Here is a 115753-nt window from a genome sequence, read left to right as displayed (position 1 = left end):
AAAAATATCCGTGAAAATCTGAGAAAAGGAAAGGAAAGAAAATAACCGGGTCATTACAGCGAGTAGGGATCGTCCCAAGGGATTTGTGGGTTGTATTAGATTGTGGAATCGAGATTAGAGTTAGTAGGTCGAGTGATCAAAAGATTGGTTGGTGGTTGAATTATACTAATATGCAATTTAAACTAAAGTAGGCAATTAAATGTAATGGAGAGAAAATAAGAGAGAGATCTTGGAGTTTAGAGATCACCACTAAGCATAGCTTTTCTACACCCTTAATGAAAGATTAATGAGAGGGAAAACATGTATTACAACTTAGTGTGTGTGTGGTTGTTTAAACAAGCATGGATGACAAATTAAGCATATATTATCTAAGCAACATGGTGGATAGCACAATATATCAAACTAAGCCATTAATCCTTTCTTTAAGCTCACAATCCAAACACATCACAAGGTTAGAGATATAAGTTACTTACTTTCATAAGTATGGAACATCAAACAACAAGCATGGATTATCCTCCCATTTAACATCTAAACTACAACTACAGTACAATTAAGCTAATGACATGAAATTAAACTAAGGGAGAGGCACAATCCATCAAGAAATGAGTATGAACCATCAAATAAACCATAAGAGCATTCCATTAAGCACTATGTCCTGACAATCTCTAGATCTATAGCATTAATACACATAGACATGCATCAATAACATAAGAAATTGAGACAAACACATAAACATCTATTCTAGCATACATAGACATTTGGATAGAATGAGATGATCAATTGGGAGCATTAAACCACAGAAATCATTGAATAAACAAGATCTATATATATAAAAATGTCAAAACATGTATCACAATACAAATCCCCTCAAAAATACATATATCAAGATGTAAAAAGCATGGTTAGGGCTAACTCTAGCCCCAAGAGGATGTCTAGCCACTCATGGATGGTGTCCTCCAACCCTCAAGGGCTAACTCCATGGTAGAGATTGTTTCTCTTCTTGGTTGATGGAAGAACTCCAAGCTTGTGTCTCTAGCCTCCTTTTTTCATTTCTTCCTCACTAAGAATATGGAAATTGTGTCTCTAGTGTATGTATCTACTATCAAGTATATGCTCTCAAGAATGGCTCATATTCCTTATATAGGTAGGTTAAATATCACCCCCAATGAGCTGGGCTCGTACACCAATATTCCTTCCAATGATTGGATATGAGACAACTTTTAATGAGCTGGAAATTGGATTTTCTCGAGTTTTGGAAAGTTCAATCGATCGAACTTGTGGTGAGATCGATCGAACATGGCTGAGATCTTTCGAATTTAAGCTAGATCGATCCTCTTTGGCGGCGCCTTTTTGGATAAAAACAAATCTGAGATATTTTGAAGATATTTTTGGGAAAGAGACAAATGTGGTAGGTAGGGTGGTACAAGTGGATAAGATGGAATCTTTTCGATTGATCGGAATAAAGTTGGATCGATCGAATTTTGTGGGATCTTTAGATAAGGATAAAAAAAGCTTGGATCCATCTTGAAATGCTGAGATCGATGAACTTTCGATTGATCGAATATTTTCTGAGATTGATCGAACTTGCTGAATTTCCACTTGCTTCCTTTTGCTCCTTTCTTTGATTCATCTCAAGATTGGTTCAATTATGCTCTTATTTAGCTGAGATAGCTTATTTTGGGGATAAGTAACTAAAAATGGAAATAATACAAAATCAATCTAAACCGGGAAAATAAGATAGATAAAGTTTCTAGAACACCTAAGCTTAAGGGGTTTAAATGCGCACTTTTCAGCACTCATCAGACACATAAGGCTACAAATGGCATTTCTAGCCAACCAATACAAGAATGGAAACTTCAAGTCCACAAATCATCCCAAGCATAATGAGAATCTCTAACCTTGATTCTTGTACCTGAAAAATATCCCAAGTAACTTTGGGGTGAGCAATATAAAGCTACTTGTAGGAAATGAGCATGCATCGACCTAGTATTTTACAATTTTATCACCTTAAGGTGAAACATGTTAAAGGGCTCATGCCACCTAACGTGTATGTCAAGGGTGAGACTCAGGGAGTATCCTAAGCTACCCTAGATCATTTCTAACATAAACTACATCATCCATGCAATTCAAACCACATAAAAACATGCTATACAAAGCAACAAGATATAGATTCTCAAAGTCCTCAACTTGAAATTTAAAACACGAAAACAACTAAAGTGGATCACGCCACCTAAACTATACGTTCTAAATGAATCTATAGGATCGTTCCTAAGCTACATTTGAACATCAAAGCATAAATCATAATATTGATTCAATTTAACCAACATTGGAACTTCCAATACAATGCATAAAACATGATTTCTCAAAGTTAACATCTTGAAACTCAAAATGGGAAATCAATTAAAAGACAACAAGTTACGATATCATCTAGTTATCAACTTGAAATGAAATACGAAATCAAACAAAGTAGATACTTAGATGTCACGCCAGATCAAACCGACACCATAGTTACTTTAAAGTTACTAGCCCATGGTAAACCTCCCTATGTACGCACTAGACTATGGAGGGACAATCCCCCGTACTAGAACCATGTCTTAGCCATAGTTAAACAACGACATCCCCAAGTTTCCAAAATCAATAAGTTGTGCAACAACGTATATATCAACATGTATATACAAGATAATCAACTATCTACCATGCACAACCAAATTTGGAAACACATACAATACATGCCCTAAGTCTACAACTACTAAGGCATGACAAATGTTGAATCTTCAATGTGCGATTCGTTACACGCTATGGCAATATCATTCAATATTGAAAACACAAACTCATGGATTTAATATAAGTCCAAAATCATGATTTAAACATACAACCAACGTCAAATACATGATTAAATCCTTAATACAATAGAAACAGAAATTAATTCAATAAACTAATTAATTTCTCTAGGTTTCAATTCTCAACCAAATGATCCCTAATTAATACATGTTATACAATATGACTTGATCGTTACACACATCAATTCAAAAACTGAATTAGGCCATTGGAACAATAAACATAGAATTTAATTAAATCATGATAATCAAATCCCTAAATTCTAAAACAACATCAAATGGTCCCAAGTTAATATATGCTAGTATACAAGTCCCAGTCATTTCAAATATCAAGTTTAAAACTCAATTAAGCTAATGGAACCTTTAAACTGATTTTAATTAATTCTTTTAATTAAAATTTCTAGATTTTTCAAACTTATCCAAATGCTCTCTAATTAACATATGTTTGGGAACATGCCAAGGCCTATTGTAATATCACATTACAAGCTTATTTCATGCAAGTTACATCTATGTAATTTAAACTTTCACCAAAGAAAAGTATTAAATAAAAGTTGCATTTCTTATTCAAATAATCCCAATTTAATATATGTCAACAACCATACCAAAGCTTAATTTTCTAACATACCACAATTTAATTCTAAGTTACACATCATCATGAGAATTTAATCTCAACCATAGAAATTAATTAAATTAAATTCTAGAACTTAAACCAAAGTATGCATACAAGTTATAAAAGCTTCTAAAATCATCAATACAACTTGAATATAAACCTAAGACACCCCCTACCTCAATTTGATATGAAAATCTCAAAAGCCACCAAAATGAAACCGCTCCGAATCTGACGAAACTTCTAGGTTTTGTTGGGGACAACACGATGAACAAGAACCCCAAGGAAGCCCCATCAAAATCATAACTTGACTTCAAACCTGAACTCAAGAAATGACCAAAACGAGATTCCAATCGATGGAATTGAAGGCCTCGCTAAGGCGAACACAAAACACTAAGGCACTATGACTTTTCACTGAAGAGAAGAAGCTCAAAAGAGGAGAGAGAAGGTGGCAGCCATGGCTGCCATGGAATCCGGCCAAGAGAGAGAAGAGAGAGAGAAAAATCTGATTTTTCTTTCTAAGACCCCCTATTTATAGAAAATCCCTCAAAATGCCCTGAACAGGCTTTGCCGGGTTCAGAAGAGTTGAATTTGAGCAGACGCACTCAAACAACAAAAATCAGTGAATGAAAAAGAACCATAACAAGAAAATATGAACAACGGAAGAAACAACATCAAAAATCAAGACCCGAACAGAGAGATATGCCCCGAACAAGTTCGGCGGCAACCAGGGCCAGAAACCCTAAAACTGGAGAAAACGACCAGAAGGGAATTCTAATAGTACACGTCTTAACGAAAAGTGAAAATGAATCCCGTACAAGAATCCAGGCTCAAAATAAGACATTTTGCAATAACTTTCATTAATTGCACAATGGCACCTCCAAAAAGTGAAAACTGCACAACTGACCCAAAATGAAAATATCTTCCAAAAATATTTTCTTAGAAACCCCGGAAATAAAATATCTTCAAAAGATATTTATGAAAAACACCCCAAGAAAAGAAAAAGTTTATGAAGAACTGTGCATCCATCCCCTATGGACACCGGGAGCAACCATAGTGCTTTTCTGCAAAAGTAAAGATACGTTTTTCATGGAAGCCACTTAGAATGAAGATATGTGAAGTCAAAAACCAATTTGAAACCCAAAAGTGAGGCTATGCCAACCAAGTGACAAATGGGGAAAAGACAAAATTGGGAAAAGGACGAAAAGTGAATAGTATCCAAAAAAATGAAAATGTGGAAATGACGCAGTCCTCGATGGAAGTTGTTAGTTTGAGGAAAAGAGTCTCGGAAATTGTTCCAGAGCACTCGAGACAACACTAAGTGACGAGAAACTGAACTTAGAAAGGAAAAGATTAACGGAAAAAAAATATCCATGAAAATCTGAGAAAAAAGAAAGGAAAGAAAATGACCGACTCATTACAACCTACCCTCTTTAAAGAGATTTCGTCCCCAAAATTAGGAATAGACAAAAGAGAATCGAAGAAGATCAAAGCAAGATCAAACCAAAGGACAAACCATATGGTGCAAAAAGGACAACTTCAAAAGCCTGAAGGTCATTCGGAGGAACGCAAAAACCAAGAACTGAGTGACACTCCCTAAACGAATCGGCACATTAACTCAATGTCAATCACCGAGAAAATCCAAAAAAATGACAAGTCAAACCAAAATAGACGGCTAAAAATGATATGGCAGTAAGAATAATGACTAGAACTCGCCCACACTTAATCGTCAGTAAGGTAGCATGACGGTATAAGGCACTAATTCATAACATGCCCCTATCAGATCAACTCAGAAAGAAAATTTTTGATACAAATGACATCAATGTCGAGAATGATCATTACCAAAAGCACTACAGGAACCAGGCATCTGTGAGAGTTGGAGTAGCTAATCCCAAAACTCTAACAACAATGTCACTGACACCGTTATGTTTAAGGCCTTAGATGCCAAACATTGGTGTATCAACGACTCCCACATCTGGAAATGCAACAACAACACCAGTCCCGAATCCACAGCCTGACAAGTCTGTGCCCCCAAGCCAATGGATTGGACCCACAAAACCGAAAACCTAAGCACAGCTCTGAAGAAGACCTACCGTAAGGCTACATACAGAAGACAAAACACTGGATCAAGATCCCTATAATGGACAACTAAAACCTCAAAACACAAGTCTACTACGTAGCTTACTCATGACAATCCCGACAACTAAAGTCACAAAGACCCCAACATAAGTGCAAGAAATATGAAACATATAAACCAAATACTCGCATAGTACATACTCACAAAATGAATTCACATAATCAAAGAATACCTTAGTACTAAACACACCGTACACATAAGGTAATCCAAATAAACCACCTATCACATAGGGGTCAAACAAATAGCAACATGCTATACACCACCAACGGCATAAACATGGTAAGCAGATACTGTATAAGCAACGTATCATATACATCCTCATATAACTACCACATAGTCATAAACCCTAAACATGTTTCTAAGGCATGCCCAAAAATAATGGGGCTCATAAACATGTAAAAGCGATCATACAAATGGCAAGTTCGTAAGATTAAAAGAAATGAATGGAATGTCTGTCAAAAGACACCATGCAGAAAACGTACAACTGAACCTGGATGAGTCCAATCTCTCATTACGAAAAAAGGAACCATCCTCCAAACCAAGAAGCCAACGAGCTCTATAGGAATTCTATAGGATTCTACCAGAACCCTAACACAATGCCCCAAGTCTCCAAAGACGAAGGAGAGTAATTAATTGCACCAACGCAATTAATTACACGAAACCACTCACATCACAACTGTAGCTCGTAAGAGCTGTCCAATGCAACACAAGAAAGATTCTAGGTCAACACACCCATCCAAATCCCAAAACCAATACCTAAAGAAGGTAAAACATGAGAACCTCACCCTGAAGCTCACAAAGTAACTCCCAACTTCCCAAGGAAGGATTCGAGTCAGCCATGACTCATCATCCCATAAAGGCCTCAATGACATCAATAACATCAAGACCACCATGAAGTCCTAAGAGATGACTCCGACAGCTCTAACACCTCCCGGACTACATCACGAAAAGACAAAAGAAAATGAGATGAAACGGCGCCTCTGTGGTCTACGCCTCATCCCGCCAAACGGAGACTACACCCCTACGCTCTCCTGAGCCCTAACAAGAAAACTCTACACGAGTCAAGACTGTGATGCTATATGCATGGAAAGGAAACAACATCAATAATAACACGAGTTATTATGATCGAATGCAACTCACACTATGAATGTACCAAACACAAAGCAAGACAGGGTATGCAACATACAGTCATGCTAAAGCAATCAAAGAAAGATGTTTAAATAATTAAACACTTAAGTAAATAAGTGTACATGTCAAACAAGGATGCTTCTAAACACATAAGCATATAAGTATAGAGACATGTCATAATACCAAGCGTGTTATCAAGAAACACATAAACATGTTACAGCACAAAAATATGTTACCAAAGGCATGTAAATATATCAAAGCAGATCAACAAAAGCATGATATGCACCCAAAACCCGTCGTCCTAAGGTATTCAAACCTAGGAGCTCTGATACCACCGGTAATGACCCGAATTTTTATTCAACCCGGTACATCAGTGATGACACAAAAGTTGACCCGGTAACGGATCCGAAGTGTGGAAGCAAAAGATAAAACAATGGTCTTAAGAGGCACAACATGTCCCTAAGACACCAATGTAACCCTCAATGAGGTCACAGAACCCAAAGAAAACAAATGCGGAAGCGGCATTTCAAAAACGGACAAGAATGAACCTAGGGGAAAAATGTCATTTCCAACATGAAAGTCGGTTCAATAGAGCGCATCATTGTAAATACAACTAAAAATCAATCAAATTGGACTCAAGAATTGCATGATTCGAAGTCCGGACGAAGGAGAAATGACAAGACGAAGAAAAATGAGCACTTAAGGCTAAAAGGGTAAATTGGTAATTATCTAGAAATATCCAGGTACAACCGAACACACCGTAGGATAGACGACAAAAAATTAGTCTAGTTTAAAAAAAAATTCACTCGATTTGGAGTCCGGATGAAGAGGATATGGCTAACGGAAGAAAAATGGGCAAAAAGGTCAAAATGGTCAACCCAAGACCATCTAACCGGTTACCAAACTTTCCTAACCGGTTAGGAGGCTAAAAACAGAGGTCACAACACTGCCCAAGCACATGTAACCGGTTACGAGAAGTCTACCACTTGATCACTTGTACTACAACTCAGCAAAAACCTGGCAGTAGGGGTTTTTCGGAAAAAAATGGGTTTTTAAGGGCCAAGATGACATTTTTTTCGAAAAACACAAAGAAGAAACCCCCTCAAAATTGAGTTTTCTACATGACAACTTAGGAGAAATTGAAAAAAACTCACTGTGAAATACCCAAAATGCCCCTCCATAAAATCAGGTCATGAGGGTTAAAAAGCTTCTAAAATGGAAAATAGAAATTTAAACTTTGCGATGGATTTCCAGTACCAAGATGACATTTTCTGGAAAAATATGCAGAAAAAACCCCCCCTAAAATAATGTTTTCTAAGTGACCATATCAAGAACGGAAATTATTTCCTGAAGAAAAACCCCAAAATGCCCTTAAGCAAGATTTTTCAACAAAGATGTGAAATGAGTTCATAGGAGGCTCATTTCTCCAACGAAAGAGTTTTTCCTGGAAACGATCATGCACACAGACATAACTTACCTATTAGGACAGCTACAATGGTCCATGGCTTAAAAATATCACCGTTTCTTGTTATTGCCCTTTTTAGGTGCTTATCCCCAAAATAAGCTAATTGAGCCAAATAAGAGCTTAAAAGAAGCTAAGTTAAGCTGGATGGAAGAAAGGAGCAAAGTGGAAGCAGATTAAAGCAAATTGTGGAAATCAGCATGTTTGATCGATCTCAAGAATACTTCAATCGATCGAAAGTTCATCGATCTAGACTCTCCAAGATGGATCCAAGCTCTTTTGTCCTTATCTAAAGATCCCACAAAGTTCGGTCGATCCAACAATTCTCAAATCGATCGAAAAGATTCCATCTTATCCTGTTGTACCACCCTACCTACCACTTTTGTCTCTTTCCCCAAAATATCTCAGATTTGTCCTTATCCAAAAAGGCACCGCCATGGGAGGATCAATCCAACCAAAGTTTGATAGATCTCAGCCATGTTCGATTGATCACAGCACAGGTTCGATCGATTGAACCCTCTCAAATCCGAAAAAAAATATATTTCCAGCTCATTAAAAGTTGTCTCAGTGTGCAATCATTGGAGGAGCCCTTGTGTACGAGCCTAGACCATTGGGTGTGACATTTGAGCTACCTTTATAAGGAATATGAGCCACTTTTACACATAGTTTTTGGTAGTCTTAGATAGTCTTTGATATACTTTTTAGAGTAGAGAGATACAATTCTTAGAGAGGAAGAAAAGAGAAGATGAGGCTAGAGACACATTCTTGAGAAGTTTTCCATCTTCCTCAAGAAGAAGAGTACTTCTACCATGGAGATAGCCCTTGTGGGTTGGAAGACACCATTCATGAGTGACTAGACATCTTCTTGGGGCTAGAGTTAGCCCTAAGCATGCTTTCTTTACCTTGATTTATGTATTTTTGTGAGGATTTGTGTTGTAATACATGTTTTGACATATTTATATACATAGATCTTGTTTATTCAATGATTTGTATAGTTTAATTCTTCCAATTGATCATTTTATTCTATCCATATGTTTATGTATGCTAGGATAGATGTTGTTGATGCATGTCTATGTGTGTTGATCCTATAGATCTAGAGATTGTCAAGACATAGTGCTTAATATAATGCTTTTGTGATTTATTTGATGGTTTATACTCATTTCTTGATGGATTGTGCCTCTCCCTTAGTCTAATTAATTTAATTTCCATGTCATTAGCTTAGATGTAGTGTAGCTACCTTAGTTGTTAAATGGGAGGACAATCCATGCTTGTTGTTTGATGTTCCATACTTATGAATGCAAGTAGTATATTTCTCTAATTATGTGATGTGTATGGATTGTGAGCTTAAAGAAGGATTAATGACTTAGTTTGATGTATTGTGCTATTCATTGTGTTGTTTAGACAATATATACTTAATTGGTCATCCATGCTTGTTAAAACAACCACACACACTCACTATTGTTGCAACATATGTTTTCCCCCTCATTAATTATGAATTGAGTGTATAGAAAGGTGATGCTTAGTGGTGATCTTTAAGTCCCAAGACCTCTCTCTCTTGTTTTCTCTATCCTTTAATTACTCGTTTTATATTGAGCTTGTTTAATCTTAATTATAGTTTAATCAACCAAACAACCTACCTTTGATCACTCGACCTACTAATCCTAAGCATTGTTTCCATTACTTGTAGTATTCTAATCCCTTAAGACGATCCCTACTCACTCTTGCTACATTAGTAGTAGTTGTAGTTGTGGTATTTATAAATTTAAACTTGACCCAAAAAGGCTTTTCTTGAACCTACATTCACTACATTAGTTTGGCGTATAGTTTTAGGCCTCGACACAGTCAAATTTTGGCGCCGTTGCCGGGGATTGAATTGGCAACGTAGTGTTTTGGAAATAATTAAGGGTTAGTACTCTTTTGATCGTGTCTTTACTTTATTTTTATTTTTTGTTACTTATTGTGTTTGTTCTTATTTGGCTAGGTGAAATTGAGCACGGAGATTAAGCAAAGGAGAATTTAAAGCAAGGAGCTAAGCTAAGCACAAAAAGGACTAAAAATCTAAAAAAATGCAAAGCATAGCAAAGTTTGGAAGTTGAAAATGAATTGAAGTTGCTTAAGGACCCTTTGTGAGATCTTTCTAACTCAAGCTTTAGTTAAATCGTCAGCCCGCGTGGAGGCTTGTTTTTCATTTCTTAAATAAATCGTAAGCCCGCGTGGAGGCAATTTACTTTTCTTTGCATATTGTTTAAGCATGGGAGCATGGGATCATCGAATGTGGAGATTTGTTGATTGAATTGTTGCAGGCGCGAAGTGATTATTACTTGCTTGTTATTTGCTTTGCTAGTGTATGCGCGGTCATAGGTCATTGAATCCTACTCTTGTCCCTCCTAATTTGCATCTTGAATCGGTTGTTTGTAATCCTAGGGGGAGAGGTAGTTCTCATCACTCCATTTCACCAATGGAGGATTTGATTGACTACCATGTGGAGGACCTTGGTCACATAGACCAACAAGGCAACCTCCACCCTAATGTGCATTATGAAAATGTTCAAGTACCATTAGGCATGCCTAGACCATTCATTCACCCACAACAACAAGGGCAAGTTCCATTGGGAATGCCTCAGCCAATATTTGCTCCACAACCCCCATAGTTTAAGCTAATCAAGGTGTTCGTTTAGCACCACCAATTGTAAATCCTCCCATTACATTAAGAGACCATTATATGCCTAATAAATACAATGTGCCCACTTGCATTCAATTGCCTCTATTTAGAGCACATCACTATAAAATTAAACCACAAACTATTTAAATGCTTCGAAACTATCATAGACTTCCTAGTGAAGAACCTTATAAGCATTTGGATGAGTTTCTTGAAGTGTGTTCCACCGTGAAATACACGAACATGCTGGAGGAAGTTTTAAGACTTAAACTTTTTCCTTTCACCCTTAAAGACAAGGCAAAATATTGGTTCAACAATCTTAGGCCTTTTTCGATAACTTCGTGGGCGGAAATGCAACAAGAGTTCTTGAAAAAGTATTATCCGGTTTCTAAGACCAATGCCATGAGAACTTCAATTAGAGAATTTTCTCAAGGGGATGGGGAAGTGTTTCATGAGGCATAGGAAATATTTAATGATTTGCTTAGAAAGTGCCCTCATCATGACATACCTAAGTGGCAACTAGTCCAATATTTCTTTAAAAGTTTACCAGATAATCATAAGGGTATGGTTGATGCATCCATGGGTGGTTCTTATCTTAATAAGCATGAAAATGATGTGTGGCAATTGTATGAAAGTATGAGCGAAAATTCCATGCATAGGTCCTTATCTTCTAAAAATGGTAGAAACCTAGGTAGAAGGAAGAATGTCGGCTTGTATCAAGTTGACAACTCCAATGACATAGCCACCGAGATGAAATCCTTGTCTCAAAGGTTTGATCAATTTTTGATCAACCAAAATTTGGTGAATCAAGTATCTTCCTCCCCTACTCATATTCATCATCGTGCATCTAATGAATCTTGCATGACTTGTTCAAGTGTCTTGCATTCTACTTCCAATTGTCCCCATGGACATGTACAAAGTGAGCCCAATGAGTAAGTCAATGCTACATTTGTTAATCAAGGGAATAATCCCTATGGCACTCATTACAATTCAAGTTGGAGGAACCATCCAAATTTTTCTTGGAAAAGCCAAGGGGAAGGCTCAAACCCTCCCCAATGTGGTTTTCAAGGGAAGTATGTTCCGCCACCAATGCAAAGCCAAGGTTCCCAAGGTTTTAAATCATCATCATTTCAATCACATGGCAATCAATTTTCTAATTCTCATTTTCCTAATCAACCATCATATTCCCAAGGAAATTCTAGGAGTCCCGCCTTTGAAGAGAAAGTTTTGACCGCTCTAGGCACTCTAGAAGAGAACACCCAATTGCTACATTCTCATTGTCAATCCATTGGTAAGCTAGAAACCCAAGTAGGGCAAATAGCTAGTACCTTCAATGCTAGAAAAAAGGGGAAGATGCCTTTGAATGCCCTACCAAAGCAACAATGTGTTGTGGAGACTCATTCCTCATTGGAAGGGCACACAATTGAGCATGTCAATGTGATGACAACCTTGAGAAGTGGAAAAATTGTGGACAACAAAGTAGGTGTGTCCAATGAAGAGAGTGAACCGGTGAAACCAAAAGTTAACACCCGTCCCGTTTCTTATCATATTCCTCCTTCATTGCATAAGCATGATCATTCAAATGAGAAAGTGTTAGAAAATGATCTGAACAGTGAGTCCAAAATTGATTCGAAAGATGAATTGAACAAAGCTTTGAAAAAGGGTTTTAAAAATTCTTATGTTAATGATGTTTCAAAGAAAAGTTTTGAAAAAGTTTTTGAGCCAAGAGCTCCATTTCCAGATGCCTTGAAAGGATCTATTAATCTTGATAAACAAAAGACCAAGACCAATGAAATCATAGAAATGTTTAGGCAAATGAAGATTAATCTTCCACTTTTGGATGCAATTAAGCAAATTCTGGCTTATGCCAAGTTCTTAAAAGATCTTTGCACCCAAAAGAGGAAGAGCAAGAGCCAAACACCTAGGAAAGTGGTCTTGACCGAGCAAGTGAGCTCAATCTTACAACATAACACCCTTCTAAAGTTTAAGGACCCCGGTTCACCTACTACTTCTTGCATCATTGGTGACCATGTCATTAATCGGGCTCTTCTAGACTTAGGAGCAAGTGTTAATCTTCTTCTATACTCAGTATATGTCAAATTAGGCTTAGGAAACTTGAAACCGACGTCGGTGGTTTTACAACTTGCCAACCGATCCATCAAAAAGCCTAGGGGTATCATGGAGGGTGTTTTGATTAAAATTGATAAATTCTTCTTCTCGATCGATTTTGTTGTCATTGACACGGAACCGGTTCTAAATCCCAAGAGCCAAATTCCCGTTATCCTTGGCCGTCCTTTCTTGGCAACCGCAAATGCCAACATCAGTTGTAGGATGGGGGTAATAAAAATCTCATTTGGGCATATGAAAGTGAAGTTGAATATCTTAAATCCAACCCCAAACTCATTTGACAAGCATGAAGAAGTAAATGTTATAGAAAAATGTCTAGACAATGAATGTGAAATAGAGTCCTTGCTTGAAACCAAAACTTCAAAAAGTTCATCTTCAACCTTGAAACTAAAGAATGATGTTTCAAAATCTTGCTTTGAGAGGGCATGGAAGTCCAAAGCTCACATTGACAAAGGACCAACAAATTCCTTTTAACCTAATCCAACAAGTTCTTTAGGGAACCGTTTGTTGGGTGGAATTCAAAGTACTTATTACACCATTAAGGAGGGGATGCATTACAAGATGTTTGATCCGGGCTAAAAGAGCCCAGTGTCTTACTAGAAATGTTAAAGACTAGTAAAGGCTTCATAGGGTTTACAACCCTATTCCTCCCTCATTTCTATTTTAACTTTCATTTCTTATGTCGTTTAGATATGTTTTGGAATTTATACATATGGCTAGGAATTTTAATTGAGTATGCATGCACTTTCATTCTGAAAATGGGCATTTTGTCCCTGTTCGATCGATCTCAAATGAGGTTTGATCGATCGAACACCAATCCCTGCATCCAATCATTGCTCTGTTCCATCGATCTGAAATTTCCTGCATAAATCAGCCCTCTGTGTATCGTTCGAGAATTCCTTTGGGTCGATCTGAAAGTTCCTAGATCGATCCAACTTTTTCTTGGATCGATTTTCACTCCACACTTAGAAAATTTTTGAGATCCATGAAAAAAGGCCTCTCTATGCATCGTTCGAACTTCTCTGTAGGTTTTCACCTGTTCGATCGATCGAACCATCTTCTCAATCGATCTCCGTTTAATCGATCTCTACTTTTTGTTGACCTTGACTTTGACTTTTACTGAAAGTTTTTTTCTAATTTTAATTTTTGTTTTTAGTGTTTATTTTCAAAAACTCCAAAAATATTTTCATTCTATTTTTTACTTTTATTTTCAATTACTTATTTTATTTTTATTTTAAAATTTTCAAAAATCCAAAAAATAATTTTCTTTTGTTTTATTTCCAAAAATTCAAAAATAATAGTTTTAATTGTAATTTTAATTTTTAATTTCCAAAAATTTAAAATATTTAAAAAAAAAATAAAAAATTGTCAAGGTGAGATCGATCTTGACAATTTTCAGATCGATCTATGTTCGATCGATCAAAAATTTTCCCTAATCGATCGAACTGGTCGGGAAATATTTTTAAAAACAAAACCCTAGGGTCATTAGGTCGATTCAAAGATCGATCTAAAGACCTTCTCATCCCTCGCCGCTGCAAACCACATCTCTCCCATCTCCGGCAAGCCCTTCGGCAACCATCCCGAGCCTCGAATCTCTTTCCCTCATCTAAGATCTCGTCCGTCTCGCGATTTCCATCTCTCTCTCTCTCGGATTTGGTAAGTTCTGAGTTTTTACCCTTGATTTTGAGTTTCAATCTACCTATTTGTGATGTTTACATGTTAGATCTAGGGTTGCCATGTTTGATTCCTTCCATTTTTGAAGTTTTGAAGCTTTTGTATATATATGTATATATATATATAATTTTGTATATATTTCATTTTTGAATCAATTTTTGAGGGTCACGGGCCAAACAAATGACCCATATTGTGTTGTTGATGTGTGAGAAGGCCCCACAAGTTTGCTTGGGTGCCTCCATGCCTTCCATGTCACAAATCTGTGAATTTTCAAATTTCCTGTCCCAGTTCGATCGATCGAAGTTTTCTCAGATCGATCATTCAAAGATCGATCGAACTTATCTCAGATCGATCTTATAGAGATCGATCTCACATTTTTGTGATGGATCGAGCTTCACAGATTTGCATCCCACACTTCACACACTTTCTTTTATAATTCCATGCTATCTCATACATGCCCAATGCCTGTGTTTTCCACATTGGATGCATTCCATACTTATATTGTTTAGCATGCTTCACTTACTATCACTGTTTATTTAGCCCCATCATCACTTGCGTAGATTCATGTCTTGTGTTGTCTATCTTATTTGACATACATGTTTCTATATACTGTGCTTCAATTCTTAATGCCAATACTAACTTATATTGCAAGTGTTTTTCTTTCTGTTTTGCAGGCCATGGCTAGGGTCAAGACTGTTGCACGTGGACATTATCATCGCTGAGTCAGGCCCAGATTAGATGGGCCAGGTGAGCCCTCCCATGTTCGAGAGCAGCCTGAGCATCAGGCAGGACCATCTCAGGTCCCGGATCCTGAGCAGCCTAAGCAGTTGGAGGATTATATAGAGGCTAATCCATCTCAGTCCTCATAAAATAGCAGACTACTATCTTCTGCTTCTGCATCTTCATCATCTCATGATAAGTTTGAGCATACACCATCACCTTCTTCATCTCCGCCTCATGCACAGCCAGACCAGGCCTTAGACAGACCTCTGCCGAGATACTCACACCTTATAATGGCGCATGAGTCAGTTTTTGACATCTCTTTCTTCTTCCGGTATATCCTGACCCGGGTAGCCTACGAGGACATTGATTGCAGGGGCATTTCAGTCATTCTTGTAACGACCCGGTCATTTACCTTCCTTTCCTTTTTCCTGAAATTTTACGGATAAATTTTTTCTGTTTAATTCTCTTTTTTCTGAGATCTGTTTCTCATCGTTTAGTGTCATCTCGGGTGCTCAGAATTGGCTTCTAAGACTCCTTCGTGTGGATTGACAACTTCCTTTGAGGACCAAGTCATTTTCGCATTTTCACTTTTCGGGACACTATGCACTTTTGTCTTTTTCCCTATTTCGTCATTTTCCCTATTCTGTCTTTTCCCCGTTTGCCAGTTTTTGGTACAACCTTACTTTTCGTGCTCGAAGTTGTTTTTTGACTTCACATGTCTTCATCTTTAGTGGTTTCCTCGAAATACGTATCTTTACTTTTGCAGGAAAGTACTCTGGTTGCTCCCGGTGTCCATAGAGGCATGGATGCACAATTCTTTGGAATTATTTTCTTTTCTTAGGGTATTTTTCTTAAATATCTTTTGAAGATATTTTATTTCAGTGTTATCTAAGAAAATATCTTTTGGAAGATATTTTCATTCTGGGGCAATTTCGCAGTTAACCCTTTTTGTAGGGGCCATTGTGCAATTAACGAAAGTTATTGCAAAATATCTCGTTTGGAGCCTGGATCCTCATACGGGATTCATTTTCACTTTTTGTTGACTCGTAAATTCAAAGAATTTCATTCTGGTCATTTTTCTCCAGTTTCAGAGTTTCTGGACCCGGTTGCCGCTGAACTTGTTCGGGGCATATCTTTCTGCTTGGAACTCAATTTTTGACACCGTTTTTTCCATTATTCATATTTTCGTTCACGGAGTTTTTCCGTTTGAGTGCGTTTGCTCAAAATCCACTTTTCCGGACCCGGCGGGGCCATTTTGGGGCACTTTTTGAGACTTACTATAAATAGGAAGACTTAAAGTGAAAAATCAGATTTTCACTCATCTTCTCCACCTCTTGGCCTGCAGCAAGGAAGCTCCTTGGCTGCCACTCTTTCTCCTTCTCCTCCACTTGATTTCCTTGGTAGAAATTCTTCGGCCTTTACAATTATTGTTCCCCTCGACGTGTTCTATCTTTGCCCCTTATTATAATTCATTTTTGACCATTTCTTGAGTTTGGGTTTGAGGTCAAGTTGTGATTTTCATTGGGCTTCCTTCGAATTCATGTAGATCGTGTTGTCCCCGACAAAACCTATGAGTTTCAGCGGATTCAGAACACTTTTTTTTCTGTGGGGATTTGAAGTTTTCATCTCAAATTGAGGTAGGGGATGTTATAATTTATTTTTTTGCTATATTACATGCTTGTGATACTTATACAACTTGATTACATGCTTGGATAAAAAATCTAGAGGTTTTATTATTTATTTTTCTTGTGAAGGATTTAATTTTTCTGGTTGTCCATAGCTTTGTTTAATCATGTGGCATGATAGAATATTACCCTTTGATATGTTGATTGACATATATTAAATCTGGATCATTTGGACAAGTATTGAAGATTTTATTTAATATTTATCTTGAATAAAATATTAAATCATGTGGCCTTAACTAGCTTGAAATCAATGTGTGTTAGCATATTATATTAGGTCTTGGCATGCTCTTCAACATAGGTGAATTTGAGAAAAATTGGAAGTGTTTTGAAATCTAGTAATATTTAATTAATTTGATTAATTAAATTGCTCCAAGTGTACTATTCATCCCGTTGGATTTCCGACTTGAAATTCTTGATGTGCATGGCATATGGTTTCACATATATTAAATCTAGAATATTTGATTAGGTTTTGAAACCTTTCAATTATTATTTTTCTAGTATTAAAGTTTAATACTCAAGGCCGTACATTGTATGGAAGTCACTTGTATCGTGCTAGTAAATCAAGTCTTGACATGTTTAATAACATACATTAATTTGAAATCATTTGGATGAGTTTCAAAATCTAGGGATTTTAATTAAATGAAATAATTAAAATCCATTCGATGGTTCTATGCACTTGTTTGAGTTTCTAACCTTGTATTCATGATTTCCTTAATAAGTTCCTTCACGTCTATTACATTGAGCATAATCGGATAAGTTTTGAAACTTATATTTATTCATTTCTCTTGTATGGAACTTAACTCACATGGTTGTGTCGTGTATGAAATGAACTCAAAACTTGACATTGAACTTGGCCTTGACATGATCCTTGACATAACTTGTTCTTAGAATATTTGGACTTGCCATGTAACCTTGATAATTTAATCCCTTAAGTAGATTAAATTTCCTTTTATGTCTCCCTCGAGTTAATCACGCCTTGATATCATGTACCTAGACTTCTTGTATCTTGGTTTCATTAATGTACTTAATGAACATGCTCATTTGTCTTGGAATGGTTTATATACACATATGTTGTTTTATATACAATTGAATCATGTATCTTGGTTGTTGTCTATAGAGTTGCACACTATAATTTTTTGACATTTCACATGCCATAATAGTTGATGAACTTAGGGTATGACTTGTGTGTTCCAAAATCTTGGTTGTATATGAAACGTGGTTAATGCATTTATTGTATTTGATACAATCTTGGGTGCACAACTTGTTGATTTTGGGACTTGGGATATCAATCAAGAATTGTCATGGCTAGGACTTGGTTCTAGTACGGGAATTGTCCTCCTACACTATAGTGCGCACTAGGGGAAAGGTACCCATGGGTTAGTAGCCCTAAAGTGATCTCAAGAGTACGGTTTTAATCCGGGCGATATCCAAGTTTCCACATTGGTTGATTTCGCTCTTTAAATTTCAAGTTGTTATTCCTTGAAGATTTAAACTTGTCGTGTTATGTGAAATGCACCAATCTTGTTAAATCGCATAGATTTTATGCTTTGTTCTTGATTCTATGTATAATTCATATCTTGTAAGTTGGAATGCTCCAATCTTGTTTAATTACATAGATATTATGTCTTGTTCTTGACTTCATGTACTATTCCTATCGTGTTAATTGGAATGCTCCAATCATGTTAAGTTGCATAGATTTTATGCCTTGCTCTTGATTTCATATGTTATTTCCGTCGTGTTAATTGGTATGTACTAATCATGTTAATTGCATCGATAATGTAATTCTTGTTAACTTGTATTTAAGTATCCTCCTTATCGTGTTATACAGATTATAGTAAACCTTGTTTAATTACATTAATAGCGTGATTCATGTTAACTATAAACTTGTTGTATTCAGTGGATTGTTCCATTCTTGATTCGTTTCATATATGTATATGTATTATGATTCTTGTTGATATTGCTCCATGGTAGCTTAGGATGCTCCCTGAGTCTAACCTTTAACATAGACGTTAGGTAACATGATCCATTTTTGAAATGATTCATGTTGTCTAAAAATCTTAAAGAAATTGAGTCATGCATGCTCATTCTCTACCGAGTAAACTTGTTTACTCACCCCGAATTTACTAGGGGATTTAATCAGGTACGAAGACTTGGTTCATGATGCTTGCTATTCAGTGGGATGGCTTCTAGCTTTTCAGTTTCTATTTCATGCAAGTGTTAGCATGAAAATGCCATTGTCGTAGCCTTATGTATAAAACTTGTATTCTTTGATACCATATATGTAAAGTGTGCATAAGCACACTCTTTTTCATTGTATTCAACATGTATAAGATAAGGCTGGAGGCCAATATCATTTATTATGCATTCTATGCACTTTTACTTTCAAAGTCATTGTGAAAATATTGAAAATTTACAAGTCTTTGCCTCATAACTTTTGCATCGGGTGTGGAAATTCCATTCTTTCTTTTTCATAGGGTTTCTATGATCATGCATGAGGTGTGGCCAAGGGCTAAACACCATTTCATTCTAGGTTTTACATTGTGGTTTTATTTATAGCATTTTTAGCCATTTTTGGCCGTTGAGAGGTCATATTTTACATTGAGGCTATTTTGAAGCCGCGGACCATTAGGACGCGCCCTTAAATGTCTTTTTACGTCTGCGTGCATATCCACGTTTCACAAAACCCTTAAGTTTCAACTTTTGACCTATTTTTGAGGCGTTTTCATGATTTTTATGAAAAATGCATCCATATAGGTGTCATTTGAGTTCCTCCTTGTTTCGGTATGTTTTAGATGCTTCAATGATGTTAAAAAATGTTTTGAAACATGTCCGAATCGTGTAAAGAGCTTAGAGACCCTTAGAGACGGACCTAGTATCACACACACACATTGCAGCAGCTTTTCTGAGCTGTAGCAGATGTGTCGGCCAGTTAATGAAGCTGCACCGGTCGACCGACGCTCCTCGAGACCCATTTCCAGAGAGTCAGTATGTGAAAATGGTGTTTCAGCTGGCTGATCCTTGGGATTCGGTTGGCTGATGATGCACTTTTGGTTGGTTGACCCTTGCCATCGATTGACCAATACTCCCTGGAGCTCTGTTCTTCAGTCTTTCCTTGGTCAGCTTTGTTGTTCCAACTTTGGGAGATCATATCTTATTTATTTTTAATCTAAATTTGGTTATTTTTTATTCTAAGTTCAAGAGCTTGAAGTTAGCTTTTCATTGGTACAAACCACCCATCAGAACTCTGCCTATAGTGAGAGTTATTCCAGTTCTAGTGAGATAGGTTCGTGGTAACCTTTAAACGGCGAAGGCCACTTTGTTTTAAATTCTTATCTTTTTTGTCCGGACTCGGAATCAGGTGATTCTTGAGTCTAACTTCATTCTTTTGTCATTATCTTTCCAATGGTATGTTCGATAGCGCCAACTTTCATTTTAAAAATGACCATTTTGCCCTTTGGTTCATTCTTGTCGTTTGTGAACCGTTACTTCCGCACTTGTTTTCTTTGAGTTCCATGGCTTCATGGGGAGTCCTCTTGGCGTCATAGGGATGACATACATCTCTAGAGGCCATTTTGTTTCTTTTGCTTTCGTATTTTTGGATCCGGTTCGGGTCATCACAGAGCGGGCTGGGTTAAAAAATCCAGGGTCGTCACAATTCTAGCCCCTATCACATACCCAGTTTACCCGAGGCTTGTTCGAATGTCCTTCCAAAACCTCCGACCTGCCCTGAGTAATCTGGCGGAGCTGCGCACTATCGTGGATGGCCATCCTATCCGTATCACAGTGGAGACTCTGGCCAGATCCTGCCGCTGCCCACATGCCTGCCCTCCTGAGCTTGAGCTCGATTATCCCATCCTGCAGAGGAGGCCTTCTTATGCATTTATGGCCGAGGCACTTACAGGCCGCTATAGTGAGGGCGATACATTTGCTACTCGGACCTATCTGCCTGATGAAATGTGGTTTTTTGATTCGGTCCTATACCGAAACATGTTCATAGCCGTCCACAAGATCCAGAGGTGCAGCGATTATTTAACTGCCATGTATGCTCTCTACACAGGGTGCTGGGTTTGTATTCTAGCCTTATACTAGACCATAATTGTGAAGCTCTACGCAGACTACATCAGCAAGGCCAAGCCCAAGCGAGCTAAGTATCTTCTATTTGGCTATCTTATTACTCAGATCCTCTGAGATCAGCACTATCCATTCCGTCCCGATGAGCGCTCAGAGACAGGAGCTTGCCATTTTGGCAAGAAGGATTGGAAAATGAGTTAAAATGCTCTTATCAAGAGTCTTCTAGAGGATGCAGTGATAGCAGCAGAGGAGGCTGAGGAAGAGGAGATAGTAGCAGCAGCAGCGGATGACCCAGCAGTCGATCCGGCTGCCATACATATGGACATTGACTTAGAGCAGGACCCTCTAGTAGAGGAGATCCCACATCACTCTCCAGCGGGGTCACCATTACATTTCTCGGAGCAGGCTCAGGACTCACATCATTTTCCTGATCCAGTTATACCTGAGGCTCCATCACCGACACCCGGCTTTGGAGAGCGTATCCAAGCCTTGGAGGACGTAGTTGTCTCTCTTCGGTCAAATGTGGCATCTCTCCGCTTTGATATCTTAGCTGCGCTGCAGGGCATATCCAGATATATCAAGGGATCACGCCCCACTCGCCCTACTTCATCTGCCTGATTTCTCTATTCCTCTCTTTTATCATGTTATATATCTGCGATACATTCCTGCTATTTTGACACTGTTAGATTATTTTTACGACCAGTCTGTAGGCCCAGACACTGTGATGCACTATAGACTGTTTATTATTTTTCTTTCTATTCGTACTATTTTTGGATGTCTGGACCTTATATTGATATATTTATCTGTGATTAACTCCATTATCAGGTACATCTAAGTGACTTTAGTGAGAGAGAGTGCTGCCCAAATTTTTTCAGGACCATCATTTTTCCTCTCTCCGTAGTTCATTTCTTGTCCCATTTACACTTGCATGTCCACTGTGCACTGTTATTATTCCTCTTTGTTATCTAATGAGCTTTTATCCTGTGCCATCTTTTCAGGACTACAGTTAATCCCAAGTTTAGGGGGGTTATACCACCCACTTTGGATACTTGTGTCCCAGCCATTCTTTGCTATAGCTACACTGGTATACTCTTTCCTTTGTTCTCTTTACACATTGAGGATATTGTGCATTTAAGTTTGGGGGATAATGGTGTTAATTGCAGTATTTGCTTTCAATTTAAAATTTTAAGCATGACTTGTGTATTTGAGGGATTGTCTATGATTGGCCCATAACTAACAATGATTTTGATCTTTTGAGGACTATACTACTTAAAATTTAAAAGTTGTTTAACTTGAGAGTCCAATACTCCTTGTCTGCCTTGTGGATGTCATTTAGGAGTAAATTTTTCGAAAGATTGATAACATGCTTGCACTTGTGGTCCACATCATCCTGATTTTGTGATTGTTTTGAGATTCACTCTAGGATTCTACACTAGCACAGGCACACACTAGCATTCATTTATGGGGTACATGCTTTGTTGATTATTGAATTGGTTGTATCCTAATTGGGTTAGTAATGCATTGAAAGCTTTCATTTTGATAAAAGTGGATAACAAACCCTTTTCATTGAGTAGCCGGGATTCTAGCCTTATCAAGCACTAAATTTCTCGCGCCGAAAGGTGGAGGGCCCAAACTCTAGGCTAATAATTGAACTTGAAAAAAAATAATAATAAATAAATAAATATCAAGTGAAAAGAATCAGCGCACCTAGAATAATAAAGCTTTAACAAAAGGTCCACTCTTTGTCTTGATGATCGGTACTAGATTTGTATGCTAGTTTGAGGGTAAGGATGTAATCATTTCTTTAGTTGGCTTAGATAACAACATACTTGATGCCGGTCCACTCAAAAAGAATTCTAGTGTTGTTTTGATTTACATGATCATTTTCTTGATATGTGGAGGACCATACTTGCTTGCTTAATGTTAAAATTTTGGGAAATTGCTTGGAAAGGGTTGAAGAATTGTATACTTGAGGTAGTTTTCTTCCAATGCTTGTTTGCAATATTGGTGCATCTTTAGTGAGAATGAGCTTAATGTTTGTGGGTATCATTTCTAGAAACCCTCACGAGACTTCATTCATCCACTAGGGGTAACCTAGGGGTTTAAAAGTCTTGTTGCATATGCTAAATGCAATCGTGTTGTAACGACCCAGTCATTTGCCTTCCTTTCCTTTTTCCTGAAATTTTACGAATGAAATTTTTTCGTTTAATTTTCTTTTCTAAGCTCTGTTTCGTGTCGCTTAGTGTCATCTCGAGTGCTCAAAATTGGTTCCTGAGACTCTTTTCCGTGGATTGACAACTTCCTTTGAGGACCGAGTCATTTTCACATTTTTCGTTTTTCGACACTATTCACTTTTCGTCATTTTCCCTATTTCGTCCTTTTCCCTATTTTGTCTTTTCCCCGTTTGACACTTTGTTGGCGTAACCACACTTCTTGTGTTTGGAGTTGGTTTTTGACTTCATGTATCTCCATCTTGAGTGGTTTTCACGAAATACGTATCTTTACTTTTGCAAGAAAGTACTCTGGTTGCTCCCGGTGTCCATAGGGGCATGGATGCAAAGTTCTTTGAAATTATTTTCTTTTCTTGGTGTGTTTTTCGTAAATATATTTTGAAGATATTTTATTTCAAGGGTTTTTAAGAAAATATTTTTGGAAGATATTTTTATTCTGGGCCATAAGTGCAGTTTTCACTTTTTAGAGGGGCCATTGTGTAATTAATGATAGTTATTGCAAAATGTCTTGTTTTGAGCCTGGATACTCGTACAGGATTCATTTTCACATTTCTTTGACTTGTGTACTCTTGGAATTTCCCCCTGGTCGATGTTTTCCAATTTCAGGGTTTCTGGCCCTAGTTTGCGCCAAACTTGTTTTTGGCATAACTTTCTTCTCGGGACTCAGTTTTTGACGTCATTTCTTCTGTTATTCATATTTTATCATTTTGAATCTTTTTCATTCACAAAGTTTTGCCATTTCAATGCGTCTGCTCAAATTTTACTTTTTCGGACCCAACGGGGCCCGTTCGGGGGACTTTTTGAGATTTCTATAAAAGGGGGGTGAGATATTTCATTTTTCATCTTCTCCCCTCTTCATGCACGACCTGGAGCTCCCATGGCAGCCCAAGGGGTACTACCATCTTCTCTCTCCTCTTTTGGTTCACTTTTCCTTGATGGAAAGTCTTCGGCCTTAACGTTTGTTGTTCCCCTCGCCATGCTCTACCTTTCCCCATATTAGAATTCAGTTTTCACCATTTCTTGAGTTTGGTTTTGAGGTCAAGTTATGATTTTGATGGGGCTTTCATGGGGGTTATGTTCAAGGCATTGTCCCCGACAAAACCTAGTAGTCTCGTCGGATTTGGAGCCGTTCCATTTTAATGGCATTTGAGATTTTCATCTCAAATTGAGGTAGGGGATGTTCTAGGTTTAAATTCTTGTTATATAGCATGTTTGTGATGCTTATAATACGTGTTTGCATGATTAAATATAAAATCTAGAGATTTTATTATTTATTTTTCTTGTACGGAATCTAATTTTCCCGGTTGCTCATGACTTGGTTTAAACATATAGCATGATTTTATATTGTCATTTGATATGCTCATTGTTGTGTATTAAAATTGGAACATTTGAATAAGTATTAAAGATTTTATTTAAAATTTATCTTAGGTGAAAGATTAATTCACATGGCCTCAACTAGCTTGAAATTAATATGTGTTAGCATATTATATTAGGCCTTAGCATGCTCTTCAACATAGTTGAATTTGAAAGTAATTGGAGGTGTTTTGAAAATTAGTAATTATTAATTAATTTGCCCCGAGTGCACTATTCACTCTATTTAAATTTCGACTTGATATTCTTGATTTACATGCCATATAACTTCACATATATTTGAAACCTTTTATTTAATTAAATTCCATGTTTAAGATTTAATCCTCATGGTGATATACAACTTGGAATTGAATTATGGCATGCTAGAAAATTAAGTTTAGGTATTGTTGTTCACATATATTAAATTGGGATTAATTGCATGAAAATTGCAACTTTTAATTTATATTTAACTTTAGTGAAACGTTAAGTCACATGATCTTAAATTAAATGAAATAAACTTGTAATGTGATATTACATTAGTCCTTGGTATATTCTCTAAGATACGTTAAATTGAGAGCATTTGGTTAAGTTTGAAAATCTAGGGATTTTAATTAAAAGAATTAATTAAAATCTATTTAATAGTCCCCTTAGCTTAATTAAGTTTTTAACTTGATAATTGTATTGATCATGACTTGTTACTAGCATATATTAATTTGGGACTATTAGAAGTTGTTTTAGAACCTTGGGATTTAAATTAGCATGATTTAATTAAAGTTTTACTTTGTTGTTCCAACAACCTAATTGAGTTTTAGAATGGATATACGTGATGACCATGCCATGTCCTTTAACATGTATAAATTGAGGTTATTTGGAATTGAATCGGAATCTAGAGAATTTAATTGTGTTTATCTATTTAAATTCTATCAATTTGCCCCATGATCTAGTTGTGTTTTAGAAGTGGTTTCTATATTCAAATCATGGACTTGAACTTGTTGTATATTCATTTGGTTATGTTTTGAACATTACATAACATAGTTGCTATGTTTGTATTCATGAGAATATGTTTTCCTTATTGAATATATTGTTGCCTTGTGTAATGATTTGCACACTTCGTGTTTAACATCTTTCATGCATAACGTGTAACGAATCGCACACTGAAGATTCGACATTCATCATATCATATTAATTGTGGATTTAGAGCATGTATTGTATAGGTTTCCAAATTCGGTTGTGCTTAGTAGATAGTTGATTATCTTGCATATTCCTGTTGATATATGCGTTGTTGCACAACTTGTTGATTTTGGAAACTTGGGGATGTCGTTGTTTGACTATGGCTAGGACGTGGTTCTAGTACAGGAGATAGTCCCTCTATATATAGTCTAGTGCGTCTATAGGGAGGTTACCCATGGGCTACTAACCCTAAAGTAACTATGTTATCGGTCTGATCCGGCGTGACGTCCGAGTATCCACTTTGTTTGATTTCGCATTTCATTTTTAAGTTGATAATTAGATGATGTTGTAACTTGTTGTTTCTTATTTGTCATTCCATTTTAAGTTACAGGATGTTAACTTTGCGAAATTGTGCTTTATGCGTTATATTGGAAGTTCCAATGTTGGTTAAATTGCATCGATATTGAAAATCGTGTTTTGACGTTCTAATAAAGCTTAGGATTGATCCTATTGATTCATTTATAACATAGATGTTAGGTGGCATGAACCACTACTGTTATTTTGTGCTTTAGATTCTAAGTTGATGGCTTTGAGAACTTAAACCTTGTTACATTGTATAACATGCTCTTTTGTTGTTGAATTGCATGGATAATGTGATTCTTGTTAACTTGTATTCAAATATGCTTTTGTCATGTTGTATGGATTACTCTAGACCTAGTTCAATTGTATTAAAAATGCAATTCATATTAATATATGATCAACCATTCCTCTTGTCGTGTTCTTTAGATTTTTCCAACCATGATTCATTTCATACACGTATGTATATCATGATTCTTGTTGCTTAGACTCTAAGGTAGCTTAGGATGCTCCCCGAGTCTCACTTGGACATAGATGCTAGGTGGCATGAGCCCCTTTAACATGTTTCACCTTAAGGTGATAAATTTGTAAAATGCTAGGTCGATGCATGCTCATCTCCTACGAGTAGCTTTATGTTACTCACCCTTATGATACTGGGGCATATTTCAGGTACGAAGACTTGGTTCGTGACGCCTAGCATTCCTTGGATGTCGTGTAGCTTTCAAGTTTCCATTTCATGCAAATGTTAGCATGAAATGTCATTTTGTAGACTTATATGTCAAAATATGTATATTTGATTCCATGTATGTAACGTGTACTTAAGTACACTCCTTTCAATGTATTTGATATGTATGAGATGAGGCCAGAGGCCAATGACCATTATATTGTATTCTATGTACTTTTTAACTTCATGAAATATTATGAAAATCTTGAAAAATCGCAAGTCATTGCTTCACCATGGTTGCATCGTGTGTGGGAATTCCATTCTCATTCTTTCATAGGGTCTCATAAATCATGTTTGAAGTGTGGCCAAGGGCCAAATAGTCATTTGATCCCGCTTTGTATTTTTGGATTCCGAGTTTTCATTCCAAGTTCTATTTTTGCCTTTTTGCCCGTTAGGGGGTCGAATTTTGTATCGGTGGTATTTTTAAGTCGTGGACCATTGTAGCACGTCCAAATAGGTAAGTTACATTTGCGTGCATGGTCGTTTCCGGGCAAAACCTTATCGTTTGTGTTTTGAGCCTCTTGTGAATTCATTTCGCACTTTTTTTGCATATTCTGATCTAGGGGCATTATAGACTTTTCACGGTGGTTTTATTTCCTTTTTTCAACATGGTTGAATAGAAAATATGGTTTTATTTCCTTCTTTTCTGTGTTTTTCCAGAAAATGCCATCTTGGCATCGAAAATCGCATCCGAAGTTCAGCTCTCAGTTTTTAAATTTAGCAGCTTTTTGGACCCTCTGGACCAGTTTTCTTGGGAGGGTATTTTGGGCATTTCACAGTGAGTTTTTTTCGATTTTTCTTGCGAGTCACGTAGAAAACTGGATTTTGAGGAGGGTTTCTTCTTTGTGTTTTTGCAAAAAAATTCATTTAGGCCTCCAAATTCAGCCTCTGATCTGGATTTTTCTAAAAAATAACCCCACAGCAGCTTTATGGGCTGCTGCTGCCAGCCATGGTGCACCCAGCGCGCGCGCGGCGTGCATAGGCGCACGCATGGGGCTGTCATGGCCCCTCGTCGGGCCGCCGCGACATCAATTCTTCTTTTGGGCTTTTCTCTTTCGTCCGGACTCCAATTCAAGTGAATTTTTTTTTTTAACTTGATTAATTTTTCGTCGTCTATCCAACGGTGTGTCCGGTTACACCCAAATATTTCTGCATAATTACCAATTTGCCCTTAAAGCTTTAAGTATCCGTTTTTCGTCGTCATGCTGTTTCTCTTTCGTCCGAACTTCGAATCATGCGATTCTTGAGTCCATCTTGATTAGTTTTTCATTGTCCTTCCAACGGTGTGCTCAGTGGCACCCGAATCTACAGTGTTTAGAAATGACTATTTTGCCCCTGGGGGCTTATTTGTCATATTTTCGATCTTTTGCTTCCGCATCAGTTCTTGTTGAGTTCCATGACCTCATGGAAGGTCACTTTGACTTCTTAGAGTCTTGTTTTCTGTTTTCGCTTCCGTATTCAGATCTGTTATCGGATCATCCTTACGGTTCATCACAGGACACGCTGGCCTAAAAACCATGGTCGTCACACGTGTTCCCTATGAAAGTGCCATTATCCATTTATTGCTTTCTAGTTCATACTTGTATAGTTGTTTATTTCATTCCTTTACTTTGTAATTCATTGCTAGGAACTAGTAATATTTAAGTTTGGGAGTGTGATGAGCGCTAAAATGTGCGCATTTAAACCCCTTAAGCTTAGGTATTCTAGGACCTTTATCTATTTTACTTTCCTGTTTTAGACTAATTTCGTGTTATTGACCTTTTTAGGTGCTTATCCCCAAAATTAACTAATTCAGCCAAATAAGAGCTTAAAAGAAGCTAACTCAAGCTGGATGGAAGAAATGAGCAAAGTGGAAGCAGATTGAAGCTAAGTGTGGAAATTACCATGTTCGATCGATCTCAAGAATGCTTCGATCGATTAAAAGTTCATCAATCTAGACTCTCCAAGATGGATCCAAGCTCTTTTGTCCTTATCCAAAGATCCCACAAAGTTCGATCGATCCAACAATTCTCAGATCAATTGAAAAGATTCCATCTTATCCTGCTGTACCACCCTACCTACCACTTTTGCCACTTTCCCCAAAATATCTCAGATCTGTTCTTATCCAAAAAGGCGCCGCCATGGGAGGATCGATCCAACCAAAGTTTAATAGATCTCAATCATGTCCGATCGATCACAGCATAGGTTCGATCGATCGAACCCTCTCAAATCAAAAAATATATATTTCCAGCTCATTATAAGTTGTCTCAGTGTGTAATCATTGGAGGAACCCTTGTGTATGAGCCTAGACCATTGGGTGTGACATTTGAACTACCTATATAAGGAATATGAGCCACTTTTACACATAGTTTTTGATAGTCTTGGATAGTCTTTGATATACTTTTTAGAGTAGAGAGATACAATTCTTAGAGAGGAAGAAAAGAGAAGAGGAGGCTAGAGACACATTCTTGAGAGGTTTTCCATCTTCTTCAAGAAGAATAGCACTTCTACCATGGAGAGGGTTGGAGGACACCATTCATGAGTGGCTAGACATCTTCTTGGGGCTAGAGTTAGCCCTAAGCATGCTTTCTTTACCTTGATTTATGTATTTTTGAGGGAATTTGTGTTGTAATACATGTTTTAACATATTTATATACATAGATCTTGTTTATTCAATGATTTGTGTGGTTTAATTCTTCCAATTGATCATTTCATTCTATTCATATGTCTATGTATGCTAGGATAGATGTTCATGTGTTTATCTCTATCTCTTGTGTTGATGATGCATGTCTATGTGTGTTGATGCTATAAATCTAGAGATTGTCAAGACACAGTGCTTAATAGAATACTCTTGTGGTTTATTTGATGGTTCATACTCATTTCTTGATGGATTGTGCCTCTCCCTTAGTCTAATTAGTTTAATTTCCATGTCATTAGCTTAGATGTAATATAGCTACCTTAGTTGTTAAATGGGAGGACAATCCATGCTTGTTGTTTGATGTTTCATACTTATGAATGTAAGTAGTGTATTTCTCAAATTATGTGATGTGTTTGGATTGTGAGCTTAAAGAAGGATTAATGACTTAGTTTAATGTATTGTGCTATTCATTGTGTTGTTTAGACAATATATACTTAATTGGTCATCCATGCTTGTTAAAACAACCACACACACTCACTATTGTTATAACATATGTTTTTTCCCTCATTAATTGTGAATTGAGTGTATGGAAAGGTGATGCTTAGTAGTGATCTCTAAGTCCCAAGACCTCTCTCTCTTGTTTTCTCTATCCTTTAATTACTCGTTTTATACTGAGCTTGTTTAATCTTAATTATAGTTTAATCAACCAAACAACCTACCTTTGATCACTCGACCTACTAACTCTAAGCATTGTTTCCATTACTTGTAGCCCTCTAATCCCGGGGGACGATCCCTACTCACTCTTGCTACATTAGTAGTAGTGGTAGTAGTAGTTTTTATAAATTTAAACTTAACCCAAAAAGGCTTTTCTTAAACCCATATTCATTATAGGCCTCGACACCGTCAGCCAAAATAACAAAAATGAAACTTGGAATGAAAACTTAGAACTCAAAATTATGAAATGGTTTTAAACACCATTTGGCCCTTAGCCACACTTCATACATGATTAATGGATGCTAATGGATGAATTTCATACACAATGCACACTCTATGCAAAATAGCATACTAAAACGCATGATTTTTCATATATTCTCATTAAAGGCAAGATTTAACATCCATGACATAAATGTAATTCCAAAAGAAGTTTGGCCCTTGGCCTCTTGTCATATACATAAAATGAGAATCAAAAAGTGTGCATAGGCACACATTACAAGTTTAGAATCAAATATACACATTTGACACATAAGGCTACAAATGTCATTTCTAGCCAATCTTTACAAGAATGGAAACTTCAAGTTGACAAATCATCCTAAGCATAATCAGAATCTCTAACCTTGATTCATGTACCTAAAAAATATCCACAGTAACTTCGGGGTGAGCAACATAAAACTACTCGTAAGAAATGAGCATACATCGACGTAGCATTTTACAATTTTATCACCTTAAGGTAAAACATGTTAAAGGGCTCATGGCACCTAACGTCTATGTCAAGAGTGAGACTTAGGGAGCATCCTAAGCTACCCTTAATCATTTCTAGCATAAATCACATCATCCATGCAATTCAAACCACATAGAAGCATGTTATACGAAGCAACAAGAAATAGATTCTCAAAGTCCTCAACTTGAAATTTAAAACACAAAAACAACTAAAGTGGATCATGCCACCTAATGTCTATGTTCTAAATGAATCTATATGATCGTTCCTAAGCTACATTTGAACATTAAAACATAAATCACAATATTGATGCAATTTAACCAACATTGGAACTTCTAATACAACGCATAAAACATTATTTCTCAAAGTTAACATCTTGAAACTCAAAATGGGAAATCAATTAAAAGACAACAAGTTACGATATCATCTAGTTATCAACTTGAAATGAAATGCGAAATCAAACAAAGTGGATACTTGAACGTCCAGCCGAATCAGACTGACACCATAGTTACTTTAGGGTTACTAGCCCATGGTAAACCTCCCTATGTGCGCACTAGACTATAGAGGGACAATTCCCCGTAATAGAACCATGTCCTAGCCGTAGTCAAACAACGACATCCCCAAGTTTCCAAAATTAACAAGTTGTGCAATAACGTATATATCAACATGTATATACAAAATAATCAACTATCTACCATGCACAACCAAATTTGGAAACACATACAATACATGCCCTAAGTCCACAACTACTAAGGCATGGCAAATGTCGAATCTTCAGTGTGTGATTCGTTACACGCTATGGCAATATCATTCAATATTGAAAACATAAACTCATGGATTTAATACAAGTCCAAAATCATGACTTGAACATACAACCAACGTCAAATACATGATTAAATCCTTAATGCAATAGAAACGAAAATTAATTCAATAAACTAATTAATTTCTCTAGGTTTCAATTCTCAACCAAATGATCCCTAATTAATATATGTTATATAATATGACTTGATCGTTACACACACCAATTCAAAAACTGAATTAGGACATTAGAACAACAAACATGGAATTTAATCAAATCCCTAAATTCTAAAATAACATCAAATGGTCCCAAGTTAATATATGTTAGTATACAAGTCCTAGTCATTTCAAATATCGAGTTTAAAACTCAATTAAGCCAATGGAACCTTTAAACCGATTTTAATTAATTCTTTTAATTAAAATCTCTAGATTTTTCAAACTTATCCAAATACTCTCTAATTAACATATGTTTGGGAATATGCTAAGGCCTGTTATAATATCACATTACAAGCTTATTTCATGCAAGTTGCATCAATTTAATTTAAATATCACCAAAGAAAAATATTAAATAAAAGTTGCATTTCTTATTCAAATAATCCCAATTTAATATATGTCAACAACCATACCAAAGCTTAATTTTCTAGCATACCACAATTTAATTCTAAGTTACACATCATCATGAGAATTAAATCTTAACCATTGAAATTAATTAAATTAAATTCTAGAACTTAAACCAAAGCATGCATACAAGTTATAAAAGCTTCTAAAATTATCAATACAACTTGAATATAAACCTAAGACACCCCCTATCTCAATTTGATATGAAAATCTCAAAAGCCACCAAAATGAAACTGTTCCGAATCTGATGAAACTTCTAGGTTTGGTCGGGGACAATACGATGAACAAGAACCCCAAGGAAGCCCCATCAAAATCATAACTTGACTTCAAACCCGAATTCAAGAAATGGCCAAAACGAGATTCCAATTGGTGGAATTGAAGGCCTTGCTAAGGCAAACACAAAACACTAAGGCACTATGACTTTTCACTGAAGAGAAGAAGCTCAAAAGAGAAGAGAGAAGGTGGCAGCCATGGCTGCCATGGAATCCGGCCAAAAGAAAGGAGAGAGTGAAAAAAATCTGATTTTTCTTTCTAAGATACCCTATTTATAGAAAATCCCTATAAGTGCCCCGAACGGGCCCCGCCAGGTCCGAAAAAGTTGAATTTGAGCAGACGCGCTCAAACGACAAAACTCCATAAATGAAAAAGAACCATAACGAGAAAATATGAACAACCAAAGAAATGATGTGAAAAACCGAGTCCCGACCAGAAAGATATGCCCCGAACAAGTTCGGCGGCAACCGGGGCCAAAAATCCTGAAACTGGAGAAAAATGACCAGAAGGGAATTCTAAGAGTACACTTCTTGACGAAAAGTGAAAATGAATCTCATACGAGGATCCAGGCTCAAAACAAGGCATTTTGCAATAACTTTCATTAATTGCACAATGACCCCTCCAAAAAGTGAAAACTGCACAACTGGCCCATAATAAAAATACCTTCCAAAAAATATTTTCTTAGAAACCCCTGAAATAAAATATCTTTAAAAGATATTTACCAAAATACCCAAAGAAAAGAAATTTTTTTTGAAGAACTGTGCATCCATGCCCCTATGGACACCGGGAGTAACCAGAGTGCTTTTCTACAAAAGTAAAGACACGTATTTTGTGGAAACCACTTAAAATGAAGATATGTGAAGTCAAAAACCAACTTTGAACTCAAAAGTGAGGCTATGCCAACAAAGTGACAAATGAGGAAAAGTCAAACTAGGGAAAAGGACGAAAAATGAATAGTGTCCGAAAAATGAAAATGTGGAAATGACGCGGTCCTCAAAGGAAGTTGTCAATCCACAGAAAAGAGTCTTGGAAATCATTCCAGAGCACTTGAGATGACACTAAGTGATGAGGAACTGAACTCAGAATGGAAAAGATCAACAGAAAAAAAATATCCATGAAAATCTGAGAAAAAGGAAAGGAAAGAAAATGATCGGGTCATTACAATATTCAACCATTAATTTAATCTTTTATATTAATTAAATTCCAAGCCTAGCATATAAACTTTAAATCATGTATTTAAATCCCCCATGAATCTAATTAAACAATTTAAAACATATAATAACAAATTCAAAACTTCAATTCAACATCCCAGAATATCCCAAAAACAACAATACAGTATACAAACATCATCTCAACATTGTAGAACACAATTCATACATTAATTCATTAAATCATGCAAAAATTACACAAACCCATTAACATATAATCATACTTTATAAATATGATTTTTACATGTAATTAGATTTATTAATTAAATTTCAAAATCCTAGAATTAATCTAGACATGTATAGAACACGAATCAAAGGAGAAGGGTTTGAAAAGAACTTGCCTTATGATTTTCAGATTGAAAACCTAAGCCCCATTCTTCCTTGTTTCAACCCTCTTATTTGCCAAAACCTTCTTCTTTCTTTTTCTAAAACTCTCTCTAATATTTTGTACATGAATATAGTTTTCTAACTTTTTTACAACTCCCAATACCCATATATATAGATAACTATAAAATCCTAATCCCATTCCAACTTATAAAATATAAAATCCTATTTTCAATCCAACTTTCCTTAATTAAAATAAAGAAAAAGGAAAATAGAAAATAGAAAATCCTATTCCCAATTCAACTTACCTTAATTAGAATAAAGGAAAAGGAAAATAGAAAATATAAAATCATATTCCCAATCCAACTTACCTTAATTAAAATAAAGGAAAAGGAATATATAAAATATAAAAATAAATATACCAAATCTATTACATATATGTATATAATATATTTAATTATATTACATATAATTCTAACTTTCCATAAAAATAATAATAACAATACATATACTTCTAATTTTCCATAAAAATAATAATAACAATACATATAATTTTAACTTTCCATAAAAATAATAATAACAATACATATAATTCGAACTTTTCATTAAAATAATAATAACAATGGTAATTATTAAAACTATCCCTATATATATATATATATATATATATATATATATATTATCATAAATATATAAATACAATTATTCATGGGTAAATATCAATACCCATTAAACCTCCTATCCAAGTAGTTCATGCGATCCAAATAGTTGGTCCATTGCTAATATCCATATCTTACTCCTTTTTAAAATAAAATAAAATTAAACAAACAATTTAGATATAAATAAACACATAACTAGTAAACAAATAAATACACATCATCACTTAACATTTAAACAAATCAATTCATACCAATAATTAATTAAAATAACATTTAAGCACATAAATTAATTTAAATAAATAATTCAATTAAAACCACATAAATAAATAGCCACGTAATCAAATAAATCATTTAATCAATTAAAAATGTAATAAAACAATAAATTAAATACCGAGACTATACTTTTAAAATTAAGGGAATTACACAAAATCATTGCTTCCATTTTAAAAAAAAAAAATTCAATTTTTTCAGTTTTTCAACTTCTTTTTTTGAAATTTAATTGATTAGTAAATCACAATAAGCAATGTCAAACATGCAAACATACCCCCAAACTTAAATAACACATTGTCCTTAATGTGTGAAGACAAGCAAAACAAAATAAGAGCATAGAGGGTAAAAAGAACAATAATACCAAGTAGTGAAGGTACGGCAATGGCGGTCATGATTACACGCCTCTACATAAAGTTCAAAAATACCTTCCCCAAAACTTGGGTATCAGAACCTATCAAACACACTGATATACACATGGCAACATAGGTCTCATCAGAAAATCACAAGAAAAATAAATAAACAAACATGCGTATAATAAAACAAAATCATATTAAAGCAATCCCAAAAGAACAATTATGCACAACAAAAACTGTAGCCAAAGTCTAAAAACGCAACCACAAATACTGCCAAACACGACCCAAAATAGTATCAAAATATAGGACTGAAAAGCAAATAAAATAAGCAAATGGAAAGTCAATCCACCATCCGAGTAGAGGATGATGGGCCAACTCCTCTGGGTGCATGGTTAATCAAAGACTGAATCATCGCCTACAAGACCTGCTGTCCCTCTATGGCTTCCTTACGAAAGTCTGTAAGGGTGCCCTCAATGGCGCCGACTCTCAGCTGAAGGGTATCAAGATGAGTACTAAGAGAGTCATAATCGGCCCGCGTCACGGGAGGTGGCAGTGCAGTGGAGTAACAGGTGTAGGAACCTCGTCATCAGCAACAGTAGGACTAGCAGCCTCCCCCCAATTCATAGCATTGCCAATACGCAACTGCCGAGCTCGCTTCAGTTGTGAGGTGTTTTTCTTCCATTCAGAAAGGTCATACAGAAAAACATCCTAAACTCTCTCATCAAGGCGGGGAACCTTAAAACCTTTGTTCTTAATCGGTTGAGTAATCAAGTAAGGAAAAGGGAATGACTACGTGAACGCATTTTCCTACGGCTCAACAATTAGATCGTTGTAGAGCTTGAGAAGCTGATCCCAAATGAGCTACGGAATACAAAACCAATATCCTTTTTCCGCAGCATAAAGGGCATTAAGAAATGCACCTTTACATTCCGAGTGCTTGGCTACTGGAAAAACATTTTTGGCAAGGACCGAATCGAGGAACCAAATCCGACAAGGAATGTAAGACTTGTTTGTGCTAGTGCGGCGAGCACTGGTGAAATTGTCATGACAAATTTCATGCACGATGTCAGGCAAATCCATTATGTCCGAGAAAGGGCAATAGATAAGCTGATCAAACTCATCCAAAAGGGATGTCAAAGGATAATAGCAAGCCGTGGCAATGTTATCAAGTGTGAAAGCATAAGGTATGCCATCAATCATGGTTTTGATCAAAGCCGGCTCCTCACACGAATATGACATATTTTGATAAAATTGCCAAACCAGGCGAGGCATGAATGCATAAGTGCAACGTTTAAACAAGGCACTGAGGCCACAATCCTTCAATTTCTTTACCGACCAAGCCGTCTCACGATTGTCCTTGAATTCATGTTTAATGACAAATTTAGCCTCAAAGAGAATTGATTTAGGAATTTTCACAAACACCTGGTATGTATGTGATACCCCCCAATTTCGAAACATGGATTGATCAAGTCCGCACACAAAAATAGAGGATATCAAAAACAGAGTATTTAAACAAGCACAGAATACAAAGAAGAAGAATAAAGAATGACGAGTGCATGCCGTCGTCGCAAACCTGAGAGTTTATATACAATGTGGTTAAGTTTTACATTTAGAAATTGCCACTACTATCTTTCACTAAGAATATAACTAGGGTGAGTAGGGATCGTCCTAAGGGATTGAGTGTCGTACTACGTTGAGGAATCAAAATTAGGGTTAGTAGATCGAGTGATCAAAATAGTGATTGGTTGGTTGAATTAAACTAAAGTAAGCAATAATGCAATAGAGAGAATAAAAGAGAGGGAGATCTTGGGGTTTAGAGATCACCACTAAGTATAGCTTTTCTACACCTTTAATGAATGATTAATGAGGGGATGAACATGTATTGCAATATAGAGTGTGTGTGTGGTTGTTTCAACAAGTATGGATGACAAATTAAGCATATATTGTCTAAACAACATGGTGGATAACACAACATATCAAATTAAGCCATTAATCTTTTCTTTAAGCTCACAATCCAAACACATCACAAGGTTAGAGATACATGTCACTTACTTTCATAAGTATGGAACATCAACAACAAGCATGGATTGTCCTCCCATTTAATAACTACTTCTACAACTAAGCTAATGACATGAAATTAAACTAATTAAACTAAAGGAGAGGTACAATCCATCAAGCAATGAGTATGAACCATCAAATAAACCACAAGAACATGACATTAAGCATTATGTCTTGACAATCTCTAGATCTATAGCATCAACACACATAGACATGCATCAATAACACAAGAAATAGAGACAAACACATTAACATCTATTCTAGCATACATAGACATATGGATAGAATGAAATGATCAATTGGAAGCATTAAACCACATAAATCATTGAATAAACAAAATCTATATATATAAAAGTATCAAGACATGAATCACAATACAAATCCTCTCAAAAATACATAAATCAAGAAGTAGAAAGCATGCTTAAGGCTAACTCTAGCCCCTAGAGGATGTCTAGCCACTCATGGATGATGTCCTCCAACCCTCAAGGGCAAGCTCCATAGAAAAAATCTGCTCCTTGGTTAATAAAGAGTCTCCAATGGTGTCTCTAGCCTCCTCCTCTTCTTTGCTTCCTCCCTAAGAGATCTCTAAGGTATGATATGATATGATGTGATATTATTTCCTCTCATGTAAAAAGTAATCCTTATCCTTATATAGGTAGGTCAAATGATACCCAAAATGAGTTGGGGTCATACAGCAAATATTCTCCAATGATTGGATAAGGGACAACTTTTTGTGAGCTTGAAATTTAACTTTTTCGCACTAGAGGAAGTTCGATCGATCGAACCTTGGACTTGGATCGATCGAACATGGCTGAGATCTATCAAACTTAGGCTGAATCGATCCTCAATGGTGGTGCCTTTTTGAATAATAAAAAAAATCTGAGATATTTTGAATATATTTTTCGGAAAAAGACAAAAGTGGTTAGTAGGGTGGTACAACTGGATAAGATCAATCATTTGGATAAGGACAAGAATGTTCGATCGAACAAAGAAGGAAGTTGGATCGATCTAGTTGTTCATAGGGACTAGCAATATTTAAGTTTGGGGGTGTCATGAGCACTGAAAAGTGCGTATTTAAACCCCTTAAGCTTAGGTATTCTAGAACCTTTATCTATCTTATTTTACCGTTTTGTATTGATTTCGTGTTACTTCCATTTTCAGGTACTTATCCCTAAAATAAGCTAACTCAGCCAAATAAGAGCATAATTGAAGCAATTTTGGGATGATTCAAAGAAAGGAGCAAACTAGAGTAAAAAGGAAGCAAATGGTGGAATTTCAGCAACTTCGATCGATCTCAAGAAAAGTTCGACCGATCCAATTTTCATCGATCTCAGCACTTCAAGATGGATCTGAGCCATGTTTATCCCTGCTCAAAGATCTCAAAAGTTTATACAACTATGAACTAGAAAGTAACGGAATGAAATGAACAATTATACAACTATGAACTAGAAAGTAATAAATGGATAACGCCACTTTCGTAGGGAACACAATTGCACTTAGCATATGTAACAAACCTTTTAAACCCCTAGGCTACCCTTAGTGGACGAGTGAAGTCTCGTGAGGGTTTCCAGAAATGATACCCACAAATATTAAGCTCATTCTTTCAAAAGACGCACCAATATTGGAAACAAGCATTAGGAGAAAACTACCTTAAGTATGCAATGTTTCAAACATTTCTAAGCAATCTCCCAAAATTTCAACATCAAGTAAACAAATATGGTTCTCCACACATCAAGAAAATGATCATGAAAATCAAAACAACTCTAGAATCCTTTTTGAGTGGACCGACATCAAGTGTGTTGTTATCTAAGCCAACTAGAGAATTAATCACATCCTTACCCTCAAACTAGCACACAAATCTAGTACCGATGATCAAGACAAAAAGTGGACCTTTTATTAAAGCTTTATTGTTCTAGGTGAGCTTATTCTTTTCACTTGATTTTTTTTTTTTTTTTTTAGGATCAAAGATGGAAGTATGGTGCAATGTAGTGATCTATTAAGCTTTCTAGCGATCCATGAGGTCGAGCATTAGGTCAATGACTCGCAAACCAGATGGCTTTAAGGTACTAGGTGTTCAAACCCCCCTATAGACTTACAAGCTCAAATCGATTAGGTTACAAGTCAAAACAACCTCCATCTAATCATTTCCCACTTCTCACCTTTTGGGAGAAGCCCTCACTTTTTTATTGCTTTTGCAACTTTCCTTTTCTTCTTCTTCTTCTTCTTCTTCTTCTTTTTTGTCAAGTTATTAACCTAGAGTTTGGGCCCTCCACCTTGCGACGCAAGAAGTTCAGTGCTTAATGAGGCTAAAATCCTGGCTACTTAGTGAAAAGGGGTTGTTATCCACCTTTATCAAGAATGAAAGCTTTCAATGCACTAGTAGTCCAATTAGGATATAACCAATTCAATAATCAACAAAGCATGTACCTACAAATGAATGCTAGTGTGCGCCTGTGTTAGTGTAGAATCCTAGAGTGAATCTCAAAACAATCATAAGATCAAGATGATGTGGACCACAAGTGCAAGCAAGATATCAATCTTTTGAAAAATTTACTCCTAAATGGCATCCACAAGGCATACAAGGAGTATTGGACTCTCAATTCAAGCAATTAATTTTTAAATTTTAAACAATATAGTCCTCAATAGATCAAAATCATCACTAATCATGGACCAATCATAGAAAATCTCTCAAATACACAAGACATGCTCAAAATTTTGAATTTAAAAACAAACACTGCAAAGCACTATTACCCCCAAACTTAAATGGTATAGTGTCCTCAATGTGCAAAGAGAACAAAAGGAAAGAGTATACCAGTGCAAGTAAGGCAAGGAATGGCTGGGACAGAAGTATCCAAAGTGGGTGGCATAGCCCCCCCAAACTTGGGATTAACTGTGGTCCTGAAATTTGGCACTTGGATAAAACTAATCAGATAACAAAAGGGATAATAACTGTGCACAGTGGTCATGCAAGTGTAAATGGGATAACAACTGAAAATGGAGAGAGGTATAAGGGTGGTCCTGAAAATTTTGGGTAGAACTCTCTCTCACTGAAGTTACTGAGATGCACCTGATGGAGTCAAACAAACAGATATAAGAATATAAGAATATGACATCCATAAAGAAAGCATATATATAAAGCAGGATAAAATGCATAGTACATCATAAAATCAAAGCCGACAGACTAGCTGCAAAAATAGTATACAGTGACAAAAATGTAGCAAGTATCACGAATATCAAGGATAATAAGGAAGAGGGACTGGGAATCTCAAGTGGATGAGGCAGGATGGGTAGGGCGTGCTCCGCAGATGTCTCGGGATAGATCATGAAATACAGCCATGACATCTGTGCGGAGGGAAGCAATGTCAGCTCTAAGGGCGACAGTCTCTTCGTGGATAGATACCACTGTGTCCTCTAGAGTCTGAAGACGCTCTCCAAAACTAGGTGTCTGAGCTGAAGCCTCAGGTGTAGCTGGATCGGAAGAATGATGATCCTAAGCCTGTTCCACATCGTGAATGGGTGACCCAGCTGGAGAGTACTACTCTGCGTCCTCGGCAGGCTGCTGTAAATTAATATCCATGTGTACGACAGTCGGATCAACTACTACGTCATCCGTTGCCGGGTCTGCTGCTGCTGCTGCCTCCTCAGCCTCTAGCTCCTCTGCTGCATCTACTGCGTCATCCTGTAATCTCTTGATAATAGCATTGTAGCTCTTATCCCAGTCCTTCTTCAGGAAGTGACAGGATCCTCTCTCAGGGTGCTCCCAAGGATGGAAAGGATAACGCTGGTCTAATAAGATCTGGGTGATGAGGTGGCCAAATGGGAGAGACTTAGCCCTTTTGGGCCTCTCCTTGCTAATGTGCTCATCGTAGAGCTTCCTCATCACGCTCCAGATGAGTGCAGGGATAGACAGCCAATGCCCTATATAGAAAGCGTTGTGATACCCCCGGATTTCAGGATGCGGGTTGGCCAGGCCCACGCCCGACTACCCGAGGATATCAAAACAATTAGCAATAAACGAACACAGAATACAATTAAAGAAACAGGAATAAATAAAAATTTACTGAAAAGAAACTAGAATGATAATCCAAATATTGAAACCTCAGAATAAAATTAAATTAATAAAGAATTATTTTGATACATCCAAATTCTCCATTGCTAATATAACTCGGGAATCCATCTGGTGGACCCCTAAAAACTCCAACATTGAAACCATCAACTGAAGAACTCCACTGCTAAATTATGAAGAAGCTCCTATGTCATCGAAAGAATGAGAAGCCGTCTCTGCTTAGTACGAATAAGATTTAAGACCTGAAACCGTCCGTTATCTGAAAAATAATAGTGGGTCAGGCCCACGAACAAGTTCTATCCTAACTACAATCCAAACAGAGACCCGATACGCAGATACGTCCTAGATATCTCAACCATATCTATATAGTCCGTAATAGATAAATATATATCCACACTACAGGACTAACACTAAACTATGCTAAGGGTCTCAACCTGAATAGAAGGCAACATGCAATACGCACCTGAGTGGGCATGACTACCTAAGCCTAATAGGGTATACCTCAACCAACATAGCTAGCTACGCATCCTACTGCATATACGCACCCTAACCGTCAACTATGAGACTCAAGCTCAGATCGCGGTACCATAATTGATATATATAAATTCCCATCCAAACCAATGTAGTGCCGCTCAACTGTTGTTGCCATGACACGACATAAAATTAGGATTTAAATGTTTTAATTAAATCCCTATCCCAATTTTATATATGAGTTCCCTCCAAATACAATGTTGTGCCGGTCAACGGTTCATTGCTCAAGACACAACATGTAATCAGGATTTAAACGTTTTAGTTAAAACTATCCTTCTTAATACAGAAATATAAACAACCATCAAGTATGTCATTCAACTGTGTTAGTTGACAGGACATGAAACCATGTAGGATTTAAATATTTTAGTTAATCCATTCCGTATGTATGAACGGGTAGGGATTAGCATTTTGATCTAATCCGTCCCTCCATATGTCACCGTCCCATACCGGTACATACCATGCAAATGATCCGTAAATGATGCAATATTATAAGCATTACATCAAATAATGTCCACATAATCTAAATAGTTGATAAATACAAAATTTAAACAATTCATCAACTACAAATCCAGAATCCATTCGCATAACTTAACGAGACAAAGTTTCATAGATCATCAAGTTAAAGTCTAGCATCCATCCAAGTAATTGACAGAAAAAAATATATATAATTATTTCTTCAATTAATTCCAGACCAGCATCCAAACAGATTGACAGAACCTAGATATTAGTTCAGCAATTTAAGCCCCAACCATAATCCAAATAATTGCTGACTATTGCTTAAGATTACAACAATCAACATCCAAGCTATACCATGTATTGTAGAAAAGAATTTAGTTGTTTCAACAATTACTATCCAATATATACATAGATCAAACTCGGTAAATAAATGACCCTAGCATGCCACCAAAATAAGATTTATATTTATATAAATATATTCTGTTAAATTCTTTAAACCAAATTAGGTAATCAAACCCCTTATATCCGTTAACAGCCTACACCATTGTATACTTTTTTACTATTGAATCCTTGAGCATAGAGACATTAATTATGCATATTAGGCTCTAAAATGGCACATCATAACATTTAGAGCTTATATTACAATCCGTTAAATTATTAAGATAACATTTAACAAGTTTATCTTTCTTACCCGTTAACTGCAAACAAACTTGCTTAACCGTAGATACAGTCCCAACTATTACCATACTACTAAAGACTATGCATCCAGGGGCTTTAATATACTCTAACCTAATATTTACAACCCCCATTAACATTCCAACACAGTCCAGGAAGCCCACAAGTCCAAACGGAGCCTAAAAACTACTCTAGAACCCATCCAAACAACCCTGCACGTGAAAACTATCATAGAGCCTGCTCTAAAAAAAATGGAGCGGGCTCTAAGCATCCTAGAGCCGGCTCCCTAGCCCTTGGAGCCAGCTCTGTAAAGGGGGAGCCGGCTCCCCACTTCTGGAGCCGTCTCTCTCTTCCACTCTCTGAGAGCTACTTCTTCTTGCTTCGTCTGTGACGTTTCCGGCTATTTTCCATCCCTTCTGCTTTTTATGAAAACTATTCATAAGAGTTTAAAGAATATTCATATGCATCCTAGTGGTTTGTTACAATAGTTTAAGTTAATTATAATGGCTTAAAACTGCTACCGATTTAATATGCGTTCTTGTAAAACTGGAACTTAAATTACCAAGCATAGATACAGAGTACACCAAATTCATACAGTCGCTTAATTTAATGAAAATCAAACATGCCAAATCCAATTACTGTTTAATCAAACCCTAGAGTCCATCTAGATATGCATAGATCACAAGCCAAAGGGAGAGAGAAAGAACAGAACTTGCCTTTACTTTTCGATTCAAAACTTTGTTGCCGTATTCCTAAGTTTTCTAGCGACCATGACCATCGTCTAGGACTCCTTTGCTCTGGTTCTGATCTAAGAACAACTCTCTACCCTCCTCCTTGGTCCAGTTCACTCCATTGGCCAAAACCTTAATAGGAACCCCTCTGTTTCTTCCTCACAATATCTCTCTGTTAATTAGGTACGTGAAAAGAATTCTCCTATCTTTCCAACCCTAAGTCAACATAATGATGTATTTATAGGTTTAGAAAACTAAAACCCTAATTTTAATTTTAATCCTAGAAAGAAAAGAACAACCACACAAGTTATATTCTCGGTCAATTAACCATATGAGAATATACATAACCCTAAAAGTATAACATATACTAAATTGTGATTAATAAAACAAGCTTAATTATTAATACATACCAATAATTAAAACTTTATTAATACATACCAATAATTAAAACTAACTCTAAATACATATATACCCATATATAGACATGGATATACCTCCATGGGTAAAAACTGTACCCATTTGCACTATTCAAACAGTCCATTAATCCTATCCAAGCCTAACCTCGTTTTAAAGATAAATAAATAACATAACACATAAAATTACACATTCAAATGCCACCTAAGCATATAATTTAGTTAAAACAAATAATACAATTAACCAAATACACATTTAAACAATCAAGCAAATAGCCAAAATTGTAATTTAAAACCTTTACACAATTAATTAAAAACAACACTTAAGCACACATAAATAACTAAAACACAATAAAATAAAATAATTAATTGCCAATTATATCCTTTTGAAACTACGGGTATTACAAGCGTACAGAGCTATCAAGTAGTCGCCTCTCCGCTGAATCTTATGGCCGGCCATGAAGACATTGCGAAACAAGACTGAGTCAAAGAACCACAAGTCATCTGGCAAATAGGTGCGGGTGGCGAAGGTCTCGCCATCGGCATAATGATCTATGAAAAGAACGGCCATATCTTCATATGAAGGCTGGTATAGCCTGGGATATGTCTCTTGGAGCTCTAGAGGGTAGTTATGTGGACAATGGCACAATCTGGATAATATGTCCACAGTAATAGAAATCCAAGTGGCCATCAATAGAGGTCCTCAGCTCCGCCGTGTTACGTGGGGCAGGCCAAAGGTTCTGGAAGAACATCCGTACTAGCCTCGGGTACACCGGGTATGTGACAGGGGCAAGAATGGCTGCAAGGCCCCTCCGTAGTATATCATCATAAGTGGATCGGGTAAGTACCGACCGGGAGAAGAAATCTATGTCGAAAACTGACTCATGCGCCATTGGAAGGCATGAGTATCTGTGTAATGGCTGGTCTAACTCCTGGGCTGGCTGAGCTAGCTATTGTGGTGGAGATGGTATGTGCTCAGCCTCAGCGTCACCGTGTGAAGGAGATGCGCCAGCATCATAATGTAATCTACTGTCAGAATGGGGAGACTGCGTGGGCTCAGTCGGCTCCTCCTGTATGGGGTCCTGGGCATGAGATGGACCAGCCTCGTCATCAAAAGTCTGCCTGCCTTAGCGGTGATAGTGTCCGCGGGCTACAATCTTGACTCAAGCCATGGCCTGTAAAATAATTGAAAACTTGCAAGGGAAGTCAGTGCCAGAATAAAGGATTTAAAGTACAAAATAGAATCATATATATCAAGTAAGATAGACAAAACAGATAAATGACATGAATCTATGGAAGTGACAGGTTGTGAACATGCTAAGCAGTATAAGTGTAAAATGCATCTAATGTGGAAAATCACAGGCATTAGGCATGAATGAGATAGCATGGACACAAGATAAGATGCATGGAATGTGTATATGAAATCTATGAAGTTCGATCGATCACAAAAAATGTGAGATCGATCTCTCATGATTAATCTGAGAAATTAAGTAACTAAGTTCGATCGATCTCACTCGATCGATCTGAGAAATATGTTCGATCGATCGAATTCTGCGAAGAACGTGGACAGTCACAGATCTGTGACGTGGATGGCACGGGGCCTTCATGAACAAGGTCGTGGGCCCATCAACACATAAATCATCAATCCTATTCACCTAATGAAGACCATACTCCCAAAATCAAATCGAAACTTTTAAATCTAACAAAATATATATACACATATATACATATATATACAAAAAGCTTCAAACTTCATCAATGGAGATTTTCAACATTAAAAGAGCATGGATCTAACATTCAAAGCATGTATGAAGCAAATGGAAGCTTGAAATCATAATAGGGAATCGGATCTTACCCAAATCGAGGGACGAGATAAGATGAAGATGAGATGAGATCCGAGAGGAGAGAGAGAGAAAGAAACGATGCTCTAGATGCTCGCCGGAGATCTCGCTGAAGATGGGGAAGATGGGAGTAGCGGCGACGAGGGATAAGGTTTGGAAGAGGGTTAGATCGATCTTTGAAATCGATCTTGAAACCCTCAGTTTCATTTTTAAAAACTTCCCCGAACCAGTTCGATCGATCGAACTGAGACCTCAGATCGATCGAACTGAAATGATCACTCTTTGAAAATTTTTTGAAATTTTTGATTTTTTTTTAAATTAAAATTAAAAATTAAAACAAAAAATTAAAAATTGAAAAATAAAAATTTTAGAATTTTTAAAGAATTAAAATAAAATAATTTTTTTTTTTTTTGAAATTTTTGGAAAATAAAATAAAAATATTTTTGGAATTTTAAAATTAAAAAGTCAAACAAAGTAAAAAATAGTGAGATGAGGAACAGAGATCGATCTGAACAAAATGTTCGATCAATTTAACAGAGAGCTAAAAATATGCAAGTTTTGGGTTCAAAAATTTTTCTAAGTGTTGGAACACAAGATTGATCGAACTTGAAGTTTAGATCGATCTAAGGACTTATGATCGATCTGAGAACAAGTTCGAACGATGGGACAGAGAGGTGATTTGGATGCAGGTGGATGCAAGCCGAAAATTTTCTAAGTGTTGGATGCAGGTTGAAGTTCGATCGATCGAACTTATACAAAATGCTCAATTACAACATAAAAGTGCATGCAATCCTAATCAAAGTTCCTAGCAATGCATATGAACCAAAAACAAGTATCTAGACTTCACAAGAAATGAAATTAAAGATAGAAATAAGGGAGGAATAGGGTTTTGACACCCTACGAAATGTCGTGCTAGTCTTTAACGTCTCTAGCAAGACGTTGGGCTCTTTTAGCCCGGATCAAGCATCTTGTAGTGCATCCCCTCCTCAATGGGGTGATAAGTGTTTTGAACTCCACCTAACAAATGGTTCTTTAAGGAACTTGTTGGATTAAGCTCAAAAGATGTTTTTGGTCCTTGGTCAATGTAATCTTTGGGCTTCCACGTCCTTTCAAAACAAGATTTTGAAACAACTTTCTTTGGTTTCAAGGTTGGAGATGGACTTTTTAAGACTTTGGTCTCATACAAAAACTCAATTCCTTCACTTTTAAGGTCATGACATTTTTTTACAACATTAATCTCTTCATGCTTGTCAAATGAATTGGGGGTTGGATTGAAAATATTCAACTTTACCTTCATGTGGCCAAATGAGATCTTCATTATCCCCATCCTATAATTGATGTTGGCATTCGCAGTTGCCAAGAAAGGACGGCCAAGGATAACGAGAATTTGGCTCTTAGGATTTGGGACCGGTTCCGTGTCAATGACAACGAAATCAACGGGAAATAAGAATTTATCAATTTTAATCAATACATCCTCGATGATACCCCTAGGCTTTTTTATTGATCGGTCGGCAAGTACTAAAACTACTGATGTTGGTTTTAAGTCTCCTAAGCCAAATTTGACATAAACTGAGTATGGAAGAAGGTTAACACTTGCTCTTAGGTCAAGAAGAGCCCGATTAATGATATGATCACCAATGATGCATGTGAAGTAGTAGGTGAACCGGGGTCCTTAAACTTGGGGAGAGTGTTATGTTGCAAAATTGAGCTCACTTGCTCGGTTAAGACCACTTTTTTAAGTGCTTAGCTTTTATTCTTCCTCATTTTGGTGCACAAGTCTTTCAAGAATTTGGCATAAGCCGGAATTTACTTGATTGCATCCAAAAGTGGAAGATTGACTTTCACTTGCCTAAACACGTCCATGATTTCATTGACTTTGGCCTTTTGCTTGTCATTTGAAATGGATCCTTTTAAGGAATCCGGAAATGGAGCTTTTGGTTAAAAAACTTTTTCAAAATTTTTCTTTGAAGTCTCTTCAACACAAGAAGTTTTCAAATCATTTTGCACATCTTTCTTTTCAAAATCACTTTTCAACACATTCTCATTTATATGGTCATGCACATGCAATGAAGGAGGAATATGATATGAAACGAGACGGGTGTCAACTTGTGGTTGCACTGGTTCACTCTCTTCATTGGACACACCCACTTGGTTGTCCACAATCCCTCCACTTCTCAAGGTAGTCACCGCATTAACATGCTTTATTGTGTGACCTTCCGATGAGGAATGAGTCTCCACAACACATTGTTGCTTTTGTGGGGCATTTAAAGGCATTTTTCCCTTCTCTCTTGCATTCAAAGTGCTAGCTATTTGCCCTACTTGGGTTTCTAGCTTTGCAATGGATTGAGAGTGAGAATGAAGTAATTGTCTAGTTGCCTCTAAAGTGCCTAAAGCAGTCAAAACTTTCTCTTCAAAAGCCGGACTTCTAACATTTCCTTGGGAATATGATTGTTGATTAGAAAAAATGAGAATTTAAAAATTAGTTTCCTTGTGATTGATATGATGATCTAAAACCTTGGGAACCTTGGCTTTGTATTGGATGTGGAATGTACTTTCCTTGAAAACCGCCTTAGGAAGGGTTTGAGCCCTCCCCTTGGTTTTTCCAAGAGAAATTCGGGTGATTCCTCCAACTAGGATTATAATGATTTCCATAAGGATTGTTCCCTTGATTAGTAAAAACAGCATTTGCTTGTTCATGATGCTCACTTTGCACATGTCCATGGGGACAATTGGAAGTAGAATGTAAAACACTTGAACAAGTCATACATGTCTCATTATATGCATGATGAGAATGGTTAGGGAAGGAAGATACTTAATTCGCCAAGTTTTGGTTGATCAAAAATTGATCAAACCTTTGAGATAATGATTTCATTTTGGCGGCAATTTCATTGGAGTGGTCGACTTAATGTAAGCCAACACTCTTCCTACCAGTAGAATTTCTACCATTCTTCGAAGATAAAGTACGATGCAAAGAATTTTCACTCATGCTCTCATAAAGACGCCACACGTCATCCTCATGCCTATCGATGTAAGAGCCACCCATGAAAGCATCAACCATACCCTTGTAGTTGTCCGATAAGCTCTCAAAGAAATGTTGAACTAATTACCATTTGGGCATGTCATGATGTGGACACTTCCTAAGCAATTCATTAAAGCATTCCCATGCCTCATGAAATGTTTCTCCATCCCCATGTGAAAATTCTCGAATTGAGGTTTTGGTCTTAGAAACCGGATAGTACTTCTTTAAGAACTCTTGTTGCATTTCCGCCCAAGAAGTTATTGAAAAAGGCCTAAGATTGTTAAACCAATATTTTGCCTTGTCTTTAAGGGTGAATGAAAAAAGTTTAAGCCTTAAGACCTCTTACGGCATATCCGTGTATTTTACAGTGGAACATACTTCAAGAAACTCATCCAAATGCATGTAAGGTTCTTCACTTGGAAGTCCATGATAGTTAGGAAGCATTTGAATGGTTTGTGGCTTGATTTCATAGTGGTGTGCTCTAAATGGTGGCAATTGAATACATGTGGGTGCATTATATTAATTAGCCACATAGTGATCTCTTAAAGCAAGGGGAGGATTAGCAATTGGAGGTGCAATATGGGCACCTTGGTTGTCTTGAATGATGGGAGGTGGTAGAGCATAGATTGGCCTTGGCATTCCCAATGGAACTTAGCCTTGTTGTTGTGATGGGTGAACAAATGGCCTTGGCATGCCTAATGTAACTTGCATGTTATCATGATGCACATTGGGGTGGAGGATACCTTGTTGGTCTATGTGACCAAGGTCCTCCACATGGTCCTCATTGTGTCCTTCCATTGATGAAATGGATTGACTAGCACTACCTCTTCCCCTAGGGTTTCGAACAATGGATTCAAGATGAAAATTTAAAGGGATAAGAGTGGGTCTCAATGATCTACGACCATGCATGCACAATGCAACACAACAAGCAATAACAACAAACACTTCACCTTCACAACAAATCAATAATCAACAAACTTCCTCCACATACAATGTTTATACTCCCATGCTTTAACAATAATATGCAAGAAAGGTAAATAGCCTCCACGCGGGCTCAAGATTTATCTAAGAATTGAAATACTAGCCTCCACGCGGGCCGATGATTTAACTAAGAGATGAGTAAAGAAAAGCTCACAAAAATCCTTTAGCACTTCAACTCCAAATTTTTAGCTTAGCTTAGCAAATTTTTTTTTTTTTTAGCCTTTTTCCTTGCTTGCTTAGCTCCTTCGCTTGAATGCTCCTTTGCTTACCTTCTTAGCCCAATGCTCCTTATCAATCAAGAACAAACACAATAAGTAATAAAAATTGAAAACAAAGTAAAAACACGATCAAAAGAGTACTAATTCCTAATTGATTCCCCAAATATGACGTTGCCAATCAATCAATCCCCAGCAATGGCACCAAAAACTTGACGAGTGCGTGCCGTCGTCGCAAACCCGAGAGTTTATATGCAATGTGGCCAAGTTTTACATTTAGAAATTGCCACTACTACCTTTCACTAAGAATATAGCTAGGGTGAGTAGGGATCGTCCCAAGGGATTGAGTGTCGTACTAGGTTAAAGAATCAAAATTACGGTTAGTAAGTCGAGTGATCAAAAAAGTGGTTGGTTGGTTGAATTAAACTAGATGCAAATTAAACTAAAGTAAGCAATAATACAATAGAGAGAATAAAAGAGAGAGAGATCTTGGGATTTAGAGATCACCACTAAGCATAACATTTCTACACCTTTAATGAATGATTAATGAGGGGATGAACATGTATTGCAATATAGAGTGTGTGTATGGTTGTTTCAACAATCATGGATGACAAATTAAGCATATATTGTCTAAACAACATGGTGGATAGCACAACATATCAAATTAAGCCATTAATCCTTTCTTTAAGCTCACAATCCAAACACATCACAAGATTAGAGATACATGTTACTTGCTTTCATAAGTATGGAACATCAACAACAAGCATGGATTATCCTCCCATTTAACAACTACTTCTACAACTAAGCTAATGACATGAAATTAAACTAATTAAACTAAAGAAGAGGTACAATCCATCAAACAATGAGTATAAACCATCAAATAAACCACAAGAACATGACATTAAGCACTATGTCTTGACAATCTCTAGATCTATAACATCAACACACATAGACATGCATCAATAACGCAAGAAATGGAAACAAACACATGAACATCTATTCTAGCATACATAGACATATGGATAGAATGAAATAATCAATTGGAAGCATTAAACCACATAAATCATTGAATAAACAAGATCTATATATATAAAAGTGTCAAGACATGAATCACAATACAAATCCCCTCAAAAATACATAAATCAAGAAGTAGAAAGCATGCTTAAGACTAACTCTAGCCCCTAGAGGATGTCTAGCCACTCATGGATGATGTCCTCCAACCCTCAAGGGCAAGCTCCATGGAAAAAATCTGCTCCTTGGTTGATGAAGAGTCTCCAATGGTGTCTCTAGCCTCCTCATCTTCTTTGCTTCCTCCCTAAGAGTTCTCTAAGGTATGATATGATATGATGTGATATTATCTCCTCTCATGTAAAAAGTAATCCTTATCCTTATATAAGTAGGTCAAATGACACCCAAAATGAGTTGGGGTTGTACAACAAATATTCTCCAATGATTGGATAAGGGATAACTTTTTGTGAGCTGAAAATTTAACTTTTTCGCACTGGAGGAAGTTAGATCGATCGAACCTTAGACTTGGATGGATCGAACATGGCTGAGATTTATTGAACTTAGGCTGGATCGATCCTCAATGGCGGCGCCTTTTTGAATAAAAACAAATCTGAGATATTTTGAATATATTTTTAGGAAAAAGACAAAAGTGGTTAGTAGGGTGGTACAACTGGATAAGATCAATCATTTGGATAAGGACAAGAATGTTCGATCGATCAGAGAAGGAAGTTGGATCGATCAAACTTTTGAGATCTTTGAATAGGGACAAACATGGCTCAGATCCATCGTGGGTTAAAGGTTAAACCCTACGAGTAAGTTATCTCTACCAGTCCTCTGAAAACCAATACGCAGATCATCTCTGATCAAAACTAATCCTAATAAAGTTTTAACCTTAATATACCATGATATAAATATATATAAATAATTATATATAGTATAATACTTACATTCATTTATAGTTTCATTAATATTCAAAACCATTAAATAATAATTAAATCATAATCATACCTAAACCAATCCACAATCTCTTTCTCTTTTAAAGAGAAACCTTTTAACCTTAATTCTATTTTAAATAATTATTTAATCATTTAAATAATAAACCATAATCTAAGGAATAATTCCTTTAATCCAAAACCCATAACCACTAATGAATGATTTTATTTATTTGAATCATAAAGCAAAGATTTATGTTATGACAATTCATCCATGCCTTCTCCAATATTATTTTATTAATATATATAAAATAATACACTAACTTGTAAATACTCGATTATTCAAATTTAAGAATAATAAATCATAATCCAACCTATACATACAATAACCATAGATGAAATTTTAATCATCTAACACATAGTAATTTAATTACACTTTGGCAAATCAACCATACCATTATAAATATATTTATTTTTATATTGGTAATTCAACCATACTTTTACAAGTATATTTATTTATACATTGGCAATTCAATCATGCCTCCATATATGTATATTTATTTATACATTGACAATTCAACCATGCCTCTATGTATGTATATTTATACATTGGCAATTCAACCATGCCTCCACAAACAAATATATTTATATTTTTAAACTAGCAACTTATCCATACTTCCTATGCATTTTATGGACACAAATACTTAGGTAATATATTTATGCCTATGGTAACTCATCCATGCCTACAATTCAACTATATACAAATTTTAGACTTAACGATAACTAATTTATACACAGATATCTCATGCAGATTATAAGCATATCCCTAATTTAATAACCAGCATATCCAGATATATCAAATAAGAATAATAATACTAATAATCTTAATTAACATATATATACATACACATATATTATATAATATATATGTGTATAATCTTTCCCTAATAATCTTTGATTATTTAAATCCTATATATATATCCTTCCTTCCATACTAATCATAATTTAATAAAATCCATATCTACGCACACACACACACACATATATATATGTATAATTATATATACACATATATACACCACATTCCATAATAATATAATAAGTTATTATATTTACGCAAAATAAATGCTACTAATCATTATAGTAACACTCTATGGCTTTCAAGATACTAAGAACACCTCCTCTAGTGGTTGTTTTCAACCTTAACAGCTTAAATATCAATTCTGGGAATTCACCAGACCCCACAAGAGCTTTCTAGGACCTCGCACCCATCCGCACGCGCCGCTATATACAACTACACCCACTGCACGCACTTCCACGCGCCTCCATAAGCTGACAAGTGGCCTCACGCGCCACCATGCGCTGCCACGCGCCTGGTATTTCTTCCTGGGTGATGTGGCATGCTACCATTTGCTGGATGCATGCTTCTCCTTCTCCGCACGTCACACAAGATCATCTCACCGCGGCTCTATGCACCTGCGCTCCACCATATCTACTCTCTCTTCAATCAGCCACATCTAGGGCTCAAACTTGTGGCACACCGAACCTCCATGCACATGCTCCGCACCGAATCAATCCATATATTTTTAAACTAATCCTACGACCTAGATCAGCACACTCACCCTTGTACCATAAGCCGCGCCGCACTAGAATACAACCCTTTCTTTAATGCGCCGTAATACAGATTATATAAACAATATATATATATTTATTTATTTATTTATTTATATAATTTTCCAAAACAATATAGGAAAATAAATATAATAAATTCCTAAAAATATAAAGAAAAATACCAGAAAATTATAGAAAATTCCAGAAACTCTAGGAACCTTAATTAACCCTATTGGGTCAAAGATCAACATATAAATTGATTTTTAATCCATATACAACACATATACATACAATTAAATTCCGATAATCTAAAAATCAAATATAATAATTTATACTTTTAATTATTCTGACCTAACCATGATTTTTAAATAAATAAATTTAATCTTAACATTGATACTAAAGGTGAAATCCTTATGGGTTCTAAGAGGAAAGTTAGAGAAGAACTCGTCTGAATGTTTCGAAACGAAACCGATGCTTCAAGCTTTGATTGTCTCTTCCAATTCCAGCATCCTCCTTCTCAGATCCGACCTCCTCCTTGTCAGCCCTTCTTCTTCCTCTCTCTCAACCTCTCTTATTTTTTTCTAACGTGTAAACTTTTAACCCTAAAGCCTTATGTGTATATTTATACATATTAAAATCCAAATCATATTCCAACTATGATTACCAAATAAAATGATAAAATAATAAACATTTTAAATAATATATATATATATATGTATGTATATTTCCTTCCATGCTAATCCTTAACTAATTTAAATCGTATACATATATATATATCAATATATATATATTTTATTCCATAATAACTATTAATTAATTATATTTATATTTATATAATTATATATATATATATAATTATGCAAAGATAATTATTTAAATATCTTTATAACCATGGGCCCTTATTAATTAACCCAAAAAGATTTCCTTCAAACCCAAGACCATATCCTTTTGGTCCAACTTTCCTTAAGCCTAATCCAATTAATTTAAATAAATAAAATAATTAAATAAACACTTAAAATTAAAATAACTAATTACATAAAGCACATAAACGAACAAGAATTTACAACTAAGTCATGCTATACCAATAAAATCAACACGTCAATAATTCAATCAATAATTAAACACACACACAACAATCATCATATCAATCACGAAATATAATTTAATTAAAACAAGACAATTAATCTGAGCACTCAATTTAAATAACACTAATCATTTAAAAATAATAATAATAATAATAATTAATCCCAATTAAATCAAATAAATCATTTCAAAATAAAATAAAATTAATTAATCCCAAATTAATAAATCTTTTAAAATATCAGGATATTACAGTGTACAACTGAAAAACAAAAGGGCAGAACAATGGTGTATTGTCGTCGTCCTACCATAAGCTTAGAAAGTGTGTATTAAGGCGAGGGCTAAGTTTTACATTTATAAAAGCCACTACTACCTTCACTAAAAATATAGTTAGGGTGAGTAGGGATCATCCCAAGGGATTGGAGTCGAATTTGGTTGTGGAATCACTATTAGGGTTAGTAGGTCGAGTGATCAAACAAATAGTTGGTTGGTTGATTAAACTAGAGAGCAAATTAAACTAAATAATTGAATGCAATAAAGAGTAAGTAAGAGAGAGAGATCTTGGGGTTTAGAGTTCACCACCAAACAATACTTTTCTACACCCTTAACAAGTGACTAATGAGGGAAATGTGTGTTGCAATATTGATGTGTGTGTGTATTTGGTTGATTCAACTAGCAAGGATGACCAATTAAGTATATATTGTCTAAGTAACATGTGAAAAACACAATATATCTAACAATTAAGTATATATTGTCTAAATAGCATGTGAAAAGCACAATATATCTAGCAAGTCATTAATCCTTTCATTAAGCTCACAAGACAAATACACCACAAGGTTAGAGACATATACTACTTGTATTCAAAAGTATAGAACATCAAACAACAAGCATGGTTTGTCCTCCCATCTAACAACTATGCTACCACTACACTACAATTAAGCTAATGACATAAAATTAAACTAATTAAGCTAAGGGAAAGGCACAATCCACCAAGAAATGAGCATAAACCATCAAGAAAATTACAAGAGCATTCCATTAAGCACAATGTTTTGACAATCTCTAGATCTATGACATTAATACACATAGACATGCATCAATAACACAAGAAATAGAGACAAACACATGAACATCTATTCTAGCATACATAGACATATGGATAGAATGAAATGATCAATTGGAAGCATTAAACCACATAAATCATTGAAAAAACAAGATCTATACATATAAAAGTGCCAAAACATGTATTACAACACTAATCCCTCAATAATACACAAAATCAAGATGTAGAAAGCATGCTTGGGGCTAACTCTAGCCCTTAGAGGATGTCTAGCCACTCATGGTAGTGCTTCTCCAACCCTCAAGGGCTAACTCCATGGTAGAGATTTTGCTCCTTGGTTGATGAAGAGTCTCCAATAGTGTCTCTAGCCTTCTTCCCCTCTAAGCTTCCTCTCCAAGAGTTCTACAAGGTATGATATGATATGATGTGATATGATATAAAAAGTAATCCTTATCCTTATATAGGTAGGTCAAATGACACCCAAAATAAGCTGGGGTCGTACAGCAAATATTTCTCGATGATTGGATAGAAGACAACTTTTTATGAGCTGGAAATTTAACTTTTTCGCATTGGAGGAAGTTCGATCGATCGAACCTTGGACTTGGATCGATCGAACATGGCTGAGATCTATCGAATTGAAGTTGGATCGATCCTCAATGATAGCGCTTTTTGGATAAAAACAAATCTGAAATATTTCGAAGATATTTTTGGGAAAAGGACAAAAGTGGTTGGTAGGGTGGTACAACTAGATAAGATCAATCATTTGGATAAGGACAACGTAGTTCGATCGATCAAAGAATGATGTTGGATCGATCAAGCTTTTAAGATCTCTAAAAATGTCATCATGGCTCTGATCCATCTTAAGGTGCTAAGATCGATCATGTTAGATTGATCGAACCTTTATCTGAGATCGATCGAAGATGTTGAATTCCACCTTTTTCTTCCTTTTGCTTCCACTTGGCTCATTTCTTTGATTCATCCCAGAATTGCTTCATTTCTGCTCTTATTTGGCTGAGTTAACTTATTTTTGGGATAAGTGCCTGAAAATGAAAATAACACGAAATCAATCTAAGACGGTAAAATAAGATAGATAAGGGTACTAGAATATCTAAGCTTAAGGGGTTTAAATACGCACTTTTTAGCGCTCATCACACCCCCAAACTTAAATATTGCTAGTCCCTAGCAATGAACTATAAAGTAAAGGAATGAAATGAACAACAATACAACTATGAACTAGAAAGTAATAAATTGATAACACCACTTTCGTAGGGAACACGATTGCACTTAGCACATGCAACAAGCCTTTTAAACCCCTAGGTTACCCCTAATGGACGAGTGAAGTCTCGTAAGGGTTTCCAAAAATGATACCACAAACATTAAGCTCATTCTTTTAAAAGAGACACCAATATTGCAAACAAGCATTGGGAGAAAACTACCTCAAGTATGCAATTTTTCAAATATTTCTAAGCAATCTCCCAAAATCTCAACATCAAGCAAGCAAATATGGTCCTCCACACATCAAGAAAATGATCATGCAAATCAAAACAGCTCTCGAATCCTTTTTGAGTGGACTGGCATCAAATATGTTGCTATCTTAGCTAACTAAAGAATTAATCACATCCTTACCCTCAAACTAGCATACAAATCTAGTCCAGATCATCAAGACAAAAAGTGGACCTTTTTATTAAAGCTTTATTATTCTAGGTGCGCTTATTCTTTTCACTCGATTTTTTTTTTTTTTTTTTTTTTTTTTTTTAGGATTAAAGATGGAAGCATGGTGCAATGTGTTGATCTATTAAGCTTTTTAATGATCTATGAGATCGAGCGTTAGGTCAATGACTCCCAAACCAGATGGCTTTAGGGCATTAGGCATTCAAACACCCCTACGGACTTACAAGTTCAAATCAACTAGGCTACAAATCAAGACAACATCCATCTAATCATTTCCCACTTCTCACCTTTTAGGAGAAGTCCTCACTTTTTTATTGCTTTTGCAACTTATATATATATATATATATATATATATATATATATATATATATATATATATATTCAATTGTTAACCTAGAGTTTGGGCCCTCCACCTTTCGGCGCGAGAAGTTTAGTGCTTGATAAGGCTAGAATCCCGGATACTTACTGAAAAGGGGTTGTTATCCACCTTTATCAAGAATGAAAGCTTTCAATGCACTACTAGCTCAATTGGGATATAACCAATTCAATAATCAGCAAAGCATGCACCCCACAAATGAATGCTAGTGTGCGCCGGTGCTAGTGTAGAATTCTAAAGTGAATCTCAAAACAATCACAAAATCAAGATGATGTGGACCACAAGTGTAAGCAAGATATCAATTTTTTAAAAAATTTACTCATAAATAGCATCCACAAGGCATACAAGGAGTATTGAACTATCAAGTCAAGCAATTTTTAAATTTTAAGCAATATAGCCCTCAAAAGATTAAAATCATCGCTAACATGGATCTCTAATCTCAATCATGCATTTAAGTTTCAAACTTAAGTAGAATGTAACAAAGACACTTTACCCCCAAACTTAAACCGCACATTATCCTCAATGTGTAATGAGAACAATGGAAAAGATGGAAAGAGTATACCGTGGTGGCAAAGACATGAAGCTCGGCAATGATCTAATTCGGAAGACGTCTCCCCCAAACTTGAAATCAGCAACCTACTTGAATAACCACACTAGCAAACTCACATCAAATATCAAATGGGATAAGAATAATTAAATCATGTAATCTAAGGCAATATAGCACAAGATGAAAGAGAGATATGAAATCAAGTCCTACATCAAGCATAGAAGCATGAATACACACAAGGGCACAATGGTGAAAATTTTTATTTTTATTTTTATTTTATTTTTTTATTTTTTTATTTTTGAATAAAAAATGTCAAAACAATAAATTCCAAAATTGAGATCGATCTGAACAAAATGTTCGATCGATCTAACAGAGGTAGAATATGCAGGTTTTTGGGCTCAGAAATTTGGTCAAGTGTTGGAACTTGCAGATTGATCCAATGATGAAGTTGGATCGATAGAAGAACTTCAGATCGATCTTGAAATGTTTTCGATCGATGAGACAGAGAGCTAAAATATGCAGGTTGATGTAGGCTCAAAAATTTTCTTAAGTGTTGGATCTCAAGATCGATCGAACTTTGAAGTTGGATCGATCTAAGGTCTTCTGATCAATCTGAGAATAAGTTCGAATGATGGGATAGAGAGGTGATTTGGATGCAGGTCGATGCAGGTCAAAAAATTTTCTAAGTGTTGGATGCAGGTGGAAGTTCGATTGATCGAACTCTCATTTGAGATCAATCGAACTTATGCAAAATGCTTAATCACAACATAAAAGTTCATGCAATCCTAATCACAGTTCCTAGCAATGCATATGAACCCAGAGCCAATATCTAGACTTCGCAAGAAATGAAATAAAAGATAGAAATGAGGGAGGAATAGGGTTTTGACACCTTACGAAATGTCGTGCTAGTCTTTAACATCTCTGGCAAGACATTGGGCTCTTTTAGCCCGGATCAAAGATCTTGTAATGCATCCCCTCCTTGTTGGGGTGATAGATGCTTTGAACTCCACCTAACAAATGGTTCTTTGAAGAACTTGTTGGATTAAGTTCAAAAGAAGCTTTTGGTCCCTTGTTAATGCAATTTTCTATGTTTTCATACACCGGGTCAACTAGATGTGCAACTTCCAAATGTCTTTGAAAGACTTGACCCTCTATGTAAGGTTTCAATCTCTGTCCATTAACCTTAAAAATGTTTCCCTTCTTCAAATTTTTGATTTCAACCGCCCCATGAGGTGCAACAGAGATGATTCCATAAGGACCTTCCCATTTGGTTCTCAATTTCCCAGGAAAAAGTTTCAGTTTAGAGTTGAAAAACCAAGCTTTTTGACCGGGTTCCAAAGACTTTTTCACAATATGCTTATCATGAAAGGCTTTAGTTCTTTCTTTGTAGAGTTTGCCATTATCATAAGCATTGTGTCTCAATTATTCTAACTCACTCAATTGAAGCAGCCTATTCTCTCCGGCTTTATCAAGGTCAAGATTGAGCTTTTTAACCGCCCATAAGGCTTTATGTTCTAACTCAACCGAAAGATGGCAAGGCCTTCCATATACAAGCCTATAAGGAGACATACCAATGGGAGTCTTATATGCCGTCCGATAAACCCACAAAGCATCATTTAGCTTCCTTGACCAATCCTTCCGGGTGGTGTCAACCGTTTTCTCAAGAATATGCTTAATTTCCTGGTTAGACACTTCAACTTGCCCACTTGTTTGAGGATGGCAGGGAGTGGCTACCTTATGAGTGACGGAGTATTTAAGAAATAAATGCCTTAGGAATTGATTGCAAAAATGTTTTCCTCCATCACTTATTATAGCCCTTGGCATACCAAAACGAGCAAAGATATTGGATTTAATGAATTGAATGACCACGGAGTGGTCATTTGTTTAGCACATGCTTCCACCCACTTGGAAACATAATCAACAGCAAGAAGAATGTATTGAAAACCATAGGACATAAGAAATAGACCCATAAAATCAATGCCCCATATATCAAAGATCTTAACAACAAGTATATTGGTCAAGGGCATCATATCTCTTCTAGACATTGTCCCTATCTTTTGACATCTCTCACATGATTTGCAAAAATTGTAGGCATCTCTATGAATAGTGGGCCAAAAAAGCCCACTTTGAAGAACCTTCAAGGCGGTCTTATTTGCACTAAAATGCCCACCACATGCAAGAGTTTGACAAAATACTAGGACACTTGGAATTTCACTCTCCGGAATGCACCTCCTCATAATTTGATCCGGATAATATCGGTACAAGACAGGGTCTTCCCAATAGTAATTCCGGATGTTGGCAAAGAAACGATTTTTTTCGTTCTTCGACCAAGAAGTTGGTAGCTTGCCTACTACCAAATAATTCACAATGTCGGCAAACCAAGGCATTTTTCCATTAGAAACTTGAAAGAGTTGTTCATCCGGAAAAGAGTCACAAATTGGTAGACTAGGGAAAGGCTCTATCGATAACCTAGAAAGATGATCGGCAACCACATTTTCAGTGCCTTTCTTGTCCTTGATTTCAAAATTGAATTCCTAAAGAAGTAAAATCCATCTAATTAACCTAGGTTTTGTTTCCCTTTTTGTCAATAGATGTCTCAAGGCGGCATGATCAGAATAAACAATAACCTTGGACCCTAAGAGATAGGAACAAAATTTGTCAAGAGCATACACTACGGCAAGTAATTCTTTCTCGGTAGTGGAGTAATTCAATTGAGCTCCCGAGAAAGTTTTACTTGCATAGTAGATGGCACAAGAAAGCTTACCCACTCTTTGTCCCAAAACTGCTCCCATGGCATAATCAGAAGCATCACACATAATTTCAAATGGCAATGACCAATTAGGAGGTTGCATGATAGGAGCAGATGATAATAATTCACGCAATTTACGAAAAGCGTCTAGGCATGCTTAATCAAAGACAAAAGGAGTTTCCTTGGCAAGAAGATTGCATAAAGGTTGAGCAATTTTACTAAAGTCTTTGATAAAACGGCGATAAAAGCCAGTATGACCTAAAAAGGAGCGAACCTTTCTCACCGTTGTAGGTGGAGGCAATTCAGAAATAAGCTCAACCTTCGCTTTATCTACCGCTATTCCTCTTCTTGAAATAATGTGGCCCAAAACAATACCCTCTTGAACCATGATATGGCTCTTTTCCCAACTAAGTACAAGGTTGGTTTCACGACATCTCTTAAGCACTAGATCTAAATTTTTGAGGCATGCATTAAATGAAGACCCAAAAACAGAAAATCATCCATGAAAACCTCTAGATACTCTTCCACTATATTCGAGAAAATTGACATCATACACCTTTGGAATGTGGCGGGTGCATTGCACAAACCAAAAAGCATCCGTCTATAAGCAAATGTGCTGAATGGACATGTAAAGGTAGTTTTCTCTTGGTCTAATGGGTCTAGGGCTACTTGATTATACCCCGAATAGCCATCAAGGAAGCAATAATACTGTTGCCCGGCCAATCTCTCTAGAATTTGATCAATGAATGGCAAGGGGAAGTGATCATTTCTAGTGGCGGCATTCAATATACTATAATCAATGCATACACGCCATGAATTGGGGGTACGCTTAGAGATTTCCCCACCCTTTGCATTCTCAACCACTGTAATCCCTGATTTTTTGGGAACTACTTGAGTTGGACTCACCCATTTGCTATCGAAGATTGGGTAAATGATTCTGGCATCTAAGAGTTTGACAACTTCCTTCTTAACTACCTCCTTCATGTTTGGATTAAGTCTCATTTGGGCATCCCTAAAAGGTTTTGCATTATCTTCCATAAGTATGCGATGCATACAAATAAAAGGGTCATTTCCCTTAAGATCCGCCACACTCCATCCTATGGCTTCTTTATTTTCTTTAAGCACACTTAAGAGAGCATCTTCTTGGTCTTTTTCAAGACTTGAAGAAATGATAACCGGAAGAGTCTCTTTTGGTCCTAAGAATGCATACTTGAGATTGGAAGGTAGAGTTTTAAGCTCAAGAGTTGGTGGAGAAACTAAAGATGAGACCGGTGGAGTGCTAGAGAATGGAGGAAGAGGTTCTATTGGAGTTTTACAAGATAGAAAATCTAAGCTTGCAACAGATTCCATGAGATTGCTTACTTCATTCATTGATTTTTCATCATCAAATCCATAATTCTCATACATTTCAAGAAGACAAGAAGCAAGAGGATCATCGGATAAAAGAGACGAAAGACTATCCTCAATTGGTTGTTTCATTACCATCGTTGGAATTGATTCCTCAACAACCTCATCTAACACATCAACAAGGCAACACTCATCTTCATCTATAGGATGTTGACTTGCATAGAAAACATTAAGTTTGACCATCATATTGCCAAAAAAAAGGTCTATAATCCATGATCTACAATTAATTGTTGCATTTGCGGTGGCAAGGAATAGTCTTCCCAAGATGATTGGGATGTGGTTGGTGGGATTAGCAACCGGTTCGGTATCAAGAACTACAAAGTCAACCGGAAAGTATAATTTATCCACTTTGACGAGGATGTCCTCAACCATGCCCTAAGGTGTTTTGACAGATCTATCGGCCATTTGAAGCACCACCAAGGTTGGCTTCAACTCATTCAACCCTAATTGGACATATACGGAGTAAGGAATCAAATTAACACTTGCACCTAAGTCAAGAAGAGCTCTACGAATTTCATGGGTTCCAATTGCACAAGAAATAGTCGGAGCACTGGGATCTTTGAACTTAAGTAGACTGTTTTGTTGAAGAATGGAGCTCACTTGCTCCGTGAGGAACACTTTTTTAAGGCTTGGTCCCTTGCTCTTCCTCTTTTGTGTGTAAAGATCTTTCAAGAATTTTGCATAAGGTGGAATTTGCTTAATAGCATCCAAAAGAGGAAGATTGATGTTGACTTGCTTAAAAACTTCCATCATGTCATGTATTTTCCCTTCTTGCCTCCCATAAGGCGAAGTTTATTTTAAAGTATAAGGGAATGGAGCTTTTAGCTGACAAGATTTTGTAATTTGAGAGGATGATGGAGAAGATTGAGAATTCCAGTTAGGAACATTTTCATTCAAGGAAGTAGGAGTGGAATGGGGAATTGGATGGGTGACATTTTAGGTTGCACCGATTCACTATCTTCCTTCGGTAGTTCAACCCTATTGCCCACTTGCTTACCACTTCTCAAGGTGGTAATGGCTTGCGCGTGAGCTTGGGAAGAACACCCCGATGTAGGGTTTGCTTCCACATAAAATTGGGCTTTTGGATTCCTCTCGGGTTGACTAGGTAGTTTCCCAATTTCTCTTGCATTTAATGCATTAGCTATGGTCCCAATTTGGGATTCAAGCTTTGATATGGATTGAGAGTGGGAATGCAACAAGTTGGTATCCTTCTCTAAGCTACCTAAGGCCATCAAAACCTTATCTTCAAATGTAGAATTACTATAAAGTACTTGAGGATAATGAAAGCCAACTTGGGAATCATACATTTGAGGATGTGAGAGGTCATTCATTCTTTGATGATGAAAAGAAGAAGAATCAAACTCTTGAGAACCTCTATTTCTTTTATGAGGTGGACTGTATTTTCTTTGAAAACTTTTAGCTTGATAAGGGCTTGAGCTTTCATTCCATAATGAAACATATGTATTTGAATAAGGGTGAGCAAATATAGCATTAACTTGTTCAAAGTGTTCATTAACAACATGTCCATGGGGACAATCAAAAGTAGTATGCAAAACACTTGAACATGTCATGCAAGGCTCACAAAGATGAGTTGTATGATGAAAAGGAGATGAATTGAGAGCCGACTTTTGATTCAACAAGAATTGATCAAGTTTTTGAGAAAGAGTTTTAACCTCGGCTACAATTTCCCTTGAACTTTTAATTTGACACACTGTTACACTTTTCTCCTTTTTATTAAAACCATGATCAAGCCGAGAAGTGTAATATTTGTGCAAAGAATTTTCACTCATTTTTTCAAAAAGGTACCAAATGTCATCTTCATGTTTTCTAAAATACGAACATCCACATGAGGTATCAATTATGTCCTTTTGCATGTCGGATAGACTTTCATAGAAGTATTGGACAACTTGCCATTTTAGAATACCATGATATGGACACTTTCTTAGCAAGTCATTCAATCTCTCCCAAGCCTCATGCAACAACATTCCTTCCCTTTGAGAAAATTCTCTAATTGAAGCACACATTACATTGGTCAAACTTACGGGGTAAAATTTTTTTAAAAACTCATTTTGCATTTATGCCCAAGATGTTATTGAATTTACCCCTAAAGTATTGAACCAATGCTTTGCTTTATTTTTAAGCGTGACAGGGAAGAGAAGTAATTTAAGAACTTCTTCCAGGACATCCATGTACCTCATGGTGGAACATAGTTCAAGAAATTCATTAAGATGCCTATATGGTTCCTCTTCATCTAAGTTATAAAAGAGTGGACACATTTGAATGGTCTCGGGCTTGATTTCATATTGATTAGCCTCAAAATTAGCCAACACAATGCAAGTAGGTGCATGGTATGCATGAAGATTATAATGATCACGAAGGACAATTGGAGGAATTAGAGCTTGAACTCCGGGGCCATGTTGATTAAGATGTGGGTTTTGCATGAAACGCGGGTCTAAGTAACCAAGATTACCCTCTAGATTTTCCATGTGAATGCCTAGAATGAATGATATGATAAGGTCTATACAAGACTATAAGCGATACACAAATCATAACAAAACAAGCAAGCACTCCTCCTTCGCAATAAATCAACAATCAACAAACTTCCTCCACATACAATGATCCCATACTCCCATACTTTGATAACAATGTAAACAATAATTAAAATGCCTCCATGCGGGCTCACGATTTATCTAAGAAATTAAAAACAAGCCTCCACGCAGGCCGACGATTTAACTAAGGGATTGAGTAAAGAAAGTCTCACAAAGGTCCTTTAGCACTTCAACTCCAAATTTATAGCTTAGCTTAGCAATTTTTTTAAAAAATTTTTAGCATTTTTCCTTGATTGCTTAGCTCCTTTGCTTGAATGCTCCTTTGCTCAATGCTCCTTGTCAAAGATGAACAAACACAATAAGTAATCAAAAGAAAAATAAAAACAAAGTAAAAACACGATCAAAAGAGTACTAATTCCTAATTGATTCCACAAATACGACGTTGACTCATCCCCGACAACAGTGCCAAAAACTATGGTCGTCGTCCTACCATAAGCTTAGAGAGTGTGTATTAAGGCGAGGGCTAAGTTTTACATTTATAAAAGCCACTACTACCTTCACTAAAAATATAGTTAGGGTGAGTAGGGATCATCCCAAGGGATTGGAGTCGAATTTGGTTATGGAATCACTATTAGGGTTAGTAGGTCGAGTGATCAAACAAATAGTTGATTGGTTGATTAAACTAGAGAGCAAATTAAACTAAATAATTGAATGCAATAAAAAGTAAGTAAGAGAGATAGATCCTGGGGTTTAGAGGTCACCACCAAACAATACTTTTCTACACCCTTAACAAGTGACTAATAAGGGAAATGTGTGTTGCAATATTGATGTGTGCGTGTGTTTGGTTGATTCAACTAGCAAGGATGACCAATTAAGTATATATTGTCTAAGCAACATGTGAAAAGCACAATATATCTAACAATTAAGTATATATTGTCTAAATAACATGTGAAAAGCACAATATATCTAGCAAGTCATTAATCCTTTCATTAAGCTCACAAGCCAAATACACCACATGTGACGACCCTGGCTTTTAGGCCAGCGTATCCTGTGATGAACCGAAGATTGACCCTATAACAGATCCGATATGCGGAAGCGAAAACAAAAAAACAAGAATCTAAAAAGTCAAAGTGATCTTCCATGAGGTCGTGGAACTCAATGAGAACTGATGCAGAAGCAAAAGGTCAAAAATATGACAAATAAGCCCCTAGGGGCAAAATAGTCATTTTTGAAAGTATAGATTCCGGTGCCACCGAGCACACCAATGGAAATACAATGAAAAATTAACCAAGATGGACTCAAGAATCACATGATTCGGGGTCCGGTTGAAGAAGATATGAAACTCCAAAGTTTCATAAAATCAAACTTTTGGGTTTTTAAAATAAGTGCGGCAATAGTACTTTACAAGGGGTAAACTGGTCTTTTTAGACAAAACCAGATGCAACTGAGAATACCATTAGATAGAAAAGGAAAAACCAATAAGTCTAGACTCAAGAATCTCTTGATTCATAGTCCGGATGAAGAAGATATGAAACGTCAAAGTTACAAAAAACTAGACTTTTGGGTTTCAAATCAATGCGGCAAGGGTACTTGGCGAGGGGTAAATTGGTCTTTTTAGAGAGAATTTAATGCAACCGTACATACCGTTGGATAGACAAGCAAAAGTTAATAAATTTAGACTCAAAAATCACTTGATTTAGAGTCCGGATGATGAAGATATGAAGCCTCAAAGTTTAAAAAAAAAATTAACTTATTTTCCGGGTAAGAAATCTGGGCAGGAATAGTGTTTTTACAGCAAGCAACATTTGATTTTTTTCCCAGAACTAAGGCTAAGAACGGACCCTTAAACGAGTTTTTCTGGAAAAACACGAAGAAGAAAGCCCCCTTTAAAATCACGTTTTCTACCTGACATCACGGAAGAAACAAAAAAAAAACATGATGTATAGTCCCTAAAATGCCCCTTGAACAGCATAGGTCAAGATGGACCCAAAAAGCTGCTACATGAATTTTTTCAGAATCTGCCCACAACTGAGAGCGAAAATGGGCTACCAAACGAATTTTTCTGGAAAAACACAAAGAAGAAACCCCCCTCAAAAATGAGTTTTCTACGTGACTTACATGAGAATTCAAAAAAAATATAATTTAGAATGCCTGAAATGCCCCTCCATGAAATCTGGTCATGGACGTCCAAAAAGCTGCTAAAAAAAACAGAAAGCTGAACTTTGCGATCGATTTCCAGCACCAAGATGACATTTTCTTGAAAAACACAAAAAATAAACCCCCCCCCCCCTAAAATCACATTTTCTAAGCGACCATGTGAAGACCGGAATTTATTTCCTGAAGGAAAACCCTAGGATGCCCTAAAATCATATTATGCAACAAAAGTGCAAAATGAATCCATAGGAGGCTCATTTCACCAAAGGAGAAGGTTTGTTCTGAAACGAGCATGCACACAAATGTAACTTACCTATTAGGATGTGCAACAATAGTCCATGGCTTAAAAATACTACCGATGCAAAATTTGATCCCCCAACGGCCAAAAAGGCAAAAATGAACTAGAAATGAGAAATTTGAAAACTAAAATTAGGAAATGGTTTCAAATGACCGTTTGGCCCTTGGCCACACTTCATACAAGATAAATGAGACCTAATGGAGGTACTGGAACACACTTTGCACCACCCGATTTGAAAATGAACCCTTAAAGGCTCGGTTTCTACTATTTTAGACCAAAATGCAATATGTGAATTGAAATGCAAAAATGAAAACTAAATGGTGTTTAGCCCTTGGCCACACCTCACATATGGCAAATGAATGCTAAAGGATGAATTACATACACAATGCACACACCGGTGCGAAAATGACATATTGAAACCCAAGTTTTCATGTTTTTCTCATTAAAGGCAAAATTCTACATTTTTTAATATACATGGATTACAATGAAAAGAGTGTGCTTATGCACACTTTACATATATGGAATCAAAGAATACAAGTTTTATCAAAATAAACGAAAGTAAACATAATATGCTAACATGTGCATATTCAATGTCATCAAAAATACTTCAAGACTTCTAGCATGTCTAAGAGAGTTGTGTATCCCACAACAAAGCTTCTTTACCTACAGAACACCCAGTAACTTCGGGTTGAATAAACAAGACTAACAAGTTTATTCGTAGGGGATGAGCATGCATCGACTCGATTTCTTTAGAAATTTTTAGGACTAACATGATATAATTCAAAAGGAATCATGCCACCTAACGTCTATGTCAAAGTGAGACTCAGGGATCATCCTAAATTACCATGGAGTATAAGCAACAAGAGTCATGATATATATACATATATGAAACAAGTCAGAGTTGGGATAATCCAAGAACACGAGAAGAAGGATGCTAGAATACAAGGATCACATTGTCAAATGCAATTAACATGATTGGGAGTGATACATGAAATCAAGAACAAGGCATAATATTGATAAGCGCCGAATATTGCATATTCAAGCGCCCTTAATTGCATTATTTAAGTTCATTGTTTGTTTAATTATGTAGATTACCTTCATATGCACGTTTTTGCGTATTTTCAGGTTCATTGGCCAAAAAGAAGCAAGAAGGATGCTTTGTGGAGTTTTGAACATCAAAGGTCACAATGCTGAATTTCTGGCAGCAGTGGAACCTGGACTTTGATCGCCATTTTGACCTTGTAAACTCAAGAACTGGACTTCCCTCATAACATGACATATTTAGAGCTCTGAATCAGCTTTCCAAATCTTCAAGCGGTTCATTATTCGGAGTTCGGAGCAGAGAGTTATGATCTTCTTATCATAGGTGCTCAGAACTGCCTGGCAGCAATGAATTTCTTCCTTGCTCTTCAATTTCGACCAACCATCCTTGAGAATTGGATCTCCACCAAAACATGAAGTTTTTAGAGCTCTGAATTATCTTTCTAAATCTTCAAACGGTTCATCATTTGGAGTTCAGAGCGCAAAGTTATGGCCATTTTACCAAAGTAGGTCCGGGCGGAGCAAACCAAGCATAAGGCATTCTGGCCAATTTTCGAGTGCTCGAGGCGTTATTTCGAGTGCTCGAAATTAGGGCAGATTGCTTCACGAGATCAGCAGTGGAGTCAGGACTTTGCTCGCCATTTTGACCCAGAAATCTCGAGAACTGGACTTCCATCATAACATGAAAGATTTAGAGCTCTGAATTAGCTTTCTGAATCTTCAAACGGTTCATCATTCGGAGCTCGGAGCAGAGAGTTATGGCCTTGTTACCAGAGGTGCGCAGAACTGCCTGGCAGCACTGAAGTACTGCCTTTCTCCCCATTTTCGACCAACCAGACTTGAGATTTGGGTCTTTATCAAAACATGAAGTTTTTAAAGCTCTGAATCAGCTCTCCAAATCTTTAAACAGTTCATCATTCGGAGTTCGGATCGCAAAGTTATGGCCATTTCATCAAAGTAGGTTTGGGCGGAGCAAGTGAAGCATGGAGCTTTTTACACTAAATTCGAGTGCTCGAGGCCCTATTTCGAGCACTCGAAATTTGGGCAGTTTGCTCCATGAGACAGCCCACTTGTGCTCTGAAATTTCCAACTTTGGATTTCCCTATTAATGAGGTGGTTGGGGATGTTTTTTGGAGGAGAGAGAGGGTTTTGTTGGAGGACAAAAGGCAACCAAAGGCCACACATTTCATATCCTTGAATTTTTGCAAGATAGAGGAGAGAGAAGAGAGCAAAGAGGAAGAGTTCTTGAAGCTTCAAGGAGGAAGCTCGAAAATGGAGGGGAAAGCATTGCTTCTTCCTTCATCTAGGGCCACCATGGGTAACTAAACCTCCTCTAGGGAGGTGATGAAGCTCCATTTTGTAAGCTTTGCTTTGTTTTGATTTATATTTGGGGGTTAATATATGTATGTAATCCTTCCATGAACTAGAGCTCTTCATTTGATGTAATGAATTTCAATACCTATACATAATCATCTTGAGTTAAATATCTTGTCTTAGATGGTTTTTCTCCTATGATTATATTGCCACATTTTCATAGTGACAATGGAATGGAGTTTATGGAAGTGTTGTTAATGGCATGATATTTAGGAGATTTGATAATCTATTGCTTAGGATCTTCCTTTGATAGATTATTCTTGGATTCTATGTCATGTGCTTCTACTATGTGATTAAGGGCTTGATAACTCTATGCTTAGTGAGTATGTCTAAGGTTCTAACCTAGTTTAGGTAACCAAAACATGCAATGCTTTGATAGGTTATTCTTACCTATTGATTTTATAAATTTCTTGAAGGGAATGTAATAATTTGTGTTGTTGCATCCTATGGTTATACATATATGTTATTCCCCTAAGTAAATCATATCCTAGCATGCTTATTGATGGTTGTGGAGTCTCTTCCCTAGTCTCTTCTCTATTGTTCTATTTCATCCTAAATTCCTTGCAAATTAGTGTTTTATGCACTTTGAATTCCTAATTTAAGTGACAACAAACAAAACCTTTATGAACACCCCCTCATCATTCTAGAAAGATTCTAGACACTAAGGTTGCCATAAGACGAGCGCAGTCCCAGTGGTTCGACTTACCCGACCAATAGCCCTATTTTACAATGATTCGTGCTATTGCGAAGGTTGATGTTAATTGACCAACCGATCAAATATCTATGCAATTAACAAGATTAAAGCATTCCAATTAACACGATAAAAGTAATACAAGAAATCAATGACAAGGCATAGTATCTATGCAACTAAACAAGGATGGAACATTCCATGAAACATGAAAAGAGTTATATCAAGAGCAAGGCATAATATCTATTCATTTAAACAAGGATAGAATCTTCCATACAACACGAAAAGAGTCTTAAATCTTCAAGGAATACAACACTTGAAATTTAAGGAGTTAAATCACGAATGAAGCATAAAATCTATGCAATGAGACAAGTTTGGAGCATTTCACATACACGACAAGTTTAAATCTTTAAGGAATAGCAACTTGAAATTTAAAGAGTGAAATCAACCAATGTGAAAACTCGGATATCGCCCGAATTAAAACCATACTCTTGAGATCACTTTAGGGCTACTAACCCATGGGTACCTTTCCCCTAGTGCGCACTATAGTTTAAAGGGACAATCCCCCGTACTAGAACCAAGTCCTAGCCATGTCAATTCTTGATTGATATCCCAAGTTCCAAAATCAATAAGTTGTGCAAGCCAAGATTGTATCAAAATACAAGAAATGCATTAACCACATATCATACACAACCAAGATTTTGGAACACACAAGTCATGCCCTAAGTTCTCAACTATGATAACATGTGAAATGTCAAGAAATTAATGTGTGCATTTATATAGACCACAACCAAGATAAATAACACATGGAATCCATCGAAGCAAATATACCATAAGTATAAGATACATGATTCAATTGTATACTAAACAACACATGTGTGAATAAACCATTCCGAAACAAATGAGCATGTTCATTAAGCACATTAATGAAACCAAGATACAAGAAGTCTAGATAAATGATATCAAAGCATGATTAACTCGAGGGAGACATAAAATGAAATTTAATCTACTTAAGGGATTAAATTATCAAGGTTACATGGCAAGTCCAAATGTTCTACGAACAGGTTATGTCAAGAATCATGTCAAGGCCAAGTTCAATGTCAAGTTTCAAGTTCATTTCATAAACGACACAACCATGTGAGTCAAGTTCCATACAAAGGAAATAAATAAATGTAAGTTTCAAAACTTATCCGATTATGCTCAAAGTAATACACGTGAAGGAATTTATCAAGAAAATCATGAATACAAGGTTAGAAAATTAATCAAGTGCATAGAACCATTAAATGGATTTTAATTATTTCATTTAATTAAAATCTCTAGATTTTGAAAGTCATTCAAATGACCTCAATTTAATATATGTTATACAACATGTCATAACTTGATTTAAGAACACGGTACAAGTACATTTCATGGAAGGTACGGCCACGAGTATTAAACTTTACTATAAGAAAAATAATAATTGAAAGGTTTCAAAACCTAATCAAATATTCTAGATTTAATATATGTGAAACTATATGACATGCATATCAAGAATTTTAAGTCGGAAATCCAACGGGATGAATAGTACACTTGGAGCAATTTAATTAATCTAATTAATTAAATATTACTTGATTTCAAAACTTCTCCGATTACTCTCAAATTAATCTATGTTGAAAAGCATGCTAAAGCCTAATATAATATGCTATCACATGTTGATTTAACGCTAGATAAGGCCACATGATTTAATATTTTATTCAAGATAAATATTAAATAAAATCTTCATTACTTGCCCAAATAATCTAGATTTAATATATGTCAATCTACATATCAAGGGGTAATATTCTATCATGCCACATGATTAAACAAAGCTATTGACAACTGGGAAAATTAAATCCTTCACAAGAGAAATAAATGATAAAATCTCTAGATTTTGTGATTCAATCATGTAATCAAGTTGTATAAGCATCACATGCATGTAATATAGCAAGAAAGTAAATTATAACACCCTCTACCTCAATTTGAGATGAAAACCCCAAATCTCCACCGGAAGAAAAGTGTTCCGAATCCGTCGAAATCGAAGGGTTTTGACAGGGACAACACGATCTACATGAATCCGAAGGAAGCCCCATGAAAATAACAACTTGACTTCAAACCCAAACTCAAGAAGTGGTCGGAAATGAATTCTAATAAGGGGGAATGGTAGAACACGTCGAGGGGAACAAAAACCGTGAAGGCCGAAGACTTTTCACTTAGGAAAAGTAAATCAAAGGAGGAGAGAGCATGTGGCAGCTCCATGGGCATCCATGGCTGCTTCAGGTCATGCAAGGAGAGTGGGGAAGATGAAAAATAAAATATTTCACCCCCCTTTTAAAGAAATCTCAAAAAGTGCCCCGAACGGGCCCCGCCGGGTCCGGAAAAGTGGAATTTGAGCAAACGCTCTCAAATGGCAAAACTTAATGAACAAAAAAGATTCAAAATGAGAAAATATGAACAATGGAAGAAACGGTGTCAAAAACCGAGTCCCGAGCAGAAAGTTATGCCCCGAACAAGTTCAGCGGCAACCAGGTCCAGAAACTCTGAAACTGGAGAAAAATGACTAGAAGGAATTTTCAAGAGTCCATGACTCGACGAAATGTGAAAATGATTCCCGTACGAGGATCTAGGCTCCAGACGAGGCATTTTGTAATAACTTTCGTTAATTGCACAATGGCCCCTACAAAAAGGGTTAACTGCGAAACTGCCCCAGAATGAAAACATCTTCCAAAAAGATATTTTCTTAGATGCCCCTGAAATAAAATATCTTCAAAAGATATTTATGAAAAATACCCCAAGAAATGAAAAAGATTCTGAAAAATTGTGCATCCATGCCCCTATAGGCACCGGGAGCAACCAGAGTACTTTCTTGCAAATGTAAAGATACGTATTTCAAGGAAACCACTCAAGATGAAGGCACGTGAAGTCAAAAACCAACTCCGAGCATGAGAAGTGAGGTTGTGCCAACAATGTGACAAACGGGGAAAAGACATAATAGGGAAAAAGACGAAACAGGGAAAAGGACGAAAGACGCAAAGTGTCCGAAAAGTGCAAATGCGAAAATGACTCGATCCTCAAAGGAAGTTGTCAATTCACATGAAAGAGTCTCATAAACCAATTCTGAGCACTCGAGATGACACTAAGTGACATGAAACAGAGCTCATAAAAGAAAATTAAACGAAAAAAAATCCATTCGTAAAATTTCAAGAAAAAGGAAAGGGAGGCAAATGACCGGGTCGTTACACCACAAGGTTAGAGACATATGCTACTTGCATTCAAAATTATGAAACATCAAACAACAAGCATGGTTTTTCCTGCCATCTAACAACTATGCTACCACTACACTACAATTAAGCTAATGACATAAAATTAAACTAATTAAGCTAAGGGAGAGGCACAATCCATCAAGAAATGAGCATGAACCATCAAGAAAATTACAACAGCATTCCATTATGCACAATGTTTTGACAATCTCTAAATCTATGACATTAATACACATAGACATGCATCAATAATACAAGAAATAGAGACAAACACATGTACATCTATTCTAGCATACATAGACATATGGATAGAATGAAATGATCAATTGGAAGCATTAAACAACATAAATCACTGAATAAACAAGATCTATATATATATAAGTGCCAAAACATGTATTACAACACTAATCCTCAACAATACACAAAATTAAGATGTAGAAAGCATGCTTGGGGCTAACTCTAGCCCCAAGAGGATGTCTAGCCACTCACAGTAGTGCTTCTCTAACCATCAAGGGCTAACTCCATGGTAGAGATTTTGCTTCTTAGTTGATGAAGAGTCTCCAATGGTGTCTCTAGCCTCCTCCTCCTCTAAGCTTCCTCTCTAAAAGTTCTACAAGGTTTGATATGATATGATGTGATATGATGTAAAAAGTAATCCTTATCCTTATATAGGTAGGTCAAACGACACCCAAAATAAGCTGGGGTTGTACAGCAAATATTCCCCAATGATTGGATAGAGGGCAACTTTTTGTGAGCTAGAAATTTAACTTTTTCGCACTAGAGGAAGTTTGATTGATCGAACCTTAGACTTGGATCGATCGAACATGGCTGAGATCTATCGAACTGAAGTTGGATCGATCCTCAATAGCGGCGCTTTTTGGATAAAAACAAATGTGAGATATTTCGAAGATATTTTTGGGAAAAGGACAAAAGTGGTTGGTAGGGTGGTACAACTAGATAAGATCAATCATTTGGATAAGGATAAGGTAGTTCGATCGATCGAAGAATGATGTTGGATTGATCGAACTTTTGAGATCTCTGAAAATGTCATCATGGCTCTGATCCATCTTAAAGTGCTAAGATCGATCATGTTGGATCGATCGAACCTTGATCTGAGATCGATCGAAGATGTTGAATTCCGTCTTTTTCTTCCTTTTGCTTCCACTTGGCTCCTTTCTTTGATTCATCCCAGAATTGCTTCATTTCTACTCTTATTTGGCTGAGTTAGCTTATTTTCGGGATAAGTGCCTGAAAATGGAAAGAACACGAAATCAATCTAAGACGGTAAAGTAAGATAGATAAGGGTACTAGAATGCCTAAGCTTAAGGGGTTTAAATACGCACTTTTCAGCGCTCATCAGTGTAAAGGTGAAAAACCCAAAAATTTAGACATCAATATGAATCACAATCTACCCAAAACATAATCACAATCCACCACAATAACGAATCCCAACCTCCACTAAATACACACGAATTGAAAGAGTGAAAAAGATTAGAAAGCTTACCCTAATATAGAACTCCAAACTGTGTGCTCTTGTAGCATAAAATATGAAGAAGATGATGAGAGGAATGTGAGAGAGAAAAACAAGGGTGAGATGATGGGAGGAAGAAATGAAAGAAAAAGAAGGGCAAAAGAATATGGAATGCTAAGGTTTGAGAGTATGGGGGTGAAGAGAATAGGAGATATGAAATAAGTTTAGAATTGGTAATGGACAACAGATTCAAATATTTTTGGATCCATGGTGTGAAGGAAAATGTTTATGTAATGACCCGGTCATTTTCTTCCTTTTCTTTTTTCCTCAAATTTTGCGGATAAATTTTTTTCGTTGTCTTTTCTTTTCTGTGGATGGTTTTTCGTCACTTAGTGTCGCCTTGAGTGCTCGAAAATGGTTTCTGAGACTCTTTTCTGTGGATTGACAACTTCCTTTGAGGACCGAGTCATTTCCATAATTTTCGTGTTTTGACACTATTCACCTTTTTGTCCTTATTCCTATTTCGTCCCTTTCCCTATTTTGTCTTTTCCACATTTGTCACTTTGTTGGCGAAACCTCACTTCTTGTGCTCGGAGTTGGTTTTTGACTTCACGTATCCTTATCGTGAGTGGTTTCAATGAAATACGTATCTTTACTTTCGCAAGAAAGTACTCTAGTTGCTCCCGGTGCCTATAGGGGCATGGATACATAAATCTTTGGAATTAATTTCATTTCTTGGGGTGTTTTTTATAAATATCTTTTGAAGATATTTTATTTCAGGGGCATCTAAGAAAATATCTTTTGGAAGATATTTTCATTCTGGGGTAGTTTCGCAGTTAACCCTTTTTGTAGGGGCTATTGTGCAATTAACGAAAGTTATTGCAAAATGTCTCGTCTGGAGCCTGGATCCTCGTACAGGATTCATTTTCATTTTTTTTTGACTCGTAAATTCATAGAATTCCGTTCTGGTCATTTTTCTCCAGTTTCGGAGTTTCTGGACCCGGTTGCCGCCGAACTTGTTCGGGGCATAACTTTCTACTCGGGACTTAGTTTTTGACGCCGTTTCTTCCATTATTCATATTTTCTTATTTTGGATCTTTTTCATTCACGAATTTTTGCCATTTGAGCTCGTTTGCTCAAATTTTACTTTTCCGGACCCGACGGGACCTATTCGAGGCACTTTTTGGATTTTCCTATAAAAGGGAAGTGAGATATTTCATTTTTGGCCATCTCCTTCCTTGATGCACGACCAGCAGCTCCCATGGCTGCCAAAAAGGGCTGCCACCCTTCTTCTTCCATTTAAACCCTCTTCCCTTTGTTAAAAAGTTGAAATGCCTTTGCGTTTTGTGTTCGTGTTGACTACGCGCTTCTTTTACCCATTAGAACCCATTTCTGACCAAATTTTGAGTTTGGTTTTGAGTTCAAGTAGTGATTTTCGTGGGGCTTCTTTGGGATTCTTGGTCACAGCGTTGTCCCTGACAAAACCCCGAAGTATTGTCGGATTCGGAGCCGTTTTGTTTTGATGGCTTTTGAGATTTTCATCTCAAATTGAGGTACAGGACTCAAGACTTGAAGATTTCATTGCCTTGGATCGTTTGGTAGCTTTATGTATCAAACTTGTATTCTTTGATTCTACGTATGTAAAGTGTACATAAGTACACTCCTTTTAATGCATTTTACATGTATGACATGAGGCCAAGGGCCATTAACTTGAAAGGTTACAAGTATGTTTCCTCTAAAACTCAAGTATTGCCATTGTAGCTTATTTGTGAGAAATGGAGGCTTTGTATGCTAAAACTTGTTAATGGAATGTAAAGAGGCCTTAGGCCATGTTGGTACATCTATTTTATCATATTGCATGCACTTGCATACTCACTTTGGCAAACAACACCATCCTTGATGAAACAAAAACTCTTAGTAGCATTTTTAGGGAGTTTTACCCTATTCTGTTCCAGGGGCATTTCGGGTATTTCATAAGGCGTTTTTTTTATTTTTCCATAAGAGTCACGTAGAAAACTCAATTTTGAGGGGGGTTTCTTCTTTGTGTTTTTCCAGAAAATGCCATCTTGGCCCTCAAAAATCCATATTTGTCCAAAAAATCCTTGCTGCCAGGTTTTGCAGATTTTAGTGCAAATGTACTTGGTACTATTCATCGACTTTTTTTTGAAAAGTGTGATGACCAATCCGAAACTTTCGGGGGTCTTGTGGGTGTATTTTAAGATTGCATTTTCAATTTAGGCAATTTAAAAACCTCCCGAAGCCCTATTTCCTTTCCTTGGGCGGCAGCTCGGAGAAATTTTTACCCCCTTGACCAGATTTTCTTAGGCGCATTCTGGGCATTTTACAATGCATTTTTTTTTGTTTTAGTCTGTGATCGGGGTAGGAAACTCGATTTTAGGGGGGGGTTTCTTCTTTGAGTTTTTCCAGAAAAGTCCATTTAGATGCCCGTTTTTACTCTCAGTTGCAGCAGTAGTGGGTTGAAGGCACTGTAGCTGTCACGGCCTTCGTCAGGCAGCCGCGACGTCGATTTTGTTTTTGACCTTTCTCCCTCATCCGTACTCCAAATCAAGTGAATTTTTTTTTTAAATTGATTAATTTTTCATTTTCTATCCAAAAGTATGCTTGGTTACACCCATATATTTCTGGATAATTACCATTTTACCCCTTTAGCTTTATTGCTCGTTTTTCTTTATTTTGTCGTTTCTCCTTCGTCCGGAATCCGAATAATAAAATTCTTGAGTCCATCATGATTAATTTTTCATTGTCTTCCTAGTGGTGTGCTTGATAGCACTTGAATCCACTTTTTTTTACAAAATGACCATTTTGCCCCTAGGTTCCTTTTTGTCCATTTTTGAAACGACACTTCCGCATTTGCTTTCTTTTGGGTTCCATGACCTCATTGAGGGTCACATTGGTGTCTTAAAAACACATTGTATCTCCAGAGACCATTGTTTCACCTTTCGCTTTCGCATTTCGGATCTGTTATCGGGTCATCTTTTGGTCATCACTGACGTATCGGGTTTACAAAACTTGGGCCGTCACAGTTTAAGTGACCTATTTAATCGTATGTTGCTGGGGTCTCTTAGCAGAAATAAATAGAGTTTATTAAGTGATTTTATTGTTGATGGCCAATGGAATGAAGATTTATTGCTTAATACTTCACTAGAATTGAGACATATTTTTTACAATCAAAGTATCTTTGGGAGAGTTGATCAATTAAAATGGAAGTCCAATTTTTGTTTCAGAGCAGCTTGGGAGGTGTGTAGAAGTCTAAGACAGAATGTTTACTGGTATGGTTTATGCTGGAATGGGGGAGGTCCAAAATAGTCTACTCATTCTGTTTTGGTCTTGCAGGAGGGTTAATTGACTCATAATTTTCTACAAAATAAAGGTTTCTCTATTGTATCAAGATGTTATTTGTGTCTTAAGAGTGTGGAAACTTTGGATCATTTATTTTGCAGTTGTGACTTTACTTGGAAGGTTTGGAATAGTATCTCTACCATAGTTGGATGGAATTAACAAAGGGTCTTGGATTTGCCAAACTGGGTAATGGTGTTTAATCAACGTTTTTCGGGAAAGAGTAACAAAATGGCTAGAACTTTTTTTACTGCAGTGTTATATTTTATTCGGAGAGAAAGAAATGAGCGAATGCATAATGATATTTATAGAGATGTAATGGAATTAGCTAAGTGTATTATTTGGGAGGTTCTTGATGTTATAGGGGTATGCCTTTAGGATATTTTATAATCAATTTATTCTTAGCAGTGCTTTCTTTTCTACCCTTTCCTTTTTTTAGGGTAGTTTATGATTTGTAAAGTGAGGGTATGCCTTCACTATATTTCCATGTACATTATTCAGGGGAAAAAAAAAAAATTATGGGCTCGGGTTTTTCACGGCACTGGCATTTGCCCTCAAGGAATAGCAGGTGCTCGTGGGGTGCCAAGGCTATTCGGTGTACCAAGCCTGGCATGCAACTGAGTGAGGGCTGGGGCACTTGGCAGGCACACACCAGAAGCTACGGGCATCCGCTAAAATAGTAACTTGCTGGATTTTTAAATCGACCGAATGGGGGCCGGTCCAAGCTAGGAAAATTTCTTAACCTCCTTTAGGCCCTAGACCCCTAGAACAATCATTGGAACGGAAATCAGAGCTTTCCTGTGAAAGCGATATTTTTAGGGTTCGAAATTTCCATGAATTTGGATATTTTGGAAAAAGTGCCCGGGATGAGCCCGAAAAATCCCGAAATTGCTACCAAGACCTTAATATGACCAGTGAAACGCAGAATGACCATTGGAACGGAAATCGAGATGATTCCAAAAAAGTGTAAATTTTTGGGTCATACTTAGTTATTTTTTAGATTTTGGTGAAGGCAACAAAGAAATGAAGAAGCTTTGAATAGAAAGAATTGCTTCCTAAGAGTGCTAAATTTAACGTCTATATCTAGACAAACCAAGAATCACATTAGTCCTCATAAATTGGGTTTGTCAAGAGAATGGTCTCCACATTTTGAACCGGGACTATGCCATCCACATAAGGCCAGCTTGATCGTTAGTCCATTGACCTTAAAAAGAGTTCCTTCTTTGGGATCTTGAAGTTCAATGGCACCATGAGGAAAAACAAAAGAGATAACGAATAGACCATCCCACCGTGAACGGAGTTTGTCAGGAAAAAGTCACAAACGGGAAGCCAAACTTTTTGACCCGAAACAAAAGACTTATTGATGATATGTTTATCATGGAATGCTTTAGTCTTTGCTTTGTAAATTTTGGTACGTTTGTAAGAGTCATTCCGGATTTCCTCCAGCTTATTAAGCTGCAATTTTTTATTAGAGCTGGCCTGCTTTAGATCAAAGTTGAACCTTTTTATGGCCCAAAAAGCACGGTGCTCTAATTCAACCGGGAGATGACATGCCTTTCCAAAGACATATCAGTATGCAGACATGCCAATGAACATCTTAAACGTAGTTCGATAAGCCCAAAGCGCATCGTTTAGTCATAATAACCAATCTTTGCGATCCGGTCGAACCGTTTTTTCAAGAATATTCTTGATTTCCCGATTTGATACCTTCACTTGACCATTAGTTTGAGGATGGTAAGGTGTGGCGACCTTGTGAGTGACGGAGTACTTAAGAAGGACTGATTTTAGATAACGATTGCAAAAATGAGATCCTCCGTCACTAATGAGTGCTCTAATAGTACCAAACCTGCTGAAAAAGTTCATTTGAATGAATTTAACCACAACAGCATGATTATTGGTTTTGGTAGCCTTAGCCTCAATTCATTTGGACACGTAATCCACCGCCACGAGAATATACTCATAGCCATGAGAGGATGGAAATGGTCCCATGAAGTCGATTCCCCATACATCAAAGATTTCAACAATTAAAATGGGGTTCAACGGCATCATGTATTTTCTTTACATGGCTCCAAGTTTTTAGCAGCGTTCATGTCATACCCCTAATTTTAAAAGGATAGTCTTAGTATTTATTTAATTGTTTTATTTGCATTTTTAGATTTTTTTTAATTGATTATTTGTTTATGTGTTTAAATTATTTAATTGATTGTTTGATTAAGTGTTTAAATGTGTTTTGTAAGCTTCTTTGATTTTAAATGATTTAACTGAATTATTTGTTACCTGATGATGTGTAATTTAATTGTTAGGATTTAAATGTTTTATTTGCTGTCTTATATTTAAAGAAGTTGGACTTGGATAGTAGTAATGGGCCAACCAATTGAATCCCATGGATTACTTGGATGGAGGTATTAATGGGTATGGATAATTGCCCATGGATAGTTGTATGTGTGTATATATACATGTGTGTGTGTGTGTGTACAAGGATAGTAATCTATTATTAATATTATTTTTACATTTATATTGATAATAGTAGTATGGAATAATCTGATATATATTTATAAAATAGTAGATATATATAAGATTATATATACGTATAAATTTTAGTTACCCTTTTTATATTTTTACCTTTTCTTTTATTTTCTTGGTAGTCAGATTACTTTATATATAAGTGATAATTTGTATATATATAGATATATAAATTTATTATGTGAGTTAGTAGACTATTATTATTTTTCCTTTTCTTTTATTAAGTTATTAAAGTAATTATAATTGGAAAAAGGATTTTATATAGTTAGTTTATATATATATATAAGTATATTATCTGCCATAGGGTTAAAAAAAAAAACCCTATTCACGTTCATAGTGGAAGCAACAGTTTTAGAGAGAGAAATAGGGGAGCCAAAAGAGGAAAAACAAAGGAGGAGGCTTGGGTCTTAATCTAAAATCCTAAGGCAAATTCTAATTCTGTCTCTTCTCCTTTGACTTGTGTTTCTGTACATTCTTAGTCAATTCCAGGAACAATTAATGGGATTAAAACAAACCTTTATACATGTAAAAAATCTGATTTTACAGTATGTTTATATATGTGATGAGTTTGTAAAGTTTTTACTTAATTTAGTGTTTTGATGCATGACCTATGATTTAAGTTGATGTAAAGATGTTTATATGCTTTAAAATCAATATGGAAACACTCTGGGATGGAGTTGGTAAGTTTTGAACCTTCAACAATGGAGGTTTGAAGGAGTAAGTTCGTCAGAGAAGAAGAAGATGAATAGCCGCGGAGTTTCGGTCAACCAGTTTGTTGTTTCGGTCGACCGAAGTGGTTCAGAGGAATAGGACAAGTTAGTATTTCGGCCGATCGGTTTGGGGATTTCGGCTGACCGAAATAGCTGAATTAGTCAACCTGTTTGGTACTTTATTCGACTGGTTTTGTACTTCGGTCGACCGGTTTGGTACTTCAGTCGACCGGTTTGGCACTGGAAATGGATTTTGGGATTTTTGGTATACTGTTCATATCTTTATGCTTACTGGAATCTGTTTTAATAATTTAAATTAATTAATCAGATTCAAAGAGGATTAGGAAAGCATGGTTAATATTAATATGCTAATGATAGGAACAAGATGTACTTTAATTTGATATATATGTTGTTGATGGAGGATCTAATTGTTTAACCTTAATCTAGCAAGGTTCATGATGTTTATATGATTTAATCATGTATTAGTAGCATATTATGATCATATACATGACTGTTTTATATTATACTCATCTCTAGATTTAAATTGATGTAATATTATATTTATTTTCATCAATTGTGAATTTTGTGATGTAATGCACCAGTATGGGATGGTGACATTCTAAGGACAGATTAACTTATCAGTTAAGTCCTACCTATTTTGTATAAGGCAATGGATTAACAAAAATGTTAAGTTCTCCTTATATTCAAATCAAGTCAGCTGAACAAGTTGAATGACTTATAGAGGATTACTTTATATTGGATAGGATGGTTACTAGATTATATATATTTAATTATGTGCCATGATATGAGCTTGAGCCTCAGGATCAATGGTTAGGGCACGTATATTGCCAGGGATATGTAGCTACATATAGTGCAGTTGTGTACCCTGATAGGTCTAGGTATTCATGCCCACTATATGTGCGTTTTTGCATGTTACCTACTATTCAGGTTGAGACAACCCTATAGTCCAGTAAGGTTCCTTTAGTGTGTATTTATACATATACGGACTACATAGTTATTACTGAATTGACTAGGATGTATACGTGTATCGGGTCCTGTTTGGGATGTAGTAGATTAGAACTTGTTTGTGGGCCTGACCCACTATTATTTTTTAAGTGTTCGTCAGATCCAATCATAGAGGTGGTTCGTGCCGAGCAGAGACTATTCATTCACTTTTCTGATTAGACATAGGAGTCTTCCTTATGTTTTAGTATTTGAATTCATTTTTGTTTCATTATTTAGTTTTTAGCTAGATTATGGATAGGGGTCCATATGATGGATTCCTAAGTTGTAGCGATATCAGATATTTTGGATATGGTAATTTGGAGATTTATTTAATGATTTTGTTTAAGGAGTTATTGTTTAGTTTTCTTTCCTTTTCTTTATTTATTCTTAATTCTTTTTGTACTTATTGCTTGTTTAAATATTAATTATTTGATATCATTCGGCTCTGTGCTCAGACTTGATCACCCGTGGCTCTAGAATCGAGGGGTATCACAGTTCACAAGATTTACAGAAATTAAATGCATCCTGAAATAGAGAGGGCCAATAAAATCTGCTTTGAAGCACTTTGGCGGAAGTTTTCTTAGTGCAGAAATGTCCTCTACATGCTAGAGTGGCAAAATTTGAGGACACTTTGGAAATCATTTTTAGGAATGCATCTCTGGATGATTTGTTCCGGGCAATATTTGAACAACTCCGGATCTTCCCAAAAGAAAATTTTGATTTGGAGAAGAACCGGTCTTTCTCTTATTTAGATTAGTTGGTAGGAATTTTACCTACAACAAAGTAGTTAACGATATCGGTATACCAAGGAAGTTTTTCATGGGATACTTGAAAGATTTGTTCATCCGGGAATGAGTCATGAACCGGAATGAAATCAGAAGAAACCTCAACAAGAATATGGGAAAGGTGGTCAGTAGCAACATTTCCAGTTCCTTTTTTCTCCCGAATTTCATAATTAAACTCTTAGAGTAATAGTATCCAACGAATTAGTTTAGGTTTGGTTTCCTTTTTGGCCAACAAGTGCCTCAAGGCAGCATGGTCCGAGAAAATGATGACCTTGGATCTAACAAGATAGGATCGAAATTTATCTAAGTCATAGACGACAGCTAGTAACTCTTTTTCAATTGTCGTATAGTTCAATTGAGCTTCTGACAAGATTTTGCTAGCATAGTAAATGGCATATGGGATTTTATCCACACACTGGCCCAAAACTGCACCCAATGCATTGTCGGATGCATCACACATGATCTCAAAGGGAAAAGATTAATCGGGTGGTTTCATGATTGGGGCAGATGAAAGGAGGGATCGGAGTTTTTCAAAGGCCTTTAGGCAAGTTTCATTAAATAGAAATGGAGTGTCTTTGGCAAGAAGTTGGCATAGAGGTCAAGCAATCTTGCTAAAGTCTTTGATGCAACTCCAGTAGAAATTAGGATGGCCAAGACAAGATCGAATTTGCTTCACCGAGTTTGGAGGTTGAAGATTAGAGATTAATTCAACCTTTACTTTGTCCACTTCAATGTCCCTTGCGGAGACAATATGGCCTAGGACAATGCCTTCACAAACTATGAAATGGCTCTTTTCCCAACTTAGGATGAGATTTGTCTCCTTGCATCTTTGAAGTACATGAGAGAGATTATGGAGACAACTTTGGAATGAGGATCCAAAGATAGAAAAATCATCCATGAATACCTCCAAAAAATTTTCCACCATGTCAAAAAGATAGACATCATACACAATTAAAAAGTAGCCAATGCATTGCAAAACCTAAAGGGCATGCGTCTATACATAAAGGTACCGAAAGAACATATGAATGTGGTCTTCTCTTGATCATGGGGATCAATAGCCACTTAGTTATAGCAGGAATAACCGTTAAGGAAACAATAGAAGTTTTGGCCGGCTAGCCATTCTAGGATTTGATCAATGACAGGGAGTGGAAAATGATCTTTCCTAGTGGCAAAGTTCAACTTTTGGTAGTCAATGCACGCACGCCACCCGGTGGTGGTGCATTGTGGTACGAGTTCTCCCACTGAATTTTCAACAACGGTGAGTCTGAATTTCGTTGGAACCACTTGTGTGGGGCTAACCCACTTGCTATCGGAGATGGGGTAAATGATTCCCGCATCTAATAGCTTAATGACTTCCTTAAGCACCACCTCTTTCATGTTTGGGTTTAACCGGCACTGCCTTTTGCAGGAAGTTTTAGCGTATCCTCTAAATGAATGCAGTGCATACAAATAGAGTGGTCAATCCCTGTTAAATCAGCCACTGCCCAGCCAATAGTTTCTTTATGCTTTTGTAGCACAGCTAAGAGGCTGTTTTCTTGGTCTTATGTGAGGTCCGATGCAATAATGACCGGAAGAGTTTTGTTTGAACCGAGAAAAACATACTTAAAATTGGCCGAAAGTCACTTTAACTCAAGTTGGGGTGGAGATATTAGTGAAGTAATAGGAGGAGTGCTGGAAATTTGAGGAAGAGGTTTTTTTGGTACTTATCAAGAGGGAAAGTCCATGATAGCATTGGCTTCAAGCAAAGAATTGACTTCTTGAATAGATTAAACAATATCAAAGATTTCAAAGTCAAAGTGAGCCATACATGCCTTAAGAGGGTCTTTGCTTAGAATGAAGGGGAGAGACTCTTCAACCATTTCATCTATCACATCAAGAAGGAAACATTCATCCTCATCCGGAGGATGTTAAGTAGCATGGAAGATGTTGAGTTTTACTTACATGTTTCCAAAAGAGATATCCATCACCCCAGTTCGGCAAGCCGTAGCTAAGAAAGGCCTACCAAGGATCGCAGGAATGTGTTAGATCAGGGACTAGTTCTGTATTAAGAACCAAGAAGTCTACCGGGAAGTTGAACTTGTCCACTTTTATGATCACATCCTCAAGGATGCCCCATGGTTGCTTGACTGATCTGTCTGCAAGTTGCAAAACCACGGTGGTTGGTTTAAGCTCTCCCAATCCAAGTTGTAGGTAACTGAGTAAGGAATCAGATTTACACTCGCTCCCAAGTCAAAGAGGGCCTTTTCTATCTCGTTATCTCCAATGACACACGAGATTGTCGAGGCACCCGGATCCTTATACTTTGGGGGAGTGTTATAATGAATGATAATACTTACTTGCTCAGTTAACCTCACCTTCTTTGAAGTATGACTCTTGGACATGCGTTTTTGGGTACACAAATCCTTGAGAAATTTGGCATAGGGAGGGATTTGCTTAATACCATCTAGGAGAGGGAGGTTGATCTTTACTTGTTTAAAGACCTCCAATATGTCCTAAATTTTTTTGCTCTTGTTCCCACAATGTGTAGACTCTTTGAGACGTTGAGAATAAGGAGATTTAGGCTCAAAATATGTCTCCACATTTGGGGTTGGAAGATTGGAATTTTCTGGGCTGGAATTTGGATTTTTGGAAGTGACATTTGGATTTTTGGGAGGAAGAACTTCTTCATCATTTCTTCCATCAACCTTGTTATCAACAATCCGTCCACTTCTGAGCATGGTGATTGTTTGAACATGTTCTTGAGTAGGTCCACTCGGAGAATAGATTTCATCAATCACATATTGTCCTCTTGGATTTACCACGGTTTGAGCAGGAAGCTTTCTTGTGTCCCTTTGAAGTTGATTCACGGTGTTGGCCAATTATCCAATTTGAGTTAGAATTTTTTATATTGATTGAGAGTGCAAATGAACTAATTGCACTGTGGTTTGGAGTGATGATTGCATTCCTCTAATAGTAGACAAGATTTGACTATTCGAATCCTCTATTTTTTTCTCCAAAGCAGAATTTGATAAAGGAGGAGGATTCACAGCAGATGGATTATTGTTGAATGGAAGCCGGTAGCATGAAATTGCTGGTTTATGGGCTGAGAAGTGGGCTGATTTTACTGCCCTAATTTTGGAATGCCGAATTTTATGGGGCTGGTTGCCTCCACAAAAAATTTGGATGATCTCTCCATCCCGGATTGTATGTATTGGAATATGGATTATTCCCTGGATGAGAGAACATAACATTCGCTTGTTCTTGATTATCACTAGAAAATTGCTCCGGTGAAGGGTAATCTTCAGAAAGATGAAAAGTGATAGTGCATGAAGCACATACTGAACTTGAAGATGTATTCAAAGATAGAGAAGAGGAGAGATGGGGTGCAATTAATTGAAAGAATTTGTGGGCTATGGCATCAGTTATGAAGATTCTTCCCTTAATGTCCTTAGTTGACAAGGGTTAGTAATCTTTCCAATGTTAGAGGTAGAAGCCCTACAAGAATTATGTTGCAATAAGTTTTCGCTCAAATTCTCAAGTAAGGTCCAAGCCTCATCTTCATTCTTGGACATGAACATACCACCACAAGAAGAGTACTCAATCATTTGTCTATGTGGCTGACTTAAGCCATTATAGAAACCTTGCACCAATTGCCATTTTGAGATTTAGTGGTGCAGACACTTCCTAAGAAGTTCTTGGAGTCTTTTCCAAGTCTCAGAAAATTGCTTTCCATCTATTTGGGAGAAACTTAGAATTGAACATCGCATTTAGTTGGTTTTTCCAATAGGGTAATATTTTTTCAGAAATTCTTGTTGTAATTGACCCCATAAAATGATGGAATTTGCAACCAAAGAGTTTAACCAATACTTTGCTCTCTCTTTCAAGTAAAATGGTAAGACACGCATGTGAAGAGCATTTTAAGGGAAGTCTCTCATCGTGATGGTAGAGCAGATTTCAAGAAACTCATTAAGATGTTTATAAGGATCTTCATTGTCAAATCCATGGAATGATGGAAGCACATGGAAAATATTGGATTTGATTTCATATTGATGTGCATTAATGTTGGGCATTATAATACACGAAGGAGAAACTTATGTTGTAGGTGATGAGCACTGAATATACGCATATTCGAGCCCCTAAATACATATATGTTAGGGCCTAAAGTAATACTTCTATCCATTATTAGACTAATTTATGTTTAATGTGTGTTTGTAGGTACTTTCTTAGATAAATGATTAAAACCGAGACTTTATGATGATATCGAAGCTTACAGAGTTGTTACCAGACAATCAGAGCAAGCTGAGAGCTAAATTGGTGAAGTTTGAAGCAATTCAAGCCTTAGAGCTCGAGTCCAAGTGTTGAGGCTTGAGCATCACAACAAAGAAAAGAAGAAAAGTCAACAAGGCCCAAATGCTCGAGCATCAGTACCTTGATCCTCGAGCCTTACTACAAGGGTGCTCGAGCCTTAACCAAGGGTGCTCGAGCCTTTACCCTGAAGCTCGAGCAAGCGGCGTCAAAAATTAATGAGTTGATTTCACTACAACAGTTTTGGTTTTTACCAGTGCTCAAAAGCGCTGGTAAAAGCCTTAAAAAGCGCTGGTAATTCAATTATAAATCCAGTGTCGGTAAGCCTTTACCAGCGCTTTTGGAGAAGCGCTAGTAAAGAGCCTTTACCAGTGTTTTTCTAAAAGCACTGGCATAAGGTCTTTACCAGCGCTTTTTTAAAAAGCGCTGGTAAAGGGTTATTTTAATTTTTTTTTTTTTTTTTATTTTTTTTCCCCCTATGCCAACGCTTTTTGAAAAAGCGCTGGAAAATGATTATTTGAAAAAAAAAAAAAAAAAATTATATTTTTTTTTCCCCTATGCCAGCGCCTTTTGGGAAAGCGCTGGTAAAGGATTATTTGAAATTTTTTTTTTTATATTTTTTTCCCCCCTATGCCAACGCTTTTTGGAAAAGCGCTGGTAAAGGGTTATTTAAATTTTTTTTTTTCCCCATTATTGTTTTTGGAGAAAAATTTCTTCACGGCTACTAAATGCATCCTAACACAAGTCAATATAAAAATACCATCCAAATTGTTTTTACAAATAACCACAAGTTAACCCTGCCAATATGAAAAATACCATCAAAATTGACTACTAATACCACCACAAGTTAAGCTAGTAAAAAATGTATACTAATACAACCACAAGTTAACCTGCCAATATGAAAATACCATCCAAATTGTCTAGATAAAGGTACTAAATGTCACACAAAAAGAATTAAGAATTTTTAACAAACGTAGTACAAGTTTTTCAAAAAGAACAAGGCGAAGGAAATTCAAAAAGCACAGCCACGACCCCATCTTCAACTTCAACTTCAACAAGTCTTCTTGCCCATTTGATTTGAATTACCCTACATTTTTTATAAATTCATTAAGCGCACATTATAATAAATAAAAATTTAACATATATATAAGAGAAATTAAAAGTTCATAATCTTAACTGAATTGGCATCACGACTAGAAAATGGATTTGGGGATACTCTAGGAGGAGCATTTAAAGAAAAGTAAACATATATTTAGTAAAGAGTAAAACTAATAATAAATATACCTGTCCACTACAATTTTGTTGTTGCATCTGCATTAGCATAGCCACCTATTGTTGCAAATTTTCCAACTTGTCATCGTAGTTGGCTCGTAAATTTTCCAACTTGTCATCGTAGTTGGCTCGTAAATTTTCCAACTTGTTGTCATAGTCGGCTTGCATTTTTGAAATCGTCTCCTGCAACTCTAAACGTGTAGAACGTGCCTCCTCCTGAGATTTTTTAGCATTATTAATCGATTCAGTTTTAGTAGGAGAGGCCCCCAAACATCGCTTGGTGTAGGCCCAAAGCCAAGCATCCGCACACGACCAGTTCTCTCTTCTCCTCTCACAATGGAGAACAAATCATTGGAGCTGCCAATAGGCGAGTCAGAGTAACTTTTTTGAAGTTCTCTTATGTTTTCCTGCCAAAAAAAAACAAAAAAAAAGTTTGAACTACCATGACATACTATTATGAAACATCCAGAATTGAAAACCCTAGATTCTAAATAAAGCACAAAAGAACTGAAATCCCAACAAGCTATAAACATGTAATGCTTAAATATACATGTGCATGTATAATATATATATACCTAAGCTTTCATGACAAAAACAAAAGGATTTAAATGAAGTAAATAGAGAAAAAAAAAAATCAAATTTTTATTAAATTAGTAGTTCTTTTAATACATTGTGCTGTATACACTTAATAAAAAATGTAATCGAGTCATTATAGAAGAGGAAAAATCAAATTAGTAGTCTTTTGAGGTACCAAACATTGTGCTAAAGTATACAATATGATTAAAGAAATTGCCAACTTATGAGTACTGTTGTTTATATCTAAATTTGAATGTCCCATCTAATTGAAGAATCTTATATAGGTAATTGGACAAAAGACTTGGTGTGCAATTATTATTATAGGACACATAATTCTATGTCTTTTATTTAATTAGATTCACTAGGCAAAAGTTGTGAGGGGCGTGAATCTAATTAAAGGATGGACACGAAAGCAATCTATTAGTCTTGTTTTCAGTTCTGAAAAGATTCTCTTAACAAATTAGAATTCTTTTTTAGGTTTTTTAATTCGCCTAAAAATTTTCTCTAGTTCAGAATCGTATTTAAGTGTTGGTTTTGATAAGGAACGACAACCTAATATGCACCATGTCCAATGATAAAAGAGTAACAAAAATAAATAAATAAAAATATATTTTTTTTGATGCCTAAACATTTAAACACTTTCAATTTCATTTTAGCTACATACTAATTTGGATTTTTTTTTTTAAATTCCATTTCGATACACGTAGTCCCAATCTTACCAAATAAAAGTAATCCGAATAAAAAATTAGTCAATAAAGGTTCCTAAATCGTTGATTAATCCCCTTGGACAAGTACCATATTGTCCGATTACTTAATCCAACACTTTTTTAATGGTAAATCATATTCAATCACCAATCTCAATGCAACAGCACATATAATACGCCAATAAAAAACTATGTGTTCAAAAATGTGTGTGAAAATTGTACATCATTTGATAATTGCTCCTTAAGTATTTGAGCCGGCAGTGAATACTGATGCAAACCAACTACAAACCACCAAGAAATTATTTCATATATTATAAAACGTTTATATCTAGGATTCAATTATTTAATACAACTTGTTGTTATCTATAATTTCCGTACAAATTGCCATGCTTGATGAGATTATATTGAATACAATGGGAGAACTGTCCCAAAACAAGCAAAATCAACAATAATTACAAGTTTACAACGTTTTGATTGTTGCATGAACACGAACAGTGCCCCGTGGTTGTAAACGTTGTAAACGAACAATAATTTACGTTGTAAACGTTTTGATTGTTGCATGAACACGAACAGTGCCCCGTGGTTGTCCTCTTAGAAGGAGTTCTCCTTATCATAGGAGTCCATCCATACTTTCTATCTTTTTTTTTTTTTCTTTTTTTCTGGTATTTAAAATAATTGCATAATTTAAGTAGGATTTGCCTAGCCAAAAACTTGACACAATGGAAGTGAATACAAACTACAAGCATGTAACTTATGATACCCATCATGATATTATTGCATGCACACTTGTTACTGTTCTAATTTATACTTCTTTAAATATATGTTCTTTTGCTTTATTAATGGGTTGGTAATAATTACTACTAAATACTTTGGAATTAAGTACTGCTAAGATTCACTAGGCAAAAATTGTGTCCTAGTGAATGCTTATTCAATCAAGCATGAAAACAAGGGTTCAAGTATGTGGGACACGCACTTTTGGAATAATATGCATAAAGTTCGGTTTGCATCCAATCTATAACCTTCAGCGCATATCCCATGGCAAGGTAATGGCTTTAGTTACTTATCATTGTTTTGTTAAGCTTTGTTGATTATCTTAAATTCCAATCTATTGTTTATTTGGCATAAGTTATAAAGTTAATCTGATCTCCATAATTTTATCAGCTAATTGATTGACATTATATGTTCTGTATAAATCAAATATAAAATTTTGCATATAATTAAAATGAAGGCTCCGATTAGCAAAATGCTCTTAAAAGCTAAAATAGATTCAAAAAGAAGAGAGAGATTTTACTTCTCTAATCATAATTGTTTTCAATAAAAGAAAAGAAAAAACAAAAATAGAGGAGGAAAATTACTATCTCAGCTGATATGATAATGCGCATCTTCTCATGCTTGGACATTTAATGAACCTGAGACAGCATTTTCAAGTTTCATCTATGAATTTGGACAGTCTCGTGTAAAGATTACCAATTTCTGTTTGGGCGTGGTGTTTTAGGAGATGTCTCTCTTTTGTTTTGGTTAACTCCTCTGTAAGCTTTGTTTTGGGTTGTGCCCTGTCCAATGGTCTGATCTGTTGTCGAGTGTTGTGGGCCTGTGGAATGCCCCTTGTAATACTAAACGGTTTTTTTCTTTTTTATTTAATCCTTACTTACCGGAAAAATAATAATAATAAAATAAAATAAAGATTACCAATTTCTCACTGTAGCAACGCAGCATATATCAATAATTACTTGATTGGGTGAGTGATAACAATTTCTTAATTAGTTTTTTGAAGATGGAAATCGTTTCAGAACTGAAAAAAAAAAAAAAAAAGAATCTGAATTGGATTAGAAATCTGCAGAGATTGAATCTGAAACAATTTTTATCAACATGCCAAGCTTTTTGAAGATGGAAATCTTTTCAGAACTGAAAAGAAAAAAAAAAAAGGAATCTGAATTGGATTAGAAATCTGCAGAGATTGAATCTGAAACAATTTTTACCAACACGCCAAGTTTTTTGAAGATGGAAATCTTTTCAGAACTGAAAAAAAAAAAAAAAAAAAAAAAAAAGAATCTGAATTGGATTAGAAATCTGCAGAGATTGAATCTGAAACAATTTTTATCAACATGCCAAGCTTTTTGAAGATGGAAATATTGTGATAAACTATCAACTCAGATTTCCATCTTCAAAAAACTTGTTTGTTGAGGGATTTACTTAATATCCTTAAAGAGTGGGGCCAAGAGAAGTATTTGGGCAGGGAGGTATTTAGTTTTATTGAAGATAATATTGCAAAGAAAATAAGGGGATGGAAAGGAAATTTTTTTGTCGCCTAGCAGTAGAAAGGTGTTAAAAGCTATGCTTACCCTCTTATGCAATATCTTACTTTAAGCTCTCGAAATTTTTTTATGACAGGTTGAAGAAACAATGGTTTCAGTTTTGGTGTGTTGTTTGGGAGGAAAAGTTTAAAACTCATTGAATTAGTTGGGATTGTATGGTGAAACCTAAGTAATGCGGTGGGTTGGGTTTCCGGGATGTGGAGGCTTTCAAACTTACTCTTCTAGCTTATGTGGGGTGGAGATTTCAAGTGCAGAAGACTGATTCAAGTGTTGAAAGCTTGTAGAGTTGATAGTTTATCACAATAATTACAATGATCATCATGAACAAGTGTTTAGTGGCCCTTTACATAGCTTGTATATAATATTTGAAGTTGTCTACATTCAAAAGACTATTGCCACAATATATGAGTAACAAATTAACACAAACAACAAACAACAAACAACAAATAGCAAATACTTCTTCTCCACAACACAAATCAATCAACAAGAAGCCTCCACATACAATGATCCCATACTCCCATACTTTTCAACAAATACAAGAAAGTAAATTGCCTCCACACGGGCCGAAGATTTAAAAATTGGTCACTTCAAGGCACGTGACCCCCTAATACAGCGTAAAGAGTTTAAAAATTGGTCACTTCAAGGCACATGACCCCCTTTTTGCAAAATGGAAGCGTGAAAACTTACAATCATCTCCGAAGCAGCAGCATCAGTAGCTTTGCCATCCTTATTTACATGCGTGCGGATGAATAAATCTGCACGAGAAAGCTGAATACCTTCGTCTTCCTCAATCTATAAAAGAATATATTGTGATATAAATTATTTACCACTAACATTTATAATCATTCAACGACATAAGAATTGAAATAATTTATATTTTCCATAAAAACTTCAACTAACCTCAGCAGAAACACGTGCAAAGCTTTTTGTCCCTGTAGTATGCATCATTGTCTGCTTCCCACGACGTTCTTTATTTTTTTTGCTGACCTCCTACAAAAAGTGAGAAAAAGTAAAAGTTCTTTGAGTAAAGAACATTCCACCTAAAATAATGACTGAAAGCAGGTAAACTAAAAATTCAACTCATTGACTTCAAAAAACATTGTGATAGATGGAGGATTACCTTTGCCATAGGCGTACCCCAACGCTTAACCAAAAATTCCCAATGCTCCTTTTCAACATTAGGTGGTGGGTTTGCCAATCTTTCTTCATCTGTATCCCTAACTGAGTAGTATTCATTTTTCAACTCACACTTGTACCCCCTCCATTTTTTTCCGATGGAGGATATTGTCCACTGTTTTGTCATGATTCCCACATCATATTTTCCCTGAAAATGTGATAATTGTTGTATGTTAGTCCACTTTTTCCATAAAAATTATCTTAATGTTAATGAAGGGTTTACCTTTACAATGTTCCACATATCCTCATTCAGCCGTTTAGGCATCTCCCACCAAGTTTTGTAGCACAAAGGAGCTAATTCACCCTTCCGGGCAAGTGTTCCCAGATAATTAGTATATGTACCACTCCCAGGACCGATCGGCTGTCCAAACTTATTAACCCTAACAAAAATTAACAATTGTAGATGTTTAGTACAAAAATAAAAATAGAAATCCTTTTTTCTCCTTCATATTGAATATAGTCTAATTATGTAAACTATATAAGATGATCTATATATATATGTACCTTAAAGGTAATAAGGTTTTCGCGTCTATGACATTCGTGTCGAACCCCGTCTCTTCTTCGGCGGTGGTTGGGATGATTTTGAAGTTGAAGCTTCGGTATTTTGTTCACTCACTTTTTCCACTTCACTAACCATTCATTTCATTGTCAACTTATTATTTATCCTTCCTAGAAAAGCAAGCAAAAAAGTGAGAATTCAGTTAAGAGAATGCAATCAAATTGTTAAAAAAAGACAATAAAATTGTAATTCAACACAACATCTAAACATCAGCACGGGCAATTTAATAACTATGACACAGTGGTAATTATTGACTCTTGTTCCAGGTCAAAGTATTAAGTTGGATCCAATGCAACCGATTACAAGCCAATCTGTAATGCCATTGAGAATCGATGAATAAAATAGCTAATGGACAATAGATATATAGTTGAGCAAGATCAACAATTCAGTTGAAATCTTTGCTCGAAGACGGCATGATGGCTTGGTTTGTTCAAAACAAACCATGCCGGAGAAGTCATCGGGAGTTTTGAAAGTTTTGGTATCTTTTAAATTGATGAAAGAAGATGAAGAAGGAAATGTCAAAGCCATTCTCTTTTTTCTTGGTGTTTTGAAGAGATAAGAGAGGGATTTGTAAGAATTGATGAAGGCATTGAAGGTATATTTATAGAAGAAAAACTATAATTAGGTTTGAAGGAGACGATGTTGGTGGGCTCTAGTTTAAAAGGGAAAAAGTGCAAAAATCATTATCTGCTCACCTTTTCAAAGTCATAATTCTTAATGTGCAATTACCATTTCAAGTCATACTTCTTCATGTGCAAGTTAAATGCAGGGACTGAAAAGGGATGATTTTTTATGGGTTTTAAATTTTTGTGGTCACTATCAGATATATGTCTCTGTTGTGGTATATTCTATGAAGAGTAAATTAGTAATCATTGAGTTTTTAATTTGCACAAAGTAGTTCTTGTACCCCACATATGACTTTTAGGACAGTAAAGGTTTCTTTAATCTCATGAGATTGTAAAGTATCAGCTCTAGGACTTGCACAATGATTATTTAATTACCGACCTGTCTATAATATCTTGAGGTGATACAGCCCCTTGAAGATATTTTGGGCTTCTTGTTATATTAGCTACACCTGTCCTAGTTTAGATTAAATTTTCAGTGCTTTATGGTCATTTAGTTTAAGTTGGTCAATTGGCCATTATGTAGGTTTATCTGCATGCCTCAGATTAGATAAAAGATGTAGATATTTTAGACTGTATTAATGTGCCATTATTGGTTTATCATATTAGATAAAAGACGTAGATATTCTAGATTGTATTAATGTGCCATTATAGGTTTATCTGCATGCCTCAGATTAGATAAAAGATATAGATGTTCTGGATTGTATTAATGTGCCGACCAAAAGTGTTATTTTCTTCCTTTTTTTCCTATTCCCTCTATTTTCAAAATATTCTTACTCAAATTTAAGTTTGCCAATTTGTTTGAGATCATTTTGTTTACCATAAATAGTATCTTTTATACTTCTATTTGAACGTCTAGCTCCACCTCCACTTCTTCAAGATACTATGATAACACTTCTATTACCGTGCTACGCTAACCTTACAATGACTTTGCTAATCATTATTTTTTCTTAGTTGGTACTCTCCTCTCACACACACATGCCTAGTAAACAATTTCTCATACCTCAATAACTTTTGTTCCTTCAATTTTGATTTAAAAAATAAAGTGGGAATTTGCACATATAGCTACAGGAGAAAGGAAATTAGGTGGTCAGTTTCCTCCAAATATTCGGCCATATATCTTGGTGTATAATATAATAATGGACGGTTTAGCTTTCGCCACAACCTGCAAACCCCACAAACTTAGCTAAGTTCCCTTTGGTCGACATATATGTGGATGAAAAACATTTTAAATTCTCAGTGTTGTTTGCATTTGGTTGGTTTAGGATAACATGATTGGTTTTTCCAAGGAAAAGTGTGGTGGTAACAAATTCTGAAAAACATTTTAAATTCAGATTTTCCTTTTTATAGCAAATTAATCTCAACTAAGAGTTACAACAAATTATAAAATAATCAAGGAATATACAGTACTTAAGGCACAATAACAGTAATATAGAATAAAATCAGTGGTCGGCCCTATAATAACAATCAAAAATCATGTAGTTAGAAATTTTATCCCACCATGGAGAGTAATTTTATATTCATCCGTTTTTGTCGACATTGATGATTGCACGATGCACTAATTCTAATCATGAAAGAAATACATTCCAAATATAATGAATAAGTATAACCCAGAAAAGCACGAAACTTCAGCATATATTCATCAACGCATGTCTGAAGAGGGGAAAAAATTTTATACACAGAATATAAAATTAATAAACCCTAAAAAAAATTTGCATGTATATATATATGGAGGCGAATTACAAATAGATATGAATAAATTTTGAACCTTTTTTGAATTCAGCGGTTGAAATCAAAGATCCAAATCCTCCAACCTCGACCTGGATTTTGATTGATAATTTTATTGACGAAACTAAGAACAATAATTTTCCCGGCAACACAAAACAACTAAAATCTGGAAACCCAATTTGTAAAAGCTACAAAAATAGATAGATCTACCTGAAATGTGAAGCGATCGCAATTGAGGCTTTGAAGTCAATGGATATAATAGACTGAAAAAAATATTTCAATCAGAACCATAATAAGAATCATAAACCAAAAATCAGAAAAACATAAAGATTATTTTAGTTATGGAGATTTCCCTAAATATATATATATATCGACAAAGAGAAAGCTTCAAGAGAAAGGGGGTACTTACCACCAAGAGAGAGAGGATGAGTAGGATCTGTAAGGGGAAGAGAGAGAATCCCTAAATTGAGGTACTTTCGTTAATTGGGGGTTCACTTGCTACACCAGTTAGGGAAGGGGAATATGATGTTCACCGGATGCACTATTGACTTAGTGACTGAACTAGGGGATCCGTCTTGTTTATCGCCGGATAAATCTTTGAAACAGAAAGGACGGGACGGGCAGGATGAAGAGAGTTACCTCATAAGGAAATCGGAGATTGAGATCGATTAGATGGAGGTTTTTCAGATGGAAAAACGACCTCTGAAACGCAGGTGGAAGAAGTGCTTCAGCTGAGAAATGGTGGTGCAGAGAGAGGGATGAGAGAGAGAGAGCCTACGATGAGCTAAAGTAATGGCGATCGAGCGTGAGAGATCGAGCGTGAGAGATCGAGACGGAGCAGATCGAGATAGCAGAGAGGAAGAGAAGGCTGAGGGACGAACCAAAAAGGGAGATGGATAAATTAGGGCTAAATCAAATGAAATGGGAAAGTGTATAGTGTTTTAATGGAACAAAAGAAAACGACGCAGTTTAGATAAAATAAGCGGAGGGAAAAAGTGAAGGGAAGAGAAAAATTGGAAGGAAGGAGAAAAAATTAGAGGGAATAGAAGGGACTTATACCAGCGCTTTTCGTTAAAGCGCTGGTATTGTAACACCAATACCAGCGCTTGTTTTTTTAAAGCACTGGTACTATAATACCAATACCAACGCTTTCCCTTAAAGCGCTGGTACTCACCAACACTAGCGTTTCCGCTTCTATTGAAGCACTGGTACTATAACACCAATACCAGCGTTTTTCGTTAAAGCGCTGGTACTGTAACACCTACACTAGCGCTTTAATAAAAGCGCTGGTACTGTAACACCAATACCAGCGCTTTTCCTTAAAGCGCTGGTACTGTAACACCTACACCAGCGCTTCACAAGAAGCGTTGGTACTGTATCACCTATACCAGCACTCTTCCCAATAGTGCTGGTAAAAGACTAATATGTTGTAGTGTTTTAATTAAAGACTATGCTCCCAGGTCTCGTGCATCACCTCCATGATTGAGCACTATCCATAAAGGATTGAGCATCATCCACTGATGCTCGAGCATTGAGTCCCAGATGCTCGATCATGGTACCTAGTGCTCGAGCCTATGAAGCTTAGATCGAGCAATGTTAAAGGAGTTCAATCCCAAAAATATTCCAAGTGTTGAAGAAAAGACGCTTCGGAATATAGTTAAAGAAAATTAGCTAAGTGTCAATCTGATGATTGAGCACCATTCACTGAAGCTCGAGCATCCATCCATAAATGCTCGAGCATTTGTTCCTGAAGCTCGAGCATGAGCCCTAAAGCTCAAGCATACGTTCCTGAAGCTCGAGCATTCCATGAAGCTGCGGGATTACTTTCTTTACCAACAGTATCTCATCCCAATTGGGCCAGAAGACCTAAAAACCCACCAAATACATATTTTCTTCTATAAAAGAAGGCGTGATCCTTGATAAAAGGGATCTAAAATTTCAATCTCTTTTACGGTGTTATTCAAAAGGCTAAAGGTGTGATGGCTTTTAGGGTTCCTACAACCTTGAAAGTGAAGATCCTGAGAAGAGAGGTGCCGTCCATGATGATGGAGATGAACTCAATACAGATGCTATCCAACCTTGTCATGAGTAGCTAATCCTTTTCTTAGGGCGTTGATGTAACCCAACGTTATTTTGTGGTTTGATTGTTTTGACTATGGGTTTATTTTAATATATAATGTTTTCTTGATTATATGATTATGAGCACTTGAGACAACTCAGGTGGTTTTTCATGCTTTAGTACAATATAAATTGTTATTACTTTGTCTTAGATATAATAATTTATGTTATATTCTCAACCTACCTTGTTGTACGGTATCTGGCGGAGCCCTGCCAAACACAAGAATAGAGGTCATATAATGGTGTTCTAACGTGTTTTGCAAAAGAACATTTTCATAATCTATGCTTACGAAAGGTGGTTCATTTGCACAGTATTTAAATTAGGTAGAGTAGGTAGGCAAATAATCCACGCTGACCTCAGATAGGTTATAGTTAGCTAATTTTGTAAAACATCTTTCTTTAAATTCTGAACTAAACGAATATTATTGAGTTCAGTTCATTTGAAAACATAATTGGTTGAAGTCCCAGAGTTGATTCAATTGACCATAGTATAACGATTGTGGTGAAGTCAAAGCCTAAAGATTTTCCCTCTCTGATCATTCAATTTAGTTTAATTTGTTTTAATTTAATATTTTGTTTAATTTAAGTGTGTTAAATCGTGACAACTAATAAACTCTCCAACCAAGTTTTCTGTAAACCATGAAATTAATTTAAAGGCTAATACAATTCCATCTCTCTGTGGGTTCGGCATCCTCTTTGCATAGAGCTATATCCTACATGATATCGTACGATTGTGAGAGACACATCAATTTTTGGCGCCATTGCTGGGGAGATTGTTTTTGTTTAGCTTTTAATTAGTTATTTTGGTTTTCCAGTCTTCGGACTTTCTGATATCTCATCTTAATTCTTTTTCTTTTTAGGTAAAAATTAACGGTGAGGACAAAGATGCTTAAGGGAGAAAAGCTTCGGTTTATTAAAACCTTTTGTGAGTTCTTATTGTTTTTCTGTTACTTGGAATATTTTCTTTTTGTTACTATTAGGATTAGTGGAACCAGTGCATGTTAACTCGCCAAACTAGGTCAAAACCTTTAGTGCATGATCCAGAAATAGAGAGAACTTTAAGTCAATTAAGGAAACTTAAAAAACACTTAAATAATATTGATAGTTCCTCTGAAAGTATGGCTAAGCAACGTGATGCATCGGGTAATAATGGTAATGGTAATGGAGAACGGGTTCCACCTGTTCTTCCACCACAACCACAATTGAGGGATCATTTCATTCCTAGCACATATACTTCCCCTTCGTGTTTTATTGTTCAGGATGCTAATGCAACCCATTATGAGATCAAGCCTGCTATAATCCAAATGCTTCCTACCTTCCATGGGTATGCAACAGAGGATCCTTATAAGCACTTGGATGTGTTTTTGGAATTGCGTTCAACTACCAAGTTGACTACTCTATCTAATGACTCATTCAGAATGCGTCTTTTCCAGTTTTCTCTCAAAGAAAAAGCAAGAACTTGGGTACAGTCCCTTCCAACAAATTCCATATCTTCATGGGACATGTTGCAATAGGAGTTTTTGAAGAAATATTACACTGTGGGTAAAACCACACAAATGAGGAGAAAAATCATGGCATTTTCCCAAATCCCGGGAGAATAGCTCCATGATACATGGGAGAGGTATAATTGTGATACCCCCGAATTCTCAGATACGGGTTGGCCAGGCCCATGCCCGAACACCTGAGGATATAAAAAATAAATGGCAATAATCGAACATAGAATACAATTATGATAAATAGGAAATAAATAAAATTGCTGAAAGAAAACTAAAACGCTAATCCTTTAATGAAAACCTGAGAGTAAACTTTTATATATAAAAACTATTCTGGTACATCCAAAACCTCCAAGACAAATACAACTCGGGAATCCATCTGGTGGACCCCTATTCAAAACCCAACTGAAGATAAACAAAACTAAAAAGAAAACCAAAACCATAAATAGTAGTCCTATGCAGTCGGAAGAATGAGTGACCGTCTATGCTCAGCACGAACAAGCTCTAAGATTGGAACCATCCGATACCTAAAAAATAATAGTGGGTCAGGCCCACGAACAAGTTCTATCCTAGCGACAATCCAAACAGAGACCTGATACGCAGATACATCCTAGCTATCTTAACAATATCTATCTAGTTCATACATATATATATCCACACTCAGGGATATTCACTGGACTATATAGGGGGTCTCAACCCGAATAAAAGGCAACATGTAAAACACACCTGAGTGGGCATGAGTACCTAAGCCTAACAGGGTACACCTTAACCTATCATAGCCAACTACACATCCTACTGCATATATGCACCCTAACCATCGACTTTGAGACTCAAGCTCATATCGTGGTACCATAAATATATATTTAAAGTCTGTCCAAAACCACAGTATGTCATTAAATTGTTCATTGATCGGACATAAGATTAACTAATCCAGTTAGTCACTCAACTTATTCAATTGATCAGACTTAACCACAAATAACCAATCATCGAGTAAGTCACTCAACTTTATGCAGCTAATCTGACTTAAATATAAATAACAAGTAATCCAGTAAGTCATGCAACTTTATACAGCTGATTTGACTTAAATATAAATAGGATTTATTTTATAATCCATTCCTTTATTCCAGAATGGGTAGGATCTAGTATTTTGAAACTAATCCGTCCCTAGTATGCCACCGTCCCATACCGGTGCATGCAATCCATACATCTAGTAGTTGATAATACTGACCATGAATGTAAATATCAACTAATCCATAAATCCAACAATTGATAATAAAAATATTAAATATAAACATCAATTGTTCCATAATAAGCATAACAAAATGTAGAAGTTAACATACTCACTTGATACTACTCCAACAGTGTTCGTATAATTGATAACACATATAAAGTATGTAAACATCAATTAACTCCTAATAAGCATAATAGAAATTATATGAATCAACATGCTTATTTTATCTACAAATTCAACCAATAATTGATGAAATAGCTAAAGCAGTTCAACAATAAAAATCCAGATCAACATCCATTTAATTAACGAAACATAATTTAATAGTTCATTAATTAAAAATCCAACCTAAGCACAAATAAAGTCTAACAAATACATGACCCTATTATGCATCTAATATAGATTTAAAAATCATATATCAGTCATTTAAATTGCTACATCAAATTTAGCAATTAAATTCTCTCTATCCGTTAACAGCATGCAACTTGTTTTAAACTTTTATACTATTCAAAATCTTTAGCATATAACTAAATTATGAATACTAGGGTTTTAATACATCATGAATTAATATTTAGAACCTTCTTAATCTCCAAAAACAATTTGGGAACCTCAACTTGTCCAAACAGTACCCAAATAACTCCAGAACGCACTAAAACAAGAGAGCTGTAATACCCCTAATTTTAAAAAGGATAAAATTGGAATTTCAATTATCTTTATTGCATTTTTATGTGACTAGTTGCTTAAATGTTTAATTGTTTTATTTGTTTTAAACTGTTAGCCCTGTATTTGAATTGCTTTATTTGGTTAAATATATTTTAATTAAATTAATTGTATTTTTGGTTGTTGTAGTTACTTTAATTTTGGTTGCTGTAGTTACTTTAATTGTATTATTAATTTTTTTTCTTGCATGGACGTAACTGTTTAATTAGATTAAGTGTATGAATTATCTTTTAGGGTTTTAGTATTTTTATGGGCTTGCCGACATAATTAATTGGGTTTTAAGTTTAGGGTTTTTATGGACTTTGGAGTGGGAATTAATTATAAATATATAACTTATACGTCCCTAGGGTTTGGTAACCCTGTTCACGGCACAATGAAAATACAGAGAGTTTTGAGAGAACTGAGCGAGAGAAAATAGAACAAAACTTAGGAGGAGAATAGAGAGGGCCAAGGGAGAATTGTGGTGGCTTAAACCAAAACCATAGGAGGCTTGAAGATGGTCAGTGGTTGCCGGAAATTAGGAAGACGATAACACAGTTTTGAGAGCAAAACTACAGGCAAGTTCTTTTCTTCCTCCTTCCCTTTGGCTTGTGTTCTGTGCACCTAGATAGTCTTTAGGGTTTAATCAATCAATAATTGGAAGTTACATGTTTATTATATGCTATATGGATGATTTGTTTGTGTTGAAATCCAATTTGTTACAGTTCATGCATGTGTCGTTTCAGTTTTCTGTTCTTTAAGCATGTTAAGTTCTATTGTAATTTTAGTTACTATACCTACTTTTATCTACTGTAAACGAACCATGGGGATGTTAATGGGATGATATAAAACCTTAGGTTCAGTTTTGAAGAGGAGCAGAGGGGTTGGAATGGAACTGTAGTTACAAGATTGTATTCAGTGTTTGATCTTAAAAGCATGTTAAGACGATTGTTGTTTTTGTTGTTATTTTAATTCCTACTGTTATAACAAACTGATGGGATGCTATTGGGTGTTAATTAAACTCCTAAGATCAGTTTTAAAGACCAATAAAGTGTTAGGAATAGACCAGAGGTGAAGAGGACGGACTGAAACAAAGAAGGAACGGACTGAAGCTCGCAGAGGGGTAAAGAGACGGCTCCACGGAGGGAGGAGACGGCTCCCCCATGAGTAGAGCCCGCTCTAGAGGAAGTAGAGTAGGCTCTACCTTTAAAAGAGGCGGCTCTAGGCTGAAATGGAGCCTGCTCTAATTTTTCCAAGAGCAGGCTCTTTCTCAATTTGACGCATACTGTAATTTTTAGCTACTGTTTGGGCATTTTGGGTTATTAAACAGTTTTAGAAATTTAATGGGTTTTTTAAATAATTATTTTAACATGTAACTAAGGTCTTGAAATGAATAAAATAGTCTCTTGGTATTAACGGAATTAACTATGCGCTATTTAGCCACTTTGCGTACGGTTAACGGCTGGAAGGAAATTTATTGTCTAATTTTAATTTGACAATTTAAGGGGCTATAATATAGTTCTAAATTAAAGTTTAAATGTGTGATGGAGTCTTTTGAATAACAATTAGACTTGTAGCTTATTGGGGCTCTGTGCTAACAGATTAAACAGAATATCAATATGCAACTTAGCACGCGGTTACCTGATGGAGAAAATTAAGTTGCTCAAATTAATCTAGCAATTTATGGGACTATAATGTGATTTAAAAAATTATTTTTTTTATGCATGATAGAGTCATTGATATACTAGATGTGATCTACGCATGCTATGGATGCTAGTTGTTGAACCTTTAAACCGTTTCCTGCAAATACATGGTTTAACTCTTGGATTTAAATTGCTGAAACTATAAATAGTCTTCTGTAATTATTTGGGATGGTTTTGGATTGTAAATTGCTATACTGTTATTTATAGGTTGTAATTTACATAGTTTGGATGTTAATTGTGGGATCTTAGATATTATCATACAAGTAATTGGATTATGGTTTTGAACTGTAATTGCTGTAGTGTTGTATAAACTATTCTGTAATTACCTGACTTTTGGTTTTAGTTATTAAATTGCTGTATTGTTATTGATAGTCTGTAATTTTTACATGGTTTTGGATTTAAATTGCTGAATAAATATATTCTGTCAATTACATGGATATGGAGGATTGTATGCACCGGTATGGGACGGTGACATACTAGGGGACGGTTTAGCTCAAAACGCCTAAACCTAACCTAATGGATTAAAGGAATGGATTTAAAAATATTGAATCCTAATTGTGTTAAGTCAAATCAACTGCAACTAAGTTGAGTGGCTTCCTGGATTAATGGATGACAGTTAAGTCATATTAACTGAATAAGTTGATAGACTAACTAGCTTATTTATTGTATGTCAGTTCAATAAATATTTGAACTACATACCCTAGTTTTGGACGGACTTTATATATATGTTTATGGTACCACGAGATAAGCTTGAGCCTCAGACTCGTTGGTTAGGGTGCGTATATGCAGTGGATGCGTAGCTGGCTATAGTAGGTTGAGGTGTATCCTGTTAGGTCTAGGTACTTATGCCCACCTTTGGGTGCGTTTTCGCATGTTGCCTTCTATTCAGGTTGGGACCCCTACTGTAGTCCAGTGAATGTCCCTTAGTGTGGATATATCTATATGTATGGACTAGATAGCTATTGTTGAGATATCTAGGGTGTATTTGCGTATCGAGTCACTGTTTGGATTGTAGTTAGAGAAGAATTTGCATGTGGGCCTGACCCACTCTTATTTTTACAGGTGTTTGTTAGTTCCAGACTTGGAGCTGGATCGTACTGAGCAGATACAGTTATTTACTCCACCGATGACCAGGGTTTTATTTCATATTTTAGACTTGGGTTTCAATTCCAATCTTTTGAGCTCAGTGAGATATTTAAGGGGTCCACTACATGGATTCCCGAGTTGTAATAAAAATGGAGAAGTAGGATGTATCAGAATCATTCTTTGTTAATTAAATTTTATTTCTGAGGTTTTTTGGATTATTATTCTAGTTTCTTTTCAGCAATTTATTTATTCTTGTTTTTCTTATTTGTATTCTGTGTTCGATTATTGCTAATTGATTTGATCTCCTCGGGTTATCGGACGTGGGCCTGGCCAACCCGCATCTGAAAATTCTGGGGTATCACAAGAGCCTGCTCTCAAAACTGGAGAGCAGGCTCACAACACATATAGAGCCGGCTCCCTAGACCTTGGAGCCGGCTCTATACAAGGGGGAGCCGGCTCCCCATCACCTGGAGCCGGCTCTACACAAAGGGGAGCCGGCTCCCACTTCCATGGAGCTGGCTCTCTCCCCCTTTGGGAGCCGGCTCTCTCCCCGTCTGAGTGCCCTGTCACCCGTTCCTCCTATTCTACTTCTTTGTCCCCGTCTCTGGCATGTATAAACACCTCTATAATTTTTTAGTATAGTTCCTAGGAGTTCAATATATGCCCAAATTTATTCCAGAACACTTAAACACTATATGCTTTATTTACCATAATTCAGAGTAACAAAGAATATATCAGTTTATGTAATAACAAATTTCGATTCAAAACCGAGAATACATTTAAACACTGAATTAAAATCATACAAGTTCCGTTTTAAAGTTTGAATTAGTCCTGGAGATTATCTAAGCATGCACAGAACACAGATTAAAGAGAAAGAACAAGGAATAGAACTTGTCTCTAGGTTTCGATTTGAAATCTTTAACCGTCCTCTGCCTAGACTTTCTGGTGACCTCTAATTGTCGTCAAGCCTGCTATTGCTCTGGTTCTATTCCACAAATAGACCCTCCTCATTCCTCCTTGGTCCGGCCTTTCAACCCTTGGCCAAAACCCTAGCTTCCTCTCTCTATTTTTCTCTCAAACCTCACTGTTCGTGAATAAGGTTTTGTTGCTTCTAAGCCCTAAGCAAACGTAATAATATATTTATAGAAGCTTAATGCAAAAACCTAATTCTAATTCTAAGAGGAAACAGAAAAACAAAAAGAAAAGAAAAGAAAATATAAAATAAAAATATATAAGTTGGCTACGGATTTCATATTTATATAAAACCCTAAAATCATATTAATTAGATTTGCCCTATATACATATATACCCATAAATATATGTATAACTATCCATGGGTATTAACTATACCCATTACCCTCCTATCCGAGTAGTCTATGAGACCCAAACGGTTGGTCCATCACTACTGTCCAAGCTCAACTCCATTAACAAATAAAAACATAAATAAATAAACATTTAATTTAACATTTACTTTAAGTTCATTTAAATAATGAATTTCAACTAAACAAATAAATCAATTACTGAAATGCCACATAAGCACACAATTCAATTACAACAATTAATTCAAATCAATAAAATAAAATACTTAAATTCCAATTATGTAATGACCCGGTCATTTTCTCTCTTTTCTTTTTTCGGTAAATTTCTTTTTCCGTCTTTTCCCTATTTCGTCCTTTAGTCGTTTTTCAATTTTCTTTGCATAACCTCACTTTTTGAACTCGGGTTTGATTTCGGCTTTGCATGCATCCATAATATTTAAATTCCATGATATTTACATTTTCACTTTTGTAGAAAAGCATGTTAAATGTCTACTTTTCTTGTAAAGGGCATGAATGTATAACTTTTGGTAATTACTCTAAACTTGAGGGGTTTTTATGTAATTAAATAAAGTAATTATTTTTCGTCTTAGGGACCATTTTGTAATTTAATTTGGAAGATATTTTCAAAAAGAACCTTTTTGCAATTTCCAAAAAATGTGTCAAGTGTCATATTCTTAAGGTGCCACTCGTTGATCTTGTGGTGAAACCACTTGGAAGCCTTGTTTGATGACACATGGAGGGTGGAGATTCACCCATTTGTTGGCCTAGGATAGGAGCACTTGTTGGCATGGATGGTTGACAAGTGTAGGTTTGATGTTTAATCTTGGAAGCTTACTTAGATTCATGACAAGTGTAGGATTCACAATTGGTCTTGCATTAGTGTGTGTGTGAGTGGTAGTGTAAGAGCACCTAGTGAGTGGAGAATCCCACCATTTTAACTTAGGGTTTTCACTTTTAATTCATTTATCTCTTTCCTCTCAAGAACCCTAACTTAGCCACCATTGGAGCAAAGCTTGACTTAGAGCTTTGACTTCATTTTTGATACCCTTCCACTCACCTTAGACCATTAAGAACCCTAGAAGGAAAACTTGAAATTCCTTTGCTTCCCTTGGATTCAAGAGGGACAATCCTCTTATGAGGTAGGGGGTGTTATAATTTATTTTTGCCAAGTAATTTAATTGATCTTATAATGATATATAATTTGTATGCATATCCTATGTTAATTTAAGAAATAAATGACTAATGGTAGCTTGCATATAATTCACTTTAGACTTGATATATGGCATGGCCATGACTTGATCCTTGTTGTATATTAATTTGGCATGATTTAAATGAGCTTTTAAATCTAGAGAATTAATTAATTTAAATTGATTTAAATTCTACTTAATTATACCATGCTTAAATTCCATTTTTGACTTGATATATGGCATGTCTATGAGTTACACTTTGCCATATATTTAATTGGAATCATTTGGACAACTCTTGAAATCTAGAGGAATTACTTAGTTAGTCTACTTGATTTTTATCTCAATGTTCTAATGATTTAGTCATTTAATTCATGGAGCTTTTGTGTTTGTAACATATATCATGACTTGTTGCTCAACTTGTTGATTTTGGAAGCTTGGGATATTATCAAAAACTTGACTTGGCTAGGACTTGGTTCTAGTACGGGAGATAGAGAGCTCCTTACACTATAGTGCACTTTAGGGGAAGGTACCCATGGGTTAATAGCCTTAAAGTGATCCCAAGAGTATGGTTTTAATCCGGGCAATATCCAAGTATCCATTTTGGTTTGATTTCACATTTAAATTCCAAGTTGTTAACTTTGTGAATTTGTATCTCATTGTGCTATGTTGAAAGTTTGAATGTCACTTTAATAGCATGGATTGAATTATATATATAATTGCAAACCTTGTAATAAGTTAAGTTTATGCTTGCTCATTCCCTATAAGTAAACTTGTTTACTCACCCCGAAGTTACCGGGTGTTTTTCAGGTAAAGAAGCAATATTTTGGGATGCTTAACAATCTTATACTTGCTAGACTACTTGGAGTATTTTTGCTATGTTAGAATATGCACTTGTTAGTATATCACACTTCATTTTGCTTATTATGACAAAATATGTATTTGTTGTTCAAATCATGTAATGTGCACTTAAGTGCACTTTTTGATACTCTTTGGATGTGTGTGTAAAAAGGCTAAGGTCCAAACATGTTTAATTTAGTACTTGTAGTCGTTTGGTACCATCTTTTGCTTTAAGAATGTATTTTAACAAACTTTGGAGGTTTAGCATGTGAGATTCTTGTAAATGATGTGTATGAGGTCATGAGCCATTGTTTTACATTAAATTATGCATATTAAGGTTGTTGACATGTTTACATACTCAAATCTCATTGAAAATCAGTTTTAAACTTTCATTTTTGAACCAATCCATGAGGGAAATTGAAAAATGGGTTGAACCTTTACACATTTGGCATATAGCAGGTCCTTTAGCTGCTTTTCGAGGTGTTTCGGTCGACCAAAACACCAAATCGGTCGACTGATGGCTTTTGGGAATTCTTTTGTACAGTAAATCATCCATTCCAGTAGCTTTTTTCACTGTTCAGGGTCATTTCGGTCGACCGAAACTCAATTTCGTTCTACCGAAACTCCTTCTTTTCAAAAACACATGTTTTCAGCAAATTTATGTCCAGTTCGGTCGACTGAAACTCCCCTCATACACCTGCCTTCTAGATTAGGTTTCAGCACTGAAGTTCCAACTTCAAAGGGTCATATCTCCTTCATTTCTAACCCAAATGGGATGATTCTTGGGCCTAAACTCAAGGATTTTGAGTCCTCTTTCCAATGGTACCAATTCCATTCTAATATTCCAATCACAGTGGAAGATATTCATGTTTTAGTAAGATAGAGTCGGTTTTTGCTTAAACCGAGAAAGGGCGTTTTGTGGGATTCTTGGCCAAAGTTCTTGGAACCTCTTGGAATATTTTGAAATGATTAGATTAGGTTGTATTCACCTTTTTTGACTTGTTTAGAGTCAATTTTCTCCATTTATTTTTGAATTGACCATTTTACCCTTAATTGACGGATTTAGCTCGTTTTGACTCTCATTTCCTCTTTTGCTCTCTTTAACTACCATGACTTCATGGAAGGGCACATTAGTGCCTTAGGGATGAATTCTATCTCTAGAGACCTTAGTTTATCATTTTCTTTCGCATTTAGGATCCGTTACGGGTCAACTTTCGGGTCATCATTGACGTACTAGGTTGAATAAAACCCGGGTCATTACAAATTATATCATTTTTAAAATTAGGGGTATTACATTCTTCCCCCCCCCCCCTTACAAAAGGAATTCCACCATCGGAATTCATAAAACTCTGAATTATTTATTTTTAAAATTCATTTACGTTCTCGTGTGCACTCAGCCATTGTGTATAGGCTCCACCGAAGTCCAATGCATCCAGCAATAATCAAGGTTCCCATATTTAAGAAACACCATAAATGTACAACTCCTAGGTTGTATCTAGTTAAGGGTAACGATCCTGAGTCCTCCAAGTTCCATAGGATTATCGCACAAAATTCCTATACATCTAGTGTTAATAATTGGGCAACACTAATCTATATGCAGTACCAAAAGCTAATAATGAATTTAACAAAGCAAATTATTTTTATTTTTTTTTTACTTTAGCAAATCAACCATGCCGTTAAGAATATATTTATTTATACTTGGGCAATTCAACCATGTCTCTTTAAGTATATTTAGTTATACTTTGCAAATCAACCATGCCGACAATTCAACCATGTCCCAATTTTTAAACTTAACAATGAACTAAATCACACATAGTCTTAGCATGCATATCATACGCATAACATTAGTTTAAAACCAACCCATCCAGATATACCAATTAAACATGTCCTTACACCAACCTGTTCATTTGAACAGATATTTGATATCTTGATGAACCTTATAATTGTCAGAGTGCATTGAGAAGAATTGACAAATTTTTACATCTCATTCACTCCAACATCATTTATAGAACTTCTAATCCTCCTCGAGTACCTTAAGCTTTATCTGAATAAGGTAACACCTCCACTAAGATCAGCTTCAGTATTTGAAGTTAACTTCCGTAATTTCCTTGGTAAAAGCAAGTATTATTATCATACAGGCTATAAATTCAACTAATTTCTCAACAACTACCCGAATGTGTAGTTATCATATTGGTTGTTAAGAGCATCCACTTCCATATTACTTCCACCAGATGAAACTTAATGTGAAGTGTGAACCACCAACTTCTATCCATCTAAGCCGTCTTATGATCCGCTCTATTTATATAAACTAATTTCTTATCAGTTCAAAACAGACAAAATGAAATTGATTTAATTTATCAGTCAACCAATATCCCAACCAGAATCCTGACCTTTGTAATACAACAACAGTCCCTCAACTAAATCCGTGAAAATGCTTTATCACTTCCACCTCAGTATAGAAAATGGCTGCAAGGATCGACTGATCTCTGATGGTTCATCTTAATTATTTAAGAAATATTAAAATTTGAGACAAAATCACTTTGTCCCTCCTCCTGCCTATCCTCCAAAAATTCTTGAGTGCATCATATTTCCACTCGGATGAAAAAAGAACTAAGTGTTGTGAACCTCAGTCCTTGCATCCTCCTTCCAATTTATCTACCGAAAGTACCATTAGTCTGGTACCATTAGCTTCTGTCTGCACCCATTGTTTAATTTGGAGCATCATCAAAAGCTAACTCTAAAACTTAAGTCCATGCACCACTGATCCGTGATAGACTTACCGATATGGAAAGTCAACTGGTAATTCCATTCATCAAAAGTCAACTAGCTATGACTTTTGCACACACACCGTGCACCTCTTCCTTATATAGGTGTTCGGTCTCACCTTCCTGTCCTTGACACACCCTACTTCTTTAATATAAGTATGTGTCAATTTGACTCCTTGTCTCGCTTCAAATGAATATGGAACTTTTCCATCTTCAATATAGTCATCAATTCCCTAGCAACAGCTAATTGTCGCGAAATATGCCTATATAAAAAAAAAAAAAAAAAAATCCATATTTTACAGTGTAGAGTCTATGGTTCCTCCCCCTATTGTAACACCGGCAACCCTTCCGAATGACACACTCATGAATAGTGTCCTGGTTAAGAATAGACTGACGAAGATTTAGTCAGTCTACTATCCTCTCTCAGCATCATCCCAATAAGTACCTAAACCAGTACGAAATCCTTCTTCCGTCTTGGTGGCCACTTCTGAAATTTCCAAGAAGATGTTCTGCATGTCCGACACCTTTGATAAACCATAGTGGCATTACAGTGGTCTTTATCTACCACAACCTCACGAATACCGCCATATTAACATCCACCATTATTTGGGCATTGTAAAAATGAATCCAAATGTAGCATAAAACATATCAAACTAATCGTATTAGATTATTTAACTCATATTGATAGTTTAACTATCCCATCCTAAGTAGTATACCATATTGATGTATGTCCGGGTCCAATAGATTGGCTAGAATTATATGTATCTCCCAAATCCTACGACCTCATGCTCCCAATCATAGCGTAAATAGCGCTATTACTCCATGTTATTAAAACAATGGTTGGCTGATCACATACTTGTGTCCCCAACTAAACCATATTCCCAATCCGGACTAATTAACGAAAAATGAAACACATATAATACACATATTAAAACAAAATAAACTCTACTTAAGACATCGTCCATTCTAGAAAAGAAAACCTCGTTTGAACTCAACTTGCCAAATTATTTCACAAAAGTTCCTTTTTATAGTTTCAGCGGTAATCATCCAATCATGAAACCTATCCTTTAAATATAGCTTAAAAGCAACATTCATTTGCCTAAGCAAATACTGAAGGGCTTAACCTTCATCCTCCTTATACGCAGAATGCAAACCGTCTAACGTGGCTTTATTAAGCAACTTAGAACATCACAACCTAATCCCCATACTCTCCGGAATGTGATATAAAAATCATTTCTTCGTTCTGATAAGAACTCCATCAAATCCCTAAACCCTAGAAGAGTACCTCTTACATAACTCTCTTAGAGATGATACGAAAATTTAACTATATGTAGATTGATCCACACCCACTCCACTAGTATCATTCACTGTACTACTAGCGAATAAGATCACCCTCATGCGATCCTTCATCTTCAAGATTTTGTATCCTCTTTCTTGGATACACTGAAATCTCCTCCCTTAGGATCCTCTTCGGATTACTACTCTTCACTTGTCTCCTTTTTGAGAACAACTGAAGTCGTGTTGGCTCCGATATGCGATCACCTAACACTTACACCTTAATCTTTCCTTGGATTATACTTTTTAAGTAATGCCAATCCTATAACTAAACCTTCGATCCCAAGTTCTGCTTTTGGTAAAGAACTCGACAACGTACTCCTTTACTCCTTTGGGTCTTAATCCTCCTCCCAGTGTCAACCATTCTGTAACTACAGAATATAATTGACATCAGCTCTTCCTAACGAACCGTAAATAGAGTACAACGAGTCCTAATATGGCTCTAAGTTTTAAGAGACGCAACACAGAAGTCCTATAACGAAAGACACTCCTAAGGACACTTGAACTCGGAGTGCTCTGATACCAACTCTGATGCCCCCAGATTCCAAGATATGGGTTGGCCAAGCCCATGCCCGAACACCCGAGGATATAAAAAATAAATGGCAATAATCGAATACAGAATACAATTATGATAAATAGGAAATAAATAAAATTTATAAAAGAAAACCAAAGCGATAATCGTTTAATGAAAACCTCAGAATAAACTTTTATATAGAAGAACTATTCTGGTACATCCAAAACCTCCATGACAAATACAACTCAGGAATCCATCTGGTGGACCCCTATTCAAAACCCAACTGAAGATAAACTAAACAAAAAAGAAAACCAAAACTATAAGTAGCAATCCTACGTAGTCGGAAGAATGAGTGATTGTCTCTGCTTAGCACGAATAGGCTCTAAGACTGGAACCGTCCGATACCTGAAAAATAATAGTGGGTTAGCCCACGAACAAGTTCTATCCTAGCTACAATCCAAACAGAGACCCGATATGCAGATACATCTTAAATATCTCAATAATATCTATCTAGTCCATACATATATATATCCACACTAAGGGACATTCACTGGATTACATAGGGGGTCTCAACCTAAATAGAAGGCAACATACAAAACGCACCTGAGTGGGCATGAGTACCTAAGCCTAACAGGGTATACCTCAACCTATCATAGCCAGCTACGCATTCTACTACATATATACACCCTAACCATCGACTCTGAGACTCAAGCTCATATCGTGGTACTATAAATATATATTTAAAGTCCGTCTAAAACCACAATATGTCATTAAATGGTTCATTGATCTGACATAAGATTAACTAAACTAGTTAGTCACTCAACTTATTCAGTTGATTTGACTTGACCACAAATAACCAATCATCGAGTAAGTCACTCAACTTTATGCAGCTAATCTGACTTAAATATAAATAACAAGTAATCCAACAAGGCACGCAACTTTATGCAGCTGATCTGACTTAAATATAAGTAGGATTTATTTTAAAATCCATTCATTTATTCTAGAATAGGTAGGATCTAGTATTTTGAAACTAATCCGTCCCTAGTATGCCACCGTCCCATACTGGTGCATACAATCCATACATCCAGTAGTTGATAATACAGACCATGAATGTAAATATCAACTAATCCATAAATCCAACAATTGATAATAAAAATATTAAATATAAACATCATTTGTTCCATAATAAGCATAACAAAATATATAAGTTAATATGCTTATTTGATACTACTCCAACAGTGTCCATATAATTGATAACACATATAAAGTATGTAAACATCAATTAATTCCTAATAAGCATAATAGAAATTATATGAATCAACATGCTTATTTTATCCACAAATTCAACCAATAATTGATGAGACAGCTAAAGCAGTTCAACAATTAAAATCCAGAACAACATCCATTTAATTAACGGAACAGAATTTAATAGTTCATTAATTAAAATCCAACCTATGCACAAAAAAGTGTAACAGACACATGACCCTATTATGCATCCAATATAGATTTAAAAATCATATATCAGTTATTTAAATTGCTACATTAAATTTAGCAATTAAATTCTCTCTATCCGTTAACAGCATGCAACTTATTTTAAACTTCCATACTGTTCAAAATCTTTAGAATATAACTAAATTATGAATGCTAGGGTTTTAATACATCACGAAATAATATTTAGAACCCTCTTAATCTCCAAATATAATTCGAGAACCTCAACTTGTCCAAACAGTACCCAAATAACTCTAGAACGCACTAAAACAAGAGAGCCTGCTCTCAAAACTGGAGAGTAGGCTCACAACACACATGGAGCCGGCTCTATTCAAGGGGGAGCCAGCTCCCCATCACTTAGAGCTGGCTCTACACAAAGGGGAGCCGGCTCCCACTTCCGTGGAGCCGGCTCTCTCCCCCTATGAGAGCCCTGTCACCCGTTCTTCCTCTTCTACTTCTTCGTCCCAGTCTCCAACATTTATAAACACCTCTATAAGTTTTTAGTATAGTTCTTAGGAGTTCAATATATGCCTGAATTTATTCCAGAACATTGTATGCTTTATTTACCACAATTCAGAGTAACAAAGAATATAT

General features: G+C 36.0%; 1 protein-coding gene, 1 non-coding gene and 2 pseudogenes across 5 annotated transcripts; 1 reads left to right on the top strand and 3 right to left on the bottom strand.

The window, feature by feature from the left end:
- Nucleotides 1-11236: 11236 nt before the first annotated feature.
- Nucleotides 11237-11335, bottom strand: LOC132305866 (small nucleolar RNA R71; annotated as a pseudogene).
- Nucleotides 11336-36357: 25022 nt separating this feature from the next.
- Nucleotides 36358-62122, bottom strand: LOC132304942 (uncharacterized; annotated as a pseudogene).
- On the top strand, nucleotides 49384-49490 carry LOC132305642 (small nucleolar RNA R71). The gene has a single exon (XR_009481661.1). It is a non-coding gene; the product is annotated as a small nucleolar RNA R71 (small nucleolar RNA).
- A 26833-nt stretch (nucleotides 62123-88955) lies between the features above and the next one.
- On the bottom strand, nucleotides 88956-98310 carry LOC132303220 (uncharacterized). Of its 4 annotated transcripts, none has more exons than XM_059800388.1 (10): nucleotides 97797-98310; nucleotides 97428-97650; nucleotides 94982-95146; nucleotides 94752-94857; nucleotides 94701-94717; nucleotides 94422-94625; nucleotides 94202-94291; nucleotides 93989-94093; nucleotides 89719-90113; nucleotides 88956-89521 (listed from the first exon to the last, which is right to left on the bottom strand). In XM_059800388.1, exons 6-9 carry the CDS (start codon nucleotides 94602-94604, stop codon nucleotides 89898-89900), a joined length of 594 nt encoding a protein of 197 aa, XP_059656371.1. In that variant the 5' UTR covers nucleotides 94605-94625; nucleotides 94701-94717; nucleotides 94752-94857; nucleotides 94982-95146; nucleotides 97428-97650; nucleotides 97797-98310; the 3' UTR covers nucleotides 88956-89521; nucleotides 89719-89897. The 4 variants fall into 4 exon arrangements, with proteins under 4 accessions (XP_059656371.1, XP_059656369.1, XP_059656368.1 ...); XM_059800386.1 differs by having other exon boundaries at nucleotides 94701-94857; nucleotides 97428-97479; nucleotides 97598-97650; nucleotides 97797-98309; XM_059800385.1 differs by having other exon boundaries at nucleotides 94701-94857; nucleotides 97797-98309.
- Nucleotides 98311-115753: the final 17443 nt, after the last annotated feature.

The sequence above is a fragment of the Cornus florida genome, unplaced genomic scaffold (genome assembly GCF_030987335.1).
Source record: "Cornus florida cultivar Cherokee Brave unplaced genomic scaffold, ASM3098733v1 CherokeeBrave_3.0.0_Hap2_Chr04, whole genome shotgun sequence".
In the NCBI taxonomy this organism is placed as follows: Eukaryota; Viridiplantae; Streptophyta; class Magnoliopsida; order Cornales; family Cornaceae; genus Cornus; species Cornus florida.
The sequence above is the reverse complement of the archived record's forward strand: the minus strand, read 5'-3'. Positions and strand labels throughout refer to the sequence as shown.

Excerpts from the sequence above, each read along its gene's own strand:
- LOC132303220 (XM_059800385.1), bottom strand. The coding sequence starts at position 94,742 with ATGCCTAAACGGCTGAATGAGGATATGTGGAACATTGTAAAG. Across the intron at positions 94,626-94,700 it reads ATATGTGGAACATTGTAAAG|GGAAAATATGATGTGGGAAT; the intron begins GTAAACCCTTCA and ends TCACATTTTCAG. Across the intron at positions 94,292-94,421 it reads GGGGTACGCCTATGGCAAAG|GAGGTCAGCAAAAAAAATAA; the intron begins GTAATCCTCCAT and ends CACTTTTTGTAG.